Source organism: Pseudophryne corroboree, chromosome 6 (genome assembly GCF_028390025.1).
Source record: "Pseudophryne corroboree isolate aPseCor3 chromosome 6, aPseCor3.hap2, whole genome shotgun sequence".
Lineage (NCBI taxonomy): Eukaryota > Metazoa > Chordata > Amphibia > Anura > Myobatrachidae > Pseudophryne > Pseudophryne corroboree.
This window is the reverse complement of record NC_086449.1, coordinates 78626823-78771001: the sequence shown is the minus strand read 5'-3', so window position 1 is coordinate 78771001 and position 144179 is coordinate 78626823. Positions and strand designations below refer to the sequence as shown.

General features: G+C 48.1%; 3 protein-coding genes across 6 annotated transcripts; 2 read left to right on the top strand and 1 right to left on the bottom strand.

The window, feature by feature from the left end:
* The first annotated feature begins 35056 nt into the window (after nucleotides 1-35056).
* Nucleotides 35057-107467, top strand: LOC134936256 (tetratricopeptide repeat protein 39A-like). 2 transcript variants are annotated; one of them, XM_063931263.1, is made up of 18 exons: nucleotides 35057-35077; nucleotides 41716-41817; nucleotides 42423-42554; nucleotides 61709-61764; nucleotides 63609-63676; nucleotides 63893-63957; nucleotides 64802-64901; nucleotides 69868-69933; nucleotides 70203-70311; nucleotides 70535-70602; nucleotides 72090-72149; nucleotides 78332-78493; nucleotides 83765-83856; nucleotides 83947-84067; nucleotides 91822-91933; nucleotides 92424-92538; nucleotides 92631-92747; nucleotides 106881-107467. In XM_063931263.1, exons 2-18 carry the CDS (start codon nucleotides 41753-41755, stop codon nucleotides 106996-106998), a joined length of 1626 nt encoding a protein of 541 aa, XP_063787333.1. In that variant the 5' UTR covers nucleotides 35057-35077; nucleotides 41716-41752; the 3' UTR covers nucleotides 106999-107467. The 2 variants fall into 2 exon arrangements, with proteins under 2 accessions (XP_063787333.1, XP_063787332.1); XM_063931262.1 differs by lacking the exon at nucleotides 35057-35077 and adding an exon at nucleotides 35095-35188.
* Nucleotides 107468-115420: 7953 nt separating this feature from the next.
* On the bottom strand, nucleotides 115421-120732 carry GADD45GIP1 (GADD45G interacting protein 1). The gene is made up of 2 exons (XM_063931258.1): nucleotides 120257-120732; nucleotides 115421-116234 (listed from the first exon to the last, which is right to left on the bottom strand). Exons 1-2 carry the CDS (start codon nucleotides 120601-120603, stop codon nucleotides 115901-115903), a joined length of 681 nt encoding a protein of 226 aa, XP_063787328.1. The 5' UTR covers nucleotides 120604-120732; the 3' UTR covers nucleotides 115421-115900.
* Nucleotides 120733-120743: 11 nt separating this feature from the next.
* Nucleotides 120744-133163, top strand: DAND5 (DAN domain BMP antagonist family member 5). Of its 3 annotated transcripts, none has more exons than XM_063931260.1 (4): nucleotides 120744-120877; nucleotides 122279-122366; nucleotides 130396-130996; nucleotides 131827-133163. In XM_063931260.1, the coding sequence occupies exons 3-4, from the start codon at nucleotides 130616-130618 to the stop codon at nucleotides 132103-132105; spliced, it is 660 nt and encodes a 219-aa protein (XP_063787330.1). In that variant the 5' UTR covers nucleotides 120744-120877; nucleotides 122279-122366; nucleotides 130396-130615; the 3' UTR covers nucleotides 132106-133163. The 3 variants fall into 3 exon arrangements, with proteins under 3 accessions (XP_063787330.1, XP_063787329.1, XP_063787331.1); XM_063931259.1 differs by having other exon boundaries at nucleotides 120744-120938; XM_063931261.1 differs by lacking the exon at nucleotides 122279-122366 and having other exon boundaries at nucleotides 120744-120938.
* Nucleotides 133164-144179: the final 11016 nt, after the last annotated feature.

Genomic DNA, 144179 nt, shown 5'->3' with positions numbered 1-144179 from the left:
CTGAATGCCGAATCTGTGGCCCTCGAGAAGGTGAGCACTCTGCAGCCACCACTATAGTGACACCCTGGCCCTGGGGGACAGGGTGATCAACCGATGCATCTGAAGATGTGACCCGGACCACTTGTTCAGTAGGTCCCATTGGAAAGTCCTCGCATGGAACCTGCCGAAGGGAATGGCCTCGTATGACGCCACCATCTTTCCCAGGACTCGAGTGCAATGATGCACTGACACCTGTTTTGGTTTCAATAGGTTCTTGACCAGAGTCATGAGTTCCTGGGCCTTCTCTATCGGGAGATAAACCCTCTTCTGGTCCGTGTCCAGAATCATGCCCAAGAAAGGGCAGACAAGTCGTAGGAACCAACTGCGACTTTGGAATATTGAGAATCCAGCCGTGTTGCTGTAACACTTTAAGTGAAAGAGATACGCTGTCCAGCAACTGCTCTCTTGATCTCGCTTTTATGAGGAGATCGTCTAAGTATGGGATAATTGTGACACCTTGCTTCCGCAGGAGCACCATCATTTCCGCCATTACCTTGGTGAAAATCCTCGGGCCGTTGAGAGACCAAACGGCAACGTCTGAAATTGGTAATGACAATCCTGTACCGCAAATCTTAGGTACGCCTGATGAGGTGGATAAATGGGGACATGAAGGTACGCATCCTTTATGTCCAGTGACACCATAAAATCCCCCCCTTCCAGGCTTGCGATGACCGCTCTTAGCGATTCCATCTTGAACTTGAACCTTTTCAAGTATAGGTTCAGAGATTTTAAATTCAATATGGGTCTGACCGAACCGTCCGGTTTCGGGACTACAAACATGGTCGAATAATAACCCCTTCAATGTTGAAGGAGGGGAACCTTGACCACCACCTGCTGAAGATACAATTTTAGTATTGCGTTTATTTCCCTCTCTTGGGGGGGAAGATGGTAGGGCCGATTTGAAATACCGGCGAGGAGGCACCTCTTCGAATTCCAGCTTGTAACCCTGAGACACAATTTCTATTGCCCAAGGATCCACCTGGGAGTGAACCCACATGTGGCTGAAATTCCGAAGACGTGCCCCCTCGATGGCGGGCTTCTGTCCCGCTTATACAGTAATTTTGGCGGGGGCTCATACATATATACAGTGCCCAGCTGTATATATGTGTACTTTTGCCAACATGAGGTCCCAAATGCTGCCCAGGGCGCCCCCCCCTGCACTCTGCATCCTTACAGTGACCGGAGTATGTGAGGTGTGTGGAGCAATGGCGCACAGCTGCAGTGCTGTGCGTTACCTCTAGTGAAGAACATGAAGTCTTCTGCCGCCTGTGAAGTCTTCTTTTCTTCTCATACTCACCCGGCTTCTATCTTCCGGCTCTGCGAGGGGGACGGCGGCGCGGCTCTGGGACGGACGGCGAGGGTGAGATCTTGCGTACCAATCCCTCTGGAGCTAATGGTGTCCAGTAGCCTAAGAAGCAGGACCTAGCTTCAGAGAGTATGGCTGCTTCTCTCCCCTCAGTCCCTCGATGCAGGCAGTCTGTTGCCAGCAGAGCTCCCTGAAAATAAAAAACCTAACAAAATACTTTCTATCAGTAAACTCAGGAGAGCTCACTGAAAAGCACTCAGCTCCTCTGGGCACAGTATCAAACTGATGTCTGGAGGAGGGGAATAGAGGGAGGAGCCAGTGCACACCAGGAACTAAATTCTTTCTTAAAGTGCCCATGTCTCCTGCGGAGCCCGTCTATCCCCATGGTCCTTACGGAGTCCCCAGCATCCTCTAGAACGTTAGAGAAAACGAGATTTATGGTAAGAATTTACCGTTGTTAAATCTCTTTCTGCGAGGTACACAAGGATGAACATCGGGGTGTAGAGTAGGATCTTGATCCGAGGCACCAACAGGCTCAAAGCTTTAGACTGTTCCCAAGATGCACAGCGCCGCCTCCTCTATAACCCCGCCTCTATGCCAGTGAGCTCAGTTTAGTTAACCAGCCCAATGCAGTAGCAGGTACCAGAGACGACAATCGCTCGTAGCCAATTACATCACACACTCACCTCAGGAGAGGGTGTCAGCGGCTATGCCAATACCAACCCAAAGAAGCTAAGTGCGTCAGGGTGGGCACCTTGTTGAGCCCAGTGTACCTCACAGAAAGAGATTTAACAACGGTAAGTTCTTACCATAAATCTCGTTTTCTGCTGCGGGGTACACTGGGCTCCACAAGGATAAACATCGGGGATGTCCTAAAGCAGTTCCTTATGGGAGGGGACGCACTGTAGCGGGCACAAGAACCCGGCGTCCAAAGGAAGCATCCTGGGAAGCAGCAGTATCAAAGACATAGAACCTAATGAACGTGATCCTCGAAGATCACATAGCCGCCTTGCACAATTGTTCAAGGGTCGCACCACGGTGGGCCGCCCAAGAAGGTCCAACCGACCGAGTAGAATGGGCTTTGATGGTAGCAGGAACCGGACGACCAGCCTGTACATAAGCATGTGCAATCACCATTCTAATCCATCTGGCCAATGTCTGCTTAGAAGCAGACCAGCCACGTTTGTGAAAACCAAACAACACAAAAAGAGAATCGGATTTCCTAATGGGAGGAAGTTCTCTTCACATAGATACGGAGAGCCCGTACCACATCCAAAGACCGCTCTTTGGAAGACAACTCAGGAGAATTAAAGGCCGGAACCACAATCTCCTGGTTAAGGTGGAAGGAAGACACCACCTTGGGTAAATAGCCTGGGCGTGTCCGAAGAACCGCCCAGTCACGGTGAAAAATCAAATAGGGGGACTTATAGGATAAGGCACCCAAGTCCGAAACCCTTCTAGCTGAAGCAATAGCCAGCAAAAACTACACCTTAAGGGAAAGCCACTTAAGGTCAGCAGAGGAAAGCGGCTCAAACGGAGACTCCTGTAAGGCCTCCAAAACCACCGACAAATCCAAAGGGGCCACAGGTGGCACATAAGGAGGCTGAATCTGCAACACACCCTGAGTGAAGCTATGGACATCAAGCAGGGTAGCAATCTTTCTCTGAAACCAAACCGACAAGGCCGAGATGTGCACCTTGAGGGAGGCCAGACGCAGGCCTAAGTCCAGGCCTTGTTGTAGAAAGGCCAATAGTTTGGCCGTACTAAACTTTAAAAAGTCATGATCTTGAGACACACACCAAGTAAAGTAAGCAGTCCAGACCCTATGGTATATCCGAGCAGAAGCTGGCTTACGGGCCTTCAACACAGTTTGAACGACCGCCTCAGAAAAACCCTTGGCCCTCAGGATGGAAGCCTCAAGAGCCATGCCGTCAAAGCCAGATGGGCCAAATCCTGGTAAACACACGGGCCCTGAAAGAGGAGGTCTGGTTGTTGTGTGTTATGCACACCAGTGCCTGCAGGAATGTACTGGTGTTTGAACTGTTATGCAAAACAAATGGACTCACAGACAAACTGGGGAATATGACATAACGTACACAGAAGGTGATAGAGTAACAAAATACACACACAGTGAACAGAGAAGCCCAGAGGCTAAGGAACTGGGTATCTCCCTTGTATTAGAACTGCTCAGATGTAAAAAGCAAGATGTTGTGTTTTAATACGTAGAGAACCCGAAATGCTGTTGCTAAGGGCAACAGCAAAACCCTAAAGGGTTACCAACGGGTGTGGCAGTAAACTCCTTGGTCAGAGATGGAATGATAGACACAAGGAGAGCCTCCACAATCCTGATTCTCACTTGCAGTGCACAGGTTTAAGCTTACTGCCACTAAACTGACCCCTGACACCTAGCACAGTGAGACAGGATTAGACAGGCAAGTGTTAGAATACAGCCGCAAACTTGCTAAGTTCACAGAGTAATAACAGAACCCCAGCAAGCTAAACGACTGACTCCAGTCTTACTGCTAGGTCTGGATTGGCAGAGTGTAATACCAAATCCCCAGGCCTATTTGCAGTAAGCAACAAACAAATACAAAGCTACACAGTACTGGCTAACTTTCATGAACTGACTAACCAACAGAGATTCAGCAGCATCTGCTTACCCTGAAAAGAGGCCTTATAAAGCAGGTGCTGTCCACGCCCCACTCAGACCTCACAGACTGTGAGCACAAAAACCAGCACCGGATCCCCTGCCGTGCACAGAGCCTATAACCACTGCACAGCAAAAGACCCGAACCGGAGTATCAGCTGCGCTCAGGTTACTCCACTAGCACTTGTCTCCCGGTTGCCATGACGACGTGGCAGCACAGGGCAGGAGACCCTAACAGTACCCTTCCTCTGACGAGGGGTCAAAGAACCCCTACCACCGGGTTTATCGGGGAACTGCGAGAAGAAAGAGCGTATCAGTCTGGGGGCATGAAGATCACAACTGCGCACCCACGACCGCTCCTTCGGGCCATACCCCTTCCAGTGCACCAAAAATGACAGCCGACCCCGAACCACCTTGGAGTCAAGAATCCTTTCAACAACAAACTCCCTCTGGCCACGTATCAGAAGAGGGGAAGGTCTTCCACTGGAAGAAGGATTACTAATCGCCCGTTTTAAAAGGGAACAATGAAATGTTTTATTGATACCCAAAGAACGGGGCAGATCTAACTGAAATGCCACCGGATTGATAACCCTGGTGATCTTATAAGGGCCGATGAACCGGGGCCCTAACTTATGAGATGGCTGTCTCAACTTCAAATTCTTGGTAGACAACCAGACGAAGTCTCCTAATTTGAAGCTGCAGGGTCTTTTCCGCTTATCAAAAACCCTTTTGGTCACTAATGACACAGACACAAGGGCTTTCTTCACTTTCCGCCAAATACCTCTAAGGACCGAAACCACAGAGGAACCACCAGGCGTGGAGTCCAGGGGGTCAAAAGAATTGGCCTTAGGATGATGCCCATACACACAAAGGAAGGGAGAGATCCCTGTAGCAGAGTGAGCCGCGTTGTTATAGGCAAACTCCGCCATGGACAGATGAGCAACCCAGTCAGTCTGACACTTGGAGACATAACACCTGAGGAACTGCTCCAAGGACTGGTTCACCCTTTCAGTCTGCCCATTAGACTGCGGATGGTAGCCTGACGACAAGCTGACAGAAATCTGGAGATCGGAACAAAATGCCCTCCAGAATTTGGCCACAAACTGGGATCCGCGGTCAGAGACCACATCAAGTGGCAACCCGTGGAGACGCACAACATGCAGCATAAATAATTCAGACAGGCGTCTGGCTGATGGCAGCCCAACCAGTGGAACGAAGTGCGCCATCTTCGAAAACCTGTCAACGACAACCCAGATGGCTGTCATCCCCGAGGATTTGGGCAAGTCCACCACAAAATCCATTGAAATGTGGGTCCATGGCTTAGATGGGATAGAGAGTGGATGTAATGGGCCAACAGGAACCCCTCTAGGAGTCTTATTTCGGGCACAGATGTCACATGCCCGAACCCACTGATCCACATCCTTAGCCACTGAGGGCCACCACACCGCCCTAGATAGCAACTCCCGAGTTCTGGCAATACCCGGGTGACCTGCCGACTTCTTGGCATGGAATTCCAGGAACACTCGCTGTCTTAACCTAGGAGGCACAAACAAAAGACCTACCGGAAGGTCTGGAGGAGCCTGCTCCTGTGCTCTAAGGACTAATGATAAGAGGTCCTGGGTAATGCCCACTTTAATACATGATGGGGAAACAATGGGCAACGGCTCCTCGGTGGTCTCCTGGATTGGAGCAAAACTCCGCGAGAGCGCATCAGCCTTGATGTTTTTTGACCCAGGGCGATATGTTATCAAAAAATTAAAGCGAGCAAAAAACAAAGCCCATCGTGCCTGCCTGGCATTGAGACGCTTCGCTGACTCTAAATATGCCAGATTCTTATGGTCAGTGAGAATTGAGACCACAAACTTAGCCCCCTCAAGCCAGTGTCTCCACTCCTCGAGTGCATCCTTAATAGCCAACAATTCCCGGTTACCCACGTCATAATTCATCTCGGCAGGCGAAAATTTACGGGAAAAGTAAGCACAGGGATGAAGGCAATTATCAGACACTCCCATCTGAGAAAGCACTGCCCCAATACCCATCTCAGAGGCAACCACCTCCACCACAAAAGGACGCTCTGGATCTGGGTGTCGCAGCACCTTGGCCGAAACAAATGCCCTTTTGAGACGGGCAAAAGCCGCTTTAGCCTCACAAGACCAGTGAGCAACATCCGCCCCTTTCTTAGTGAGTGCCACCAAGGGCGCCACTATAGACGAAAATCCAGCGATAAATCGTCTATAAAAATTCGCAAAGCCCAGGAAACGCTGAAGCGCCTTCAAACTAGTGGGCTGCACCCAATCCAGGACTGCCTGTACCTTGGAACCCTCCATTTGGAAACCTTCTGGGGAGATAATATATCCTAGAAATGCGATTTGCTGAACTTCAAATTCGCACTTCTCCAGCTTCGCCCCAAGCCGGTGGTCTCTGAGTTTCTGGAGGACTAAGCGTACATGCTTCCGATGTTCCTCCAGGGAATGGGAGAAGATTAGGATGTCATCTAAGTATACAACTAAGAATCTATCCAAATATTCCCTGAGCACATCATTCATGAAATCCTGGAAGACTGCCGGGGCATTACAGAGCCCAAAAGGCATCACCAAATATTCATAATGCCCTGAGTGGGTATTAAAGGCAGTCTTCCATTCATCCCCCTCTCTTATTCGGATTAGATTGTACGCACCGCGTAGGTCAATCTTAGAAAAAATGGTGGCAGTACGAAGCTGGTCAAACAAGACCGAAATGAGAGGCAGTGGGTATGAGTTTTTAATCGTGATACGGTTCAATTCCCTGAAGTCGATGCAGGGTCGCAACGAACCGTCCTTTTTACCCACGAAGAAGAACCCCGACCCAACTGGAGACTGTGAAGGTCTGATAAATCCCTTAGCCAAGTTCTCCTGAATGTACTCTGCCATAGCCTGAGTCTCAGGACGTGACAGGGAGTACAACCTGCTCTTGGGAAGCTTAGCATTTGGCAACAAATCAATGGCACAGTCATAGGGGCGATGGGGAGGTAGTACCTCTGCAACTTTTTTGGAGAACACGTCCGCAAAATCTGCATAACACCCTGGCAATCCTGGCAAACTTAGCTGCGAGAGCCTGACTGGAAGGCTCAAGCAACTCCTGAAACAATCAGTACCCCAACTAAGAATCTCCCCAGAGACCCAGTCAAATTGAGGATTGTGGGCCCTTAACCAGGGTAACCCCAACACCAATGGGGCAAAAGTACAGACAGTCACATAAAAGGACAACTCCTCAGAGTGTGTGGCTCCAATAAACAAAGAAATCTGGCTAGTGCAAGAGGTAATTTTACCTTGGGATAATGGTTCCCCGTTTAACCCACAAATCTCAATTTCCGATGCCAAGGGTACTAAGGGAACAGAGTGTTTTAGGGCGAATTGGCGGTCCATAAAAACCCCGTCGGCCCCACTGTCCACAAAGGCCTCAGTCTTGACAGTTTGACCGAGGATCTTCAAGGTCACCGGAATGATAAAAGTCTTCTTGGGAAATTCTGACTTCTGGCCTGACAGGATATTTCCCATCACCCTCAGGCCCTGAAGTTTTCCGGCTTTTCTGGGCATGATACTACCACATGACCTTTATTCCCACAGTACAAACACAACCCCTGCTGTCTCCTCCGCGTCTTCTCACGCGAGGAGAGGCGGGTAGCCCCAATCTGCATAGGCTCCTCAGAAAATTCCTCAGAGTCTGAGGTTCCCTTGGGAAGGAAGGAAATCTCAGTCTCCCTTTCAAGCCTACGCTCTCTCAGCCGTCTATCCACCCGGATGGATAACTGCATGAGCTGATCCAAGCTATCAGGCAAGGGATATTGTACCAGTTGGTCCTTTATCTGGTTAGAAAGACCTCTTCGGTACTGGTGTCTCAGGGCTGGGTCATTCCACTGGGTATCATGGGCCAACCTCCGAAACTCCGTACAGTAAACCTCAACTGGCCTTCGCCCTTGCTTAAGGATCGAAATCTGAGCCTCGGCTGAGGCCGTCTTGTCAGGGTCATCATACAACATGCCCAGTGCCGTAAAAAAAGCATCAACACTTTTAAGCGACGGACAGTCAGGCTGCAACCTATATGCCCAGACCTGTGGGTCTCCTTGTAGCAAGGAAATCACTATGCCCACCCGCTGAATCTCCGACCCAGAAGACTGAGGCCTAAGCCGGAAGTATAGCTTGCAGCTCTCCTTGAAACAAAAGAACTGCGAGCGATCTCCAGAAAAACGATCCGGGAGATTTACTTTCGGCTCCTTAACCCCTGCAGGTGCTGCTGCTGCGGGAGCTCCGCCAGCAGCCTGGGAGGTGTGCATTTTAATGGACAAATCATTAAATTGCCGAGTCAGGACCTGCACCTGATCGACCACCTGTTGCAACGTATTTTGAGGGGTATGCTCCATATTCCCACAAAATTTCAACAGGAGTATTAGGCTGCTGAATATGTTATGCACACCAGTGCCTGCAGGAATGTACTGGTGTTTGAACTGTTATGCAAAACAAATGGACTCACAGACAAACTGGGGAATATGACATAACGTACACAGAAGGTGATAGAGTAACAAAATACACACACAGTGAACAGAGAAGCCCAGAGGCTAAGGAACTGGGTATCTCCCTTGTATTAGAACTGCTCAGATGTAAAAAGCAAGATGTTGTGTTTTAATACGTAGAGAACCCGAAATGCTGTTGCTAAGGGCAACAGCAAAACCCTAAAGGGTTACCAACGGGTGTGGCAGTAAACTCCTTGGTCAGAGATGGAATGATAGACACAAGGAGAGCCTCCACAATCCTGATTCTCACTTGCAGTGCACAGGTTTAAGCTTACTGCCACTAAACTGACCCCTGACACCTAGCACAGTGAGACAGGATTAGACAGGCAAGTGTTAGAATACAGCCGCAAACTTGCTAAGTTCACAGAGTAATAACAGAACCCCAGCAAGCTAAACGACTGACTCCAGTCTTACTGCTAGGTCTGGATTGGCAGAGTGTAATACCAAATCCCCAGGCCTATTTGCAGTAAGCAACAAACAAATACAAAGCTACACAGTACTGGCTAACTTTCATGAACTGACTAACCAACAGAGATTCAGCAGCATCTGCTTACCCTGAAAAGAGGCCTTATAAAGCAGGTGCTGTCCACGCCCCACTCAGACCTCACAGACTGTGAGCACAAAAACCAGCACCGGATCCCCTGCCGTGCACAGAGCCTATAACCACTGCACAGCAAAAGACCCGAACCGGAGTATCAGCTGCGCTCAGGTTACTCCACTAGCACTTGTCTCCCGGTTGCCATGACGACGTGGCAGCACAGGGCAGGAGACCCTAACATTGTGGAAGTAGAAGGGAACGATCCAACGAGAGGCCCCATTGATCAGAGAACCAGTGCCGCCTGGGCCACGCTGGAGCGACTAGAAGTAGGGTTCCTCCTTCTTGCTTGAACTTCCGTATTAATCTGGGCAGGAGTGACACCAGAGGGAACACATACGGCAGCCGAAAGTTCCACGGGATTGACAGAGCATCCACAGACGCTGCTTGAGGATCCCTTGTCCTTGCTCCGAAGACCGGAACCTTGTGATTGTGTGTCGAGACGCCATCAGGTCCACATCTGGGAGGCCCTACTTGTCCACGAGAAGTTGAAACACCTCCGAATGTAGGCTCCATTCTCCGGCGTACACGTCCTGACGACTGAGATAGTCCGCCTCCCAGTTCAGAACGTCCGGAATGAACACTGCTGATATGGCCGGCAGATGGCGTTCTGCCCACTGAAGAATCCTTGATACTTCCCTCATTGCCATGCGGCTTCGAGTGCCGCCCTGATGATTAATGTACGCCACCGTGGTGGCGTTGTCCGATTGTACTTGAACAGGCCTGTTCTGTATCAGATGCTGGGCTATTGTCAACGCATTGAACACTGCCCGCAGTTCCAGAATGTTTATTGGGAGTAGAGACTCCTCCTCGGTCCACCGACCCTGGAGAGAGTGTTGTTCCAACACCGCGCCCCAACCTCTCAGACTGGCATCCGTCATCAGCAGGACCCAGTTGGATATCCAGAAGGGACGGCCCCTGCTCAATCGTTGGTCCTGAAGCCACCAGCTCAGTGACAGGCGGACCTCCGGAGATAGTGAGATCTGATCCGGTGAGGCAGGCCGTCCCACTTGGACAGAATCAACTTCTGCAGAGGACGAGAATGGAATTGAGCATACTTTACCATGTCGAAAGCCGACACCATGAGACCTAGTACTTGTATCGCCGAATGAATCAACACTTGCGGACGGGATAGGAAGCATTGGATCTTGTCCTGAAGCTTCAGGACTTTCTCCTGAGACAGGAACAACCGCTGGTTGTGGGTGTCCAATAATGCTCTCAGGTGTACCATGCTCTGAGCCAGAACCAGGGAGGATTTCTTCCAGTTGATCAGCCATCCGTGGGCTTTCATGCACTGGATTGTCACATCGAGATGACACAGGAGAAGTTCTGGGGAACTCGCCAGGATCAACAAATCGTCTAGGTATGGTAGTATCCTGACCCCTTGACGGCGTAGCGTAGCCGTCATGACCGCCATAACTTTAGTGAAAACTCGCGGAGCCGTTGTCAAACCAAAGGGTAACGCCCGAAATTGGTAATGAAGGTTGCCCACTGCAAACCGCAGGTACTGCTGATGAGATACATAGGAATATGTAGGTAGGCATCCTGTATGTCCAGGGAGACCATATAGTCCCCAGGCTCCATGGCCAGAACAATAGAGCGCAGCATTTCCATACTGAACTTGGAGACCCGCACATGCTTGTTCAAGGACTGTTAGGGTCTCCTGCCCTGTGCTGCCACGTCGTCATGGCAACCGGGAGACAAGTGCTAGCGGAGTAACCTGAGCGCAGCTGATACTCCGGTTCGGGTCTTTTGCTGTGCAGTGGTTACAGGCTCTGTGCACGGCAGGGGATCCGGTGCTGGTTTTTGTGCTCACAGTCTGTGAGGTCTGAGTGGGGCGTGGACAGCACCTGCTTTATAAGGCCTCTCTCAGGTTAAGCAGATGCTGCTGAATCTTTGTTGGTTAGTCAGTTCCTGAAAGTTAGCCAGTACTGTGTAGCTTTGTATTTGTTTTTGCTTACTGCAAATAGGCCTGGGGATTTGGTACTACACTCTGCCAATCCAGACCTAGCAGTAAGACTGGAGTCAGTCGTTTAACCTGCTGGGGTTCTTTTGCTACTCTGTGAACTTAGCAGGTTTGCGGCTGTATTCTCAGACTGCCTGCCTAAATCCTGTCTCACTGTGCAAGGTGTTCAGGTATTCAGTTTAGTGGCAGTAAGCTGAACCTGTGCACTGCAAGTGAGGATTAGGATTGTGGAGACTCTCCTTGTGTCTATCATTCCATCTCTGACCAAGGAGTTTACTGCCACACCCGTTGGTAACCCTTTAGGGTTTTGCTGTTGCCCTTAGCAACAGCATTTCGGGTTCTCTACGTATTAAAACACAACATCTTGCTTTTTTCATCTGAGCATTCCTAATAATAGGGAGACACCCAGTTTCTTAGCCTCTGGGCTTCTCTGTTCACTTTGTGTTTATTTTGTTACCCTATCACCTTCTGTGTACGTAATGTCATATTCCCCAGTCTGTCTATGAGTTCATTTGTTTTGCATCCCTATCCGTTCAGACACCAGTACATTCCTGCAGGCACTGGTGTGCATAACAGTTCAGACACCAGTACATTCCTGCAGGCACTGGTGTGCATAACAGTTCAGACACCAGTACATTCCTGCAGGCACTGGTGTGCATAACATATTCAGCAGCCTAATACTCCTGTTGAAATTTTGTGGGAATATGGAGCATACCCCTCAAAATACGTTGCAACAGGTGGTCGAACAGGTGCAGGTCCTGACTCGACAATTTAATGATTTGTCCATTAAAATGCACACCTCCCAGGCCGCTGGCGGAATTCCCGCAGCAGCAGCACCTTCAGGGGTTAAGGAGCCGAAAGTAAATCTCCCGGATCGTTTTTCTGGAGATCGCTCGCAGTTCTTTTGTTTCAAGGAGAGCTGCAAGCTGTACTTCCGGCTTAGGCCTCAGTCTTCAGGGTCGGAGATTCAGCGGGTGGGCATAGTGATTTCCTTGCTACAAGGAGACCCACAGGTCTGGGCATATGGGTTGCAGCCTGACTGTCCGTCGCTTAAAAGTGTTGATGCTTTTTTTACGGCACTGGGCATGTTGTATGATGACCCTGACAAGACGGCCTCAGCCGAGGCTCAGATTTCGATCCTTAAGCAAGGGCGAAGGCCAGTTGAGGTTTACTGTACGGAGTTTCGGAGGTTGGCCCATGATACCCAGTGGAATGACCCAGCCCTGAGACACCAGTACCGAAGAGGTCTTTCTAACCAGATAAAAGACCAACTGGTACAATATCCCTTGCCTGATAGCTTGGATCAGCTCATGCAGTTATCCATCCGGGTGGATAGACGGCTGAGAGAGCGTAGGCTTGAAAGGGAGACCGAGGTTTCCTTCTTTCCCAAGGGAACCTCAGACTCTGAGGAATTTTCCGAGGAGCCTATGCAGATTGGGGCTACCCTCCTCTCCTCGCGTGAGAAGACGCGGAGGAGACAGCAGGGGTTGTGTTTGTACTGTGGGAATAAAGGTCATGTGGTAGTATCATGCCCAGAAAAGCCAGAAAACTTCAGGGCCTGAGGGTGATGGGAAAAATCCTGTCAGGCCAGAAGTGTCACAACTGAGGGCCTGAGCTGACGGGAGGCAGCCTCAGTTGTAGGGGCTGAGATGTACCGGAACCTGGGAGGTTGTATCAGACCCCTGGACATGTAAGTAACATGAATAATAACTGCCCGAAGGCGTGACCACGACAACTTGGATAAAAGTCAATGATGTTTATTATGACAACTCCGCAACACAGCAGCAGTAAAAGAAAACGTAAAAGTCAGCAAAGAATAAATACAGTTCCTGGGTACTACAGGATGGCAGGAGCCACAGGGCACTGGTAGTGTGAGATAGTTCTTATGATCTTCTAGATGGAAAGTCCTTACCAGGCCCGACTGTAGCAATGGAGATAACCCAGGATTGTGCCAGCTGGTGTTCCAGGAAAAGCTGGGTTGCTGAAGATAAAACAGCTGCTGTGGATACTGGCTGGAACCAGACTGTTGTTAGCACGGAGTGGATACTGGCTGGAACCAGTTAAATAATAAATGAACTTGGGAGCGATGAAATATGAACTGAAATGTAGAACTTGAGAGCGAAGAAATAATAATACCGGTGGAGAGTGGTAAAGTGTAGAAAGGACACCGGTCCTTTAAGGGAAGCTGTACTCTGCTGGAAGCTGAGCTGGAAGCAGGTAATGTTGTAGCTGGAAACAGATGAATCCACAATGGATTGGAGAGTCAGGCTACACCGCAGGTGGAATGCTGGTGCGGGTCTCTATGGTGGAAGTCTTGAGACAGGAGCTGGAACCTGGAAGACAATCACAGGAGAGAGACAAACAGGAACTAGGTTTGACAACCAAAGCACTGACGCCTTCCTTGCTCAGGCACAGTGTATTTATACCTGCAGCAAGGAAGGGATTGGCTAGGCAATTATGCAGATTATCAATACTGAGAACAGATTGGTGGAAATGATCAGCTGACAGAATCCAAGATGGCTGCGCCCATGCAGACACTTGGAGGGAAGTTTGGTTTGTAATCCATGTGGTAATGAAAACAGTAATGGCGGCGCCGGCCACCGGAGACAGGAGGCGCCAGGCTGACAGATGCACATCCAACCACGCGGACACAGCGGAGGCCGCGGCTGACTTAATCGCCACTCAGACACTCTGCATGCAGAAGTTCAGGGACGGCGGCGGAGGCCGCGGGAGACGCCATGCCAGGTGTAATATGGCGTTTACTGTGACAGCGTCCCAGAGTGACAGGAGAGGATACAGGAATGTACACATCAGGATAACAGATGGAATCCGGTCCTGGAGCGCTGAGCCAGCCTTAGGAGGCATCTGATGGGTAAGAAATGGCGTCCAGATACCCGGATCGTGACAAGAAGTCAGAATTTCCCAAGAAGACTTTTATCATTCCGGTGACCTTGAAGATCCTCGGTCAAACTGTCAAGACTGAGGCCTTTGTGGACAGTGGGGCCGACGGGGTTTTTATGGACCGCCAATTCGCCCTGAAACACTCTGTTCCCTTAGTACCCTTGGCATCGGAAATTGAGATTTGTGGGTTAAACGGGGAACCATTATCCCAAGGTAAAATTACCTCTTGCACTAGCCAGATTTCTTTGTTTATTGGAGCCACACACTCTGAAAAATTGTCCTTTTATGTGACTGTACTTTTGCCCCATTGGTGTTGGGGTTACCTTGGTTAAGGGCCCACAATCCTCAATTTGACTGGGTCTCTGGGGAGATTCTTAGTTGGGGTACTGATTGTTTCAGGAGTTGCTTGAGCCTTCCAGTCAGGCTCTCGCAGTTAAGTTTGCCAGGATTGCCAGGGTGTTATGCAGATTTTGCGGACGTGTTCTCCAAAAAAGTTGCAGAGGTACAACCTCCCCATCGCCCCTATGACTGTGCCATTGATTTGTTGCCAAATGCTAAGCTTCCCAAGAGCAGGTTGTACTCCCTGTCACGTCCTGAGACTCAGGCTATGGCAGAGTACATTCAGGAGAACTTGGCTAAGGGATTTATCAGACCTTCACAGTCTCCAGTTGGGTCGGGGTTCTTCTTCGTGGGTAAAAAGGACGGTTCGTTGCGACTCTGCATCGACTTCAGGGAATTGAACCGTATCACGATTAAAAACTCATACCCACTGCCTCTCATTTCGGTCTTGTTTGACCAGCTTCGTACTGCCACCATTTTTTCTAAGATTGACCTACGCGGGGCGTACAATCTAATCCGAATAAGAGAGGGGGATGAATGGAAGACTGCCTTTAATACCCACTCAGGGCATTATGAATATTTGGTGATGCCTTTTGGGCTCTGTAATGCCCCGGCAGTCTTCCAGGATTTCATGAACGATGTACTCAGGGAATATTTGGATAGATTCTTAGTTGTATACTTAGATGACATCCTAATCTTCTCCCATTCCCTGGAGGAACATCGTAAGCATGTACGCTTAGTCCTCCAGAAACTCAGAGACCACCGGCTTGGGGCGAAGCTGGAGAAGTGCGAATTTGAAGTTCAGAAAATCGCATTTCTAGGATATATTATCTCCCCAGAAGGTTTCCAAATGGAGGGTTCCAAGGTACAGGCAGTCCTGGATTGGGTGCAGCCCACTAGTTTGAAGGCGCTTCAGCGTTTCCTGGGCTTTGCGAATTTTTATAGACGCTTTATCGCTGGATTTTCGTCTATAGTGGCGCCCTTGGTGGCACTCACTAAGAAAGGGGCGGATGTTGCTCACTGGTCTTGTGAGGCTAAAGCGGCTTTTGCCCGTCTCAAAAGGGCATTTGTCTCGGCCAAGGTGCTGCGACACCCAGATCCAGAGCGTCCTTTTGTGGTGGAGGTGGATGCCTCTGAGATGGGTATTGGGGCAGTGCTCTCTCAGATGGGAGTGTCTGATAATCGCCTTCATCCCTGTGCTTACTTTTCCCGTAAATTTTCGCCTGCCGAGATGAATTATGACGTGGGTAACCGGGAATTGTTGGCTATTAAGGATGCACTCGAGGAGTGGAGACACTGGCTTGAGGGGGCTAAGTTTGTGGTCTCAATTCTCACCGACCATAAGAATCTGGCATATTTAGAGTCAGCCCCCTGGACTCCACGCCTGGTGGTTCCTCTGTGGTTTCTGTCCTTAGAGGTATTTGGAGGAAAGTGAAGAAAGCCCTTGTGTCTGTGTCATTAGTGACCAAAAGGGTTTTTTATAAGCGGAAAAGACCCTGCAGCTTCAAATTAGGAGACTTCGTCTGGTTGTCTACCAAGAATTTGAAGTTGAGACAGCTATCTCATAAGTTAGGCCCCCGGTTCATCGGCCCTTATAAGATCACCAGGGTAATCAATCCGGTGGCATTTCAGTTAGACCTGCCCCGTTCTTTGGGTATCAATAAAACATTTCATTGTTCCCTTTTAAAACGGGCGATTAGTAATCCTTCTTCCAGTGGAAGACCTTCTCCTCTTCTGATACGTGGCCAGAAGGAGTTTGTTGTTGAAAGGATTCTTGACTCCAAGATGGTTCGGGGTCGGCTGTCATTTTTGGTGCACTGGAAGGGGTATGGCCCGGAGGAGCGGTCGTGGGTGCGCAGTTGTGATCTTCATGCCCCCAGACTGATACGCTCTTTCTTCTCGCAGTTCCCCGATAAACCCGGTGGTAGGGGTTCTTTGACCCCTCGTCAGAGGGGGGGTACTGTTAGGGTCTCCTGCCCTGTGCTGCCACGTCGTCATGGCAACCGGGAGACAAGTGCTAGCGGAGTAACCTGAGCGCAGCTGATACTCCGGTTCGGGTCTTTTGCTGTGCAGTGGTTACAGGCTCTGTGCACGGCAGGGGATCCGGTGCTGGTTTTTGTGCTCACAGTCTGTGAGGTCTGAGTGGGGCGTGGACAGCACCTACTTTATAAGGCCTCTTCTCAGGTTAAGCAGATGCTGCTGAATCTTTGTTGGTTAGTCAGTTCCTGAAAGTTAGCCAGTACTGTGTAGCTTTGTATTTGTTGTTGCTTACTGCAAATAGGCCTGGGGATTTGGTACTACACTCTGCCAATCCAGACCTAGCAGTAAGACTGGAGTCAGTCGTTTAACCTGCTGGGGTTCTTTTGCTACTCTGTGAACTTAGCAGGTTTGCGGCTGTATTCTCAGACTGCCTGCCTAAATCCTGTCTCACTGTGCAAGGTGTTCAGGTATTCAGTTTAGTGGCAGTAAGCTGAACCTGTGCACTGCAAGTGAGGATTAGGATTGTGGAGACTCTCCTTGTGTCTATCATTCCATCTCTGACCAAGGAGTTTACTGCCACACCCGTTGGTAACCCTTTAGGGTTTTGCTGTTGCCCTTAGCAACAGCATTTCGGGTTCTCTACGTATTAAAACACAACATCTTGCTTTTTTCATCTGAGCATTCCTAATAATAGGGAGACACCCAGTTTCTTAGCCTCTGGGCTTCTCTGTTCACTTTGTGTTTATTTTGTTACCCTATCACCTTCTGTGTACGTAATGTCATATTCCCCAGTCTGTCTGTGAGTTCATTTGTTTTGCATCCCTATCCGTTCAGACACCAGTACATTCCTGCAGGCACTGGTGTGCATAACAGTTCAGACACCAGTACATTCCTGCAGGCACTGGTGTGCATAACAGTTCAGACACCATTACATTCCTGCAGGCACTGGTGTGCATAACAAGGACTTCAGATTGAGAATGGGCCGCGAGGACCCGTTCGGTTTCGGGACTAGAAACAGCGGTGAATAGAACCCCTTGCCCCTCTGAGTCAGAGGCACCTGTACCACCACTCCTGTGGACAGGAGGGAATGTACCACCGAGTGCAACGTGTTTGCTTTTGCCGGATCCAGAGGCACATCTGTTAGGCAAAATCGATGAAGGGGACGATTCTTGAAGGGTATGGCGTAACCTCGAGCAACGACTTCCCTCACCCAGGTATCCGAAGTGGTCTGCAACCATTCCTGGGTAAAACCTAGAAGTCAGCCCCCCACCCTTGGATCCCCCAGAGGGAGGCCCGCCCCGTCATGCGGCCGGCTTATCAGTTTTTGAAGCTGGCTGACGGGCGGTCCAAGCACGCTTCGGTCTGGGCTTGGCAGACCTGGAAGCACGGGCTTGCCTTGGGTACGCGTGACCCAAAGCAAGCTCGTGCTTTGGGTCAGGCATACCCAAAGCAAGCCCGTGCTTCCAGGTCTGCCAAGCCCGGATCTGGGCTTGGCAGACCTGGAAGCACGGGCTTGCTTTGGGTACGCCTGACCTTTTGCTTTACCTGGAGTACGAAAGGGCCGAGGGAAAGTACTTTATGCTTCTGTGCGGAAGGAGCCGTACTAGGTAGGCAGGCTGTTTTAGCAGTAGCCAGGTCAGCCACAATCTTATTGAGGTCTACTCCAAAGAGAATGTCTCCCTTGAAAGGAAGCACCTCCAGGGTTTTTTTTTAATCCAAATCCACCGACCAGGATCTCAACCAAAGGATACGTCTGGCCAAAAAGGACGCAATAGCAGCCTTGGCCGCCAGCACCCCGGCATCGGAGGCCGCCTCCTTAAGGTACAGAGAAGCCGTGGCAATATATGAGAGACATTGTCGAGCATGCTCAGATGCATCAGAAGGCAGTTCGGCCTCGAGTTCCTGAGCCCTTTGCACAGCCCCAGAAAGGGTATAAATTGCTTTTAAACAGCCCTCCACACGACGATCCGTCAGTTCCTTCAGAGAGGTGACAGTACTGGCAGGGCAGAGGAAACAACCATACGCGCAACATGAGAATCTACAGGCAGAGGGGTTTCCCAATTTTTACATACCTCCGCAGATAGAGGATAGCGAGCCAACAGTCTCTTATTCGGTGTAAACTTTGTCCACGGATTTTCCCAGGATTCCTGACGTATGTCAACCAGGTGTTTAGAGTAGGGTAAAACCTGCTTAACCACCTTCTTACGCTTAAACCTATCAGGTTTCTTGGAGACAGTCTCAGGCTCAGAATCATCAGCCACCTGAAGAATGAGCCGTATCGCCTCAATCAAATCCGAGACATCCACGGATGATTTCCCCTCCCCATCTGAAACATCAGCGTCAGTGTCTGAGGGATCAGTATAAGCACCGTCCTCCTCGGAAGACGTGTCAGTTAAGGCCGCGGATTGGGAGGCGGTAATGGCCCTTTTAGAAGACAACTTAGTCTTATGCGGGCGAGAGTGACCCTTAGATTTGGACATGGATCGGTTCAAATGCTGTAACTGAGTGGAAAGCTGACCCACCCATGGCGGGTTCACAGCACGGACCATAAACTGTGGTAGTAGCACAGGTGGTCCCACAGGGGGCGTCAATTTAGTTACAAGCGTGTTTAACAATGTGGAAAATGTAGCCCAAGGTGGTTCTTGTGAGTGCTACCGACCCACTGGGGGGCAAGGAACCACCTGAACCTGAACTCTCAGCTGCTAAATTATCCTCCCTTCCGTCAGTGGCCTCACTACCATGCAGTGTGGGAGAGGCCCCGAAGTTGTTGCCACGTGTAGCAGACATAACTATGCGCACAGTAATGGGCAACCTAGTACAAATTGTAGCAGCACTATACCTAGTAAGAACTCTTAGAGAAACAGCCGAAGCTGGGACAGACCGAGAGTTCAATAGGAATAGAACATATGGTGACTATAATTCACAAGAAAAAAATACTCCAGTAGCATATCTTGTGAAACAATCCTATATTATTATCAGAGAAAACCTGAAACACTTGGCCCCTACAGTATAGCAAATATAGGAGTGAAATACCCTGTAATAAGGCAACCACGCAGCAGCTACATGCACACACACATATATATAGTCACAAGTGTACCATGCAGAAATTATGTACCATAACCTGCACTGGACTAGCAATACAAAGTAATACTCAGTATGGCTATATGTGATAACAATAGATATAACAAACGCAGTAAGCACTGGATGTATATCACAGGGTGTTTGTACCACAAAATGTATGCACTCTTTCTTAATACTCAAGTGTCCTGTAGGAAGCACAGCACTGACAGTCAGGCGGTCCCACAGAGGAGGATTTGCCCCAGCGATCCCAGGAACAGCAAGGCTCAATCTGTAATGGCTGCTGACCGGGAGTGAGGGAGAAGAAAGCAGCTCCAGGGCGGGAACATTGCATAAATGGCACCCTGGGGCTGGGGGGAGGGACCTCAGGTCCGGTCTGCTCCCCCTGCTGGCATCCCCTCCCGGCGTGCGGGCAGTAAAGAAACGGGGGGGATGGTACAACGTCCCCCCTGACCTGTGCCCATACAGTATCACCCTGGTGGCTAGTGGAACATCAGCCCGGTAATCCGTGTCCACGCTAGTGTGCACGCGGCCCGCCCCCTACGGCCGCGTTGGATCGCGGTGCAAAGTGCGGCACAGAAGCACTTACCTCCCCCTTGTCAGCGGCCCCACGATCCGGGAGACGGCGGCGTGTGTGTGACTCACGTGAAGAGAGAAGAAGCCGGCGCCTCCGCTGTAGTGACCCGGCAACCACGGCGCGGGAGCATACAGTGCCGCTGGGGGTGACGGAGCTGCAGCAGAGACGTCTATCAGACAGAGCCTGCTGCAGCCCTTGTAGTATCTTCTTCTTTTAATCAAATTTAAAGCTAAGAATAGGCTGCCTGAGGCAGCCCCCTGTTAAGTGACCTGCTGCTGCAGGCACCAACTACAAACTGAGCTCACTGGCATGGAGGCGGGGTTATAGAGGAGGCGGCGCTGTGCATCTTGGGAACAGTCTAAAGCTTTGAGCCTGTTGGTGCCTCGGTTCAAGATCCTACTCTACACCCCGATGTTCATCCTTGTGGAGCCCAGTGTACCCTGCAGCAGAAAGGTTGTTCTACCTGTCCCTGGTGCAGCCTTCCTAAAGGATACGGCTGACCGCAAAATTGAGACTACGCTCAAATCACTGTACACAGCTGCAGGCGTGGCCCAGAGACCCACTATTGCTTGTGTGTGGATCTCCAGGGCCCTTGTAAAGTGGTCAGGCACCTTAATTGATGACTTAGATTCCATGAATAGGAGTGAAATTTACTTTCTTTTGCATCACATACAGGATTCTGCAAGCTTCATAGTGGAGGCCATGAAGGAAATTGGCCTTCTTAACGCACGGGTTACAGCTATGGCAGTTTTGGCACGCAGAGGACTGTGGCTATGCCAATGGACTGCTGATGCAGACTCCAGGAGAAGCATGGAGAGCCTGCCCTTCACAGGTGAGGCCCTGTTTGGGGACGCACTAGATACGTGGATATCCAAGGCAACTGTGGGTAAGTCGACATATCTTCCTTCCGCAGCTACACCAGCTAGGAAATCATATCCTGCACCTACACTACAGTCCTTTCGGACAGCGAAGTTTAAAAACAAATCCAAAGTTCCCTACACGTCCTTTAGAGGTGGTCGAGGGAAATCCAGAAAACCTGCAGCGGCAGGTTCCTGGGAACAGACCTCGGTTCAGCTTCCTCAAAACCTTTGGCATGGCGGTGGACCACACTGCCTGAGAGTCAGGCAGGTGTGAGCAAGATTAAAAGATTTCAGTCACATCTGTGCGCTATCATGCCTGGACCCCTGCGTCAAAGATATTATTGCCCAGGGGTACAGACTGGAATTTGAAGAACTCCCACCTCACAGATTCTTCAAATCAGGCTTACCAGCTTCTTGTGAAGACAGTGCAATCCTGCAGGAGGCTATTCAAAAATTGGTTCTGACACAGGTTATTGTTCCAGTTCTACCTCAACTACAGAACAAGGGTTATTATTCCAAGCTGTTCATGGTACCGAAACCGGATGGTTCGGTAAGACCGATATTAAACCTAAAATCCTTGAGCCCCTACTTGCGGTATTCAAGTTCAAGATGGAGTCTCTGAGAGCGGTAATCTCAGGTCTGGAAGACGGGAATTCCTGGTATCTGGATATCAAAGATGCGTATCTTCACATTCCGATCTGGCCGCCTCACCAGGCCTATCTAAGGTTTGCACTACAGGACTGTCACTATCAGTTCCAGGCACTGCCATTTCGCCTCTCCACAGCACCGAGGGTGTTCACCAAGGTCAATGCAGAGATGATGCACCTCCTCCGCAAGCAGGGAGTGAACATAATTCCATACCTCAGGCATTCCCAACCACAGTCCTCACGGCACACCACCAGTGCAGGTTTTAGTGATATCCAGGCTGCAGCACAGATTGGTAAATCAAAATAACTGTGCTACCAATTAAGTCACCTGTGCTGAAGCCTGGATATCACTAAAACCTGCACTGTTAGTGCGCCTTGAGGACTGTGGTTGGGAATGCCTACCATACCTGGACGATGTACTGATAAAGGCATCTTCCAGGGAGTGGTTGTTGCAGAGTATTGCTCTCTCAACTCAACTACTTCAGGATCATGGATGGGTTCTGAATCTTCCAAAATCCGATAAGGAGACTTCCCTTCTTGGGGATGATACTCGACACAGAAGTACAGAGGGTGTTTCTTCCATTGGAAAAAGCGTTGGTGATCCAGTCAATGGTCCGGGATGTCCTGAAGCCGGCCCGGGTATCTGTTCATCAGTGCATTCGCCTTCTATGAGGCACTGCAGTATGGAAGATTCCATGCAAGATTGTTCCAGCTGGATCTCCTGGACAAGTGGTCAGGATCACATCTTCACATGCATCAGCGGATACGCCTGTCGCTGAAAGCCAGAATTTCACTTCTCTGGTGGCTGCAGACTTCTCACCTGATCGAAGGCCGCAGGTTCAGGATTCAAAATTGCATTCTTCTAACCACAGATGCAAGTCTCAATGGTTGGGGAGCAGTCACCCGGAGGGAAAACTTCCAAGTAAAGTGGTCAAGTCAGGAAGCCATCCTTCCAATAAACATTCTGGAACTAATGGCCACATACAATGCCCTTCTACAAGTGGCACATCTTCTGCAAGATCAAGCCATTCAGGTTCAGTAGGGCAATGTAACGGCGGTGTCCTACATAAACCGACAGGGCGGAACGAAGAGCAGAGCTGCAATGTCAGAGGTAACAAGAATTCTTCTCTGGGCAGAAAGACACGCAGTCGCGCTGTTTGCAATCTTCATTCCGGGTGTGGACAACTGGGAAGCAGACTTCCTCAGCAGACATGATCTCCATCCAGGAGAGTGGGGCCTCCACCCGGAGGTGTTCGCGGAGGTGACTAGCCGGTAGGGAGTACCTCAGATAGACGTGATGGCCTCTCGTCTCAACAAGAAGCTCCGGCGGTACTGTTCCAGGTCGAGAGACCCGCAAGCAGTGGCGGTGGATGCGCTGGTAACTCTGTGGGTGTTCCAGTCAGTGTACGTGTTTCCTCCACATCTACTCATCCCAAGGATTCTCAAAAGAATCAAAAGAACAAGGGTTCAGGCGATCCTCATTGCTCCGAACTGGCCAAGAAGGGCTTGGTACGCGGATCTTCTGGAATTATTGATAGAGGATCCGAGGCCTCTTCCTTTTCGCGAGGACCTTCTGCAGCAGGGGCCGTTTGTCTATCAAGACTTACCATGGTTACGTTTGACGGCATGGAAGTTGAGCGTCAGATTTTAGCTCAGAAGGGGATTCCGAACAGGGTGATTCCTACACTGATCCAAGCTAGGAGGGGAGTAATGTCTAAGCATTACCATCATATTTGGAAAAAAATATGTATCTTGGTGTGAGGCCAAGAAGTTTCCTGCGGTGGAATTTCAACTGGGACGTTTCCTCCTCTTTCTGCAAGCAGGTGTGGATGTGGGCCTACGCCTGGGCTCCATAAAGGTCCAGATTTCGGCCTTGTCCATTTTCTTCCAGAAACAATTGGCTGCCCTCCCTGAGGTTTAGACTTTCTTGAAGGGGGTTCTGCACATCCAACCACCCTTTGTGCCTCCTACGGCTCCTTGCGATCTTAACGTGGTGTTGCAGTTCCTGCAATCGGATTGGTTTGAGCTTACAGCGGTAGATGTAAAGTTTCTTACGTGGAAGGCTGTCACACTGTTGGCCTTGCAAGACGTGTGTCAGAGTTGGGGGCGTTGTCTCACAAGAGCCCCTACTTAATTTTCCATGAGGATAGAGCTGAGCTCAGAATGCGTCAGCAGTTTCTTCCTAAGGTTGTGTCGGCTTTTCATATCAACCAACCTATTGTGGTGCCAGTTGCTACTGAGACCTCGGCTACCTCGAAGTCCTTGAATGTTGTGAGGGCCTTGAAGGTATATGTGAAGTGGGCAGCTCGCCACAGGAAATCGGACGCGCTGTTTGTGCTTTATGATCCCAACACGATTGGGTGTCCTGCTTCAAAGCAGACAATTGCTCGCTGGATCAGGCTAGCTATCCAGCATACTTATTCTACGGCATGATTGCCGATTCCAAGATCGGTACAGGCCCACTCTACTCGTTCAGTGGGTTCTTCCTAGGCGGACAGGAACCTCAGCACTCTCCCTCCCGTATTGGGAGCTTTGGTACATCTCCATAGTACTAATCACTTCAGCGATTTAGGAGCACCAAAATGATATCTTGGCCCCCCAACCAAAAAATATTCTGATGCCCCTGAGACCAGGTAACGTTTTTCCAATCCTGAACTGCCCAGGGTCAGTGAGCCTGTGTTACCTGCAATTAGCTGACGGGTAGAACCCGGTATGGTCTTCTGCTGCTGTAGCCAATCCAATTCTCCATACTATTGCTGTAATGCATGTTATTTCTGTTCCTATCCCATGCTCTAAACCAGAGTTTTCACCCACAGAACTGCCACTCGCTGTAGGCTTTGTGCACTATTGAGATACTGTAACCAACCACCTGGCACCAACAGTTATTCCATGGTCAAAGCTGCATATATCCCATTTCTTACTCGGTCTGGTATTTGGTCTGAGCAACAACTGCACCTCCTGATCATGTTAGCCTGCCTCTTATGCATTGAGTTGCTGCCACACGATTGGTTGTTACTGTACATATTTGCATTAATGAAGGTGTAATGGTAATGTACTAAATAAAGGTGTAACTGTATTATACCCGCACTTATTGTGTGGGTATAACGTTTCCTGCTTCGTCCCTTTACCTGGAAGCAGGAGCGCCGAGATGTATTAACTTCTTGGATGCCGATGCAGTGGAGTGAAAATTGCCCCCTCCGGAGATCCCGGCCAGACCGCCCACAGCGCATCAGCCCAGTGCTGATACGCTGTCTCTCCCATGGCTGGCTCCGGGGTGCATGTGAGAGATCTCGCTATTGTCGCAAGATCTCACGTGGAGCCCGGAACTGCCGCAGTCAGGGACAGGATGTCCCTGCTGTGGGGAATGGGCATCGACACATGCAGCTGTCACCTTGCACACACCGCTGCATTACTACATGGGGGAAGCAGTATCAGCGCACACAATGTGTGCCGACACCTCTCCCCCCCCCCCCCCCACTCCGTACCGACCTTTAACACACATTTATCCCAAAGTTACCATTGTGTGTGTGTGTGTGTGTATATATATATATATATATATATATATACATACATGCACACGGCCGGCTCCAGGCCTACTAGCACCCTACTCCCAGTAGTGCTGCTCACCGCCACTGCTGCCGGGCTCTGCTGTTGTTGCTCTCTTCTGCTGCCGCTATGTCCAAGGAGAGGAAAGTGCAGCATTCGCCTGTCCTGCCCCTCAGTCCGGTCTCCCGTCTTTGCCCAATCAAGAGCCGCTGCTGCCGGTCCACAAGCTCTGATTAGCTGAAGACCAACACCACATTAGAAATGGCCAGCTGCCCTTAAACAATCAGTACCCCACGCCATGGCACACATCGAATGTGCCTGAAGCCGGCACTGCGCGCACACACACACACAAAAAAAATGGGCATTTCTCAATATTTAGGGGCATTTATTCACAGATCACGGAAGGGGTTATTCTGTCTCGATTTCATGTGTATGAATGTTGGAATTTATGATGACCCAAGTATATTAGGTATTTCCAAATGCTTTGCACTTTATTTTTAATAAAGGAATTATCCTATGTAAAAGTTATGATGAAATTATATACTTAAACTAGCAGAAACTGCATTGCAGTAACTGCCCACAAACATTAGGTGGCAGTATAACGACATTTGCTATATAAAGGTTTGAAGACACACAATTGAGTAACCAGCAGCAATATACAGCTTCCATTATCAACAATATCAGCTTACATTTTTATGTATTTATTAACAGTTTCTTATATAGCGCAGCATATTCTGTTGCGCTGTACAATTGGAACAACAGTAATAGAACTGGGTAATAACAGACAGACATAGCGGTAGGAAGGCCCTGCTGGCAAGCTTACAATCCATTTTAATGACTATCAATATTACGACGAACATTAATTTGATACAGTGTCATCTTAAGCCACAGTGCTATACAAATGGGAACAAACAAGGTGATTAAATATGGTACAACATCACTGCAAGTGATTATGTATCTGTCAATGTGTTTTCATTTGCTCTTTAAAAATAAATATATATATAGGTGTATCTGCAGAGAGGGTTATAAAACTGAAGTGTAGCCGGCGACGAGGCAGGGAACAGTTAAGGGTTAACCCAGGAAGCGCTCTGTCATACCTCTGTATCCTGGAGAATCCGGTTTGGGCAGTCTCCAGAAAAGAAAGAGGACGAGGAGGGGGGAGACAGTAAGAGTAAAGTGCACCTGTAACTGGGAGAACGGGACTTACGGTCAGCTGTAGAGACAATTTACCCAATCCAGCATTTCTCACATTTAGTCTTTTACGTCATTATTTATTTTTTTAAATTCACTCATATAGCACCATCTTATCCTGTTGCACGGGATTAAGTGCTGTCCTGGAAAGACACCTTAAGTTAATGGGTGCAATCAGTTGTCTTCACTGAAATCCATCTGTGTACAGTTCCTTCTTTACCATCTCTGTGGGCCAGGTCACCTTAGTTCACCCATGATTCGCCCCCTGCCTCCAAGAGCGGTTTAAGAAAGGAGAAGGCCCATGTGCAGGCACTGTGTGGCGCCCTCCGCAATATCACCACCATACGAAGGGGGCAGGGCTAACTAATGCATATCGCGTCACTACAGCCCCACCCTCGTACCGCATATGCACAATTTGCAGCATTTTTCTGGTGGTGGGGATGGAACCTAATGACGCAACAGGCTGCCCCTGATGTGTCAAGCAGTTGTCTCCTCACTGAGGCTTCTCCTGGAGAGGAGACTAGAAAAATGGGCAATTATGCTCTGCAACCATTTTAGATACAACAATGACTTACTCCGTATTACCGGCACACTGGTCCTCCCTTCTCTTGGTGTTCTGTCCCATCTCCGTCGTTACGGTGAGAGACGTTGGGTGAAGGATGCATGTCCGCTCTCCCTGCACACAATGGAGACATGCCAATATACACTATATGGACAAAAAGTATTGGACGCCTGACCATTACACCAACAGGGACTGTAATGACACTGTAGTCAAATGCATATACTTTAAAATGGAGTTGGTCCCCTTTTTGCATCTATAACAGCTTCCACTCTTATTGGAAGGCTTTCCTCAAGATTTTGGAGTGTTTCTGTGGGAATTTGTTCCCATTCATTCTGTAGAGTGGTGTTTTTCAACCACTGTGCCGTGGCACACTAGTAGCAGTCTCCAGGTGTGCCGCCATAAAAGCAGAGCCAGGCCTGTCAGTGATTTGGCACTATTGAGGCCCAGGAACGATCAATACTGGTGGGTTTAGTGGTTGCAGAGCCAATTCTAATTTTGGGCCCTGGCAGTGTTGGGCTCTTCTGGCTTTCTCAGATGTGGCTCAGGCATTACCTATGGAAAAGCTGCAACATGACATCCTAGGACACACAACTGCACCATGCATCACCATTATATTTGAGTGTACCTTGGCAATATTTAGATCTTGTGCAGTGTGCCGCGAGTTGTAAAAGGTTGAAAATCTCTGCATTTACAGGTGAAACTCATAAAATTAGAATATCATGCAAAAGTTCATTTATTTCAGTAATTCAACTTAAAAGGTGAAACTAATATATTATATAGACTCATTACATGCAAAGTGAGATATTTCAATCCTTTATTTGTTATAATTTTGATGATTATGATTTACATCTTAAGAAAACCCCAAAATCTCAGAAGATTAGAATATTACATAAAATCAATAAAAAAAAGGATTTTAAATACAGAAATGTCGGCCCTCTGAAAAGTATAATCATGCATATATACTCAGTACTTGGTTTGGGCCCCTTTTGCATGAATTACTGCCTCAATGCGGCGTGGCATGGATTCTATCAGCCTGTGTCACGGCTGAGGTGTTATGGAGGACCAGGATGCTTCAATAGCGGCCTTCAGCTCTTCTGCATTGTTCGGTCTCATGTCTCTCATCTTTCTCTCTGCAATGCTCCATAGATTCTCTATAGGGTTCCGGTCAGGCAAGTTTGCTGGCCAATCCAGCACAGTAATCCCACGGTCATTGGACCAGTTTTTGGTACTTTTGGCAGTGTGGGCAGGTGCCAAGTCCTGCTGGAAAATGAAGTCAGCATCTCCATAAAGCTTGTCTGCTGAAGGACGCATGAAGTGCTCTAAAAATGTCCTGGTAGACGACGGCATTGACTTAATAAAGCACAGTGGACCAACACCAGCAGATGCCATGGCTCCCCAAATCAACACAGACTGTGGAACCTTCACACTGGACTTCCAGCATCTTGGGTTGTATGCCTCTCCATTCTTCCTCCATACTCTGGGACCTTGGTTTCCAAATGAGATGCAAAATTTGCTCTCATCAGAAAAGAGGACTTTGGACCACTGAGCAAGAGACCAGTTCTTTTTATCTTTAGCCCAGGTAAGACACTTCTGACTTTGTTTGTTGTTCAGGAACGGCTTGACTACAGGAATATTACATTTGAAACCCATGTCCAGGATCCATCTGTGTGTGGTGGCTCTTGATGCACTAACTCCAGCCTCAGTCCACTCCTTGTGAAGCTCCACACACTTTTGAATGGCCTTTTCCTGACAATCCTCTCCATGCTGCTGTCATCCCTGCTGCATGTACACCTTTTTCTTCCACACTTTTGCCTTCCACTTAACTTTCTATTAACGTGCTTTGATACAGCACTTTGAGAACATCCAACTTCTTTTGCAATTTCCTTTTGAGGCTTTCCCTCCTTGTGAAGGGTGTCAATGATGGTTTTCTGCACAACTGTCAGGTCAGCAGTCTTCCCCATGATTGTGAATTGTATTAGGGAATTAGGGTGTGACACTTTGAGCCTACAATATTGTACCTTTCACAATATTCTAATTTTCTGAGATTTTGGATTTGGTGTTTTCTTAAGCTGTAAGCCGCAATCATCAAAATTATAACAAATAAAGGCTTTAATTATCTCACTTTGCATGTAATGAATATATTTGTTTTATTTTTTAAGTTGAATTACTGAAATAAATGAACTTTTGCACAAAATTCTAATTTTCTGAGTCTCACCTGTATGAGGTCAGGCACTGATGTTGGACAAATAGGCCTGACTCGCAATCTCCGTTCCAGTTCATCCTAAAAAATGCTTAATGGGGTTGAAATGCCCTTCACTGGAGATAAGGGTCCTAGCCCGAACCCTGACAAACAGCCCCATACCATTATCCCTCCTCCACCAAACTTCACAGTTGGCATAATGCAGTCAGGTAGGTAACGTTCTCCTGGCATCCGCCAAACCCAGACTCTCCCATCTGACAGAGAACATGATTTGTCACTCCACAGAACACGTTTCCACTGCTTCACAGTCCAGTGTCGGTGTGCTTTACACCACTCCATCCGACGCTTGGCATTTGACTTGTGATGTGAGGCTTACATGCAGCTGCTCGGCCATGGAAACCCATTCCACTGCGTTCCAGCCGCACAGTTTTATGCTTACAGTAATGCCAGTGGAGGCTCAGTACTCTTTAGCTATGGAATCAGCAGAGCATTGGCGACTCTTACGTACCATGCACCTTAGCAGTCGTTGACCCTGCTCTGTGATTTTACGTGGTCTTCTGCTTCGTGGCGTGGAGTTGCTGTTGTTCCTAAACGTTTCCACTTTATAATAATATCACTTACAGTTGAACGTGGAATATCCAGCAATAATGAAATTTCACAAACTGTCTTATTGCAAAGGTGGCATCCTATGAAGGTACCACGCTTGAAGTCACTGAGCTCTTCAGAACGACCCATTTTGTATCACAAATATTTGCAAATGGAGACTACATGGCTAGCTGCCAGATTTTTTACACCTGGGGCAACGGGTCTGATTGAAACACCTGGATTCAGTAGTTAACAGGTGTGGCCAAATACTTTTGATCATATAGGAGGTTATTCAGACCTGGACGCAGGTGGTCTGTGCATGCACACCGGCCATTGTGCGCATGCGCGACATTGCACATTGCGGTGGACACTGTGTGATTGACAGCGGCAGCCACCGGGGGGCGTCTTCACGGCATTGGGGGAGTAAGCGTTCCGAACAGGGACGGGCAGGGATCTTTTTCGGGGTGTCTGCGTGACATCACACACAGCCGCTCCCAAAAAAATGGCTGCAGACCGCATTACAGCAGTTAGCCAGGGGTCAACCTTAATTTCGATGCGTCCGCAATCTAATTACGGAAGCATCGGGAGGCGGCCTCACACATGCTGGGCGGCCTTGCCCTGTGCTCGGCGGCCCCCAGCATGTGAGGAGATGAACGCAGATCTGGCTGCGTATTTCCCTGAATAACCCCCATATGCATATACTGTATATACTCACAAACACACAGAGCACAGGGTATTTAAGTGCGGCAGCACATATATATGGGATATACTGCAGCATTTTTATACTATAACTTTTGGGAAAATAAGGGCATGTGGCCCGAAATGTGTGGAGTTTGTATGTTCTCCTCGAATATTAAGGCTTTTTATCCAGATGCTCTTGGTTTATCCCACCGACCAAAAACTTACTGGTAGATTAATATTAGTGTGTTTTTGTGAGAGAGAATTTAGATTGTAAAGTAAACTTCACGGGGGGTAGGGACTGATGCAATGATTGATTATTCTCTGTAGAATGCTGTGCAAATATTTTAATGTTATGTACATAAAGGAACCCTCTCCCAGCTCTGTTTACGATGTGTAACCCATAGGCTACAGTGTGCTAACGCCATCTTCAGATGGCATTAGCTGCGGAGGGGGGGGGGGGGGGCTTCGCATTCCGCAGCTTGGTAGGTCTGGCAGCATCTCATCCCCCACAGAAACCTAAGGGGTTGCGGCTGCTGGCGGGAATGGAGGGATCGCAACAGGTTTAGGAGATATCTGCTGTGTTCCCTCTGTGATACATCAAGGTGATACTAAATATTTGGAGTTGCCCCACCAAAACACACGTTTTTGAGGTATAAGCCACAAATATGCAATGATAAATAGGCCCCTTGGACCACGTACACTTCATATCTTACTGTTGCCCATATTAAAGGAGTCCTCCAACCAAGTATTTGTATTTTGCTGATTTAATGTGGGGACAATTGATTGACACTAATTGTAAAGATCATGGGTCTTCAACCTGTGGCCCTCCAGCTGCTGTGAAACTACACATACCAGCATGCCCTGCCACGGTTTTGCTATTAAGGTACGCTAAAACTGAGGCAGGGCATGCTGGGATGTGTAGTTCCACAGCAGCTGGAGGGCTGTAGGTCATAGTTGCCTACCTGACCCTCTCCATGAGGGAGAAAATGCTCTGTTCCTAGACTTTCCTGGTAAGGTATGATTGCCATCACCTGTGGTGAGCTAGTTAATTGATAAGAAAGGTGTTTCACCACAGGTGATGGCAATCATACATTACCAGGAAAGTCCAGGAACAGAGCATTTTCTCCCTCATGGAGAGGGCAGGTAGGCAAGTATGCTGTAGGTTGAAGACCCATGGTATAGATCAGTGGTTCTCAAACTCGGTCCTCAAGACCCCACACAGTGCATGTTTTGCAGATAACCCAGCAGGTGCACAGGTGTATTAATTACTCACTGACACATTTTAAAAGGTCCACAGGTGGAGCTAATTATGTCACTTGTGATTCTGGGATGAGACCTGCAAAACATGCACCGTGTGGGGTCCTGAGGACCGAGTTTGAGAACCTGTGGTATAGATGATTGCCTTCAGATGCTTTTATCATGGTTTGGTGGCTCCATGGTAGCATTGCTCATAGCATACCTCCCAACTTATCTCTCTCCAGGAGGGACACAATGCTCTGCTTCTGGACTTGTCTCTTAATTTAAGATTGCTGGCACCTATGTTGAACAGGTTAATGCAGGGCTGGCCAAACCGGTCCTCGAGATCTACCAACGGTTCACATTTTCCAGACCACCTAGCTGGTGCACAGGTGTAGTCATTACTAATTAAGATGTGCTGCATTCAGGGCCGGTGCTAGAGTGTTTGGCGCCGCCTGCAAATAATAAATTTGCGCCCTCCCATCCGTAAAAAAGGGATAGCGCGGACTGCAAAAAGGGGTGTGGCTACACAAGGAAGCGGCGTGACCACAAAGGTACCCACAATTCAAATTACGCCACACAGTATTACAATCTTATGCACATTAACCCAAACGTAGTGCCCCTGATTCATATTATGCCACATAATAGTGCCACTTATTCACATTTAAAATCGATGACAGGGCCAGTTCTAGATCTTGAAGACCTCAGGGCAACAGTTTCCTCTGGCCATGCTCAGAACAGGGACAGTGCGCGCCGAAGGCGCGCGCAAAAAGTTTAGGACCACAGAATAGTGCCAGTTCACATAACCCCGCACAGTTGTGTCCATTAGTCACATTACACCACACAGCAGTGTCCGTTAGTCACATTACACCGCACAATAGTGTCCATTAGTCACGTTACACCGCACAGTAGTGTCCGTTAGTCACATTACACCGGACAGCAGTGTCCGTTAGTCACATTACACCACACAGTAGTAGCCTTATACACCTTATGCCATACAGGAGAGCCGCTATTACATGTTACGCCAGAGTAGAGCTCATTATACACATTTTGCCAGGTACAGCCCATTATACACATTATGAAGGTCATTGAGACCCCACTGCAATGGCGGCCCTCAGCGCAGTTTGCCAGTGCAGCAAACTGTGCGTGCACAGTGGGCGTGAGGCCACACACATTGCGGTCACTTCCCCAATGGATGCGACCACAAAGTGATTGATAGGCGACAGCGTAGTGGAGTTAAGTTGTTGCTGGGGTGACGCTGGAAAAATGGGGGCAGGCCGGGACGTCACACGCAGCCGCTCCCCCCAAAAAATGGCTGCTGACCAGGCTACACTGCCAGGGGTCAACCTTAGATCAGATGCATCCTCAATCAAATTTCGGATGCATCGGGAGGCGGCGCCACACATGCTGGGCGGCCTTGCCTTGTGCTGGGCGGCCCTCAGCATGTGCAGAGATGAACGCAGATCCGGCTGCCTATGCATCCATCTGCGGTCATCTCTGAATAACCCCCTATGCCAGGTACAGCCCTCATTCCCTCCACAGTGCAGCCCCGTTACCTGCAGGAGGTCCCGGCTCAGGCGCTGCTCCTCCTCTTCCTTCTCTGCCTCCGGTTTCTTGCAGGCTCTGTTACTTCAGCAGCAACGGCTGTAGGATGTCGGTAGTGATGCCGAGAGGGGGGGGGGATTTGGAGGGAGCGGGTGCTAATTACCCGGGCCTGGGACTTAGCCTGGTCTGCAGCACTCCCACCACCATCCCTCTTTACTAAGCAGCAGCAGCATAAGGCTCTCATCCTGGGAGCACAGCACATGCTGCTAATGCTGAGCCTCTGCCTGTTCCTGTACAGGTGGGGGGGGCGGAGTGATCACACTAATCACCCTCCCACACCGAAATGACCCTGGCTGAGGGCACAGGGATCATCAGGCACTATAAAGATTTTTATGTTTTTACGGTTTCGAATTGTATTGGGGGCGTGGCCTAATCACGGGAGGCGTGGCCACACCCCCAATACAATTCGGAGCGCGAGAGGTCGGTGGCGGCAGCGGAGCTGTGAGAGGGGGTGAGTATGCACAGTGCGCGCTGCCTGCTGCAGTCTCACTCTGGAGGAGGAGGGGGAGGGAGCCGCGCTACCCGCTGCCAGCGCTGCTAACTGTCATCCAGTCTGACAGGCACAGCGGCTGCCGGCAGCAGCAGGGTAGCAGAGCAGGGAGAGCGCCTCTTCACCTCAGCGCCTCCCTGCATTGCATACCCTTGCTGAGCGGGTAGCGCCGGCTCTGGCTGCATTCATTCCTAACTGACAATTCTACAGATCTCCAGGAGGCCTGGAAAACATGAACTGTTGGTAGATCTCGAGGACCGGTTTGGCCAGCCCTGGGTTAATGGATAAGAAAGGTGTTTCAGCACAGGTGATGGCAATCATAAATTAAGAGAAAAGTCCAGGAACAGAGCATAATTAAGCTCCTAGGTGCTGCTAGGAAGAGCAAAAGATATCCAGATTTGCAGTGTGAGAGAAGTTACAGCATGAGCAATCAGTGGAAGAAATAAAGGGGATCTTCACCTTCAGGGGTACCCCAGAAGCAGGATGGGAGGTGTGAGTCTGCGGGAGAGGACGAGCTGGGTGAGTGGTAGGAAACCACGTGTGGCGGAAGGCCCCCAGTAACGTGTCCATGAGAGATCCCGTTTAGATAGAGCCCCTAGCGAATGGGGGAGAGCACACCGAAATGAATCTTCAGTTTGCGGACGCCGCATTACTGATTCCCAGAGACTGCACTGGTATGTACTGTACTGTAATGCTGTCACATCATTGTTAATGCTGTTATTGCGAGTGAAGCAAATAAAAGGAGATGTAACCGGATGTAACCCATATGAATATTACGCTGGAGAGAAGAACAAGGTGTTAAATGATATTGTTGTGATAACTCTGACTGAACTGTGAATAAACTGCTTGCTTATGTGATGAAACGGCCTCGCATGCAATGCTTGTAAAATCACTGATGGATCTGCCGCTGCCCGGCTATCACATTAAGGGGGACATTTACTAAGCAGTGATACGAGCGGAGAAGTGAGCCAGTGGAGAAGTTGCCCATGGCAACCAATCAGCACTGAAGTAACATCTATAATTTGCATACTATAAAATGATACAGAGCAGCTGATTGGTTGATGGGGCAACTTCTCCACTGGCTCACTTCTCCACTCTTATCACTGCTTAGTAAATGTCCCCCATAGAGAGCTGTATACACATTACATACAGTACATCCCTCTGAAAGCTGTATACGCATTACATACATCCCTGTGTGTATTATATAGAGAGCTGTATACAAATTACATACAGTACATCCCTGTGAGAGCTGTATACACATTACATACATCCCTGCCATGGTGTATTATATAGAGAGCTGGATACACATTATTACACACACTGCTACAGAGAGAGCTGAGGATGATACGTGGAGCTGTCTCCTAGCAGCCAACAATGCTGCACACTCACCACACATATGATAATAAATAACCCGCAGGAGTGAAGGAGGCGGAGCTTCCTGGTAATGCGCGTTCGCGTCTAGTGGGCGAGGCCTCCGGGAGAAACGCTATCGGACAGGTGTGTATGGGCGTGGCTTTTAATCGCTCCTCCTCAGGACAGGTGTCAGTGGGCGGGGAGTTGCAGTCGGTCCAGGAGCAGCATGAGCCGGGTGACGGATCCTCGGGACAGGTAATGTGTGTGTAGGGGTATTATATGTTCGATGTGTCCGGCGGGACTCCGACTATCAGCGTTACACAGCAGCCGAACACTGCTCCCATATGGCCGCTGTACTATTACCTTACTCCCTTACTTCTACAGTTACACCTTGTGTATACTGAAACACCAATCTGTGGCAGATAGAAGCCACACACCTACCTGGGACACACAGAAGCAGCAGACCCACCTGGGTCAGACAGAAGCCGCAGACCCCCACCTGCGTCAGACAGTAGCCGCAGACCCCCACCTGCGTCAGGCAGAAGCCGCAGACCCCCACCTGCGTCAGGCAGAAGCCGCAGACCCCCACCTGCGTCAGGCAGAAGCCGCAGACCCCCACCTGCGTCAGGCAGAAGCCGCAGACCCCCACCTGCGTCAGGCAGAAGCCGCAGACCCCCACCTGCGTCAGGCAGAAGCCGCAGACCCCCACCTGCATTAGGCAGAAGCTGCAGAACCGCAGACCCCCACCTGCGTCAGGCAGAAGCCATAGACCTTCACTTGCCTCAGGCAGGTGCCACACATCCCTGCCTAGGACGCCCAGGATTCGCATCCTGCCACCTGCGACAGGCAGAAGCCGCACCTGCATTAGGCAGAAGCCGCACACCCACCTGGGTCAGACAGGAGTCGCTGACCCCCACCTGCATCAGGCAGAAACCACACATCCATCTGAGTCAGGTAGAAGCCATATATTCACCAAAAACACCCAGTATTCACGCACACTCGCCTGCGTCAGGCAGAAGCCGGACTCCCCCCGCCCCCCCCACCCGCGTCAGGCACAAACTGTAAACCCACCAAAAACACCCAGAAATCGAACACACCAACATGCATTAACCAGAAACCGCACACCTCGGCCTGCGCGAGGCAGGAGCCGCAGCGCCAGGCAGAAGCCGCACACCTCGGCCTGCGCCAGGCAGAAGCTGCACACCTCGGCCTGCGCCAGGCAGAAGCCGCACACCTCGGCCTGCGCCAGGCAGAAGCCGCACACCTCGGCCTGCGCCAGGCAGAAGCCGCACACCTCGGCCTGCGCCAGGCAAAAACCGCACACCTCGGCCTGCGCCAGGCAGAAGCCGCACACCCCCACCTGCCACCTGCGTCAGGCAGAAGCCGCACACCCCCACCTGCTTCAGGCAGAAGCCGCACACCCCCACCTGCCTCCTGCGTCAGGCAAAAGCCGCACACCCCCTCCTGCGCCAGGCAGAAGCCGCACACACCCCACCTGCGTCAGGTAGAAGTCGCACAAGCCTGCGTGTGTCAGGTAGAAGTCGCAAACGTCCACGTGCGTCAGACAGTAACCACAAACCCCACCAGATGAAAGCCGGTGATCCCCACATGCACAAGGCAGAAACAGCACACCCAGCTGCGTTGGGCACAAACTGTTAATCCACCTGGAACACCCAGAAGCCGCACCTTCCCACCTGTTTCAGACAGAAGCCGCACACCTGCGTCAGGCAGAAGATGCACCGAAACTGCGCCAGGCAGAAGCCGCACACCCCCACCTGCGCCAGGCAGAAGCTGCCCCCCCCCCACCTGCGCCAGGCAGAAGCCGCACACCCCCACCTGCGCCAGGCAGAAGCCGCACACCCCCACCTGCGCCAGGCAGAAGCCATACAATCACCAGAAACACCCAAACGTAGTGCACACCCACCTGCATCAGCAACAAACCGCACACCCACCTGCGTCAGGCAGAAGCCCCCCCCCACCACCTGCATCAGGCAGAAGCATCACACCTACCTGCGTCATGCACAAACTAAACCCACCTGGAATACCCAGAAGCCGCATACACCCACCTGAGTGAGGCAGAAGCCGCACACCCACCAGTGTCAGGCAGAATGCATACACTTAGAATATGTTCTATTACAGTGGTGGCCATAGAATGGGATAGTATGGTATGCCGACGGCTAGCATACCGGCGCCGGAATCCCGACCGCCAGCATACCGACAGCTGGGCAAGCTCAAATGAGCCCCTTGCGGGCTCGCTGAGCTCGCCACCCTATCTATTCTCCCTCCAGGGGGGTCATGGACCCCCAAGAGGGAGAAAAGGTGTCGGTATGCCGGTTGTCGGGATTGCGGCGCCGATATACTGTGCGCCGGGATCCCAACAGCCGGCATACTAAATACCACCCCATAGAACACATCACTGTGTAACTTCATCTTCTATCACTCCTGATGCTTCCTAACCTGTTTATTTTCATGCTTTCTCATAACTGCTGCCATTCACACCGTACAGATAGCAATTTACTCCACACCCAGATTTTTTGTGTGTACATATGAGTGACACAGTACTCACATGTGACACAAGAGTGCATTGTATATTTAAGAGCAACTCTTACAAATGTGGAATTACTCTAAAGGTGCATACACAGTGAGCGATTTTCCCCCCTGCCCAGCGATGTCAGCGGGGGTGAACGGCTTTCCATAGTAGGACGCTATGGAAAGCCGTTCACTTCGCCATTCATCTGCTGGTAATACCAGTAGATGAACGGCGGCCGCTGGCGATGAAGCGGGAGCAGCACAAAACACCAAAAGTGACCTGCTTTCAGCTCAAAATCGCCCAGTGTGTATGGGCCTTAAGAAGCCTAATCAAAATTGTGATAAATGCCCTGAAAACTATTATTTTTTATAATGCCATTTGCTAATGGAAAAAGCTAAACATATGTTTATTTTGTTTACATTTTATGGTGACAGCAGCGCGTTCCAATATTGCCAGTAATGCAGGAGAAGGGCTTTCACTGTTTCTGCATGCTTAAGGTCCATACACACTTAACGATATAATGAGCGACGTCGCTCATTTTCCCCCTCCTTGAGCGACGTCGCTCATTATATCGTTAAGTGTGTATGCCGCCAGCGACGACCGATGCGCGGGCCGCGCTGGTCGGCAACGATCGTCGCTGTCGGTAGGGCATGCATGAAGGATGTGGACTGTCGTCCACGACCTTCATGCAGGGCTGGCGGGGGCGTGACGTCACTGAGCGATATGAGCGGTCATATCGCTCAGTGCGTACAGGCGGCCGCCGACCGGCCGGCCCGGGAGGGGGAGACGTTAGACGATGTCGCTCACAGAGCGACATCGTCTAATGTGTATGGGCCTTTAGACTACTTTGTTGCACGTTACATGTAAGATGAGATCATATTTCATGAGCCAAGGTCCTGAGTGCCTTATTACCCCTGTACCATCTTATTATATCAACCTAGCTCCTGAGTCTTATTACCCCTGTAACATCTTATTATATCAACCTAGCTCCTGAGTCTTATTACCCCTGTAACATCTTATTACAGTAACCCAGCTCCTGAGTGTCTTATTACCCCTGTAACATCTTATTACAGTGACCCAGCTCCTGAGTGTCTTATTGCCCCTGTAACATCTTATTACAGTAACCCAGCTCCTTAGTGTCTTATTACCCCTGTAACATCTTATAATATCAACCTACCTCCTGAGTCTTATTACCCCTGTAACATCTTATTACAGTAACCCAGCTCCTGAGTGTCTTATTACCCCTGTAACATATTATTACAGTAACCCAGCTCCTGAGTGTCTTATTACCCCTGTAACATCTTATTACAGTAACCCAGCTTCTGAGTGTCTTATTACCCCTGAAACATCTTATTACATCAAACTTGGTCCTGAGTGTCTTATTGCCCATGTAACATCTTATTACAGCAACCCAGCTCCTGAGTGTCTTATTACCCCTGTAACATCATATTACAGTAACCCAGCTCCTGAGTGTCTTATTACCCCTGTAACATCTAATTACAGTAACCCAGCTCCTGAGTGTCTTATTACCCCTGTAACATCTTATTACAGTAACCCAGCTCCTGAGTGTCTTATTACCCCTGTGACATCTTATTACAGTAACCCAGCTCCTGAGTGTCTTATTACCCTATAACATATTATTACAGTAACCCAGCTCCTGAGTGTCTTATTACCCCTGTAACAGCCTTATTACCCTATAACATATTATTACAGTATCCCAGCTCCTGAGTGTCTTATTACCCCTGTAACATCTAATTACAGTAACCCAGCTCCTGAGTGTCTTATTACCCCTGTAACATCTTATTACAGTAACCCAGCTCCTGAGTGTCTTATTACCCCAGTAACATCTTATTACAGTAACCCAGCTCCTGAGTGTCTTATTACCCCTGTGACATCTTATTACAGTAACCCAGCTCCTGAGTGTCTTATTACCCCTGTGACATCTTATTACAGTAACCCAGCTCCTGAGTGCCTTATTACCCCTGTAACATCTTATTACAGTAACCCAGCTCCTGAGTGTCTTATTACCCCTGTAACATCTTATTACAGTAACCCAGCTTCTGAGTGTCTTATTACCCCAGTAACATCTTATTACAGTAACCCAGCTCCTGAGTGTCTTATTACCCCTGTGACATCTTATTACAGTAACCCAGCTCCTGAGTGTCTTATTACCCCTGTAACATCTTATTACAGTAACCCAGCTCCTGAGTGTCTTATTACCCCTGTAACATCTTATTACAGTAACCCAGCTCCTGAGTGTCTTATTACCCCTGTAACATCTTATTACAGTAACCCAGCACCTGAGTGTCTTATTACCCTAGTAACATCTTATTACAGTAACCCAGCTCCTGAGTGTCTTATTACCCCTGTAACATCATATTACAGTAACCCAGCTCCTGAGTGTCTTATTACTCCTGTAACATCTTATTACAGTAACCCAGCTCCTGAGTGTCTTATTACCCCTGTAACATCTTATTACAGTAACCCAGCTCCTGAGTGTCTTATTACCCCTGTAACCTCTTATTACAGTAACCCAGCTCCTGAGTGTCTTATTACCCCTGTAACATCTTATTACAGTATCCCAGCTCCTGAGTGTCTTATTACCACTATAACATCTTATTACAGTAACCCAGCTCCTGAGTGTCTTATTACCACTATAACATCTTATTACAGTAACCCAGCTCCTGAGTGTCTCATTACCCCTGTAACATCTTATTACAGTAACCCAGCTCCTGAGTGTCTTATTACACCTGTAACATCTTATTACAGTATCCCAGCTCCTGAGTGTCTTATTACCCCTGTAACATCTTATTACAGTAACCCAGCTCCTGAGTGTCTTATTACCCCTGTAACACATTATTACAGTAACCCAGCTCCTGAGTGTCTTATTCCCCCTGTAACATCATATTACAGTAACCCAGCTCCTGAGTGTCTTATTACCCTTGTAACACCTTATTACAGTAACCCAGCTTCTGAATGTCTTATTACCCCTGTAACATCTTATTACAGTAACCCAGCTCCTGAGCGTCTTATTACACCTGTAACATCTTATTACAGTACCCCAGCTCCTGAGTGCCTTATTACCCTAGTAACATCTTATTACAGTAACCCAGCTCCTGAGTGTCTTATTACTCATGTAACATCTTATTACAGTAACCCAGCTCCTGAGTGTCTTATTACTCATGTAACATCTTACAGTAATTTAAACCCTGAAGGTATGAAGCAGCAGAAATAGATGGTACGGGATGCGTGATGGTGCGATTGAGCATTCATGGCCTCAGTGGCGTCACACGAGTTTTGTGGACCATTCTAGGGGGTGTCACAGAATTCTGTCTGGTCCTCAGCAATGACAGCGTTATCCCAGTCACTGGGGAGGAGTTAGCAGTGCGGGGATAGTCTCTGGGTAAGCCCCGCATCCTTAGGACTGCTGGTCACGCCCATTGAGTGCTGAAACCGTGGGCATGCCACGAGTTCAATCCCCCTTCCCCTTGAGGTCCCCCCCCCCCCCATCCTTTTCAGGCCTGTTAGTCGGGCTGAGTGACACTGACCCTCCACTGCATGGCCCCACCCTCCGCTATACAGTTCTGCGATTACCGGCACTGTAATGTGGGCGTTGCTTGTACCGCTCACTTCACTCTGGACTTTTGGGGAGAGTGCGCAAGCATGCCTGAGGGTCTTATTACCACTGTAACAACATATTACAGTAACCGAACATCTACGTGTATTCTTACCACAGTAACATTTATACAGAATCCCAGCTCCTGACTATATATTATTGCTGTTGTATTGCAATATGCTGTTTGTGGTTACTCAGGTCTTGAGTATCTCGGAGCAGAAGTTTAATGGTGACCTTCATTAATAATTTCTGTTTCTCTAGCAAACATTTATAGTAGCGTACTCCACCAATAGCAAATATTGCTGCTCCAAAGTACAGAGTGACACCCACCTAAGTGTTTTTAGTGAATCACAGGGATACAGAGGGGTGGAAATTGTGCCCTCATGGTTTAAATCTGGTATTCTTATGCAGTTAAAAACTGTAACCACTAAGATACAATAAAATCTATCAGTGTGCAACAATAAGCAATAAGGTAAAATGATAATAATGCGCTCATTTGTAGGAATGGATGTGCCAGAAGAATGGGGTAAAAAGAGTTTGGTAGGAGGAGATTTTGGCCTTGTTGATATGTAGGGGATCCCCACATGATTAATCACACGACTGACAATTGATGTGGGAATGTGGTTTGTTTTATAGGTCTGATGCGGACCTGTCCCGGGATCTCAGTGACTGCATGGATGCAATTAATCTGTTTTTGGACAACCGGTTTAATGAAAGCCTGGGTCTCTTGCAGCCGAGGTAAGAGACAACCCAGGAGCTTAAAGTGCGATCTCACCTCCAGCTTGTGTGTCACCCTCCTGCTACTATTAAATGAGACCAATGCTTTTACTTGCTGGCTTCCTTTAAGTTATCCAGCCATGTATTTTGTATTATACAAAAAAAAACTATTTATTTTGTTGCTTTGGGATGCGACACAAATCTCTTGTTGCTTTGGGAAATGCACACAAGCATTTCTGCCTGTTGCTATACATGCAGGAATGAAGAGCACAGAACAGAGCCAGAAAAGTGAAGTTGCACTGTATACTCTTTATAACGGAGTCACAATCTGGCGCAAATATTGCACTTGGTGGCCATTTTGTGTCTAGCTTCTCCTTTAATTAGGCCGTGTTCAGATGTCTGATGTTCAGAGCAGGAGATAGCAGTAGTTTGGTCCATCCCGCCCCCTATTCATCCAGTACAGATAGCGGAGTAGTGACGATCCTGGAAATCTGGATGGAATTATTAGAATGCATTATTCAGAAATAGGGGAAAAACACAAGTTCTGTAAGGTCTGTAAAAAGCCTTTATGGGGCCAATATTCTTATATGTATGTCATGTAAGATTACGTCTTTCCTTACCTACAGGGCTAAAGACAGTATGTACCATGGGCTTGTATATGGCACTATCCTGGAAATGCAGGCCATGATGACGTTTGAGCATGATGACATCATCAATGCCGGACAGATGATGAGGCAAGCACAAGAAACATGTCAGAGGTAAGTAGCCAGAGTCCAGCGAGTATGGGGTTTAGAGACGTTATCACACTTATACACAGGCTCTCTGGTCTGTGTAGGGGGTATGCTGGGCCATTCCCAAGACTGCACGGTTCACTGTATTCTCAAAGCAGCACAGCCTGGGGAATTTCTACTAAAACCTAACGCCCACATACAGTGCAGTGCCCAGCGTAATAACCTAATCCACACCACATACAGTGCAGTGCCCAGCGTAACAACCTAATGCCCACCAATTACAGTGCAGTGCCCAACGTAACAACCTAATCCACACCACATACAGTGCAGTGCCCAGCGTAACACCCTAATGCACACCACATACAGTGTAGTGCCCAGCGTAACACCCTAATGCCCACCAATTACAGTGCAGTGCCCAGCGTAACAACCTAATGCCCACCAATTACAGTGCAGTGCTTAGCGTAACACCCTAATGCCCACCAATTACAGTGCAGTGCCCAGCGTAACAACCTAATGCACACCACATACAGTGTAGTGCCCAGCGTAACACCCTAATGCCCACCAATTACAGTGCAGTGCCCAGCGTAACAACCTAATGCCCACCAATTACAGTGCAGTGCCTAGCGTAACACCCTAATGCCCACCAATTACAGTGCAGTGCCCAGCGTAACACCCTAATGCCCACCAATTACAGTGCAGTGCTCAGCGTAACACCCTAATGCCCACCAATTACAGTGCAGTGCTCAGCGTAACACCCTAATGCCCACCAATTACAGTGCAGTGCCTAGCGTAACACCCTAATGACCACCACTTACAGTGCAGTGCTCAGCGTAACAACCTAATGCCCACCAATTACAGTGCAGTGCCCAGCGTAACAACCTAATGCACACCACATACAGTACAGTGCCCAGCGTAACACCCTAATGCACACCACATACAGTGCAGTGCCCAGCGTAACAACCTAATGCACACCACATACAGTGCAGTGCCCAGCGTAACAACCTAATGCACACCACATACAGTGCAGTGCCCAGCGTAACACCCTAATGCCCACCAATTACAGTGCAGTGCTCAGCGTAACACCCTAATGCCCACCAATTACAGTGCAGTGCCTAGCGTAACACCCTAATGACCACCAATTACAGTGCAGTGCCCAGCGTAACACCCGAATGCGCACCGATTACAGCGCAGTACCCAGCGTAACAACCTAATGCCCACCACATACAGTGCAGTGCCCAGTGTAACAACCTAATGCCCAACACATACAGTGCAGTGCCCAGGGTAACAACCTAATGCCCACCAATTACAGTGCAGTGCCCAGGGTAACAACCTAATGCCCACCAATTACAGTGCAGTGCCCAGTGTAACAACCTAATGCCCACCACATACAGTGCAGTGCCCAGTGTAAAAACCTAATGCCCACCACATACACTACAGTAGCCAGCGTAACAACCTAATACACACCACATACAGTGTAGTACCCAGCGTAACAACCTATTGCCCACCAATTACAGTGCAGTGCCCAGCGTAACAACCTAATGCCCACCACATACAGTGCAGTGCCCAGCGTAACAACCTAATGCCCACCACATACAGTGCAGTGCCCAGCGTAACAACCTAATGCCCACCACATACAGTGCAGTGCCCAGTGTAAAAACCTAATGCCCACCACATACACTACAGTAGCCAGCGTAACAACCTAATACACACCACATACAGTGTAGTACCCAGCGTAACAACCTATTGCCCACCAATTACAGTGCAGTGCCCAGCGTAACAACCTAATGCCCACCACATACAGTGCAGTGCCCAGCGTAACAACCTAATGCCCACCACATACAGTGCAGTGCCCAGCGTAACAACCTAATGCACACCACATACAGTGTAGTACCCAGCGTAACAACCTAATGCCCACCAATTACAGCGCAGTGCCCAGTGTAACAACCTAATGCCCACCAATTACAGTGCAGTACCCAGCGTAACAACCTAATGCCCACCACATACAGTGCAGTGCCCAGTGTAACAACCTAATGCCCACCACATACAGTGCAGTAGCCAGCGTAACAACCTAATGCCCACCAATTACAGTGCAGTGCCCAGTGTAACAACCTAATGCCCACCACATACAGTGCAGTGCCCAGTGTAACAACCTAATGCCCACCACATACAGTGCAGTGCCCAGTGTAACAACCTAATGCCCACCACATACACTACAGTAGCCAGCGTAACAACCTAATACACACCACATACAATGCAGTAGCCAGCGTAACAACCTAATGCCCACCAATCACAGTGCAGTAGCCAGCGTAACAACCTAATGCCCACCAATTACAGTGCAGTGCCCAGCGTAACAACCTAATGCACACCACATACAGTGCTGTGCCCAGCGTAACAACCTAATGCACACCACATACAGTGCAGTGCCCAGTGTAACAACCTAATGCCCACCACATGCAGTGCAGTGCCCAGTGTAACAACCTAATGCCCACCACATACAATGCAGTAGCCAGCGTAACAACCTAATGCCCACCAATTACAGTGCAGTGCCCAGCGTAACAACCTAATGCCCACCAATCACAGTGCAGTGCCCAGCGTAACAACCTAATGCCCACCAATCACAGTGCAGTGCCCAGCGTAACAACCTAATGCCCACCAATCACAGTGCAGTGCCCAGCGTAACAACCTAATGCCCACCAATTACAGTGCAGTGCCCAGCGTAACAACCTAATGCACACCACATACAGTGCAGTGCCCAGCGTAACAACCTAATGCCCACCAATTACAGTGCAGTGCCCAGCGTAACAACCTAATGCCCACCACATACAGTGCAGTGCCCAGCGTAACAACCTAATGCACACCACATACAGTGCAGTGCCCAGCGTAACAACCTAATGCCCACCAATTACAGTGCAGTGCCCAGTGTAACAACCTAATGCCCACCAATTACAGTGCACTGCCCAGCGTAACAACCTAATGCCCACCACATACAGTGCAGTAGCCAGCGTAACAACCTAATGCCCACCACATACAGTGCAGTGCCCAGTGTAACAACCTAATGCCCACCACATACAGTGCAGTAGCCAGCGTAACAACCTAATGCCCACCAATTACAGTGCAGTGCCCAGTGTAACAACCTAATGCCCACCACATACAGTGCAGTGCCCAGCGTAACAACCTAATGCACACCACATACAGTGCAGTGCCCAGCGTAACAACCTAATGCACACCACATACAGTGTAGTACCCAGCGTAACAACCTAATGCCCACCAATTACAGCGCAGTGCCCAGTGTAACAACCTAATGCCCACCAATTACAGTGCAGTGCCCAGCGTAACAACCTAATGCCCACCACATACAGTGCAGTACCCAGCGTAACAACCTAATGCCCACCACATACAGTGCAGTGCCCAGTGTAACAACCTAATGCCCACCACATACAGTGCAGTGCCCAGTGTAACAACCTAATGCCCACCACATACACTACAGTAGCCAGCGTAACAACCTAATGCACACCACATACAGTGCAGTACCCAGCGTAACAACCTAATGCCCACCAATTACAGTGCAGTGCCCAGCGTAACAACCTAATGCACACCACATACAGTGTAGTACCCAGCGTAACAACCTAATGCACACCACATACAGTGCAGTGCCCAGCATAACACCCTAATGCCCACCACATACAGTGCAGTGCCCAGTGTAACAACCTAATGCCCACCACATACACTACAGTAGCCAGCGTAACAACCTAATGCACACCACATACAGTGCAGTACCCAGCGTAACAACCTAATGCCCACAACATACAGTGCAGTAGCCAGCGTAACAACCTAATGCACACCACATACAGTGCAGTGCCCAGCGTAACAACCTAATGCCCACATACAGTGCAGTTCCCAGTGTACCAACCTAATGCCCACCACATGCAGTGCAGTGCCCAGTGTAACAACCTAATGCCCACCATATGCAGTGCAGTGCCCAGTGTAACAACTTAATTTCCACATGCAGTGCCCAGCATAAAAACCTAATGCCCAACACTTATAGTACAGTGCCCAATATAACAACCTAATATCCACCACATACAGTGCAGTGCCAGCGTAATAACTTGCTGCTCCCTACAAACAGTGCCTAGAGTATTCATTTACTTGCTCCTACTGTATATAGTGTGGCCAGAGTAACAACCTAATGCCCACATACAGTGCAGTGCCTAGAGTAACAACCTTTCTCATACGTCCTAGAGGATGCTGTGGTCACATTCAGAACCATGGGGTATAGACGGGATCCGCAGGAGACATGGGCACTTTAAGACTTTCAAAGGGTGTGAACTGGCTCCTCCCTCTATGCCCCTCCTCCAGACTCCAGTTTTAGAATTGTGCCCAGTGAGACTGGACGCATTACAGGGAGCTCTACTGAGTTTCTCTGAAAAAGACTTATGTTAGGTTTTTTATTTTCAGGGAGGCTGCTGGCAACAGTCTCCCTGCTTCGTGGGACTTAGGGGAGAGAAGTTATGACCCACTTCTGGTGAGTTCCAGGGCTCTGCTTCTGGCTACAGGACACCATTAGCTCCTGAGGGTTTGATCGCTGGGTACGCTCAGATGCTCACTCCCGCAGCCGGCCGTCACCCCCCTTACAGAGCCAGAAGTCGGAAGACAGGTGAGTAGCAGAAGAAAAGAAGACTTCAATGACGGCATTATGAGGTATCACGCAGCGAGCGAGAACGCTGCGCGCCATGCTACAGTTTCACAGGCACTGCACGGTGCAGGGGGGGGGGGGATGCGCCCTGGGCAGCATGTATAATTCCTCTTTTTTGGCTGGCAGAAGGGGACATTAGGCACTGTCCTACCCCCGCCAGAGACATTAATTATTTATTTAAGAGCGGGAAGAAGCACGCCATTATGGGGGCGAGACTTCTTCCTCAATCGGCCAGCACACTCAGCGCCATTTTCTCCTAAATGCTGCGGAGACGCTGGTCCTCCCTCACTGCTGACACAAGTCTCAGGGTGCTAAAAGGGGGGGGCACAGTGTAATTTGGGCAGTGTATGTCAGATAAAAGCGCTGCAAGTCTGTTATCATATATTCACAGGCTTTGTATGATTGCGCTGGGTTGTGAGCTGCCAAAAATCCTCTGTGTCCATCTGACACTCTTACTGTGGGTCTGTCTCATATAAGCCGGTGTGTCTGTTGGTGTTTGATACACATGTGTCGACATGTCTGAGGCTGAGTGCTCTTCCCAGGAGGATGCTATGTTAGGGACACAGACGTATGAGGGGGTGACCGTGTCGGCACCGCCGACTCCTGACTGGGTGAATGTCTTGAATGCAAATATGGAGCTTATCAGTAAGAGATTAGAAATGTTGCATACTGATTCCGACACGGACACGTATTCCAGTGTCGACCTATAGTGATTCCAGTTTAGATCCAAAATTGGAAAAGAGCATTCAGTACATGATTAACATATTCAGTACATGAATAACATAAAATTTTATTTTGCCCAGTTGCTACTCCCTGATACCGACACAGATACTGAGTCCTGTGTCGACCAGATTGTTTCCTGATTAGATCCAATATTGTGCAGTACAATTAAGGACGTATTAACGTCACGGAGAACCCTGCTGTTCCTGACGGAGGGTCTATATATGTATGTGGATTAATATATGTTTATATGTATATAGTATGTATGTGTATATATATATATATATATACGGATAGCTAATCTCATGTACTGAGTGCTCTGTTTGAGATAGAATCCTGGTGGCTTCCGATGGTTATTCGTTCCCGCCGCGGACAGAATAAAGTGTGAGTCACTCTCTGCTCTGCATGGGACCATGTCACAAATCCAGTGGATCGTATACAGGAAGCTACGTTATATCCTAGCTATGTAACCACGGGTACCTTACTTAGACCTGCCATGGCAGGCGCATGGGTGAGTAGTAGTATTAAAAAATGATAGGATACCTTGTTGTCCGATATAGATACCCTGGAGGGAGATGAGATACTCCTTGCGTTGGGTCATATCAAGGACGCTGCACCATGCTTAAGTGAGACTGCAGGGGAAATTGGACTCTTGGATTCACAGGCCATCTCTATAGCAGTCGTTGTGCATTCACCAGTGGAATGCTGATGTTGACTCCAAGAAGAAATGGAGCCTCTTCCCTATGAAGGGGAAGCCTTGTTTGGTGATGGCCTAGTTGATTTGATCTCCGCAACGGCCGCAGGTAAGTCAACCTTCTGGCCCTATGGTCAATCACAACGAATGAAGACGCATCATTATCGGATGCCGTCATTTCGACCCAGTAGATGCACAAGAAGTTAGATTCCCTTTTCTTTGCAGGTTTAGGAGATGGAAGAGGTCCGCAGCCTCTTCCAGATCACAGGTACAGAAATCAGCCTCTGCGTCCGCCGAATCCACCGCATGCCGCTGGGGCTCTCTTGCGGGAGGCCGCACCGGTGGGGGCACGTCTAAAAAAAAAAATCTTCAGTCAGTTCTGGATTCATTCGGAAAACTGGCAGTTTTCGAGACGTTTTCCCCTCAACGATTTTTCAAATCGGCCTTACCAGTTCTCCGACGAACAGGGAGGTAGTATGCTACGCAATACAAAAATTGTGTCTGAATCATGTCATTGTCCGGGTTCCCTCCGTCACACCAGGGTGAAGCCGTTAAGCCTTTTTCTCTGACGTCCTAGTGGATGCTGGGAACTCCGTAAGGACCATGGGGAATAGCGGCTCCGCAGGAGACTGGGCACAAAAGTAAAGCTTTAGGACTACCTGGTGTGCACTGGCTCCTCCCCCTATGACCCTCCTCCAAGCCTCAGTTAGATTTTTGTGCCCGACCGAGAAGGGTGCACACTAGGGGCTCTCCTGAGCTCTTAGTGAAAGTTTAGTTTTAGGTTTTTTATTTTCAGTGAGACCTGCTGGCAACAGGCTCACTGCATCGAGGGACTAAGGGGAGAAGAAGCGAACTCACCTGCGTGCAGAGTGGATTGGGCTTCTTAGGCTACTGGACACCATTAGCTCCAGAGGGACCGAACACAGGCCCAGCCTCGGAGTCCGGTCCCAGAGCCGCGCCGCCGGCCCCCTTACAGAGCCAGAAGCAAGAAGAGTCCGGAAAATCGGCGGCAGAAGACATCCTGTCTTCACCAAGGTAGCGCACAGCACTGCAGCTGTGCGCCATTGCTCCTCAGCACACTTCACACTCCGGTCACTGAGGGTGCAGGGCGCTAGGGGGGGGCGCCCTGAGCAGCAATAGAAACACCTTGGCTGGCGAAAATACATCACATATAGCCCCCAGGGCTATATGGATGAATTTTAACCCCTGCCAGATTCCACATAAAAGCGGGAGAAAAGGCCGCCGAGAAGGGGGCGGAGCCTATCTCCTCAGCACACAGGCGCCATTTTCCTTCACCGCTCCGCTGAAAGGACGTCTCCCTGACTTTCCCCTGCAGTCCTGCACTACAGAAACAGGGTAAAAAAGAGAGGGGGGCACTAATTGGCGTAATAATTACAAATAGCAGCTATAAGGGGGAAAAACACGTATTTAAGGTTATCCCTGTATATATATAGCGCTCTGGTGTGTGCTGGCATACTCTCCCTCTGTCTCCCCAAAGGGCTAGTGGGGTCCTGTCCTCTGTCAGAGCATTCCCTGTGTGTGTGCTGTGTGTCGGTACGTTGTGTCGACATGTATGAGGAGGAAAATGATGTGGAGGCGGGGCAATTGCCTATAATAGAGATGTCACCCCCTAGGGAGTCGACACCCGAGTGGATGATCTTATGGAAGGAATTACGTGACAGTGTCAGCTCTTTGCAAAAAACAGTTGACGACATAAGACAGCCGGCTACTCAGCTTGTGCCTGTCCAGGCGTCTCAAAAGCCATCAGGGGCTCTAAAACGCCCGTTACCTCAGATGGTAGATACAGACGTCGACACGGATACTGACTCCAGTGTCGACGGGGAAGAGACAAACGTGACTTCCAGTAGGGCCACACGTTACATGATTGAGGCAATGAAAAATGTTTTACATATTTCTGATAATACTAATACCACTAAAAAGGGTATTATGTTCGGTGAGAAAAAACTACCTGTAGTTTTTCCTGAATCTGAGGAATTAAATGAGGTGTGTGATGAAGCGTGGGTTTCCCCCGATAAAAAACTGATAATTCCTAAAAAATGATTGGCATTATATCCTTTCCCGCCAGAGATTAGGGCGCGTTGGGAAACACCCCCTAGGGTGGATAAAGCACTCACACGCTTATCAAAACAGGTGGCTCTACCCTCTCCTGAGATGGCCGCCCTTAAGGATCCTGCTGATAGAAAGCAGGAGGGTATCCTAAAATGTATTTACACACATACTGGTGTTATACTGCGACCGGCAATCGCCTCAGCCTGGATGTGCAGTGCTGGTTTGGCTTGGTCGGATTCCCTGACTGAAAATATTGATACCCAGACAGGGACAGTATATTACTGACTATAGAGCATTTAAAAGATGCATTTCTATATATGCGTGATGCACAGCGGGATATTTGCCGACTGGCATCAAGAGTAAGTGCGCTGTCCATTTCTGCCAGAAGAGGGTTATGGACGCGACAGTGGTCAGGTGATGCGGATTCCAAACGGCATATGGAAGTATTGCCTTATAAAGGGGAGGAGTTATTTGGGGTAGGTCTGTCAGATCTGGTGGCCACGGCAACAGCTGGGAAATCCACATTTTTACCCCAGGTCGCCTCTCAACATAAGAAGACGCCGTATTATCAGGCGCAGTCCTTTCGTCCCCATAAGGGCAAGCAAGCGAAAGGCTCCTCATTTCTGCCCCGGGGCAGAGGAAGGGGAAAAAGGCTGCAACAGACAGCAAATCCCCAAGAACAGAAGCCCTCTCCCGCTTCTGCCAAGTCCTCAGCATGACGCTGGGGCTTTACAAGCGGACTTAGGCACGGTGGGGGCACGTCTCAAGAATTTCAGCGCGCAGTGGGCTCACTCACAGGTAGACCCCTGGGTCCTTAGGGTGGTATCTCAGGGGTACAAATTGGAATTCGAGACACCTCCCCCTCGCCGGTTCCTAAAGTCTGCTTTACCGACGTCTCCCTCCGACAGGGATGCGGTATTGGAGGCCATTCACAAGCTGTATTCTCAGCAGGTGATAATCAAGGTACCCCTCCTGCAACAGGGCAAGGGGTATTATTCAACGCTGTTTGTGGTACCGAAGCCGGACGGCTCGTGAGACCTATTTTAAATCTGAAATCTTTGAACACTTACATACAAAGGTTCAAGTTCAAGATGGAGTCACTCAGAGCAGTGATCGCGAACCTGGAAGAAGGGGACTATATGGTGTCTCTGGACATCAAGGATGCTTACCTCCATGTCCCAATTTACCCTTCTCACCAAGGGTACCTCAGGTTTGTGGTACAGAACTGTTACTATCAGTTTCAGATGCTGCCGTTTGGATTGTCCACGGCACCCCGGGTCTTTACCAAGGTAATGGCCGAAATGATGATACTTCTTCGAAGAGAAGGCGTCTTAATTATCCCTTACTTGGACGATCTCCTGATAAGGGCAAGATCCAAGGAACGGTTAGTAGTCGGAGTAGCACTATCCTCAAGTAGTGTTACGACAGCACGGGTGGATTCTAAATATCCCAAAATCACAGCTGATTCCGACGACACGTCTGCTGTTCCTAGGGATGATTCTGGACACAGTCCAGAAAAAGGTATTTCTTCCGGAAGAAAAAGCCAGGGAGTTATGCGAGTTAGTCAGAAACCTCCTGAAACCAGACCGGGTCTCAGTGCATCAATGCACAAGGGTCCTGGGAAAAATGGTGGCTTCCTACGAAGCGATTCCATTCGGCAGATTCCACGCAAGAACATTTCAGTGGGATCTGCTGGACAAATGGTCCGGATCGCATCTTCACATGCATCAGCGGATAACCCTGTCCCCAAGGACAAGAGTGTCTCTCCTGTGGTGGTTGCAGAGTGCTCATCTTCTAGAGGGCCGCAGATTCGGCATTCAGGACTGGATCCTGGTGACCACGGATGCCAGCCTGAGAGGCTGGGGAGCAGTCACACAGGGAAGAAATTTCCAGGGCTTGTGGTCAAGCCTGGAAACGTCACTTCACATAAATATCCTGGAACTAAGGGCCATTTACAATGCTCTAAGCCAAGCAAGACCTCTGCTTCAGGGTCAGCCTGTGTTGATCTAGTCGGACAACATCACGGCAGTCGCCCACGTAAACAGACAGGGCGGCACGAGAAGCAGGAGGGCAATGGCAGAAGCTGCAAGGATTCTTCGCTGGGCGGAAAATCATGTGATAGCACTGTCAGCAGTGTTCATTCCGGGAGTGGACAACTGGGAAGCAGACTTCCTCAGCAGACACGACCTCCACCCGGGAGAGTGGGGACTTCATCCAGAAGTCTTCCACATGATTGTAAACCGTTGGGAAAAACCAAAGGTGGACATGATGGCGTCCCGCCTCAACAAAAAACTAGACAGGTATTGCGCCAGGTCAAGGGACCCTCAGGCAATAGCTGTGGACGCTCTGGTAACACCGTGGGTGTACCAGTCAGTGTATGTGTTCCCTCCTCTGCCTCTCATACCCAAGGTACTGAGAATCATAAGAAGGAGAGGAGTAAGGACTATACTAGTGGCTCCGGATTGGCCAAGAAGGACTTGGTACCCGGAACTTCAAGAGATGCTCACAGAGGAACCGTGGCCTCTACCTCTAAGAAGGGATCTGCTCCAGCAGGGACCCTGTCTGTTCCAAGACTTACCGCGGCTGCGTTTGACGGCATGGCGGTTGAACGCCGGATCCTGAAGGAAAAAGGCATTCCGGATGAAGTCATCCCTACCCTGATCAAAGCCAGGAAGGATGTAACCGCACAACATTATCACCGTATTTGGCGTAAATATGTTGCGTGGTGCGAGGCCAGGAAGGCCCCTACAGAGGAATTTCAACTGGGTCGTTTCCTGCATTTCCTGCAAACAGGACTGTCTATGGGCCTAAAATTAGGGTCCATTAAGGTTCAAATTTCGGCCCTGTCGATTTTCTTCCAGAAAGAACTGGCTTCAGTTCCTGAAGTTCAGACGTTTGTCAAGGGGGTACTGCATATACAACCTCCTTTTGTACCTCCAGTGGCACCTTGGGATCTCAATGTAGTTTTGGGGTTCCTAAAATCACATTGGTTTGAACCACTCACCACTGTGGACTTAAAATATCTCACATGGAAAGTGGTAATGCTGTTGGCCCTGGCTTCAGCCAGGCGTGTCTCAGAATTGGCGGCTTTATCCTATAAAAGCCCTTACCTAATTTTTCATTCGGACAGGGCAGAATTGAGGACTCGTCCTCAATTTCTCCCTAAGGTGGTTTCAGCGTTTCACCTGAACCAGCCTATTGTGGTACCTGCGGCTACTAGGGACTTGGAGGACTCCAAGTTGCTGGACGTAGTCAGGGCCCTGAAAATATATGTTTCCAGGACGGCTGGAGTCAGGAAATCTGACTCGCTGTTTATCCTGTATGCACCCAACAAGCTGGGTGCTCCTGCTTCTAAGCAGACTATTGCTCGCTGGATTTGTAGTACAATTCAGCTTGCACATTCTGTGGCAGGCCTGCCACAGCCAAAATCTGTGAAAGCCCATTCCACAAGGAAGGTGGGCTCATCTTGGGCGGCTGCCCGAGGGGTCTCGGCGTTACAACTTTGCCGAGCAGCTACTTGGTCAGGGGCAAACACGTTTGCAAAATTCTACAAATTTGATACCCTGGCTGAGGAGGACCTGGAGTTCTCTCATTCGGTGCTGCAGAGTCATCCGCACTCTCCTGCCCGTTTGGGAGCTTTGGTATAATCCCCATGGTCCTTACGGAGTTCCCAGCATCCACTAGGACGTCAGAGAAAATAAGAATTTACTTACCGATAATTCTATTTCTCGTAGTCCGTAGTGGATGCTGGGCGCCCATCCCAAGTGCGGATTGTCTGCAATACTTGTACATAGTTATTGTTACAAAAATCGGGTTATTATTGTTGTGAGCCATCTTTCCAGAGGCTCCTCTGTTATCATGCTGTTAACTGGGTTCAGATCACAGGTTATACGGTGTGATTGGTGTGGCTGGTATGAGTCTTACCCGGGATTCAAAATCCTTCCTTATTGTGTACGCTCGTCCGGGCACAGTATCCAAACTGAGGCTTGGAGGAGGGTCATAGGGGGAGGAGCCAGTGCACACCAGGTAGCCCTTAAGCTTTACTTTTGTGCCCAGTCTCCTGCGGAGCCGCTATTCCCCATGGTCCTTACGGAGTTCCCAGCATCCACTACGGACTACGAGAAATAGAATTATCGGTAAGTAAATTCTTATTTTCGTGGTTCCGAGACCGGACAGAGGTCAATCCTAAACGGAAATCCCTCAGTGTTTACCATAAGAGATTTGAATTCAAGATGGAATCTCTCAGGACAGTGATTTTCAGTCTGGTGGAAAGCGGTTTCCTGGTTTCGGTAGACATAAAGAATGCCTACTTGCAGATTTCTATTTTCTTCGGCGTCACTGCGGTGTGCAATCCAGGATGGTCATTACCAGTTTCAGACGTTGCCGTTTGGTCTATCCACGGCTCCGAGGTTTTTTCACCGACATAATGGCGGAAATGCTGGTTCCCCTTCAAAAGCATGGAGTCACGATTATCCCGTACTTGGGCGATCTCCTGATAAAGGCGAGATCCAAGGACAGTTGGTGCAAAACATTGCACTCTCCCTGACAGTTTTTCAACAACATGGTTAGCTCCTAAACTTGCCAAAAGCAGAGTTGTTTCCAACAACGCGGCTGTCGTTTTTTTTGGGAAGCATACTGTACACAGAACTACAGAGTTTTTTCTTCCAGTGAAAACGATTCTGGAACTTCAGAGCCTGGTTAGACATGTTCTGAAACCGGCAAAAGTGTGAATTTATCAATGCATTCGGTTGCTGGAAAAGATGGTTGCGGCCTACGAGACCATTCAGTTTGGCAGATTTCATGCCAGAAGTGTTCCAGGGGGATTTGTTGGACAAGTGGTCCGGATCCCACCTACACATGCACCGAAGGATTATCCTGTCTTCTGAGACCAGAATCTCAATCTTGTGGTGGCTACACAGCTCTCACTTCCTAGAGGGGTGCAGGTTCGAGATCCAGGACTGGATCCTGGTAACCACGGATGCAAGCCTCCGAGGCTGGGGTGCAGTCACACAGAGGAAAATCTTCCAAGGAAGATGGTCAAGTCAAGAAACTTGTCTCCACATAAACGTTCTGGAGTTAAGGGCCATTTACAACGGCCTTCTGCAAGCAGAACATCTTCTTCGCGATCTGCCCGTATTGATCCAGTCGGACGATGTAACAGCAGTAGCGTACATAAACCGCCAAGGTGGAACAAAAAGCAGAGAGGCGATGGCAGAAGCCACAAAGGTCCTCCGCGGGGCGGAAAGACATACAAACGCTCTGTCAGCAATCTTCATTCCAGGGACTTCTTCAGCAGATACGATCTCCATCCAGGAGAATGGGGCCTCCACCAAGAGGTCTTCGCTGAGGTGACAAGTCGTTGGGGAGTGTCCTCAAGTGGACATGATGGCATCTAGTCTCAACAAGAAGCTTCAGAGATATTGTTCCAGGTCGAAAGACCCTCAAACAATAGCAGTGGATGCACTGCTGACACCGTGGGTGTTTCAGTCGGTGTATGGATTCTCTCAATTTCCTCTCATTCCAAAAGTTCAAAAAATCATAAGAAGAACAAAGATTTGAGCAATCCTCATGGTCCCAGAATGGCCAAGGAGGGCTTGATATCCAGATCTTCTGGAATTACTCATAGGAGATCCCTGCCCTCTTCCTCTGCGCGAGGACCTACTACGGCAGGGGCCGTGCGTGTATCAAGGATTACCGTGGCTACGTTTGACGGCTTGGCTGTTGAGCACAAAATCCTAGCTGTGAGGGTATTCTCAGTGAAGTCCAGTGGCGTAACTACTGCCCCCGCAGTCCTCGCGGTGGCTTGGGGGCGAGGGGCTGCGGGGGCGCCACTGACTTAGCACAGATTGACATGCGGACAAGCGTCTGCATGTCAATCTGCGGTCTCCTTCCCTCCGCTGCTGTGTTGGAGGGACACGGAGGGCACAGCGCGCGCCTCTACCGTGTCCCTCCTGGCTCTCCGGCCAGTCTAATAAAGGAAGTGCCGTTCGTGAGCTCTGATTGGCTCACGAACCGGCAAAGGAGCGGGGGGGAGCAGGCACTGAGGAGGGCATATGTGGCACTGTGGGGGAATATCTGGCACTGGGGGCATATACCTGGCACTGTGGTGGAATATCTGGCACTGGGGGCATATACTTGGCACTGTCGGGGAATATCTGGCACTGGGGGGAGCAGGCACTGAGGGGGCATATGTGGCACTGTGGGGGAATATCTGGCACTGTGGGGGAATATCTGGCACTGGGGGGAGCAGGCACTGAGGGGGCATATGTGGCACTGTGGGGGAATATCTGGCACTGGGGGCATATATCTGGCACTGTGGGGGAATATCTGGCACTGAGGGGGCATATGTGGCACTGTGGGGGAATATCTGGCACTGGGGGCATATACCTAGCACTGTGGGGGAATATCTGGCACTGGGGGCATATACCTGGCACTGTGGGGGAATATCTGGTACTGGGGGGAGCAGGCACTGAGGGGGCATATGTGGCACTGTGGGGGAATATCTGGCACTGGGGGCATATACTTGGCACTGTGGGGGCATATGTGGCACTGGGGGCATATGTGGCACTGGGGGCATATGTGGCACTGGGAGCACGGCCCTAGCAACAAGCACTACCCCCTAGCAATGAGCATGACACCCAGTGCATGAAACCCCTGGCAACGAGCATGACACCCTGAGCATGAAAATCCCTGGCACCGTGCATGGAACCAAGAGCATGAAACCTCTGGCAACGAGCAGGTAATTTAAAAGTAATTAGAAGCCTTACTGTAGAACTTAATGTGTAATGGGCATTACGGTGTGTGGCATAATGTATCACGGACATTGCGGTGTGTGTCATAATGTGTCGGGCATTACGGTGTGTTGTATACTATATCACGGGCATTGTGGTATGTGGTATAATGTCTCAGGATCATTGCGGTGTGTGTCATACTGTGTCACAGACATTGTATGTGCTATAATGTATCAGGGGCATTGCAGTGTGTAGCATAATGTATAACGGGCATTGCGATTCCTGTCATAATGTGTCACAGGCATTACGGTGTGTGGCATAATGTATCGGGGGCATTACAGTGTGTGCATATTGTGTCGTGCATTATTGTGTGTGGCATAATGTCTGAGGGCCTTTGCAGTATGTGGCATAATGTATACTGGGCATTACTATAAGGAGGAAAAATGACAAATAATGTAAGGGGCATGAATCAGGATTATTTTTCTTTCCTGTGGTGGCTAACGTCTGGGCGTGCAGGTTGCAAAACTGGGGTATAAGGTAGTCTTTTCCTGCAATGCCACGCCCCTTTATGTGAAGCTACGCCCATTTCAATGAAGCCACGCCCCCTTTTTGGCGGCGTGCGCCTTCAACGCGCGCATGTTTGTCCCTTTACTAGTGCCAATTATGGGGGGGGGGGGGGGGGGCACCAAAGAATTTTTTGGCTTACGGGAGAAAAATTCCTAGTTACGCCACTGGTGAAGTCATTACCACACTTATTCAAGCCAGAAAAAAGGTTAACGTCTAAACATTACCACCGTAGTTGGAGAAAATATGTTCTTGGTGTGAATCCAAGAAGGCTCCTACGGAAGAGTTTCACCTAGGATGTTTTCTGCATTTTTCTACAAGCAGGTGTGGATGCGGGCCTAGAATTGGGCTCAATTAAGGTACAGATATTAGCCTTATCGGTTTCTTTCAGAAACAATTGGCCTCCCTTCCAGAAGTTCAGACTTTTGGGAAAGGCATGTTGCACATTCAACCTCCATTTGTGCCTCCTGTGGCACTGTGGGATCTTAATGTGGTGTTGCAGTTCCTTCCATCACATTGGTTTGCACCTTTACAGAAGGTGGAGTTGAAGTTCCCCACTTGAAAAGTGGTCATCCTGTTGGCCTTGGCTTCTGCAAGGCGAGTGTCTGAGTTAGCATCCTTGTCTCACAAGAGCCCTTATTTGATCTTCCATGAAGATAGAGCAGAATTGAGGACACGTCAACAATTTCTGCCGAAGGTGGTTTCATCTTTCCACATGAACCAACCTATTGTGGTGCCTGTGGCCACTGACGCCTTCGTTGAGTCAAAGTTTCGAGATGGTCAGAGCTTTGAAGACTTATGTTGCCAGACCGGCTCAGATTAGGAAAACAGAGGCTCTGTTTGTCCGGTTTGCTCCCAACAAGATGGGGTGCCCTGCTTCCAAGCAGACTATTGCACGCTGGATCTGTGGTACGATTCAGCATGCTCATTCCACGGCTGGATTGCCGTTACCGAAATTGGTGAGGGCCCATTCTCCTAGAAAGGTTGGCTCGTCCTCGGCGGCTGCTGGACGGGTCTCGGCATTGCAACTTTGCCGAGCAGCTACTTGGCAAACACTTTTGCTAAGTTTTACAAGTTTGGTACCTTGGCCGATGATTACCTCAAGTTTGGTCATTCAGTACTGTAGAGTCATTCGCACTCTTCCGCCCGTTCTAGAGCTTTGGTATAACCCCATGGTTCTGAATGTGACCCCAGCATCCTCTAGGACGTATGAGAAAATAGGATTTTAATACCTACCGGTAAATCCTTTTCTCTTAGTCCGTAGAGGATGCTGGGCGCCCGTCCCAGTGCGTACTGTATCTGCAGTTATTACTTGTGGTTACACACATATGGTGTTACGGTTCTTGTCAGCCTGTTGCTGAAATCGTTCATGCCGTTGGCTTGTATTCTGTTGAATGCCACGTTCTGCGGCATACTTGAGGTGTGAGCTGGTGACATGCTCACCGTGGTTAAACAATAAATCATTTCCTGGACATGTCCGTCTCCCTGGGCACAGTTCCTATAACTGGAGTCTGGAGGAGGGGCATAGAGGGAGGAGCCAGTTCACACCCTTTGAAAGTCTTAAAGTGCCCATGTCTCCTGCGGATCCCGTCTATACCCCATGGTTCTGAATGTGACCCCAGCATCCTCTACGGACTAAGAGAAAAGGATTTACCGTTAGGTATTAAAATCCTATTAATGCCCACATACAGTGCAGTGCCCAGCGTAACAACCTAATGTCCACCACATACAGTGCAGTATCCAGTGTAACAACCTAATGCCCACATACAGTGCAGTGTCCAGTGTAACAACCTAATGCCCACATACAGTGCAGTGCCCAGCGTAATAACCTAATGCCCACATACGGTGCAGTATCCAGTGTAACAACCTAATGCCCATATACAGTGCAGTGCCCAGTGTAACAACCTAATGCCCACATACAGTGCAGTGTCCAGTGTAACAACCTAATGCCCACCACATACAGTGCAGTGCCAGCGTAATAACTTGCTGCTCCCTACATACAGTGCCCAGCGTAACAACCTAATGCCCACATACAGTGCAGTGCCCAGCGTAACAACCTAATGCCCACATACAGTGCAGTGCCCAGCGTAACAACCTAATGCCCACATACAGTGCAGTGTCCAGTGTAACAACCTAATGCCCACATACAGTGCAGTGCCCAGCGTAACAACCTAATGCCCACATACGGTGCAGTATCCAGTGTAACAACCTAATGCCCACATACAGTGCAGTGCCCAGTGTAACAACCTAATGCCCACATACAGTGCAGTGTCCAGTGTAACAACCTAATGCCCACCACATACAGTGCGGTGCCAGCGTAATAACTTGCTGCTCCCTACATACAGTGCCCAGCGTAACAACCTAATGCCCACATACAGTGCAGTGCCCAGCGTAACAACCTAATGCCCACATACAGTGCAGTGTCCAGTGTAACAACCTAATGCCCACATACAGTGCAGTATCCAGTGTAACAACCTAATGCCCACATACAGTGCAGTGTCCAGTGTAACAACCTAATGCCCACATACAGTGCAGTATCCAGTGTAACAACCTAATGCCCACATACAGTGCAGTGCCCAGCGTAACAACCTAATGCCCAACACTTATAGTGCAGTTCCCAGTATAACAACCTAATGCCCACATACAGTGCAGTGCCAGCGTAATAACTTGCTGCTCCCTACATACAGTGCCCAGAGTATTCATTTACTTGCTCCTACTGTACAGAGTGTGTGCACCCGCATGTTTGTATGAAGTGTTGCTACTATGCTGCTCTCTTGTGTCCTACACGCATGTACATATAGAGCCCTGCTACTCTGCTGTTGTCACACACGCATGTCCATATGGAGAGCTGCTATCTCTCATGTCCAACACGCATGTCTATATGGAGCGCTGCTACTTTGTTGCTGGCTCTCATGTGTCCCACACACACATGTCGATATGGAGCCCTGCTGCTCCCCTGTGTCCCACACGCATGTCCATATGGAGCGCTGCCACTCTGCTGCTGTCTCTCCCACACGCAGTTATTTGACTTTATTCCCCGTTTCTCTCAGCTCCTCTTTTTCCCCATCACATGATCTATTGTTTCCTAATCTTCTCTCTTCCTCCTCTCCCTCCGGCAGCTCAGTGTACACAGACTGCTGATCGGGTGATGGTGCCAGGAATCAGTCTTTAATCTGTCCTGGAGAATCCCGATTCACAGAATAAATATATATAAATATATATGCACATGCTTTGGGTTATTACTTAGGTATTGTACTCTGCCAATGCAATGCTAGTTGTATTATACTGGGATCCTTTTGTACAGTGTTTGCATAGGTAACCTCTTTTGGCCTAAATACATACCAGTGATAACATGGCTTCTGACTAAACTGTGTGTTTTCTGGATTGTGAAATTAGATTGCTAGCTCCTCAGGAATACGAACTGATTTGTTTTGGCACACAGGACCAGATAATGACCCCCTAGGCAAGATCCTAGTGTTTGCCCTGTTCCTCGGTCCATCGGTCAACAAAGATAAAAATGAAACCTGTAACTTGTGTTATACAATGGAACCTAAATAAACGCAGGCTCAGTCTGGGCATGGCGTCATCGGAGGGTCCACCAGTGGTTCCTGAGCAGAAGAATAGATATCACTGTTTTTATCAACTGTGTTTTATAAATGATCTACTTCCAGGCAGAATATTAACCTGATGTAATGATATTCTCCCTCAGGTTTAGGAAAAAAACGTCCCTCATAAATAGGCCTGGAGCCGATTCCTTTACAGAAGGTGAGAATCCTGCTCCAGTCATTAAGTTAATTCTCTGTAATGAGCACATGCATACTCAGTAATGACTGTTCATACATTGATAATGCACACGTGATGTCAATATGTAAAAGGGTATAAACGGAAGTAAAGGGGGGTACTCACGGAGAGATCCATGCTTAAAATCTAAGCAATCTGACTGGATTGCTTAGATTTTAAGCACCGATCACTCGTGTGTACTCCCCTCAGCGATAGAGATGCGCGGCCCCGCACGTCGCTATTGCCGGTGCTAGATTGGCCTGCATGCAGGCTCAATCTAGCACGTCGCTCATTTCACCCGCTGGGTGAAATGAGCGGCCCCCTGTCCTCCCCCGCATCGCTCAGCACACATCTCTCCCATGTATATGGGCCTTAAGTAATATGTGTATATCATCCTAATTTGTGATGGCATCACTTTGCTTGTAGGGTGTGATTGTGAGTCGGACGCAAAGCGCCTGCAAGTTCGGACATCCACGGCAGCCATATTTAGTACCGTATGCTAATGCAATTATCCGTCCATCTATACGAGCATCCGTCTGTCGTCTTGCATTTGGTTGCCCCGCCCACTGTATTCCCACTGGCCTAATTAGTGTCATCACTGATAGCAATCCCATGCTGGGTGCAGATCCTCTGTCGGAGGCATTCGTTCCATCTCCATCCTCACCCCTAGAACACACTGGCTACATGCCACAACGCTCCATGAGAAGAATCTTCTACGTGTGTCCATATGGAAGCCGCCTAGAAATGCCCATGTCACAGGCAGAGCGATTTGGCCACACCCACAGTGAACCATCCACTCTCATATCTCATATCTTGCGTCATGAAGGTGTGTATGAGGTGCAGCACACGCGTGACCTGTAATTGCTGCTTCTGGCACATACGCAGTCTGCTGATAATAGTGAGAAACGTCCACTTGTGGACTTGCGTCCAGCTCAGGCCCATACTGCAGGAGATCTGGTGTCATGGCTTATAGTGTGGGAGCTCTCGTGTCATCGCTGTCTGTCCTGTGACTGCTGCGTTACTATGCGGCGCTATCACTGCTGCTTCCAAGGAAGTGATGGCAACTCCAAGTTGGCCGGAGGTGCGGGTTCCCAGCTGAATTCTAACATTTTTTTTAAGCGGCAGTCATTTACGATGCATGGTTTTACATCCGGACCCTCATCTGAATGACCCCTATAATGTGGGGTTCTGATGTCATCACTTATAATGTGGGAGATATGGTGTCATCGCTTATAAAATAGTATTATATATGTGTGTGTGATGGAAGTTCTATAATGGAACAACTTTGCAATATTCTTAGAATGCCGAGTAAAGGGTACATTGTCCCACATATAATGTACATACAGTATGTTATGAGTAGTGATGGGATACACTGTAGGGCATCGGTATGAGATCCCGCCGCCCGGGGTGCAACATCAGCTTCCTGAGCGGTAGAATGCCGCCAGGGGGGGGTGAGCGCAACGAAGCCCCTTGCAGGCTCGGTGGCGAGATACGCTAGCCACAGGTTCTATTCTCCCTCTATGAGTGTCGTGGACACCCATAGAAGGGGAATCGCCTACCTTGCCGGTATACCGGCGGCAGTATGGTGCCCCTGTCGGGATTCCTGCATCGGTATTGTGACAGCCGGGATCCCGACGAGCGGTATGTTAACTGCATACCCACTATAGGAAGGTAACTTGTGGTTCCCTTGCTCTTGTGCAACCACAAGTTCCAGGGGAAGCAGAGCATGCTGGAACATGTAGTTCCATTATATCTGGAAGAAACGTGTTCCGCCCTCTGATATATGCACTGCGTAGCAATGTTCTTATCTGTGATCTTTGCTGTTGCAGTGGAGTTACACGCGGAGGTTTGCTATGCGGAGTGTTTACTACAGAGAGCGGCTCTCATCTTCCTGCAGGTATTAACATTTATTTATTTTTGGAAAACGTTTTTTATAAAACTGAATTAAAATAGTTTTATTGTATATTCGCCAGCAAACAAATCTCATACTTACATGGAGAACCTGTGTTTGATAATGATTGCTGGAATGACCTGTGTGACAGTTTCTGTACTTTGCGTGACTGATGAATCAGCCGTGTACCCAAAATATCCATCTCTTTCCTTCTATCCTCAGGACGAGAACATGATCAACTTCATCAAAGGCGGAATGAAGGTCCGGAGCAGCTATCTCATCTATCGGTGAGGCCTGGCTCTGTGCCGTGCCATATAGCTAGCGAATCACAATATAACTGTAAGAGGGCAGCACTTCCACCTTCTCTCCTAGGGAATTCACCCATCTAGAACACTGGCCAGTAAGACAAGTTACCTCCTGAAATACTCTGCGCCACTATTATCATTCAAATGCTCTGATTGGCTGCAGTTTGTCCAGGCCTACTTTCAAAGTGGTTACACGAGGGCATGCGGAGGGTGAAGCATTAGCACAATAGGGGGGTCATTCTGACCTGTTCGCACGCAGCGGTTCTTCGCTGCGGTGCAAACGGATCGGAACTGCGCATGTGCAGCATGCGCATTTCGCACGCGCGTCGTTGCTCAGCGAGCAACGGCGCGCACAGCGAAAAAAGAAGACGCAGCGCTGGTCGCAAGAAGATTGACAGCGGAGAGACGGTCCGGAGCGGATACTCACCGTTGGATGTCATTTTCGAGGGGTGGTCGTCCGAACGCAGGCGTGTCCAGGCAAACGGAGGGCGGATGTCTGACGTCAAAGCTGGGAGGAACGTCGCTGGATCCGTCGCACAGGGTGAGTAGACCCAGCCTTACTCTTCACAGCACAAAACTTTTTTAGCTAAGCAGGGCTGCACAAGCTATCGCAGCCCTGCTAAGCTAAAATACACTCCCCCATAGGCGTAGATTAGTTGATCGCACCAGCAGCAAAAAGTTGCTGGCTGCGATCAACTCGGAATGACCACCCAAGTGCCTTGATTAAACACATATCAAAAAAAGGACTTTTCCTTCCGCAGTCTCTGTTTGTATTTCCGTACGGTCAAAGTAATAAAATCTAAAACTTCTTTTGCTCTAATCCCAGAGAGCTGAGTAACTTGATGCAGTCTAATGGCTTCCAGAAGGGGGAGTGCCACGTCCACCTCCAAGGGGGCATCTCGTTGGGTGTTGGAGCTTTCAACCTGGTAAGTTACCTCTGTATAATACGGGGGAGGTCGGTGTCACTGCTTAGCTCTGTCCTGAACATTAGGGGTCATCTTTCTGGTTATTCATTTTCTAGATCCCCGTCTGTTTATTAGGTTACTGCTTCCGTCACACTGTAATTACTCCATTATGGAGATTTGTATGGGGCTGATTCAGAGCTGGGTGCAAGTCCATTGTATGGCTGAGGGGGTGTAACGGGGCGGATACTGTGCGCTCGAAGATAGGATATGTCTTCTCCAGGCGTGTTGGCGGAATTGCACCTACGCAGAGATCCAGCTGACTCTGACAGATGTCCTGCACCAGTTACAGGGCTGGCGACTTGTGTTCTGGTAGTGATGACTACTGCTGTCACTAGCGGACGGGTGGGGGCGGGGCAGGGCAGATGCTGAGGTGCGTCCAACTCTGAGGATCCGCCTTTATTCCTGAGCGCGCAGTGCGGCCACATGTACAACTCTGAATCGGCTCTCAAGTAGGCCCTCTGTGTCTTTACCCAATGTATTATTTAAAGCATCCTCGTTGTGTTACATCCCTGCTCTGTTATGACACTGTGATGTTATTAGTTCTCTTAGCTGCCCATGGAGTGACTGCTCAAGGTAAATGGTTTTTGTATCTAATTTATGACATTTCAGTGTTATTAGAGAGTATTGCTTTTTTATTATATTTATATAAAGTAGAGCAGTACATGATGGGTTGAATACAGCAGACAAACTGTCACAAACTGCCGGAAATCAAGTTTAAACATTATAATATGATACAAAGATATGAATGACAAACTTATTTTAAAGAAAATATATAATAAACTAAGCATAGAAAAGCATAGAAAACTGTTTAGTCACTTATAACCTTTATGTAGATTATCTCTACATAAAAGAAAACAAAAATAAAATTGAAAATAAGACAAAACAAATGTAAAAATAAAAAAAAAGTTTAATAGTACTGTGCAAAAGTTTTAGGCAGGTGTGGAAAAAATGCTGGAAAGCAAGAATGCTTTCAAAAATAGAAGTGTTAATAGTTTTATTTTTTATTAATTAACAAAATGCAAAATGAATGAACAGAAGAGAAATCTAAATCAAATCAATATTTGGTGTGACCACCCTCTGCCTTCAAAACTGCATCAATTCTTCTAGGCACACTTGTACAAAGTAAGGGATTTTGTAGGATTGCAGTCAGGTGTATGATTAACCTATCATACGGAACCAATGATAATGATCATCATTTTCATATGTAGGTCATTAACTGAAACAGAAACAGCTGTGTTGGAGGCTTAAAACTGGGTGAGGAACAGCAATTTTTCCACACCTGCCTAAAACTAGTGATGTGCACCGGAAATTTTTCGGGTTTTGGATTCGGTTCTGCGGCCATGTTTTGGATTCGGACGCGTTTTGGCAAAACCTCCCTGAAATTTTTTTGTCGGATTGAGTGTTTTGGATTCGGGTGGGTTTTTTTTACAAAAACCCCTCAAAAACAGCTTAAATCATAGAATTTGGGGGTCATTTTGATCCCATAGTATTATTAACCTCAATAACCATAATTTCCACTCATTTTCATTCTATTCTGAACACCTCACACCTCACAATATTATTTTTAGTCCTAAAATTTGCACCGAGGTTGCTGGATGACTAAGCTGAGCGACCCAAGTGGCCGACACAAACACCTGGCCCATCTAGGAGTGGCACTGCAGTTTTCTAGCTAGAGGATGAGTGCTTCCATCCTCATGTGAAGCTGAACCACTAGCCATGAACATAGGCCAGGGCCTCAGCCATTCCTTGCCACTCTGTGTCGTAAATGGCATATTGGCAAGTTTACGCTTCTCCTCAGACGCTTTTAATTTTGATTTTTGGGTTATTTTACTGAACTATTGTGTTTTGGATTTTACATGCTCTCTACTATGACATTGGGCATCGGCCTTGGCAGACGACGTTGATGGCATTTCATCGTCTCGGCCGTGACTAGTGGTAGCAGCTTCAGCACGAGGTGGAAGTGGATCTTGATCTTTCCTTATTTTACCCTCCACATTTTTGTTTTCCATTTTTTAATGTGTGGAATTATATGCCAGTATCAATAGCAATGGCCTACTACTATATATACTGCGCACAACTGAAATGCACCACAGGTATGGATGGATAGTATACTTGACGACACAGAGGTAGGTAGAGCAGTGGCCTACTGTACCGTACTGCTATATATTATATACTGGTGGTCAGCAAACTGTGCAAAACTGAAATGCACCACAGGTATGGATGGATAGTATACTTGACGACACAGAGGTAGGTAGAGCAGTGGCCTTCTGTACCATACTCCTATATATTATATATTGGTGGTCAGCAAAATTATGCACTGTACTCCTACTATATACTACAATGCAGCACAGATATGAAGCGTTTTTCAGGCAGAGAACGTATAATACTGGTGGTCACTGGTCAGCAAAACTCTGCACTGTACTCCTCCTATATAATATACTGGTGGTCCCCAGTACCCACAATAAAGCAGTGTGAGCACAGATATATGCAGCACACTGAGCACAGATATGGAGCGTTTTTTCAGGCAGACAACGTATAATACTGGTGGTCACTGGTCAGCAAAACTCTGCACTGTACTCCTCCTATATAATATACTGGTGGTCCCCAGTACCCACAATAAAGCAGTGTGAGCACAGATATATGCAGCACACTGAGCACAGATATGGAGCGTTTTTCAGGCAGACAACGTATAATACTGGTGGTCACTGGTCAGCAAAACTCTGCACTGTACTCCTCCTATATAATATACTGGTGGTCCCCAGTACCCACAATAAAGCAGTGTGAGCACAGATATATGCAGCACACTGAGCACAGATATGGAGCGTTTTTCAGGCAGACAACGTATACTGGTGGTCACTGGTCAGCAAAACTCTGCACTGTACTCCTCCTATATAATACTGCTGGTCCCCAGTCCCCACAATAAAGCAGTGTGAGCACAGATATATGCAGCACACTGAGCACAGATATGGAGCGTTTTTCAGGCAGACAACGTATAATACTGGTGGTCACTGGTAAGCAAAACTCTGCACTGTACTCCTCCTATAATACTGCTGGTCCCCAGAATAAAGATATGCAGCCCCCTGAAACAAAGTGAGAGGACGCCAGCCACGTCCTCTCACTAACATTTCCAATGCACGAGTGAAAAATGGCGGCGACGCGCGGCTCCTTATATAGAATCCGAATCTCGCGAGAATCCGACAGCGGGATGATGACGTTCGGGCGCGCTAGGGTTAACCGAGCCATACGGGAGAATCCGAGTATGCCTCGGACCCGTGTAAAATGGGTGAAGTTCGGGGGGGTTCGGTTTCCGAGGAACCGAACCCGCTCATCTCTACCTAAAACGTTTGCACAGTACTTTGTGAGTGTGTATAAATGTGTGTGTGTATGTATGTATGTATGTATGTGTGTGTGTGTGTGTGTATGTATATATATATATATATATATATATATATATATATACACACACACACACACACACACACACACACACACACACACACACACACACACACACACACACACTATATAAATAAATAAGAGTCTCCTAGGGTGTCCCTGGCTCCCTCCTCCTTTTGTTATATGACCATAGTTGGATGATGCAGTAAAGTCACCTCTTGTAAAAGTTATCTATAAGGGTTCCATCTTGTTGGTTCAAATCATTTCATATATGATTTTTGATTGCGTTGTTCGTTGTATCTATGTATAGTCCCCATTTTTTATAAAAGCGAACCAAACCTTCAAAATGTCAGTCCATATAACTCTTTGATCAAAATATAAATATAGAGTAACATCGCCTTAAGTGTGCCCTAGAAAGGGCGGAGAAGCGACCATCTATGATTTCAAAATGACTTTCTTGGCAATTGTTAAGCAAGAATGAGAGGGTAAACATTCCTTGTATCCTGGACCTAGTTCCCAATTTTCAAAATGACAGCACTGCAAGAGGGTCACGTCTCCAAGGTAAATAAGTGACAGAAGAAATAAATACTGATATGTAATCCCAACATTTTCTGACTTTACGGCATTCACAAAAGTGGTGGAACAAGCTTGCCGTAGGTTGTTTGCATTTGAGACATGCTCCAGATCAGTGTCTGTCATATGTCTCCTCTGCCCCTGAGATATAGACACACACAGTCAGCAGAACCTCGAGTATTGCTTTACTTATTGATGCTGTTTTTTCACGTGACTTGAACACCTCCCGAGCCCATCACCAACGTAATCTGTGTGTCATTAGCTGGTTAGGTAGGGAACACGTAATTGCTAAATGATTGACAGAACCAGTTGCTATGATACCTGTTCTGCCTGAATGGGTATGTGCGCATGTCACAAGGCACGTTCATGGCTGTAACACAGCTCCCCATACTGGTGACAACTATATGCAAATTAGCAATTACTTCTAAACGAAAAGACTTTAACCACTATTTTCCCTTCAAAACCGTTCGTATAGTTTATTTTTAAATTTTTTATTTACTATACCTTAAGTATTTTTTTTTTAAATATTTAAATATTATATTATGCACATCTGCAGAACGGATCCCCTCGTCAAAAACTGGGGGACACAGTGGGCACCTCGGCTGCATGTGATCTGACCATGCCAGTTAAATGTTAAGAAAGCAGAGGGCCTCCTAGTTTTTCTACACATCAGGATCTGCACAACACACTCACACACTACACGCATGTTCCTAATTATTGCTGGATGGAGCATGTACACAAACCAGTAGCACTAGCAACATCTATAGTCCAACCTTTTGTGTGAATGCCCCTATGTACTGTCCACGCGTTCCACGTAGGGATCAATTAGCCCTAGCGCATTTTACGTTGACTAGCGAATACAGGTCGGGCAGAATGGACACGGAGGACTCCCATGTGTATGAACAGTTCACAAAGTGTGATGTTGGGTAGATGACGCACTATCCTTTCTCATCCGCAGACTTTGTCTCTCTTCCCCCCGCGGATACTGAAGTTACTGGAGTTTGCTGGCTTCTCCGGAGATAAGGTCTTCTCACCTCTTTCTGTTCTGTTTCCTCCGCTCACCCATTGTATATCTGTAATATAAACATTTACACAAGGAGGTTGGATATATGTAAAATATACCACAGTGATGATGACACATGGGAGAGCGTTATATGATGAGATGTAATTTGCGGTGATGGGAAAACCTCATCACGTTTCATGAGCTAAGTAGCTCAGTAGATGTACATGTTGCACCTTATCCCAAATCACAGCTGGCCCTGGCATCCTATAACCCTTTCCTTCCCTCCCTAGGACTATGGGCTGACCCGGCTCCAAGAAGGGGCCTCCTCTTACAACCTGCGCTCTCTGATGTGTACAATGCTACTGCTAAGTTATTACACCTTCCTGAGCTTCATCCTCGGTGAGAACCCCTGGCATTGTAGGACCCATGTCTTCTTTATGCTGGGCTGCTCTGAACTGTCAGATCATTATAGGCTATTAGTCCTAGAGGCAAACTGCAGTACAGCTATTTGTGTGTAAAAGCGAATCCCCTATGACAGATGTAGAGCACAATCCCTAGTATATGTGATCCCACGCTTCTGACACATACACTAAACTATGTCATCTCAATGTCATGGCTGCAGGGATTGGTGATGAAGATGTCACTGAAGCTGATGACCTCCTGCAGCCCTACCTCAGCCGCTATCCTAAGGTGAGACAAGGGGGGTAATTCAGACTGGATCGTAGCAGCAATTTTGTTAGCAAATGGGCAAAACCATGTGTACTGCAGGGAGGAAAGGGGGGGCGGGGGGGTCAGATGTAACATGTGCAGAGACAGTTAGATTTGGGTGGGGTGTGTTCAAACTGAAGTCTAAATTGCAGTGTAAAAATAAAGCAGCCAGATTTACCCTGCACAGAAACAAAATAACCCCGCCAGATCTAACTCTCTCTGCACATGTTATATCTGCCACACCTGCACTGCACATGGTTTTTCCCATCTGCTAACAACTTTGCTGCTACGATCAGATCTGAATTAGGCCCAAGGTTTCCTAAAGATGTCTGTACGTACTGTACATGGTCATTGCTACCTCAGCTATGGACTGTGCAGGGGGTGAGCTAAAGAGCTGCCAGTGCTTGCAAATGTGTTTGTGTGGTGTGTTTGAGAGGAGGAAAGGGATCTAGGTGTCACTATTTCATGGGACTTGAATGCAGGTAAGCTATGTAACAAAGCAATGAGGAAGGCTAGTCAGATGCTTGGCTGCGCAGGGAGAGGAATCAGCAGCAGAAAGAAGTAATAATGCCACCGTATAAGTCATTGGTACGGCCTCATCTAGAATACTGTGTCCAGTTCTGGAGACCATATCTTCAGATGGATATTAAAATATTAGAGCGTGTACAAAGAAGGGCAACTAAAATGGTGCATGGCCTACATCACAAAACTTACCCAGAAAGACTGAAAGATCTTTATGTATAGTTTGGATCAGAGAAGGGAAAGTGGGGCATGATAGAAACTCGCATATATAAAGGGTTTTAACAAAGTCCAGGAGCAAAACTTTCTTCAAATGAAGAGAAGCAAAAGGACATGCATGGAGACTGAAGGGAGGTAGGATCAAGGGAAATTTGAGGAAAAATTACTTCACAGAAAGGGTAGTGGACAAGTGGAATAGCCTCCCATCAGAGGCGGTAGAGGCTAAGACGGTAGGGCAATTTAAACATGCACGGGATAGGCATATGAATATCCTTACAATGACCTAAGGCTTAAATAGGGTTTGAAGTTATTATAAGGTTAAAAAGGGGCAGACTAGATGGGCCAAGTGGTTCTTATGTGCCTGTCACATTCCACGTTTTATGGTGTCAATAGGCAAATAGACCTAGACTGTTCCCTGCAGCCGTGGTCTGCGCAGAGTCAGAGCTAGAGGGCTGCAATGCATAGGAGTGTGTGTGGTGGTATTGGCCATGGCAAACCTGGTCATGTGGCCCAGTCAGCGAGCCAGCAGGTAGGCGACACATTGTGCTACAGCACACGTAGCTACCTGTCTAACTTCCCACACTGGGCCAAGTGCCCAGCTATCACTGTATTATTACTTTTATATGCAGCTGACCAATGATGGTGCATGTGGCTGGTGAGATGACGTTGGCATTAGCGTGGTGTGACTGGCATGCTCCGTATCTCACTGGATGACTCTTCTTTCTCCCCAGAGCGCCATATTTCTGTTCTTTGCTGGAAGGATCGAGGAGATTAAAGGCAACATAGATGAGGTGAGAACCTGGCGGTCCCAACCGTTCACTCAGTCTCCTCTTGCAGTACCTGACATTCGGCTACTGTAGGACCATGTTACACCAGCTTGACGCCATCTCTGCTCACTCTCCCAGATGATGGTCCGGAGGCCTTGCCACGCGTGGGAGGTTTCTGTGACTGTAACATACCCATCCAGTATCCTGTGGGCAGTGTCAGCAGGATGGTCGGTGGAAGATGCACTCTGTGCTGTGGTCGTAGCAGGACCTGTATATTGTTACATGAGGCTAGAAAATAAGATTTTACTTACCGGTATATCTATTTCTCGTAGTCCGTAGTGGATGCTGGGGACTCTGTAAGGACCATGGGGAATAGACGGGCTCCGCAGGAGACAGGGCACTTTAAGAAAGAATTTGGATACTGGTGTGCTCTGGCTCCTCCCTCTATGTCCCTCCTCCAGACCTCAGTTAGAGAAACTGTGCCCGGAAGAGCTGACAGTACAAGGAAAGGATTTTGGAATCCAGGGCAAGACTCATACCAGTCACACCAATCACACCGTATAACTTGTGATAAACTTACCCAGTTAACAGTATGAACAACAACGGAGCATCAGATCAACCCTGATGCAACCAAACATAACCCTTATTTAAGCAATAACTATATACAAGTATTGCAGAAGAAGTCCGCACTTGGGACGGGCGCCCAGCATCCACTACGGACTACGAGAAATAGATTTACCGGTAAGTAAAATCTTATTTTCTCTGACGTCCTAGTGGATGCTGTGGACTCCGTAAGGACCATGGGGATTATACCAAAGCTCCCAAACGGGCGGGAGAGTGCGGATGACTCTGCAGCACCGAATGAGCAAACACAAGGTCCTCCTCAGCCAGGGTATCAAACTTGTAAAACTTTGCAAAAGTGTTCGAACCTGACCAAGTAGCCACTCGGCAAAGCTGTAATGCCGAGACCCCTCGGGCAGCCGCCCAAGAAGAGCCCACCTTCCTTGTGGAGTGGGCTTTTACTGATTTTGGAAGCGGCAATCCAGCCGCAGAATGAGCCTGCTGAATCGTGTTACAGATCCAGCGAGCAATAGTTTGCTTTGAAGCAGGAGCACCCAGCTTGTTGGGTGCATACAGGATAAACAGCGACTTAGTTTTCCTGACTCTAGCCGTTCTGGCTACATAAACCTTCAAAGCCCTGACCACATCTAGTAACTCGGAATCCTTCAAGTCACGAGTAGCCACAGGCACCACAATAGGTTGGTTCATATGAAAGGATGACACCACTTTTGGCAGAAATTGTGGACGGGTCCGCAATTCTGCCCTGTCCATATGAAAAACCAGATAGGGGCTTTTATGTGACAAAGCTGCTAATTCTGACACACGCCTAGCTGAAGCCAAGGCTAATAGCATGACCACCTTCCACGTGAGAAATTTTAACTCCACGGTTTTGAGTGGCTCAAACCAGTGTGACTTCAGGAAACTCAACACCACGTTAAGATCCCAAGGTGCCACTGGAGGCACAAAAGGAGGCTTAATATGCAGCACTCCTTTTACAAACGTCTGGACTTCAGGAAGAGAAGCCAGTTCTTTTTGAAAGAAAATGGATAGGGCCGAAATCTGGACCTTAATGGAACCCAATTTTAGGCCCAAAGTCACTCCCGACTGTAGGAAGTGAAGGAACCGGCCCAGCTGGAATTCCTCCGTAGGGGCATTCCTGGCCTCACACCAAGCAACATATTTTCGCCATATACGGTGATAATGTTTAGCCGTCACGTCCTTTCTAGCCTTTATCAGTTTAGGAATAACCTCATCCGGAATGCCTTTTTCTGCTAGGATCCGGCGTTCAACCGCCATGCCGTCAAACGCAGCCGCGGTAAGTCTTGGAACAGACAGGGCCCCTGTTGCAACAGGTCCTGTCTTAGAGGCAGAGGCCATGGGTCCTCTGTGAGCATTTCTTGCAGCTCTGGATACCAAGTCCTTCTTGGCCAATCCGGAACAATGAGTATTGTTCTCACTCCTCTTTTTCTTATGATTCTCAGCACCTTGGGTATGAGAGGAAGAGGAGGGAATACATAAACCGACTGGAACACCCACGGTGTCACTAGTGCATCTACAGCTATCGCCTGAGGGTCTCTTGACCTGGCGCAATACCTCTGTAGCTTTTTGTTGAGGCGGGATGCCATCATGTCCACCTGTGGCAGTTCCCACCGACTCACAATCTGCGCGAAGACTTCTTGATGAAGTCCACACTCTCCCGGGTGGAGGTCGTGCCTGCTGAGGAAGTCTGCTTCCCAGTTGCCCACTCCCGGAATGAATACTGCTGACAGTGCTCTTACGTGATTCTCCGCCCAGCGAAGAATTCTGGTGGCTTCCGCCATCGCCACCCTGCTCCTTGTGCCGCCTTGGCGGTTTACATGAGCCACTGCGGTGATGTTGTCTGACTGAATCAGCACCGATTGGTCGCGAAGCGGGGTCTCCGCTTGACTTAGGGTGTTGTATATGGCCCGTAGTTCCAGGATATTGATGTGAAGGCAAGTCTCCTGACTTGACCACAGATCTTGGAAATTTCTTCCCTGTGTGACTGCCCCCCACCCTCGGAGGCTTGCATCCGTGGTCACCAGGACCCAGTCCTGAATGCCGAATCTGCGGCCCTCGAGAAGGTGAGCACTCTGCAGCCACCACAGAAGAGACACCCTGGCCCTGGGGGATAGGGTGATCAGCCGATGCATCTGTAGATGTGATACGGACCACTTGTCCAACAGATCCCATTGAAAGGTCCTTGCATGGAACCTGCCAAAGGGAATGGCCTCGTATGATGCCACTATCTTTCCCAGGACTCGCGTGCAGTGATGCACCGACACCTGTTTTGGTTTTAAGAGGTCTCTGACCAGTGTCATGAGTTCCTGAGCCTTCTCCGTCGGGAGAAAAACCTTCTTCTGGCCTGTGTGCAGAATCATGCCCAGGAAGGGCAGACGCGTCGTAGGAATCAGCTGCGACTTTGGAATATTTAGAATCCAGCCGTGCTGTTGTAACACTTCCCGAGAGCGTGCTACGCTGGTCAGCAACTGCTCTCTGGACCTCGCCTTTATGAGGAGATCGTCCAAGTATGGGATAATTGTGACCCCTTGCTTTCGCAGGAGCACCATCATTTCCGCCATTACCTTGGTAAAAATTCTCGGTGCCGTGGAGAGACCAAACGGCAACGTCTGGAATTGGTAATGACAATCCTGTACCACAAATCTGAGGTACGCCTGATGAGGTGGATAAATGGGGACATGAAGGTATGCATCCTTTATGTCCAGAGACACCATAAAATCCCCCCCTTCCAGGCTTGCGATGACCGCTCTGAGCGATTCCATCTTGAACTTGAACCTTTTCAGGTATATGTTCAGGGATTTTAAATTCAATATGGGTCTGACCGAACCGTCCGGTTTCGAAACCACAAACATGGTCGAATAATAACCCTTTCCTTGTTGAAGGAGGGGAACCTTGACCACCACCTGCTGAAGATACAATTTGTGAATTGCAGCGAACACAATTTCCCTCTCTAAGGGGGAAGCTGGCAGGGCCGATTTGAGGTATCGGTGAGGGGGCATCTCTTCGAATTCCAGCTTGTATCCCTGAGACACAATCTCTATTACCCAGGGATCCACCTGGGAGTAAACCCACTTGTGGCTGAAATTTCGGAGACGCGCCCCCACCGGGCCTAGCTCCGCCTGTGGAGCCCCAGCGTCATGCGGTGGATTTAGTAGAAGCCGGGGAGGACTTCTGTTCCTGGGAACTAGCTGTGTTGTGCAGCTTCTTTCCTCTACCCTTGCCTCTGGCAAGAAAGGACGCACCTCGGACTTTCTTGCCTTTTTGTGAACGAAAGGACTGCATTTGGTAATACGGTGCTTTCTTAGGTTGTGAGGGAACATATGGCAAAAAATTTGACTTTCCAGCAGTAGCTGTGGAGACCAGGTCCGAGAGACCTTCCCCAAACAATTCCTCACCCTTGTAAGGTAAATCCTCCATGTGCCTTTTTGAGTCGGCATCGCCTGTCCATTGCCGAGTCCACAGGACCCTTCTGGCAGAAATCGACATTGCATTTATTCTAGAGCCCAGTAGGCTAATGTCTCTTTGAGCATCCATCATATACAGGACAGCGTCTTTTATATGCCCCAGGGTCATTAATATGGTATCCTTGTCTAAGGTATCCAGATCCTCAGATAAGGTATCCGTCCATGCTGCTACAGCACTACACACCCAGGCCGACGCAATTGCCGGCCTTAGTAAGGTACCTGAATGTGTGTAAATGGACTTCAGGGTGCCCTCTTGCTTTCTATCCGCAGCATCTTTTAGGGTGGCCGTATCCTGTGACGGCAGGGCTACCCTCTTGGATAAGCGTGTTAGAGCTTTGTCCACCCTAGGGGAGGATTCCCAGTGTAACCTGTCCGTTGGCGGGAAAGGATACGCCATAAGCATTCGTTTGGAAATCTGCAGTTTTCTATCTGGAGATTCCCAAGCCTTTTCACATAACTCATTTAGCTCATGTGAAGGGGGAAAGGTCACCTCCTGCCTTTTTTCCCCATACATATGAACCCTCTTGTCAGGGACTGGGGTTTCCTCTGTGATGTGCAACACCTCCTTCATTGCTATAATCATATAACGTATAGCTTTAGCCAATTTAGGCTGTAACTTTGCATCATCATAGCCGACACTGGAGTCAGACTCCGTGTCGGTGTCTGTGTCAACAATTTGGGATAGTGGGCGCTTCTGAGACCCTGACGGCCTCTGCGACATAGGATCAGGCATGGGCTGCGACCCCGACTGTCCTAAGGTTTCAACTTTATCCAACCTTTTATGCAAGGAATTAACATTATCATTTAAAACCTTCCACATATCCATCCAATCAGGTGTCGGCGCAGTCGGCGGCGACCCCACATTCATTTGCTCCTGCTCTGCTTCTACATAGCCTTCCTCGTCAAACATGTCGACACAAGCGTACCGACACACCACACACATACAGGGGATGCTCTTTTTGAAGACAGTTCCCCCACAAGGCCCTTTGGAGAGACAGAGAGAGAGTATGCCAGCACACACCCCAGCGCTATATGTCCCAGGAATCACACCGTAACTTAGTGTTAACCCAGTAGCTGCTGTATATAAAGCTTTTGCGCCTAATTTATGTGCCCCCCCTCTCTTTTACCCTCTTCTACCGTGTTTCTGCAGGGGAGAGCCTGGGGAGCTTCCTCTCAGCGGAGCTGTGGAGAGAAAATGGCGCTGGTGAGTGCTGAGGAAGAAGCCCCGTCCCCTCAGCGGCGGGCTTCTGTCCCGCGTTTCTGTGTAAAATAATGGCGGGGGCTCATGCATATATACAGTGCCCAACTGTATATATGCTCACTTTTGCCAAGAGGTTCCTAATTGCTGTCCAGGGTGCCCCCCCCCCCCTGCGCCCTGCACCCTACAGTGACCGGAGTATGTGAGTTTAATGTGGGAGCAATGGCGCACAGCTGCAGTGCTGTGCGCTACCTCAGTTTGAAGACTGGAGTCTTCTGCCGCCGATCTTGAAGTCTTCTTGCTTCTATCACCGGCTTCTGTCTTCCGGCTCTGCGAGGAGGACGGCGGCGCGGCTCCGGGATCGGACGACAAAGGGTGAGATCCTATGTACGATCCCTCTGGAGCTAATGGTGTCCAGTAGCCTAAGAAGCATGACCTATCTTCAGTGAGTAGGGCTGCTTCTCTCCCCTCAGTCCCACGCTGCAGAGTCTGTTGCCAGCAGATCTCTCTGAAAATAAAAAAACCTAACAAAATACTTTCTTATAGCAAGCTCAGGAGAGCTCACTAAGTAGCACCCAGTCGTCCGGGCACAGATTCAAACTGAGGTCTGGAGGAGGGACATAGAGGGAGGAGCCAGAGCACACCAGTATCCAAATTCTTTCTTAAAGTGCCCTGTCTCCTGCGGAGCCCGTCTATTCCCCATGGTCCTTACGGAGTCCCCAGCATCCACTAGGACGTTAGAGAAAGTGGAATTAAAAACCAGACCTTAATGAATATTGGTCAGACTTCATGAATGTTCGCCCAGGGGCTAATGGCTACTGTCGCCACTGTGTGTGGGTGATGGGTCCACAATAAATACATTTACAATGATATACTTCATTCTAACACTGTAACTCCCCCGTACACCTCCACCCTGCCTTAATGCTTGTGCTGTTTTATACCAGGCCATCCGCTGGTTCGAGGATGGTTGCTCGGCTCAGCAGTCATGGAAGCAGTTCCACCATATGTGTTACTGGGAGCTGATGTGGTGCTTTGCCTATAAGGGGACGTGGAAGGTGGCATATTTCTATGCAGATCTCCTGAGTAAAGAAAGCCGCTGGTCAAAGGTGAGCCCAGTGTTTCGGCTTCCTCTCATCCAGGTGATGTCCCAGTCTCATGTCTCCTCCTCAATATCGCCCAGAAATGCAATCACAACATAACCCTTTATCTATGGTCTGTCCTTCTCTTACTGGTGTTTTCTAGTGAATGCACTAATCTCTGTTTTATGTGCACTGCTATAAACTTTGCTGAATAATTTGTCCTATTATTCTGGGTTCATATTCTGCTTGTTGACTGTGTCTTCCAGTCAGGGGTGTATGTACGTGCCATGGTGTCCGGAGCAAGGGTATGTTTCGGCGCCCCTTCCCCTGTACTGAATTGGGTGCATGTTACAGAAAAATCCTACATTGGTGACAGGGCTAGTTCTAGACCTTGTGGAGCTCAAGGCAAAAGTTTACTTTGGGCGGCTCCTATGTTTAAAACAGGGATAGTGGGGGTCATTCCGAGTTGTTCGCTCGGTAAAAATCTACGCATCGCAGCGATTTTCCGCTTAATGCGCATGCGCAATGTCCGCACTGCGACTGCGCCAAGTAAATTTGCTATGCACTTAGGAATTTTACTCACGGCATTTTCATCGTTCTGGCGATCGTAATGTGATTGACAGGAAATGGGTGTTACTGGGCGGAAACAGGCCGTTTTATGGGCGTGTGGGAAAAAACGCTACCGTTTCCGGAAAAAACGCAGGAGTGGCTGGAGAAACGGGGGAGTGTCTGGGCGAACGCTGGGTGTGTTTGTGACGTCAAACCAGGAACGACAAGCAGTGAAATGATCGCAGATGCCGAGTAAGTCTGAAGCTACAATAAATAGTGGAAAACTGCTCTAGAGCAGTTTTCCACTATTTATTGCAGTTCAGAGAGGCATAGATGGAGCCAGCATTAGGAGGGCATGCTGGGTCCTGTGGTGCCATTTGGAGGATACAGGGGTGCCTCCAGGTAAACTAGCTCTCAATCTGGATATGTTCTGTATGTGCCATTATCATGTGGCTATACATTAAGCAATTGTATGACCCATAGTGGATGTAATTATTATTATGCTGTGTATGGGTTTGGGGAGTGGTACCCCCCGGGTCTGGTGGGGCTGGGCCACCTTGGGGTAGCATGCCATATTATTTATTTAGCACTTATGTAACACTCCTATTTTTTCACTAATATTACTCTTTTGAGTATTTTATTAACACCCTTATTTTTGTAGCACTTTCTAACCCATAGCCTCTGCTTCTTTCTTAACACATATTAACACTTTAGTATTTCAATGGTGTGCTGCCCTGGGGTGGTTGGGCCTGAGCCGAATTTGTGGGGTCCAAGCCCTGGACCTATGCTTAGGTAGGGACCTCCAGTAATAGAGCAGCCGTGAAGTGGCCTGGAGGCTTATCATATCTTTTGCAAAACATATGTAACGAAGAGCTCTAATTTCCTATTATTACATAGTATATAGTTCTTCTTACTAACAGTCAGCAGAGTGCGTGGGAAAAATCCCTTTTGTATTTCTTGTCTAGAGTAACCCCCTCCCGCAGCACCTGGGGATTGTTACCAGCTTGATTAGAGCAGTTTTCCACTATTTATTGCAGTTCAGAGAGGCATAGATGGAGCCAGCATTAGGAGGGCATGCTGGGTCCTGTGGTGCCATTTGGAGGATACAGGGGTGCCTCCAGGTAAACTAGCTCTCAATCTGGATATGTTCTGTATGTGCCATTATCATGTGGCTATACATTAAGCAATTGTATGACCCATAGTGGATGTAATTATTATTATGCTGTGTATGGGTTTGGGGAGTGGTACCCCCCGGGTCTGGTGGGGCTGGGCCACCTTGGGGTAGCATGCCATATTATTTATTTAGCACTTATGTAACACTCCTATTTTTTCACTAATATTACTCTTTTGAGTATTTTATTAACACCCTTATTTTTGTAGCACTTTCTAACCCATAGCCTCTGCTTCTTTCTTAACACATATTAACACTTTAGTATTTCAATGGTGTGCTGCCCTGGGGTGGTTGGGCCTGAGCCGAATTTGTGGGGTCCAAGCCCTGGACCTATGCTTAGGTAGGGACCTCCAGTAATAGAGCAGCCGTGAAGTGGCCTGGAGGCTTATCATATCTTTTGCAAAACATATGTAACGAAGAGCTCTAATTTCCTATTATTACATAGTATATAGTTCTTCTTACTAACAGTCAGCAGAGTGCGTGGGAAAAATCCCTTTTGTATTTCTTGTCTAGAGTAACCCCCTCCCGCAGCACCTGGGGATTGTTACCAGCTTGATTAGAGCAGTTTTCCACTATTTATTGCAGTTCAGAGAGGCATAGATGGAGCCAGCATTAGGAGGGCATGCTGGGTCCTGTGGTGCCATTTGGAGGATACAGGGGTGCCTCCAGGTAAACTAGCTCTCAATCTGGATATGTTCTGTATGTGCCATTATCATGTGGCTATACATTAAGCAATTGTATGACCCATAGTGGATGTAATTATTATTATGCTGTGTATGGGTTTGGGGAGTGGTACCCCCCGGGTCTGGTGGGGCTGGGCCACCTTGGGGTAGCATGCCATATTATTTATTTAGCACTTATGTAACACTCCTATTTTTTCACTAATATTACTCTTTTGAGTATTTTATTAACACCCTTATTTTTGTAGCACTTTCTAACCCATAGCCTCTGCTTCTTTCTTAACACATATTAACACTTTAGTATTTCAATGGTGTGCTGCCCTGGGGTGGTTGGGCCTGAGCCGAATTTGTGGGGTCCAAGCCCTGGACCTATGCTTAGGTAGGGACCTCCAGTAATAGAGCAGCCGTGAAGTGGCCTGGAGGCTTATCATATCTTTTGCAAAACATATGTAACGAAGAGCTCTAATTTCCTATTATTACATAGTATATAGTTCTTCTTACTAACAGTCAGCAGAGTGCGTGGGAAAAATCCCTTTTGTATTTCTTGTCTAGAGTAACCCCCTCCCGCAGCACCTGGGGATTGTTACCAGCTTGATTAGAGCAGTTTTCCACTATTTATTGCAGTTCAGAGAGGCATAGATGGAGCCAGCATTAGGAGGGCATGCTGGGTCCTGTGGTGCCATTTGGAGGATACAGGGGTGCCTCCAGGTAAACTAGCTCTCAATCTGGATATGTTCTGTATGTGCCATTATCATGTGGCTATACATTAAGCAATTGTATGACCCATAGTGGATGTAATTATTATTATGCTGTGTATGGGTTTGGGGAGTGGTACCCCCCGGGTCTGGTGGGGCTGGGCCACCTTGGGGTAGCATGCCATATTATTTATTTAGCACTTATGTAACACTCCTATTTTCTCACTAATATTACTCTTTTGAGTATTTTATTAACACCCTTATTTTTGTAGCACTTTCTAACCCATAGCCTCTGCTTCTTTCTTAACACATATTAACACTTTAGTATTTCAATGGTGTGCTGCCCTGGGGTGGTTGGGCCTGAGCCGAATTTGTGGGGTCCAAGCCCTGGACCTATGCTTAGGTAGGGACCTCCAGTAATAGAGCAGCCGTGAAGTGGCCTGGAGGCTTATCATATCTTTTGCAAAACATATGTAACGAAGAGCTCTAATTTCCTATTATTACATAGTATATAGTTCTTCTTACTAACAGTCAGCAGAGTGCGTGGGAAAAATCCCTTTTGTATTTCTAAGTCTGAAGCTACTCAGAAACTGCTACGAGGTGTGTAATCGCAATATTGCGAATACATCGTTCGCAATTTTAAGATGCTAAGATTCACTCCCAGTAGGCGGCGGCTTAGCATGAGCAAATCTGCTAAAATTCACTTGCGAGCGAACAACTCGGAATGACCCCCAGTGTGCGTCGAAAGGCGCGCAACAAAAATATAGGGGAGTGGCTTCATGGAGAAGGGGCATGACCACAGAATATTACAGATTGCACCGCACAGTATTGAGTTACTCACATTACACCACACAGTAGTACCCCTTATACACTTTACGCCACACAATAGAGCCCCTAATACACATTACACAACACAGTAGAGCTATTTTTACATGTTATGCCACAGTAGATCCGCTAATACACACTACACACCACAGTAGAGCCACATATTCACTTAACATTACAGTAGAGCCACTTACACATGCTTCACATCACAGTAGAGCTGCTTATACACTTTACACCACTGTGGAGCAATTTATATGTGTTATGCCACAGTACAGCCGCTTATACATGTTACTCTGCAGCTTCTAATGCAGAAAGAGGTGCTGCAGCATCAATGTAGAGAGAGGTGCTGTTGCAGGTGGGGCAGAGAGGAGCGCTGCAACAGCTGGGGCAGAGAGAGGTGCTGCAGCAGCCGAGGCAGAAAGAGGTGCTGGGACAGAGAGAGGTGCTGGCAGCAGCTGGGGCAGAGAGAGGTGCTGGCAGCAACTGGGGCAGAGAGAGGTGCTACAGCAGCTGGGGCAGAGAGAGGTGCTGGCAGCAGCTGGGGCAGAGAGAGGTGCTGGCAGCAGCTGGGGCAGAAAGAGGTGCTACAGCAGCTGGGGCGAAAAGTGGTTTAGCAGGATAGAAGTAACTCTGCTGCACAGCTACAACGAAAGACACATAAAGAGGGCGGCAGAGCTCTGGTATGTGCCGGCTGTCAGTGTCTCCTGCTGTCTCCTCTGGCCTGCCCTGTTCCCTACCTAATCTCTGAGTCAGTGTGCGCCCCTCTGCTTCTCCTCCTCTTACTCTGCAGCTGCCTGTACAGCGACCCGCGGTATAGCGGGTAGAAGCAGGGGTTGGGCAGATGGTGGCGCGCCCGCTAACTTTTCCTGCACCCGGAGCTTGCGCTCCACCGGAACCCCCCTTGCTACACCCCTGCTTCCAGTGTGGAGAGCACAACACAGCCTTGTAGATAACCAAAAATTAACAACTTGCCTGAGTGTATAAATACATGGCTGGAGAGCACAGTAAAAGTTGTAGGAGCGTGTGTATGAAGCAATAAGTGAACGTTATTTGGTGGCGGAAACCTTTTACCTCTTTTTAACCCTTTCTCCTGACCAATGCCCCTTCTTACAATCCCATCAATGCTTCTCCCACTTATTAGCCATACTTCTCTAAGGCCTCTTGCAACAATAACCTTAGGCCCTTTCTAGTCCCTCTGGGGAAGGTGTACTAAGCCATGGGGAGAGATAAAGTATCAGCCAATCTGTCATTTTTCAAATACAGCCTGTAACATGGCAGATGCGGATTGGCTGGTACTTTATCACTCTCCAAGGCTTCGTAAATCTCCCCCTATGTCTGTCTGTGTAATGCTTACACCCCTCCTCCTTTGTTCCTCCAGGCAATGTATGTGTACATGAAAGCGGCCTTCCTCAGCATGCTGCCCAGTGAGGAACCTCGTCCATTCGGTGAAAGTGAGGTGGAACTGTTCAGGTACTGACTCGGCAGCAGCAGGTTCCACCGGTGAGATGTGGTGTGAGGTATAAGCTGTGAGAGGTACCATTAACAATCTCTTCTCTGCAGACTCGTGCCCACCTTAAAACAGAAAATAGCAGGAAAATCTCCACCCACTGAGAAATATGCCATCCGGAAGGCGAGGAGATATCAGGCCAAGGACCCCATCAGCTTACCCGTTCCTGCACTGGTGCGTGAGTACAAGTTCTGGGAAAGTTACTGGTGATCATCACACCAAACCTACATCTCACTACTGCTACTGGGGGATACGTTTCGCATCCCGGCGGTCATTATTATTGTTATCCTTTATTTATATGGCTCCACAAGGGATCCGCAGCGCCCATTACACAGTACATAATCACATGAGTAAACAAGAAAACAGCACTTACAGTTCAAGACAATATAGGGCAGGTATAGAAAACCCAGGGTCAGGGGTCATCAAAAGGAGTATAGAGTATAAGATAGTGTAAGTAAGACAAGGAAAGGCACATGAGGAAAGAAGGCCCTGCTCTTGCGAGCTTACAATCTAAAAGGTGAAGGGCTAACATGGTTCATGGACACAATTACCTCTTCAGTCACTGCAGGATATGTTTGCTGGGATTTAATTATTTGGGTCACCTGTCTAAGGTGGACCCATAAGCTACACACAGAAGCAGCAGCTGTGGTGCATCCCATTTTTCCCAAACCAATACACCCAAATCAGTAAACTCCATCTTTAGGCTGCTAACATTTGGGATTGTCCTGTGAAAATCAGGACTGTTGGCAAAGCTATTTTTAAAATTTATCTGGAATATTTTTTTTCATTTTTTTTTTTTACATTATATTTACTTTTTACACAACATTAATATGTTACAATCACCTATCACTGAGAACCAGGATTTTGAACTGTTGTCACTGATTTATAGTGACCCTCCTAATCTGGTTATTAACCACTTAACTGGCGCTGTCACGTATGATGCAACCAAAGCCAAAAGTTCTTCAGCTAGTCAGGTCGCATCCCATGCGACTGCGCCACCCCGCTGTGCGCCCCGGTTTTAGATGAGATCTGCTCTGCACAAGTGCACAGCGGATCTCCTCTGGCTCCCCGGACCCTCTGCAGTGATGTGGTGGTCTGTGACCGCTGGAGTCATAACCTAGAATGCTGTATGAACGGCATTCTGGAGCAGAAGTGCAGAAATCAACTACAGCAGGGGGGGCTGATCATCAGTTTCACCTGACCCAGGTTCCGCTGCGTTCTACATGTGGGGGAGAGCGTGTAAATGCCCATGGGGTTGGGGGGATCTATCTATCTATCTATCTATCTATCTATCTATCTATCTATCTATCTATCTATCTATCACCAGTGGGAGTGAATAAATCTATATGATGCTGGAGGGAGGAGGAGGGGGAGGGGCTAAAATAAAAAATACATTGGTCTCAGGGTAGGAGAAGAGGAGGGTGCAAAATATTATTTCTCTGACGTCCTAGTGGATGCTGGGAACTCCGTAAGGACCATGGGGAATAGCGGGCTCCGAAGGAGGCTGGGCACTCTAGAAAGATTTATGACTACCTGGTGTGCACTGGCTCCTCCCACTATGACCCTCCTCCAAGCCTCAGTTAGATTTTGTGCCCGGCCGAGGTTGGATGCACACTAGGGGCTCTCCTGAGCCCTTAGAAAGAAAGTATAGATTTAGGTTTTTTATTTTCAGTGAGACCTGCTGGCAACAGGCTCACTGCAGCGAGGGACTAAGGGGAGAAGAAGCGAACTCGCCTGCTTGCAGCCGGATTGGGCTTCTTAGGCTACTGGACACCATTAGCTCCAGAGGGATCGACCGCAGGCCCAGTCCTTGGTGTTCGGTCCCGGAGCCGCGCCGCCGCCCCCCTTACAGAGCCAGAAGCAAGAAGAGGTCCGGAAAATCGGCGGCAGAAGACATCAGTCTTCACCAAGGTGTAGCGCACAGCACTGCAGCTGTGCGCCATTGCTCCTCACACACACTTCACACTCTGGTCACTGAGGGTGCAGGGCGCTGGGGGGGGGCGCCCTGAGAAGCAATTATAACACCTTGGCTGGCAAAAATACCACAATATATAGCCCCAGAGGCTATATATGTGGAAAATACCCCTGCCAGAATCCAGAAAAAAACGGGAGAATAGTCCGCGGAAAAGGGGTGGAGCTATCTCCTGCAGCACGCTGGCGCCATTTCTCCTTCACAGATCCGCTGGAAGGAAGCTCCCTGGCTCTCCCCTGCAGTCTACACTACAGAAAAGGGTAAAAAAAAAAAAGAGAGGGGGGGCACTAAATTTAGGCGCTGTATAAATTATATAGAAAAAGCAGCTATAGGGGACATAACTCAGTTAGTCCCTGCATTATATAGCGCTCTGGTGTGTGCTGGCATACTCTCACTCTGTCCCCCCAAAGGGCTTTTGTGGGTCCTGTCCTCTGTTGGAGCATTCCTTGTGTGTGTGCGGTGTGTCGGTACGGCTGGGTCGACATGTTTGATGAGGATAATGATGTGGAGACGGAGCAGATGCCTTTAGAAGGGATGTCACCCCCTGCGGGGCAGACACCTGAGTGGTTGAGCTTATGGAAAGAAATGAGTGCACGTATAGACTCCTTACATAAGAAATTTGACGACATGCCAAATGTGGGACAGCCGACTTCTCAGCTCGTGCCTGTCCAGGCGTCGCACAGGTCATCAGGGGCTCTAAAACGCCCGCTACCTCAGACCGCAGACCCAGATGTCGACACTGATACTGACACCAGTGTCGACGACGATGAGTCTAACCTGATGCCCACTAAGGCCATTCACTGCATGATTGAGGCAATGAAAGAGGTGTTACACATTTCTGATATAAATACAGGTACCACAAAAAAGGGTATTATGTTTGGGGAGAAAAAACTACCCGTAGTTTTTCCCCCATCAGATGAATTAAATGAAGTGTGTGAAGAAGCGTGGGCTTTCCCTGATAAAAAATTGGTAATTCCTAAGAAGGTACTAATGGCGTTCCCTTTCCCGCCAGAGGATAGGTCACGTTGGGAAACACCTCCTAGGGTGGATAAAGCGCTCACACGTTTGTCTAAAAAGGTGGCACTACCGTCTCCGGATACGGCCGCCCTCAAGGAACCTGCTGATAGAAAGCAGGAGGCGATCCTGAAGTCTGTATATACACACTCAGGCATTATACTTAGGCCAGCTATTGCGTCAGCTTGGATGTGCAGTGCTGCCGCTGCGTGGTCAGATAAACTGTCAGAAAATATTGACACATTAGACAGAGACACGATCCTGTTAACCATAGACCATATAAAAGACTCAGTCTTATATATGAGAGATGCACAGAGGGAAATCTGCCGACTGGCATCTAAAGTTAGTGCATTGTCCATTTCTGCTAGGAGAGGCTTATGGACTCGCCAGTGGACAGGAGATGCAGATTCTAAAAGGCACATGGAAGTGTTGCCATATAAGGGTGAGGAATTATTTGGGGATGGTCTCTCGGACCTAGTTTCCACAGCAACGTCTGGGAAGTCAGCATTTTTACCCCATGTCCCCTCACAGCCTAAGAAGGCGCCGTTTTATCAGGTTCAGTCCTTTCGGACCCAGAAAAACAGGCGTGGAAAAGGCGGGTCTTTTCTATCCAGAGGCAGAGGTAGGGGAAAAAGGCTGCAACAAACAGCAGGTTCCCAGGAGCAAAAGTCCTCCCCCGCTTCTTCTGCCAAGTCCGCCGCATGACGGTGGGGCTCCACAGGCGGAGCCAGGTACGGTGGGGGGCCGCCTCAAGAATTTCAGCGATCAGTGGGCTCGCTCACAGGTGGATCCCTGGATCCTTCAAATAGTATCTCAGGGGTACAAACTGGAATTCGAGGCGTCTCCACCCCACCGGTTCCTAAAATCTGCCTTGCCGATTGCTCCCTCAGACAGGGAGGCGGTGCTAGCGGCAATTCACAAGCTGTATTCCCAGCAGGTGATCATCAAGGTACCCCTACTTCAACAAGGCCGGGGTTACTATTCCACACTATTTGTGGTACCGAAACCGGACGGTTCGGTGAGACCCATTTTAAATTTGAAATCCTTGAACACATACATAAAAAAATTCAAGTTCAAGATGGAATCGCTCAGGGCGGTTATTGCGAGCCTGGAAGAGGGGGATTACATGGTATTCCTGGACATCAAGGATGCTTACTTGCATGTCCCCATTTACCATCCTCACCAGGAGTACCTCAGATTTGTGGTACAAGATTGCCATTACCAATTCCAGACGCTGCCGTTTGGACTGTCCACGGCACCGAGGGTATTTACCAAGGTTATGGCGGAAATGATGATATTCCTTCGAAAAAAGGGAGTTTTAATTATCCCGTACTTGGACGATCTCCTAATAAAAGCGAGGTCCAAGGAACAGTTGTTGGTGGGAGTAGCACTATCTCAGGAGGTGCTGCACCAGCACGGCTGGATTCTGAATATCCCGAAGTCACAGCTGGTTCCGACGACACGGCTACTGTTCCTGGGTATGATTCTGGATACAGTCCAAAAAAAAAAAAAAGTGTTTCTCCCGGAGGAGAAAGCCAGGGAGTTGTCATCTCTAGTCAGAGACCTCCTGAAACCAAAACAGGTATCAGTGCATCGCTGCACGCGGGTCCTGGGAAAGATGGTGGCTTCTTACGAAGCAATTCCCTTCGGCAGGTTCCATGCCAGAATCTTTCAGTGGGACCTGTTGGACCAGTGGTCCGGATCGCATCTTCAGATGCATCGCTTAATAACCCTGTCTCCAAGAACCAGGGTGTCTCTACTGTGGTGGCTGCAGAGTGCCCATCTTCTAGAGGGCCGCAGGTTCGGCATACAGGACTGGGTCCTGGTGACCACGGATGCCAGCCTTCGAGGCTGGGGGGCAGTCACACAGGGAAGAAACTTCCAAGGACTATGGTCGAGTCAGGAGACTTCCCTTCACATAAATATTCTGGAACTAAGGGCCATCTACAATGCCCTAAGTCAAGCAAAATCCCTGCTCCTACACCAGCCGGTGCTGATCCAGTCAGACAACATCACGGCAGTCGCCCATGTAAATCGACAGGGCGGCACAAGAAGCAGGATGGCGATGGCAGAAGCCACAAGAATCCTCCGATGGGCGGAGAATCATGTACTAGCACTGTCAGCAGTGTTCATTCCGGGAGTGGACAACTGGGAAGCAGACTTCCTCAGCAGACACGACCTCCACCCGGGAGAGTGGGGACTTCATCCAGAAGTCTTCCAGATGCTGGTAAACCGTTGGGAAAAACCACAGGTGGACATGATGGCGTCCCGCCTCAACAAAAAGTTAAAAAGATATTGCGCCAGGTCAAGGGACCCTCAGGCGGTAGCTGTGGACGCTCTAGTGACACCGTGGGTGTACCAGTCGGTTTATGTGTTCCCTCCTCTGCCTCTCATACCAAAGGTATTGAGAATAATAAGAAAGCGAGGAGTAAACACAATTCTCGTGGTTCCGGATTGGCCAAGACGAGCGTGGTACCCGGAACTTCAAGAGATGCTCTCAGAGGACCCGTGGCCTCTACCGCTCAGACAGGACCTGCTACAGCAGGGGCCCTGTCTGTTCCAAGACTTACCGCGGCTGCGTTTGACGGCATGGCGGTTGAACACCGGATCCTAAAGGAAAAGGGTATTCCGGAAGAAGTCATTCCTACGCTTATTAAGGCCAGGAAAGATGTTACGGCAAAGCATTATCACCGCATATGGCGGAAATATGTTGCATGGTGCGAGGCCAAAAAGGCCCCAACAGAGGAATTTCAACTAGGTCGATTTCTGCATTTCCTGCAAGCAGGAGTGAATATGGGCCTAAAACTAGGCTCCATTAAAGTACAGATCTCGGCTCTGTCGATTTTCTTTCAAAAAGAACTAGCTTCAGTACCTGAAGTTCAGACATTTGTGAAAGGAGTGCTGCATATTCAGCCCCCGTTTGTGCCTCCCGTGGCACCTTGGGATCTCAACGTGTTGTTGAGTTTCTTAAAATCACATTGGTTTGAGCCACTAAAAACCGTGGATCTGAAATATCTCACGTGGAAAGTGGTCATGTTATTGGCCTTGGCTTCAGCCAGGCGAGTGTCAGAATTGGCGGCTTTATCATGTAAAAGCCCTTATCTGATTTTCCATATGGATAGGGCAGAATTGAGGACTCGTCCCCAATTTCTCCCTAAGGTGGTGTCAGCGTTTCACCTGAACCAGCCTATTGTGGGTTTGGAGGACTCCAAGTTGCTAGACGTTGTCAGGGCCCTGAAAATATATGTTTCCAGGACGGCTGGAGTCAGAAAATCTGACTCGCTGTTTATCCTGTATGCACCCAACAAGCTGGGTGCTCCTGCTTCTAAGCAGTCTATTGCTCGCTGGATTTGTAGTACAATTCAGCTTGCACATTCTGTGGCAGGCCTGCCACAGCCAAAATCTGTAAATGCCCATTCCACAAGGAAGGTGGGCTCATCTTGGGCGGCTGCCCGAGGGGTCTCGGCTTTACAACTTTGCCGAGCAGCTACTTGGTCAGGGGCAAACACGTTTGCAAAATTCTACAAATTTGATACCCTGGCTGAGGAGGACCTGGAGTTCTCTCATTCGGTGCTGCAGAGTCATCCCCACTCTCCCGCCCGTTTGGGAGCTTTGGTATAATCCCCATGGTCCTTACGGAGTTCCCAGCATCCACTAGGACGTCAGAGAAAATAAGAATTTACTCACCGGTAATTCTATTTCTCGTAGTCCGTAGTGGATGCTGGGCGCCCATCCCAAGTGCGGATTGTCTGCAATACTTGTAAATAGTTATTGTTAACTAAAGGGTTATTGTTGAGCCATCTGTTGAGAGGCTCAGTTGTTTTCATACTGTCAAACTGGATATAGTATCACGAGTTGTACGGTGTGATTGGTGTGGCTGGTAAGAGTCTTACCCGGGATTCTAAATCCTTCCTTATTATGTCAGCTCGTCCGGGCACAGTGTCCTAACTGTGAGGCTTGGAGGAGGGTCATAGTGGGAGGAGCCAGTGCACACCAGGTAGTCATAAATCTTTCTAGAGTGCCCAGCCTCCTTCGGAGCCCGCTATTCCCCATGGTCCTTACGGAGTTCCCAGCATCCACTACGGACTACGAGAAATAGAATTACCGGTGAGTAAATTCTTATTTTTTATTTTTTTAAATAAAATATTTAGATATATTATTCAAAATACTTTTGAAACTTTCGTTGAGTAATAAAAAAAGATAACGACTATTTCTGTGTGGCTTTGTGGGGGGAAAATTGTCAGTTAATTGATGATCATCATTTGTTTGAGAGTAAGCAACTCTTCCAGATTTTAGACATGCAGGCTGGGTGTTTGTTTTTATAGTGGTTTGCTTTTATACAGTCTTTTGTGGACTACAATACACTATAAGAGTCGCACTCTGTACCTGAGGGTGACTGAGATAAGGAGCATCCCCTGTGTAGCAGTACACAACTGGGGAAGTTAATCCACTTCTCTATGTTCACGTACTAGTAAATGACCAGTAACAGCAGCCTGCAGGCATTGCAAGAAACCAATGCATAGTTATTAAGTGGGAATTCTATCGGACCTTCTGCAGAGGACAAGAGGAGGTGTTCCCCACAGCAACCAATCACATTCTCGCTATCATTATCTGTTTTGATAGATAGAAATTGATTGGTTCTTAGGTCTTCTTTCTGCAACAGAGGAACCAATAGAAAGGCAAGGATAGCCTATTTTGGACTTAATCTCACTCTTGGTGCATGAGGTATTTATACAAATTCATGGACTTGGAATGTGGGACAGACTTTCATGGAAATATAGCAGTGTTAAATAAACAACTTTTGAATTACTTTCTGAATCCACTGATCCGTTCAGAACAAGTTCCTACTATAGAAGCAGATACATGCTAACAACTGTATTTACTATATTTGTTGTCCTGGTTTCTAATGCTCCCATCCTCTATGTCTCCTCTCTCCCCGCAGGAGATGATGTATCTCTGGAATGGGTTCTCTATACTGGGTAAAGATGCACAGTTGACCGAAAACACCCTGAACATACTTTGTGTGACTGAGAACCGCCTGTTTCAAGAGCCAGGTAATTATTTCTCCAGCTCAAGCCATCCACCAATTCCACACCAACAGAAACAGCAGTCCGCATGGTCCTATCCGTGGATGCTGTTAATATTTTATCATGCAAAGGGTTTTCTATTAAGTCATTGGGTCTCTGTTATAAAGTGCACTTGATGGATTTTCCACCTGTAGAGGTAAAGTGCTGCACAGTTAGTTCCACCCTCCCAACTTTTTTGTTTTTCTCCTAAAATTATGCTCCATTCAGGCTCTTGTTAAGCATACTTTGAATGAAGGGACATCATGAGTCAATTTATGTGATGGGGAACCGGATGAAATGCCGTTGCAGTGGTGTGGAGACGCCGGCAACCGCATATAATCCCTCCACATCTCTCCCCAGCCTCGCAGATTTGTGTACATGGGTAGCTTTAGAATCCACTGAAGGTGACTACGGTAACTACAGTGAGATGCATCTAGTTATAGCTAGATACTACATATACCTGTCTCTCTCCTTGCAGCCAGTGAGTACCGGGAAGATGACCACTGCTCCATCCTCCTCCTGAAAGGTTTGTGTCTAAAACACCAGGGGCGCTTAACACAAGCTGAGCAATGCTTCAGCCACATCTACCAGAGGTAAGAAGTCCATGACCTAAAACGTTGCCTCTTACTATGTCACTCATGCTACACTGTGAGCTTGCTTTGACGTCCAGGCATTGTCTCTGCAGCGAGAAGAAGATAAAGCTCGATCACCATTTGGTACCCAACTCACTGTTGGAGCTAAGTCTCCTGTACATGCAGCAAGGCAGGACCGACGACGCTGTCCTTCTGCTTCGACGTGCCAAGTATGTAGCTCTACTGCAGGGATAATTGTGCTGTCTGCTTTTTTTAAATGCCTGCCTGCTATGAGTGACATAGTGAAGCCACTCCTCCTCCGCAGCCTTCAACAGCACTTATGTAGTAATAGAGAATGAGAGTGTGTGTGTGGGGGTGGGTGGTATGAGCCAATAACTAGGATGGCTGCCCGTTATGTTGTCATGCACACTCCTGAATCACATCCACTGTGACCAGGTGAGTTGTAGAGGACGGCCAAGGAGCCGCCACCATCGGGTGAGGAATAACCTTATAATTACTAGAATTGTGAAGTCTCCTGACTGTGTCTGTAGTATTTCTCATACGTCCTAGAGGATGCTGGGGATGCTTCAAGAACCAGGGGGTATAGACATGGGCACTTTAAGACTTTAAATGGGTGTGAACTGGCTCCTCCCTCTATGCCCCTTCTCCAGACTCAAGTTAGATTCTGTGCCCAGGGAGACTGGTCACAAACAGGGGAGCTCTACTGAGTTTCTCTGACGAAAGACTTATGTTAGGTTTTTTATGTTCAGGGAGCACTGCTGGCAACAGGCTCCCTGCTTCGAGGGACTGAGGGGAGAGAAGCAGACCTACTTCTGTGAGTTCAAAGGCTCTGCTTCTTAGGCTACTGGACACCATTAGCTCCAGAGGGTTCGATCACTTGTTGCGCTTAGCTGCTCGTTCCCGGAGCTGCGCCGTCACCCCCCCTTGCAGAGCCAGAAGAAAGAAGACTTTAGTGACGGCAGAAGACTTCAGGTCCTGAGGTACCACGCTGCGCGCCATTCTCCCAATAACACAGCGGCACTGACAGGGTGCAAGGCGCAGGGGGGGGGCGCCCTGGCCAGCATGGGGACCTGAAAGGACTGGCAAAAGTATATGTAAAGTGCCTAGGCACTCAATATAGACCCCTGCCAGTATAAAAATGTTAAATTGAGCGGGACTGAAGCGCGCCGGTGAGGGGGCGTAGCTTAGTCCCCACAGCTCTGACCAGCGCCATTTTCTCTTCACAGAAGCTGCAGAGATGCTGGCCCTGACCTCCACACTGCTGTACAAGTAACAGGGTGCAAAACGTGGGGGAGGGCACAGTAGATTTGGTGCTATTATCTATATATAAAAGCGCTTGCAGGTCTGAGGCATTTTATGTAAAGTTTCAGTACCGGGTTGGGCGCTGGGTTGTGAGCTGGCAAACTCCCTCTGTGTCTTTCTAACAGGCTTTGCTGTGGGTCTGTCCCCTATAGCCCAGTGTGATTGTAGGTGTCGGTACATGTGTGTCGACATGTATGAGGCTGAGTGCTCTTCCCAAGAGGAAGCCGGAGTGGGGACAGAAAAGGAGGTGGGAGTGACCATGTCGGCATCGCCGACTGCTGAATGGGTAAATATGTTGAGTGTTTTGGATGCAAATGTTGGCTCGGTTGGCTAAGAGATTAGATAAATCAGAGTCTAAGAACCAGACATGGAGGAAATCCATGGAAGATGCATTGTCACAAGCTCAGACCCCTTCGGGGTCACAGAAACGTGCATTTACCCAGATAGCATATACAGATACCGACACGGACTCTGATTCCAGTGTCGACTATAGTGATGCCAGATTAAATCCTAAACTGGCTAAAACAATTCAGTACATGATTGTTGCGATTAACGACTTATTACATATCACGGAGGACCCTGCTGTTCCTGATACTTGGGTCTGTATGTTTAAAGGAAAGAAACCTGAGGTAACGTTTCCTCCCTCTCATGAACTGAACGCTCCTTTTGACAAGGCTTGGGAAAATCCTGACAAGAAGGTGCAGGTTCCCAAAAGAATTCCAGTGGCATGTCCGTTCCCCTCGGGGGACAGGAAAAAGTGGGAGTCAACCCCCACAGTGGACAAAGCTCTAACGCCTGTCCAAGAAGGTGGCGATTCCGTCTCCTGACACGGCAGCCCTAAAGGGTCCTGCGGATCGTAAGCAGGAAAGTACACTAAAATCCATTTATGTCACTACAGGTTCGCTACTCAGGCCTGCCGTTGCTTCGGCATGGGTGAGTAGTGCTATTGAAAAATGGGCAGATAACTTGTCATCTGAGATAGATACCCTGGACAGGGATAACGTGCTTTTGACTCTGGGTCATATCAGGGACGCTGCAGCATATTTAAAAGAAGCTGCAAGGGATATTGGCCTTTTGGGATCAAGGGCCAATGCCATGGCTGTCTCGGCTAGAAGGGCATTGTGGATTCATCAATGGAATGCTGATGCTGACTTGAAGGCTATGGAGTCTCTACCGTTTAACGGTAGTGTCTTGTTTGGTGACGTCCTCACTGACCTGGTATCTACGGCTACCGCGGGTAAGTCGTCATTTTTACCTTATGATCCTGCGCAACAAAAGAAAATGCCCCACTATCAGATGCAGTCCTTTCGGCCAAATAAATACAAAAAAGGACGAGGATCCTCCTTCCTTGCTGCGAGAGGAAGAGGAAAGGGAAAAAGGTCACAGGCTGTGGCAAGTTCCCAAGAACAGAAGTCCTCCCCGGCTTCTACCAAATCCACCGCATGACGCTGGGGCTCCTCTGCGGGATTCCGCACCAGTGGGGGCACATCTCAAACTCTTCACTCAGGTCTGGGCTTGCTCGGCCCTGGATCCTTGGATATTAGAAATAGTGACCCAAGGGTACAAATTACAGTTTCAAGACGTGCCCCCTCACCGATTTTTCAAATGGTAGTGGTATGCGCTGCGATACTAAAGCTGTGTCAAAATCAAGTCATTGTCACGGTACCCCCGTCGCAACGGGGGGAGGGTTTTTATTCGAGTCTGTTCGTAGTACCAAAGCCAGATGGCTCAGTCAGACGGATTCTGATCCTAAAATCCCTCAATTTCTTTCTAAAAAACTTAAACTTCAAGATGGAATCTCTCCGAGCAGTGATCTCCAGTCTGGAGGAAGGGGATTTTATGGTGTCGCTCGACATAAAGGATGCCTACTTTCACGTTCCTATATATCCTCCACATCAGGCTTACCTGAGGTTTGCGGTTCAGGATTGTCTGACAATTCTGCAACAACACGGTTGGCTCCTAAACTTGCCAAAATCACAATTGGTTCCGACGACACGGCTGTCATTCCTGGGTATGATTCTGGATACAGAATTACAGAGTCTTTCTTCCAGTGGAAAAGGCTCTGGAAATACAGAACATGGTAAAACAGATTCTGAAACTGGTTGCTGGGGAAGATTGTGGTGGCCTACGAGGCCATTCAGTATGGCAGGTTCCATGCCAGGGTGTTTCAGTGGGACCTGTTGGACAAGTGGTCCGGGTCTCACCTGGACATGCTCCGGAAAATAATCCTATCTTCCAGGACCAGGACCAGGATCTCCCTTCTGTGGTGGCTGCACAGTTCTCACCTGCTGGAGGGACGCAGGTTAGGAATTCAGGACTGGATCCTGGTGACCACGGATGCAAGTCTCCGAGGCTGGGGAGCTGTCACACAAGGGAGACATTTCCAGGGAAAATGGTCAAGCCAGGAAGCTTGTCTGTACATAAACATTCTGGAATTAAGGGCCATTTACAACGGCCTTCTGCAAGCGGAACATCTTCTTCGCGGTCTGCCCATCTTAATTCAGTCAGACGACATAACAGCAGTGGCGTACATAAACCGCCAAGGTGGAACAAAAAGCAGAGCGGCGATGGCGGAGGTCACAAAAGTTCTTCGCTGGGCGGAGAGACATGCAAGCGCTCTGTCAGCAGTCTCCATCCAGTAGAGTGGGGTGTTCATCAAGAGGTCTTTGCAGAAGTGACAAGTCGCTGCGTCTCGCCTCAACAAGAAACTTCGGAGATATTGTTCCAGGTCGAGGGACCCTCAAGCAATAGCGGTGGACGCCCTAGTGACACCGTGGGTGTTTCCGTCGGTCTATGTGTTCCCTCCAGTTCCACTCATTCCAAAGGTGATAAGGATCATAAGAAGAACAAGGGTTCAGGCGATACTCATTGTTCCAGACTGGCCAAGGAGGGCCTGGTATCCAGATCTTCAGGAGTTGCTCATAGAAGATCCCTGGCCTCTTCCTCTATGAGAGGACCTGTTACAACAAGGACCGTGCGTGTATCAAGACTTACCGCGGCTGCGCTTGACGGCATGGCGGTTGAACGCCAAATCCTAGCCCGAAAGGGTATTCCCAGTGAAGTCATTCCCACACTTCTTCAGGCTAGAAAAGTAGTAACGGCAAAGCATTACCACCGTATTTGGAGAAAATTATATATCTTGGTGTGAATCCAAGAAGGCTCCTACGGAGGATTTTCAGCTGGGGAGTTTGCTCCATTTTTTGCAAGCAGGTGTGGATGCGGGCCTAAAGTTAGGCTCCATTAAAGTACAAATTTCGGCCTTATCAATTTTCTTTCAGAAAGAATTGGCCTCCCTACCAGAAGTTCAGACCTTCGTGAAAGGCGTACTGCACATCCAACCTCCCTTTGTGCCCCCAGTGGCACCATGGAACTTAATGTGGTGTTGCAGTTCCTGCAATCTCATTGGTTTGAACCTTTACGCAAGGTTGAGTTAAAATTCCTTACTTGGAAAGTAGTCATGTTGTTGGCCTTGGCATCCGCAAGGCGGGTATCTGAATTGGCGGCTTTGTCTCACAAAAGCCCCTATTTAATCTTCCATGCTGATAGAGCGGAGTTGAGGACTCGTCAGCAATTTCTGCCAAAAGTGGTTTCATCGTTTCACGTAAACCAGTCTATTGTGGTGCCAGTGGATACTGACGCCTTGGCGGAATCGAAGTCTCTCGATGTGGTCAGAGCATTGAAAATCTATGTCGCCAGAACGGCTGAAATTAGGAAAACAGAGGCTCTGTTTGTCCTATGGGCTCCCAACAAGATTGGGGCTCCTGCTTCCAAGCAGACTATTGCACGCTGGATCTGTAATACGATTCAGCAGGCTCATTCTACGGCAGGATTGCCATTACCGAAATCGGTGAGGGCCCATTCTACCAGAAAGGTGGGCTCATCCTGGGCGGTTGCCCGAGGGGTCTCGGCATTACAGCTTTGCCGAGCTGCTACTTTGTCGGAATCAAACACTTTTGCGAAGTTTTAAAAGTTTGATACCCTGGCTGAGGAGGACCTCTTGTTTGGTCAATCGGTGCTGCAGAGTCTTCCGCACTCTCCCGCCCGTTCTAGAGCTTTGGTATAAACCCCATGGTTCTTGAAGCATCCCCAGCATCCTCTAGGACGTATGAGAAAATAGGATTTTAATACCTACCGGTAAATCCTTTTCTCTTAGTCCGTAGAGGATGCTGGGCGCCCGTTCCTGTGCGGACACTATCTGCAGTACTTGTTTCATAGTTATTGCTTGTGTTACTCAAAGGTTGTGTTTCAGTAATGGTCAGCCTGTTGCTGATTTTGTTCATGCCGTTGACTGGAATTCTGTGTAATGCCATGTTGTACGACGTGTATTGTGGTGTGAGCTGGTATGTATCTCACCCTTAGTTTAACAATAAATCCTTTTCCTCAAAATGTCCGTCTCCCTGGGCACAGTTCCTATAACTGGAGTCTGGAGGAGGGGCATAGAGGGAGGAGCCAGTTCACACCCATTTAAAGTCTTAAAGTGCCCATGTCTCCTGCGGATCCCGTCTATACCCCCTGGTTCTTGAAGCATCCCCAGCTTCCTCTACGGACTAAGAGAAAAGGATTTACCGTTAGGTATTAAAATCCTATTTTCTGTATCTGGCTCCGGGATGTGTCTGTAGTATTTCTGCATCAGGCTCTGCGGGTCTCCAGGATGTGTCTGTAGTATTTCTGTATCAGGCTCTGGGGTATCCGGGATGTGTCTGTAGTATTTCTGTATCAGGCTCTGGGGTCTCCGGGATGTGTCTGTAGTATTTCTGTATCTGGCTCTGGGGGTCTCCGGTATGTGTCTGTAGTATTTCTGTATCAGGCTCTGGGGTATCCGGAATGTGTCTGTAGTATTTCTGTATCTGGCTCTGGGGGTCTCCGGTATGTGTCTGTAGTATTTCTGTATTAGGCTCTGGGGTATCCGGGATGTGTCTGTAGTATTTCTGTATCAGGCTCTGGGGTATCCGGGATGTGTCTGTAGTATTTCTGTATCTGGCTCTGGGGGTCTCCGGGATGTGTCTGTAGTATTTCTGTATCTGGCTCTGGGGGTCTCCGGGATGTGTCTGTAGTATTTCTGTATCTAGCTTTGGGGGTCTCCGGGATGTGTCTGTAGTATTTCTGTATCTGGCTTTGGGGGTCTCCGGGATGTGTCTGTAGTATTTCTGTATGTGGCTCTGGGGTCTCCGGGATGTGTCTGTAGTATTTCTGTATCTGGCTCTGGGGGTCTCTGGGATGTGTCTAAAGAAAGAATTAGGACTATCTGGTGTGCACTGGCTCCTCCCCCTATGACCCTCCTCCAAGCCTCAGTTAGGACACTGTGCCCGGAAGAGCTGACACAATAAGGAAGGATTTTGAATCCCGGGTAAGACTCATACCAGCCACACCAATCACACCGTATAACTCGTGATAGGAACCCCGGTTAACAGTATGATAACAAAAGGAGCCTCTGAACAGATGGCTCGCAATAATAACCCGATTTGTGTAACAATAACTATTTACAAGTATTGCAGACAATCCGCACTTGGGATGGGCGCCCAGCATCCACTACGGACTACGAGAAATAGAATTACCGGTGAGTAAATTCTTATTTTCTCTGACGTCCTAGTGGATGCTGGGCACTCCGTAAGGACCATGGGGATTATACCAAAGCTCCCAAATGGGCGGGAGAGTGCGGACGACTCTGCAACACCGAATGAGAGAACTCCAGGTCCTCCTCAGCCAGGGTATCAAATTTGTAGAATTTTGCAAACGTGTTTGCCCCTGACCAAGTAGCAGCTCGGCAAAGTTGTAAAGCCGAGACCCCTCGGGCAGCCGCCCAAGATGAGCCCACCTTCCTTGTGGAATGGGCTTTTACAGATTTAGGCTGCGGTAGTCCTACCGCAGAATGCGCCAGCTGAATAGTGCTACAAATCCAGCGCACAATAGTCTGCTTAGAAGCAGGAGCACCCAGTTTGTTGGGTGCATACAGGATAAACAGCGAGTCAGTTTTCCTGACTCCAGCCGTCCTGGAAACATACATTTTCAGGGCCCTGACTACGTCCAGTAACTTGGAATCCTCCAAGTTCCCAGTAGCCGCAGGCACCACAATAGGCTGGTTCAAGTGAAACGCTGATACCACCTTCGGGAGAAACTGAGGACGAGTCCTCAATTCTGCCCTATTCATATGGAAAATCAGATGAGGGCTTTTATAGGACAAAGCCGCCAATTCTGACACACGCCTGGCCGAAGCCAGGGCCAACAGCATGACCACTTTCCACGTGAGATATTTCAAATCCACAGTCTTAAGTGGTTCAAACCAATGTGATTACAGGAACTCCAAAACCACATTGAGATCCCAAGGTGCCACTGGGGGCACAAAAGGAGGCTGAATATGCAGAACTCCCTTGACAAAAGTCTGAACTTCAGGCAGGGAAGCCAGTTCTTTCTGGAAGAAAATCGACAGGGCCGAAATCTGGACCTTAATGGACCCCAATTTGAGGCCCAACGTCACCCCTGTTTGCAGGAAATGCAGGAATCGACCCAGTTGAAATTCCTCTGTTGGGGCCTTCCTGGCCTCACACCAAGCAACATATTTTTGCCAAATGCGGTGATAATGGTTTGCGGTGACATCCTTCCTGGCTTTGATCAGGGTAGGAATGACTTCCTCCGGAATACCCTTTTCCTTCAGGATCCGGTGTTCAACCGCCATGCCGTCAAACGCAGCCGCGGTAAGTCTTGGAACAGACAGGGCCCCTGCTGCAGCAGGTCCTGTCTGAGCGGCAGAGGCCAAGGGTCCTCTGAAAGCATCTCTTGAAGTTCCGGGTACCAAGCTCTTCTTGGCCAATCCGGAACCACGAGTATAGTTTTCACTCCTTGCCTTCGTATTATTCTCAGTACCTTGGGAATGAGAGGCAGAGGAGGAAACACATAAACCGACTGGTACACCCACGGTGTTACTAGAGCGTCCACAGCGATCGCCTGAGGGTCCCTTGACCTGGCGCAATATCTTTTTAGCTTTTTGTTGAGGCGGGACGCCATCATGTCCACCTGTGGTCTTTCCCACCGGTATACCAGCATTTGGAAGACTTCTGGATGAAGTCCCCATTCTCCCGGGTGGAGGTCGTGCCTGCTGAGGAAGTCTGCTTCCCAGTTGTCCACTCCCGGAATGAACACTGCTGACAGTGCTAACACGTGATTTTCCGCCCATCGGAGAATCCTTGTGGCTTCTGCCATTGCCCTCCTGCTTCTTGTGCCGCCCTGTCTGTTTACATGGGCGACCGCCGTGATGTTGTCTGATTGGATCAGTACCGACTGGTTCTGAAGCAGGGGCCTTGCTTGGCTTAGGGCATTGTAGATGGCCCTTAGCTCCAGAATATTTATGTGAAGCGAAATCTCCTGATCTGACCACAGTCCTTGGAAATTTCTTCCCTGTGTGACTGCCCCCCAGCCCCGAAGGCTGGCATCCGTGGTCACCAGGACCCAGTCCTGTATTCCGAATCTGCGGCCCTCTAGTAGATGAGCCCTCTGCAGCCACCACAGCAGCGACACCCTGGTCCTTGCCGACAGGGTTATCCGCTGTTGCATCTGGAGATGGGACCCGGACCATTTGTCCAACAGGTCCCACTGGAAAGTCCTTGCGTGGAACCTTCCGAATGGAATTGCTTCGTACGAAGCTACCATTTTTCCCAGGACTCGTGTGCATTGATGTACCGACACCTGTCCCGGTTTTAGGAGGTCTCTGACTAGAGATGACAACTCCTCTGCTTTTTCCACTGGAAGAAACACTTTTTTCTGGTCTGTGTCCAGAATCATTCCCAGGAACAGAAGACGTGTCGTCGGGACCAGCTGTGACTTTGGAATATTGAGAATCCAGCCGTGCTGTTGTAGCACTTCCCGAGAAAGTGCTACCCCCACTACCAACTGTTCTTTGGACCTCGCCTTTATCAGGAGATCGTCCAAGTACGGGATAATTAAAACTCCCTTCTTGCGAAGGAGTATCATCATTTCGGCCATTACCTTGGTAAAGACCCTCGGTGCCGTGGATAACCCAAACGGCAGCGTCTGGAACTGATAGTGACAGTCCTGTACCACAAATCTGAGGTACTCCTGGTGAGGGGGGTAAATGGGGACATGTAGGTACGCATCCTTGATGTCCAGGGAGACCATGTAATCCCCCTCGTCCAGGCTCGCAATAACCGCCCTGAGCGATTCCATCTTGAACTTGAACCTTTTTATATAAGTGTTCAAGGCTTTTAAATTTAAGATAGGTCTCACCGAACCGTCCAGTTTCGGTACCACAAACATTGTGGAATAGTAACCCTGTCCTTGCTGAAGGAGGGGTACCTTGACAATCACTTGCTCTTGGGAACTGGCTGTATGCTGCAGCTTTTTCCCTCTACCTTTGCCTCTCGGCAGAAAGGACGCGCCTCGAGCCCTCTTGTGTTTTTGGTGCCGAAAGGACTGTACTTGATAATACGGTGCTTTCTTTTGCTGTGGGGTAGCTTGTGGCAAAAATGTCGATTTCCCAGCCGTAGCTGTGGAAACGAGGTCTGAAAGACCATCCCCAAACAGTTCCACCCCCTTATAAGGCAAAACTTCCATGTGCCTTTTTGAATCGGCATCACCTGACCACTGCCGAGTCCATAAACCCCTTCTGGCGGCAATGGACATTGCACTTATTTTTGATGCCAGCCGGCAAATATCCCTCTGTGCATCACGCATGTATAAGACAGCGTCTTTTATATGCTCTACTGTCAGCAAAATATTGTCCCTATCCAGGGTATCAATATTATCCAACAGGGAATCTGACCACGCAGCAGCAGCACTGCACATCCATGCTGATGCAATCGCTGGTCGCAATATAATGCCCGTGTGTGTATATATAGCTTTTAGGGTAGCTTCCTGCTTTCTATCGATCCTTTAGGGCGGCCGTATCCGGAGACGGTAGTGCCACCTGTTTAGATACACGTGTAAGCGCTTTATCTACCCTAGGGGATGTTTCCCAACGTGACCTATCCTCTGGCGGGAAAGGGTACGCTGCCAATAACCGTTTAGAAATTATCAATTTCTTATCGGGGGAAGTCCAGGCTTCCGCACACACCTCATTTAATTCCTCAGATGCAGGAAAAACTACTGGGAGTTTTTTCTCACCGAACATAATACCCTTTTTTGTGGTACCTGGGGTACTATCAGAAATGTGTAATACATTTTTCATTGCCTCAATCATGTAACGGGTGGACCTATTGGAGGGTACATTAGTCTCATCGTCGTCGACACTGGAGTCGGTATCCGTGTCGACATCTGTGTCTGCCATCTGAGGTAGCGGGCGTTTTAAAGCCCCTGATGACATTTGAGACGCTGGAACAGTCACAAGCTGAGTAGCCGGCTGTCCTATGTCGTCAAACCTTTTATGTAAGGAGCTGACACTGTCACGTAATTCCTTCCATAAGTCCATCCACACAGGTGTCGACCCTTCAGGGGGTGACAACACACTTACAGGCATTTGCTCTGCCTCCACATCATTTTCCTCATCATACATGTCGACACAGCGGTACCGACACACAGCACACACACAGGGAATGCTCTGACAGAGGACAGGACCCCACAAAGCCCTTTGGGGAGACAGAGGGAGAGTATGCCAGCACACACCAGAGCGCTATATACCACAGGGATATCACCTATAAAGTGTGTTTTCCCCTTATAGCTGCATATATATTATACTGCGCATAAATTTGTGCCCCCCCCCTCTCTTTTTTACCCTTTCTGTAGTGCAGGACTGCAGGGGAGAGCCAGGGAGCGATCCTTCCAGCGGAGCTGTGAGGGAAAATGGCGCCAGTGTGCTGAGGGAGTGGCTCCACCCCTTTTTCGGCTGGCTTTCTCCCGCAATTTTAAGATTTCTGGCAGGGGTTAATATACACCTATATAGCCTCTGGGGCTATATATGGTGTCAGTTTGCCAGGGCTCTGGGGGTCTCCGGGATGTGTCTGTAGTATTTCAGTATGTGGCTCTGGGGGTCTCCGTGATGTGTCTGTAGTATTTATGTATCTGGCTCTGGGGGTCTCCGGGATGTGTCTGTAGTATTTCTGTGTCTGGCTCTGGGGGTCTCCGGGATGTGTCTGTAGTATTTCAGTATGTGGCTCTGCTGTCTCCGGGATGTGTCTGTAGTATTTCTGTATCTGGCTCTGGGGGTCTTCGGGATGTGTCTGTAGTATTTATGTATCAGGCTCTGGGGGTCTCTGGGATGTGTCTGTAGCATTTCTGTGTCTGGCTCTGGGGGGTCTCCGGGATGTATCTGTAGCATTTCTGTATCTGGCTCAGGGGGTCTCCGGGATGTGTCTGTAGTATTTCTGTATCAGGCTCTGGGGGTCTCCGGGATGTGTCTGTTGTATTTCTGTGTCTGGCTCTGGGGGTCTCCGGGATGTCTGTAGTATTTCTGTATCTGGCTCTGCTGTCTCCGGGATGTGTCTGTAGTATTTCTGTATGTCGCTCTGGGGTCTCCGGGATGTGTCTGTAGTATTTATGTATCTGGCTTTGGGGGTCTCCGGGATATGTCTGTAGTATTTTTGTATCAGGCTCTGGGGTCTCCGGGATGTGTCTGTAGTATTTCTGTATCAGGCTTTGGGGGTCTCCGGGATGTGTCTGTAGTATTTCTGTATCAGGCTTTGGGGGTCTCCGGGATGTGTCTGTAGTATTTATGTATCTGGCTCTGGGGTCTCCGGGATGTGTCTGTAGTATTTATGTATCAGGCTCTGGGGGTCTCTGGGATGTGTCTGTAGCATTTCTGTGTCTGGCTCTGGGGGTCTCCGGGATGTATCTGTAGCATTTCTGTGTCTGGCTCTGGGGGTCTCTGGGATGTGTCTGGCTCTGGGGGTCTTCGGGATGTGTCTGTTGTATTTCTGTGTCTGGCTCTGGGGGTCTCCGGGATGTGTCTGTAGTATTTCAGTATGTGGCTCTGGGGGTCTCCGGGATGTGTCTGTAGTATTTATGTATCTGGCTCTGGGGGTCTCCGGGATGTGTCTGTAGTATTTCTGTGTCTGGCTCTGGGGGTCTCCGGGATGTGTCTGTAGTATTTCTGTATCTGGCTCTGGGGGTCTCCGGGATGTGTCTGTAGTATTTCTGTATCTGGCTCTGGGTGTCTCTGGGATGTGTCTGTAGTATTTCTGTATCAGGCTCTGGGGGTCTCCGGGATGTGTCTGTAGCATTTCTGTATCTGGCTCTGGGGTCTCCGGGATGTGTCTGTAGTATTTCTGTATCTGGCTCTGGGGGTCTTCGGTATGTGTCTGTAGTATTTCTGTATCTGGCTCTGGGGGTCTCCGGGATGTGTCTGTAGTATTTTTGTATCTGGGGTTCTCCGGGATGTGTCTGTAGTATTTCTGTATGTGGCTCTGGGGGTCTCCGGGATGTGTCTGTAGCATTTCTGTATCTGGCTCAGGGGGTCTCCGGGATGTGTCTGTAGCATTTCTGTATCAGGCTCTGGGGGTCTCCGGGATGTGTCTGTAGTATTTCTGTATCTGGCTCTGGGGTTCTCCGGGATGTGTCTGTAGTATTTCTGTATCTGGGGGTCTCCGGGATGTGTCTGTAGTATTTCTGTATCTGGCTCTGGGATGTGTCTGTAGCATTTCTGTATCTGGCTCAGGGGGTCTCCGGGATGTGTCTGTAGTATTTCTGTATCAGGCTCTGGGGGTCTCCGGGATGTGTTTGTAGTATTTATGTATCAGGCTCTGGGGGTCTCCGGAATGTGTCTGTAGTATTTATGTATCAGGCTCTGGGGGTCTCCGGAATGTGTCTGTAGTATTTATGTATCAGGCTCTGGGGGTCTCCGGAATGTGTCTGTAGTATTTCTGTATCTGGGTGTCTCCGGGATGTGTCTGTAGTATTTCTGTATGTGGCTCTGGGGGTCTCCGGGATGTGTCTGTAGTATTTCTGTATCTGGCTCTGCTGTCTCCGGGATGTGTCTGTAGTATTTATGTATCTGGCTCAGGGGGTCTCCGGGATGTGTCTGTAGCATTTCTGTATCTGGCTCAGGGGGTCTCCGGGATGTGTCTGTAGTATTTCTGTATCAGGCTCTGGGGGTCTCCGGAATGTGTCTGTAGTATTTCTGTATCTGGGGGTCTCCGGGATGTGTCTGTAGTATTTCTGTATCTGGCTCTGGGGGTCTCTGGGATGTGTCTGTAGCATTTCTGTATCTGGCTCAGGGGGTCTCCGGGATGTGTCTGTAGTATTTCTGTATCAGGCTCTGGGGGTCTCCGGGATGTGTCTGTAGTATTTATGTATCAGGCTCTGGGGGTCTCCGGAATGTGTCTGTAGTATTTCTGTATGTGGCTCTGGGGGTCTCCGGGATGTGTCTGCAGTATTTCTGTATCTGGCTCTGGGGGTCTCTGGGATGTGTCTGTAGTATTTCTGTATGTGGCTCAGGGGGTCTCCGGGATGTGTCTGTAGTATTTCTGTATGTGGCTCTGGGGGTCTCTGGGATATGTCTGTAGTATTTCTGTATGTGGCTCTTCTGTCTCCGAGATGTGTCTGTAGTATTTCTGTATCTGGCTCTGGGGGTCTCCGGGATGTGTCTGTAGTATTTCTGTATCTGGCTCTGGGGGTCTCCGGGATGTGTCTGTAGTATTTCTGTATCTGGCTCTTGGGGTCTCCGGGATGTGTCTGTAGTATTTATGTATCAGGCTCTGGGGGTCTCCGGAATGTGTCTGTAGTATTTCTGTATCTGGCTCTGGGGGTCTCCGGGATGTGTCTGTAGTATTTCTGTATCAGGCTCTGGGGTTCTCCGGGATGTGTCTGTAGTATTTCTGTATGTGGCTCTGGGGGTCTCCGGGATGTGTCTGTAGTATTTCTGTATCTGGCTCTGGGGGTCTCCGGGATGTGTCTTGTAGTATTTCTGTATCTGGCTGTTGGGGTCTCCGGGATGTGTCTTGTAGTATTTCTGTATCTGGCTCTGGGGGTCTCCGGGATGTGTCTGTAGTATTTCTGTATCTGGCTGTTGGGGTCTCCGGGATGTGTCTGTAGTATTTCTTCCACTATCGCTACACCTGTAATAAAATGTTGTCACCTGACTCCCTCTCCACCTTAAGGAACAATTACAAGAATTATTCCATGGAATCACGCACCCTCTTCAGGATTCACGCTGCTCTGTCGAAGCTCAAAGCCCCAGACTCAGAGGAAAACAGCACGGATGGCACCAACCTCTAATTATGTTATTTATGTGTAACTTATGAGAGCATAGTGTGATACAGTTATAGAAACAACTACATGGGAAAAAGAAGAGATGGAGTTGCAGCAGCCAGTCAGATTATATGTAATTTTTCAAGCGGATTAGAAAATGAAGAGTCCTCTGGTTGCTGTGGTTTACCATACAATTTGTTTTCCATAGCTATCTGTGTCAGAAATGTTCTCTAATGATTCCAATGCACTTTATTAACAAAGTGACGTGTATAATCACTTTTAATAACCATTCATTGGTAAGGAAGATAATTGCATACTTGTATAATGAATATTAAACTACAGTAATTTTCACATTTATAAGTGTACAGTGTCTGAGCCATATTTCTGTTGTAGTTTCTAATTACTCAGAATATCCCAGTGCAGTCTGATTGACTGCCGTTAATATTAATTAATAGCATTATTGGTTGTAAACTCAATAAATTGTATAGTTTTTGAATAGACTTTGTACTGTCTTCATTTTGTCAGCCTACTCTAAGTTTGGAAAATGTGTTGAACCCCTACTAATAATAGGATTTGAATTACCTACCGGTAAATCCTTGTCTCGTAGTCCGTAGGGGATACTGGGAATCCATTTAGTACCATGGGGAAGTACCAAAGCTCCCAAACCGGATGGGAGAGTGCTGAGGTTCCTACAGAACTGATTGACCAAACTGAAGGTCCTCAGAGGCCAAAGTATCGAACTTGTAAAACTTGGCAAACGTGTTCGAACCTGACCAAGAAACTGCTCGGCAGAGCTGTAAAGCTGAGAAACCCCGGGCAGCCGCCCAAGAAGAACCCACCAACCTAGTAGAGTGGGCCTGAACAGATTTTGAAACCGGCAAGCCTGCCGTGGAATAAGCATTCTGGATAGTGTGCAATTGACCTCTTTGAAGCAGGACACCCAATTTTATTGGAATCATAGCAAACAAACAGCGAGTCCAATTTCGTGTGACGAGCTGTTCACTTTACATACACCTTCAAAGTCCTCACAACATCCAAAGACTTTGAAGTAGCAGAGGTGTCCGTAACAACCAGAACCACAATAGGTTGGTTGATGTGAAGCGCAGACACCACCTTAGGAAGAAATTGCTGACGAGTTCTGAGTTCAGCTCTGTCCTCATGGAAAATGAGGTAGGGGCTCTTGTGAGACAACGCCCCTAGCTCAGACACACGTCTTGCTGAAGCCAAGGCTGATGGTCTTCCACGTAAGGTAGTTTACGTCAACCTCCTGTAACGGTTCAAACCAGTCCGATTGGAGGAACTGCAGCACCAAATTGAGATCCCAAGGTGCCGTGGGAGGCACACAGAGAGGTTGGATGTGCAGAACACCTTTCAAGAATGTATGGACCTCAGGGAGAGAAGCCAATTGTTTGTGAAAGAAATAGACAAGGCTGAAATCTGGACTTTTATGGAACTTAGATGCAGGCCCACATCCACTCCCTACTGCAGAAAAAGCAGGAAACGTCCCAGATGAAATTCCACTGCAGAATATTGTCTGCTCTTACACCAAGAGACATATTTCTTCCAAATACGGTAGTAATGTTTAGACGTTACCCCCTTCCTGGCTTGGGATGACCTTGTCAGGAGTCCCTCTCCTGGCTAGAATCAGCCTTTCAACTTCCATGCCGTTAAACGTAGCCGTGTTAAGTCTTGATAGATGAACGGGCCCTGTTGCAGAAGATCCTCGTGAAGAGGTAGAGGCCACGGATCTTCGAGCAGCATCTCGAGAAGATCCGCATACCAGGCCCTTCGTGGCCAGTCCGGGGCAATGAGGATTGCTTGAACCTTTTTCACTTTTTATTCTTTTTAGATTTCTTGGGATCAGCGGAAGTGGAGGAAACACGTACACCAGAAGGTAGACCCACGGAGTTGTCAGAGCGTCTACCGCTACTGCCTGTGTGTCACTCGACCTGGAACAATACCGCTTGAGCTTCTTGTTGAGTTGAGAGGCCATCATGTCGATTTGTGGATATCCCCACCGACGTGTCAACCACCGGAATACCTCCGAGCGAAGGCTCCACACTCCCCCGGGTGCAGGTCGTATCTGCTGAGGAAGTCTGCTTCCCAGTTGTCTTATCACGGAATGAAGACCGCTGACAACGCCCAGAGGAGAATTCTTGACACCTCTGACATTGCGGCTCTGCTTTTCTTTCCACCCTGTATGTACGTCACTGCCGTCACATTGTCCGACTGGACCTGAATGGCCTGATTCTGAAGAAGAGATGAGGCCTGCAGAAGGGCATTGTATATAGCCCTGAGTTCCAGGATGTGTATTGAAAGGACGACTTCCCGACTTGACCAACTTCCTTGAAACTGCACCTCCTGGGTGACTGCGCCCCAACCTTTGAGGCTTGCGCCTGTGGTCAGCAGAATCCAATTCTGAATTCCGACCCTCGACTAGGTGAGAAGTCTGTAGCTACCACAGAAGGGAGATCCTGGCTTTTGGCGACAGACGGATCCTCTGGTGCATGTGAAGATGCGATCCGGACCATTTGTCCAGCTGGAAGGGCCTCGCATGAAACCTTCCGAACTGAATCGCCTCGTAAGAGGCCACCATTTTCCCCAGAAGGCAAATGCACAGATGCACCGAGATCCGGGTTGGCTTCAGGACAGCCCGAACCATCGACTGGATTACCATTGCCTTTTCCAAGTGAAGGAACACTTTCTGAGACTCTGTGTCCAGTATCATTCCCAGGAAAGGAAGCCTCTGTGTTGGTTTTACGTGAGATTTTGGGAGGTTCAGAATCCACCCGTGGTCCAGGAGTAGTCTGGTTGAGAGACCAATGCTGTCCAACAACCACTCCGTGGACGGTGCCTTTATCAGAAGATCGTCCAGGTACGGAATTATGTTCACGCTCAGTTTGCGGAGTAGAAATATCATCTCTGCAATCATTTTGGCGAATACCCTCGGTGCCGTGGAGAGACCAAATGGCAGGGTCTGGAACTGGTAGTGAGAGTCCTGCAGTGCAAACCGTAGATGGAAACATAGATGAGCCTGATGAGGCGGCCAGATCGGGATGTGAAGGTACGCATCCTTGATTTCCAGAGACACAAGGAATTCCCCCTCCTCCAGATCTGAGATCACCGCTCTCAGAGACTCCATCTTGAATTTCAACACTCGTAAGTACAGGTTCAATGACTTGAGGTTTAGAATCTGTCTTACTGAACCGTCCGGTTTTGGTACTACAAACAAGTTGGAATAGTACCCCTTGTTTTGCAGATGAGGTGGAACTGGAACAATGTCCTGAGTCTGCACCAGTTTTTGAATGGCGTCCTGTAAAGTTATACTTGCCTCTTGTGAAACTGGTAAGGCTGATTTGAAGAATCTGTGAGGTGGGAGCTCCTGGAACTCCAGTCTGTAGCCCTGGGAAATAAGATCTATGACCCAGGGATCCTGGCACAAACTTGTCCAAATGTGACTGAAGAATTTTAGCCGGGCTCCCACATGCCAGTCTTCCAGGCATCGCGGTCCATTGTCATGCTGAAGGTTTTGAGGAAGCAGAGCTTGAGCCCTGTTCCTGTGAACGGCAGTTGCTGTATGCGTGGTTTACCTCTTGCCTCTGGTGGCTGTAGAAGAACCTCTGAGTTTGCCCCTAAACTTGGCAGTCCGAAAGGACTGTAAATTGGGACCTGTGTAGGCATTCCTAGCTGGGGGAGCTGCAGAAGGAAGGTATGTGGACTTGCCCGCAGTAGCTTTGGAGATCCATTTGTCTAGTTCATCTCCAAATAAGGCCTCGCCTTTGAAAAGTAGGCCTTTCACGCCTTTCCTGGAGTACGCATCCACAGTCCACTGGCGTAGCCATAGACCCCTGCGTGCAGACACTGCCATAGTCGTAGTGCGTGCATTAAGCAAGCCTATTTATTTTATGGCTTCCACCATAAAATTTGCAGAGTCCTGTATATGCTGTAGGAATAAGATAAGCTCCTCCTGAGGCAAGGTGTCTAACCCTTCAATCAGGTTACCCAACCATTTGAAAATGGCTCTAGTAATCCACCCACATGCTATAGTGGGTCTCTGGGCCACCCCAGCAGCTGTATACAAGGATTTGAGCATAGTCTCAATTTTACGATCAGCCGCATCTTTTAAAGAGGCTGCACCCGGGACAGGCAATACAATTTTTCTTGAAAGCCTGGATACTGATGCATCCACTGGGCGGATTTTCCCATATTTCCTATCCTTAGGAGGAAAAGGAAAGGATGATAACAATTGTTTAGGGATTTGAAATTTCCTACCAGGACTAATCCACGGTTCTTCAAACAGGGTACTAAGTTCCTTTGACACAGGAAAAGTCGCTGAGGATTTCTTTTTTTTTTTAGATTAAAATAAGATTCCTCACTCTCCTCTGTCACCTTATCAGGGATATTTACAACTTCATTGATCGCTTCTATGAGAGCCTCTATTGCCTGCGACAGAGTACCCTTCCCCACCTCTGAGTCCACCTCACCCTCCATTTCTGACCCCATATCATCCGACTCAGACTGCAGGATATGGGCTAAAAGTGCGTTTTGCGGACAAGTGGCAGGGGACTGAGACGCTGGTTTGGGTACTGAGTCTCTTTTCATAAACTCAGTCATAGATTGTCTTAAGTATTGCGTCTCTTTCTCATTCCGAGATAACTTAGTAGAGATTGTGGAAATCATTCCCCTAATAGAGTCCAGCCATGCTGGTTCTGCCCCACTAGCCTGGGAAGGGACACTACATTGAGTACACACTAGTGAACCCCCTGGGGAAGAGGAACACTGTGCCTCACATGAAACACACTCTTTGCCTGATATACTGTATAGTGACAGCCAGACACACAGGAAAAGGTTAAATGCACAATTAACCCACAAAGAGCCCTTCCAGGGAGACACAGAGGGAGTATGGAACCAGCACATGGCGCCCTTAACGCTAATGCCAAGCTTAGCCGGGTTGCAATACTAAGTACCTAGATTAGGGACTTAGTACACTAATAAGCGCTTCCCCCTGCTATGATCCCCTGGTACCGCTGAGGTAATCTGGAATCTCTCCAGAGGAGCTGCGCGTCCCTGTCAGTCAGTGTCTGTGTCAGCTGCAGAGGGAAAATGGCACTGGTGAGCTGCAGGATCCGCTCATAGTGAAGCCCCGCCCCTTCAATAGCACATGGTCTTCCCGCTCTTTTTATACTGGCTGTATGTGTCTAAGTGCATAAAATGGAGACAGACTTCTTTTATGGCTTTGTTGCTAGTCTGGGTACGGTGTCCGCCATTCAGCGTCTGTGTCCTTACACAGCGGGAGACGCAGTCCGCCCCGTTTAGAAGCTGTGCGTCTCCGTACCCTCATGCCGCCATAATGGCTGGCGACCCGCTAACCGGGATGCCGGCTTAGTACTCGCCACTCTTCTTTCTTCTGGCTCTGTTATGGGTGGTGGTGTGCTGCGTGAATGTACGCTCGTCGTGGTGGGGCTTGCGAATAGTTCCGTCAGGAGCTAGTTTCCGGTCAGCGGGGAACGGGACCATTAACCCCCCCCCCTCCTCCTCCCGCAACAAAACGCGTCAAGTGGCATTTTGGGTCACTTTTTATCAGATTGATTGCTGCCTTTGTGTGCTCGGACCAAGACTGGACTTTGAATTTCGGCAGAAAAATTTAGGTGTCTAACTGCATCTGGAGTATCACGAATCCTCTCTACAAAAGGAGGACACCGCGACCTAGTGAGGACCCCGAACCCTGAATGGTTTCTGATTACATCAAAGGGACACTTACAAGGGACTACACCTCCAGCGGTACCATTGTGGTAAAGTTATACCATTAGGACTGTGCTGTTAGCCCTTTATTACTCCTTTCACCCATCTGGAATCCAGCCTATCAGAAATGGGAACGGATCACACTCTATAGGCAGCTGTTATTATAGTGACCCCCTTTTTTTCTTATTGTTTTTAGAGATTTTAATGTTTTTATGTATGTGATAAATTAATTAAATGAATACAATTTTTTCATTCAATCCTTCTCACTCACAGTATTACAGATTCCTGTTAGCGCTGCTATTTTTGTGTTGCTTTGTGGCTGGGCGGGTGTGTGACGTCAAAAGCCGTCCCTCCAACGTTAGAATCATCGCACACGAAGAGTAAGTTCAGGGCTCGTCTTTTGCACAAAATGTTTTTGCAGGCGCTCTGCTGCACAGGTGTTCGCACTTCTGCAAAGCGAAAATCCACTCTCCAGTGGGCGGCGACAATGCGTTTGCACGGCTGCTAAAAACTGCTAGAGAGCAATCAACTCTGACTGCCCACCTAAATGGATTCCCAGTATCCCCTAGCACGTAAGAGAAAATAGAATGTCTGTCCCTCTCACCACAGGAGGAAGTTATATGAAATGGGGTCTGTCCTTCCCACCACGGGGTGACACAGACAGGAGGGAGCTACGTGACAGGGAGCCCGTCCCTCTCATCACAGGGTGACACAGACAGGAGGGAGCTAAGTGACATGGAGTCTGTCCCTCCCACCGCAGGGTGACACATACACGAAGAAGCCGTATGTAGGAATCCAATGCGTTTTAGTCCTGATGAACCTGAAGTCATGGGATTACAGACCACATTGACAGAATTGTTACATGGTCTCTGAACTGAGTGAATTTATTGTCCCCGTCCTCAGTGTGCAGTGAATGGGGGACATGTGACACGCGGTCTGTGTTTTACATAAGTAGATAACAATGACTGGAGGTACTTTACTGTAACATGTGACTCCAACATGAAGCTACCCACAGGGACTATGTGTGAGAGGTCACCTAAAGGAGACTGGGCTTCCTCAGAAAAGCACTATGGGACCTATCTATATTTATGGGGGATTTTGCAGGTGATGGGGCTTCTCCCTAATAAAGCTTCCCTCAGCTGGGTGTCTGGCGGAGGCTTCCCGATACTGTCAGTCATCCTATCACCATCTCAGTATAGTGACAGATGGAAATCTCTAGAGGACACAATACTAAACTATTCCATGAAACCATTTTTTCATAGGCTAAATATAATCTTTTTTCTTTTAGTGAAAGTAGAGCTGAGAGCCTAGGTCCGGGCGTCCATCGCATTGTGAGTGTGTGAGCAGGAAAACTGGCGACTCCTCTTACCGCTGGCAGTATGGCCAGGGAGCTCAGGGTCACCCAGCTGCACCTGCATAAATGTGGCATCAGGAAATCTCTGTTAGCGACACTTCACACTACATAGTCCCCAGTAATAGTATATGTACAACTCTACTATAAGCGGAGGTATCGGGAGACAATATAAATGTACATTGACAATAGGAATTCTGGAAGGCAGGGCCTCAGCGCAATTATCTGCCTAATGCGTCTGATCTGTGCTCTATTTATGAATAAACAGAAGAGGAGAGAATGATATAAGTGAGGTTATAGGGGATTCCCTCCTTCAGGTAACATGTACTGCCCGGCCTCCTGCAAATTTTACTAAACCCATATTTATACATCTACTGCCACAGAATACTTATTTTTATATAGTTGAGATACAGAGAACACTGATGTCACTTACCCTTATCTAGGGACTCAAAGCTACAGAGTTAGCAGGACAAAGAGAAAAGTATAAAGGGAAAAATACAGTGTGGGAAGGGGACGGGAGGATGGTGCGTGCACAAGGCAGTGATTAATCTGGGGGTTCTATAATCTACATTAAACACTAGAGCAGGCATGTCCAAACTGCGGCCCTCCAGCTGTTGAGAAACTACACATCCCAGCATGTCCTGACACAGTTTTAGCATTCTCTGACAGCAAAACTGTGTCGGGGCATGCTGGGATATGCAGTTTCACAACAGCTGGAGGGCCGCAGTTTGGACATGCCTGCACTAGAGGCAGACATCTAATAGTGTACTGATGTGAGTCAGCAAAGTCTAAGGGGAGAATTCAGTCTCCCCCACCCACCCTCCTAAGGGTCACTTCTCCATAATCCTCCTCAGAGAGGTTTCTGCAATAGCCTGTGACTCTCAGGTATCGACCCATCCCACAGGGCTGCATACAAAAAATCCACATGTCCAGTGCCAGATAGAGCCACAAAAAAAAGGGCAAGTTATGGGGCTGTCACAGCGTTTCCAAACCATTACAGAGGAAACTTACAATGCCCTTGTGTCTAATTGAATTGACCGCTAAAGCTCAAAGCGTGTGCCACGGCTAGTAAATGACAAGAATTAGACACAGACACAGGAGGGGGAGGAATCAGGCAGGTCGCGGCAAAACTAGGCGGCACTGAAATGCTAGGTAATTGCCAGGACTTTCAGACTTTGTCTGAAAGTGGTGTGAGTGTAGGGATCCCAGGTGATGTTCCTGTGTATTTGAGCATATGACCACTAAAAGGAAATGTATACTATATGAATACTATTGTATTGCCACAGCAAGAAGAGAAAAAAACCTGAGTAAAAAATCCAATTCTGTCATTTTGTTGTACAGGTTAGGAAAATGAAATTTAAATGTATAAAGATTATTTTATTACAAATCTGTAATGGAAACATTTGCACACACAACAGATATTCACACTAATGTTTAATATTACAAGGTGCTCTCTCCAGTCCTAGATAGTGTTATTTAAAGTGGTGTATCCACCTTCACATGACCTGTATCTCTGTGTTCCACCAGTGCTTCTCAGCCATGTATTTATCTAAAATCAGAGCCTCATGGTGCTTCTCAGCCATGTATTTATATAAATCACAGTTTTAAATAATCGTTATCCTTGCTTTGGGATCTCTCCCACCTGCTTTTTTTTCCTGCCCACTGGATAAAGTTGTATAGAAGCACAACAGAAATGACACATGATTATATAAAGACAAGCCTGAGATGCACAGAAAATAAATTAATTTAATAAGAGTTGCAGGAGAGAGAGATGTACAGAACACGTGAAGGTGGAAAATCCATTGAATTGAAAACAATGCATAACACAATACAACATCAGAGAGACTCATCACTGACTGGGGCAGCTGGTTGTGCACTGGCAGGCGGAGTATTCAGGACTGCCGCCATCGCTGCTCTCTCCTCTTCTTTTTGTTTTCTCTTGCTGGCTTTCATTTTCTTTTTCTCTTCCTTCTCCAGCTCTTTCACCAGTTCTTGGAACTTGGGGCTGTGGAAGTCGACATTGGTACCGAACTTCTCACGGGCTTGAGCCAGGAGCCGCTCCTTGCGGGCTTTTTCTTCTCGCGCTTTCTGCTTCACCTCCCGCTTTGCTCTGCGCCAGTCCTCCACCATCTGGGGCATCTTCGCCATATTGGCCGCGATCAGCTTCTCCCTTAAAGAGAGAATTAAATGTTAAAAGGAAACATAAATGTACATCTTAGCTGGACGATCAAAGCAATTGTAAAAAAGTATGAACATCAATCAAATGTGCATATGTGTTCATCAATATGGGTCTGACCAGAAGTGGATGACCGTGCCATGAGGTTGTCAGCTTAATATGTATTGCAATATGTGGAACTAACATTCCCTGGTTGTTGTTTTTTTGAAATTGTGTATTCTTTATTGTAAGTTTTTTTTAAAACATCCCCCCCCCCAAAAAATAACAAATAAAATACAACAAACAATCATGGCAGATACAGTAGAGCATGCAATATGCAGACAGGAGTACTGTCAGACAATGTATACCAAATAAAATTACAATACATGCCCAACAAAAAACAGGATATATAAAGCACTCATCAGTATAACAGGCGCCATGTGAGCTCACATATTGAGGATAAAGTGAGAGTAACCTATATCTGAGGAATATAGAGATACAGAGATAACCATATTACAGACCATGAACAGAATAGGCATAGAGTGAAGGCATATTGGGAAAAAAAATATATATATAATTCCGTAGACATCTGCCATAAATCTAAACAGAATAAAACAAAAAATGAAAACAAAACCCTACAGTCTCTAACTAAATCAAAACACCCCCCAAAACAAAACCTCAGAACCCCCCACCCTGTATAACCTAACCCCAACCTAGGTATACCTGGATCCCCATAACCCCCCCACCTAAGCTACTTAACTTGTCTAAGCCCTAAAAAAAAAAAAAAACACCCCATCACGAGGATAAATAAAATAGATATGACTGTGGCAACTGAAAAGATAATATCAAAGGGTCAAAATCTAAATATAGTAGAACTTCCACGTATAAATTTACATATGTGAACATAAAATATGAAGGATAGTGTTTGCTATACCCAATAGATATTCCAATGCGTATCTAGATATATAAGCTCTTAGATGAAAAATGTTCAAATTAAACATAGTGCGGAACTATGTAATAACAAAGTTATGCCAATAATAAGACCTACAAAAAACATGAGAATGGACAATATTTTAGAGAGAATCAGTGAGAAAATAAAACATAGCTAGGGTCCTGGCAACAGTGAATCAGTATACAGACTTGAAAAGAAACGGAATCAGTCTGGGGGACGGGCCCATTCCGGAACCACATAGCCCAACAATTCACAAACAGTAACCAGCAAACAAATGGAGTCATCAGCCATCTTGCACAGCATTATCCAAGTAGAGAAGAGTAAAGGCCTCAGGTCCACAAAAATTACAGAATGGAAATCCATCCCCCACCCTAGCACCTCAACGGACTGCAATGTGATACAGTACTGTTCTCCAGTGTCCAAAAAGTCACATTTTGAGGCCCTGAATGAGATTACAGTGTGGGTCCACACAGTCACTAATGACGAGATGGAGGCTGCCGCTGACATCCCATGCACCATCGCCAACCAGGAATAACGGCGAATACGCATGGGATTAATCCGCAACTCCCCCAATTTATTTATAATTTGTTGTGTAGCGGAACCCACAGTCTCACCCAAGGGCTCCGAGGGCATCAACACAGGTAGGCAGGCAGACTGTTCAGGAGAAACAGGCACCGCAATAGTCTCTTCTTCAAACATAGCAAGAATCCTTTTCTCAGATTCCATAACAGCCTTCAGGATAGAGGAGGTTAGATGTTCAGAGGTACCAGCAGGGTTAAACATGGCTGCAGGGGGTGCCTCACCGAAGCCAGTAATATGTAAAGAAGGACTGAATAGCAGATAGAAATAATAAAAAGGTCCAGTCTCAAACAGGCAATATCAGAGGTATAAAACGCAGAAGAAATGGCAGTTCCGTGTGTTCATGATAAAGGAGACCTCAGTGTTCAGCAGAGAGCTATAGTGAAAAAAAAAAAAAAAAAGGTGTGCACTCACTAGGGAAGCATAGGAGAGAAGTTATGAAGTGCCCAGATCTGCGGTTTCCTAGGGGCCCTGTCAAAAGATGGCGTCTCCGCGGCGGGAAAGCACTCTCTCAATAAGCTGCTCCCAGGTTCGGCCAAAGTGCAAGGATTCCGCTCCCAATATAAGGCGACAGCAGCGGCACAGACACAGAGTTAAAAGCACCACTCAGAAGAAGCCGCACCGCATTCAGCTTGGGTAGACAGTTGGGTAGGAGACGTGGCGGATCCGCAGCAGGTAAGTTTGGCCACAGTAAACATGCGGTCAATCCCGGCGATGTAGAAGTCTCCCACCGCCGCCAGTCAGCGCCAGCAGTCCCCGAATCAGCAGCCCGCCAGCCGGAGCGGTCAGAGGAGAGGAGAGCCGTAGCCGGAAGTGAACCTGCGCACAGCACAATGTCAGGCAGCGAGGCCGGCCGCGACACCTAGGATGTAGGCCGCACTACGCAGCTCCGCAATGCCAAGGTTTTTCTGCAGCTAGAGACACAGCACAAACACCAAAAGATGCAGCACACTGGAACACCCCTGTGGAGCAATTTCCAACGAGAACGCAGCAGGGAGCAGGATATATCAGCAGGATGTTGGTGAGAAGCTACAACCTGCAGCTGCTACTCCATGCTGAGCCAAGCCACGCCCCCCCAACATTCCCTGGTTTTAATATAGAGTACAGTGTGAAGTAGCTATGACTACATCAATAATGACACAAACAGGATCTATCTATCCACACACAAAAGTGTATAAGGAAGGCACCAAGGCAGTTGCATTCTATAATGGGAGTGCCGATCAATCCAGGGGTCTCATTACATTATATATATTGTACAATCCCTTAGATTGTAAGCTCTCACGAGTAGGGCCCTCTTCCCTCATGTGCTTATCCTTTTCTTACTTTAATAATCCTCAACTGCCCAAATCAAGCAGTTTTTTGGCCACCTGGAACTTCTCTGTCATGTACTGGTGTAGTTATGCTTAGTTACCCTGTACTTGTCCTAAATGGTCATCGACTGTAAGTCACTGTTTTCCTGTTTTGATTATGTGCATATGTACTCTGTAATTGGGCGCTGCGGAACCCTTGTGGCGCCATATAAATAAAGGATAATAATATATATATATATATATATATATATATATATATATATAAAAATGTATTTATTTATTTTATTCATTACACATACTTAAATACAACAACAGTTTAGTTGCCTTTATAATAAGAACTACTCTTTCTGGCTGTCATTAAGCGTTAATAAAGTCACCGCAGAGAAGAGCAGGTGACATGTGGCAAGTCTTTCTTATGAAGGTAATCTATGAACTGGGGATAAGTAACCTGTTGTGGAACTATAAGCAAGGAGGATGGGCGGTCTGATGACAGCTGCTCTTATTTGAGTTTCAAGATCATTCAAATTCCCAAAAAGTTAATACAGAGAGTGAACAGGTGGCAGCACTGGCAGGGCATCTCACCTGCAGCACTGTGTTTCATCCACACTTTTTGCTGTTCTGTTATTTTTTTTGTAACACTGGTCTTAGCGGTGTAAGAGAGCATCCGCTTACTGACAGAAAATCTAATGGGCACAGGGAGAAACAATACTCACACTCGACCTCATTTAAACAGGATTTAGTTAGTTTTATTAAGCAACTGATACTTCAGGATATATTTGTGGACGCTATTGATGGTAGTATTGGGGCCCAGGTAACCCAAAATAGGTCCACATTTACCCACTTTCACACGGCCGTACTAACCCGGGTGGTGGCGGCTCGGTGTGAACGGGTCCCAGAAAAATAACCTGACTCCAGTGACCCGGAAATCCAGACATGGTACCGATCAGGGTTGGACACGGAAAGGACCCGGGTAACAGAACAGTGCGAGTGGGTGACCTGAGTCCCAATAAGCACTGGTAGAACAGTTAACATTGCACCCAATCCAAATCCCAGGTCGGACCTGGGATTTTGGTGTGAAAGGGGTATTACCGTCAGTGACCTTACAGAGGGATCAGGAAAAGATTGTGCACCCTCCTGCTGCTGTAAGTGATAGCACATGCTGAGACTTGTAGTTCTACACCAGCTTGAGCACCAACCTTTCCTGCTTCTGCCGCAGCTCCTCTCTCTCTTTGGCCTCCAGTTGTTCCAGCATCTCCCTCAGGCTGGGGTACCATTCCTTCTCCTCCTCCTCTATGGCCCGGAGCTGTTCCCGGCTCGGCCACAGAGTCTCAGGCATCACCCCACTGGCGCTCCCATGCCGGCCATACAGCTTGGCCTCATACGCCGGCCCCTTGTGCCACTTCTTCGTCTCTGGGTCTGTTGGATCAGGCTTATATATTCTGTCCAGACCCCATATCCTTGTCCTGGCGTGGTAACCTGCAGCCGGCCATGGTAAGGTCAAAACCCGCAACCTAGCCCAGCATCGCTGCATGGGCAGCGCCATCTTGGAGGCCCGCACACCAAATCAGGACGAGGTCCTGAGAGTGTGGCGGAAGCGGTATATCTCTAGCCTGACTTTACATGGGTCCTTCACAGACGATAAGGGTGTTTCCAGAGCTGCCTGTGTCATTTCCCTCCCCTATAATGCTATGTCTTTAGTAATGCGTGTCTTGTTAATCCCTGATTGGTTCTTCTTAATTGTTCTTCTTGATTTGATTGCCTATATTAGAAAGGACTTGATTTGGGTGGGGTAGTAATTTCTTCCATGTGCTAAAAAGGTGGGTTATTGGGCAGCATGTAATAGTTTATGGCAGCTTGAGTTTGGAAACTTCCAAAAAGGTGATTTTACTATAACCATTATTTGTTATAAATTCATTTTTGTAAGATATGGGTTGTAATAAGCAGATGAAATATAACTGTAGCTGTGTGTATATTATCTATATATCCCCTATATGAAAAAAAAAGTCAATATTTGATTTCAGATGATTGTCAGTGTCCCATGGCTAACTAATACCCGTTTATAAGAAGACTATGGCTATTTTCCAATATAACAGATTGTGGGAGAATGCTGTTAAATAGCATGAGATAGTGTGTGTGTGTGGCTGACAAAGGTCTGTAGACTGCTGTATGGTGTTGCATAATTCCACTGTACACGCATTATCCAGGTGTAAACCAGCCTTCCACTGGGGGTCTCTATGGAAGACCCTAGCAGCAGGTGGTGACACTGGGTGTAGTCTCTAGGCTGTGTTGGGGCCGCCTTGTATGGTGACCAGGTAATGGTATATAAATATTTCTCTTGCATATAGCTGCAGGAAGCTAGAAGTGTTGCAGGGTTAGTGTTTCTTTCTATAGCTCTTATGTCATGTCTTCACATGTATAAAGCCTGCCAATACACAGGGCTGCGCTCATGTGTAGTGTGTATACGCCACAAAGTATTATACATACATGCACGTGCTGGCAATAACCTTATAGCTGGGGCTGCCTGCTGTGACAGTGTTGGTGTACTTGATCTGAGGGCTGACTAATGAATGTGGGTGAGGTTGGAGAGCAGGGTATATGGGGGCTGTAGATGTGGCTTTGGAAGGGGGGAGTCAGTGACAGAGCATTGTGGGATCAGGAGAATGTATGGTTAATCTTACAGGTTTTCACTTACACGTAGTGTTCTACTATATCAGTGGTGTACATATTGTATGTTAGGCCTCACATTCAGTGGGGCGGATGTACTAAGCCTTGAATAGTGATACATTTCATGGTGATAAAGCACCAGCCAGTCAGCTCCTAGCTGCCATGTTACAGGCTGGGTTTTAAAATGACAGGAGCTGATTGGATGGCACTTTATCACCATGAAATGTATCACTTTTCAAGGCTTAGTACATCTGGTCCAATGATTGCTGGTTACTGGTGCAAGCACTGGGTTTTAAGTTTCCCTCCCATTCACTCATCCCAGCGCCGGGATCCTGACCCGATCTAGTCCTAACTGCCCCTCTGGCTCTTTAAATTGCACCTTCTGCATTGTAGGGACCTGTATGTGTAATTCATTAGTTAGGAGTATGGTAACACGGCCCCTGCTTTTCCCACTTACCAACTGCAATAATGAACCCTCAAGTATTTAATTCCTGATATAAAAAAAAAAACCACTTTTTTTTTTTTTTTTTTTGCCTCCAATTAATTTGTTCCAGATTTCTGCGACAAGAAAAGTAGGAAGAGCAGCACTAGCCTCTGAAGTGGGTCATGGTGGAAGACACGGCCAATTGATTGGATTCTGCTGTGAGTCCACAAGAAGTCTGGCACATTTTAGCTGTATATGGGGTCTTCTGATTAGTTTGTGCACAAGGTCCAGGTCATACTTGCCTACCTGACCCTCTCCATGAGGGAGAAAATGCTCTGTTCCTGGACTTTCCTGGTAATGTATGATTGCCATCACCTGTCGTGAGCTAGTTAATTGATAAGAAAGGTGTTTCACCACAGGTGATGGCAATCATACATTACCAGGAAAGTCCAGGAACAGAGCATTTTCTCCCTCATGGAGAGGGGCAGGTAGGCAAGTATGGTCCAGGTGTCCACTATTAAGGCAGTGTGTGTATTTATGACCTTTGCTCTAATTCAGAGGTTCTCAAACTCTGTCCTTAGGGGCCCACACAGTGCATGTTTTGCAGGTCTCCTCACAGAATCGCAAGTGAAATAATTAGCTCCACCTGTGGACCTTTTAAAATGTGTCAGTGAGTAATTAATACACCTGTGCACCTGCTGGGTTACCTGCAAAACATGCACTGTGTGGGCTCCCGAGGACCGAGTTTGAGAACCTCTGCTCTAATTGGTGGACCTGTAATACAGATCCTATTGCCTAGAGAAGTGGCAGGCTGCTGATGCCCTACATATTGTCTGCTTTCGGGCCAGCTGTCACAAGGGCCTCAATCTCCTCCAGTTTAGGATGAAACTGCCACCTACTTGTGTGAGGGCTGTGTATACAGTGCGGCGTGCACACTGGCCAGGTGCTGGTTTTGTGCTTGTCCAGCCCTGAGATGCGCTAAACAAGTGCAGTAACTGAACCCATGTTTTACATGTTGCTTCTAAAGTGATCTGTACTGTAATGTTTTGCTAACGTTTGATGAAAAGCGCTTAAAATATATATATATATATATACACACACACACACACACACACACACACACACACACACACACACACACACACACACACACACACACACACACACACACACACACACACACACCTCATCAGGCTTGTTCTTGGTGTCCCTATACATGTGTTATTAATGGTAATACTGATTTGATAACCTTTTCAGCTCACGCAGTATACACACATGTAACTGTATGGAAGGACTGTTTACTTCAATGTACGGTACTAGAGGTTAGTTGTCAGTTACAGTACTTGTGAAGATAGTGTGTGTGTGTATAGAGATATATCCAAAATGCTAAGACCAGAAGTATTTTTGATATTGGAACTATCCGTATTTTGGAATAATTGCATACCATAATGAGATATCATGGTGATGGGAACCATGTCTAAGCACAGAATGCATTTATGTTTCATATACACCTTATACTCACAGCCTGGAAGGTCATTTGATACAATATTTTTTTATTTTCTGCATTAAACAAAGTTTGTGTACATTGAGCCATCCGAAAACAAAGGTTTCACTATCTCACTCAAAAAAATTTCTGCATTTCGGAATATTTGGATATGGGATACTCAACCTGTGTGTGTGTATATATTCTGTCTATTGTGTATAATACTGTAATTTTCAGCATTAAGATTAACAGTAATGGATTAAAGATTGGCAGAGATACTGGTCTCACAAAAAACAACCTTGCCTCCTCTGTATTGTCTGTGCTAGGAAAAAAAAAGCTGAGTTTGAGACACTCGGTAACAAATATATGTACAATATTATGTTTGTATCCTGCACTGGACACACAATGATGTTGTTGTAAATTTAATATAAGAAACCAGCTAAATTCTTTTTACCCTTCAATTGGGTCTGTGTATTATACAGCTCCTCTCTATTACACTATACACAGCGCAGACACCTCTGGGGGGAGATCCCGGTAATATCTGTGTATTATACATCTCCTCTCTATTACACTATACACAGCGCAGACACCTCTGGGGGAGATACCAGTAATATCTGTGTATTATACAGCTCCTCTCTATTACACTATACACAGCGCAGACACCTCTGGGGGGAGATCCCAGTAATATCTGTGTATTATACATCTCCTCTCTATTACATTATACACAGCACAGACACCTCTGGGGGAGATCCCAGTAATATGTGTATTATACATCTCCTCTCTATTACGCTATACACAGCGCAGACACCTCTGGGGGGAGATCCCAGTAATATCTGTATTATACATCTCCTCTCTATTACATTATACACAGCGCAGACACCTCTGGGGGGAGATCCCAGTAATATCTGTGTATTATACATCTCTTCTCTATTACACACTATACACAGAGCAGACACCTCTGGGGGGAGATCCCAGTGATATCTGTGTATTATACATCTCCTCTCTATTACACTATACACAGAGCAGACACCTCTGGGGGGAGATCCCAGTAATATCTGTGTATTATACATCTCCTCTCTATTACACTATACACAGCGCAGACACCTCTGGGGGGAGATCCCAGTGATATCTGTGTATTATACATCTCCTCTCTATTACACTATACACAGAGCAGACACCTCTGGGGGGAGATCCCAGTAATATCTGTATTATACATCTCCTCTCTATTACACTATACACAGCGCAGACACCTCTGGGGGGAGATCCCGGTAATATCTGTGTATTATACATCTCCTCTCTATTACACTATACACAGCGCAGACACCTCTGGGGGGAGATCCCAGTAATATCTGTGTATTATACATCTCTTCTCTATTACACACTATACACAGAGCAGACACCTCTGGGGGGAGATCCCAGTGATATCTGTGTATTATACATCTCCTCTCTATTACACTATACACAGAGCAGACACCTCTGGGGGGAGATCCCAGTGATATCTGTGTATTATACATCTCCTCTCTATTACACTATACACAGCGCAGACACCTCTGGGGGGAGATCCCAGTAATATCTGTATTATACATCTCCTCTCTATTACACTATACACAGCGCAGACACCTCTGGGGGGAGATCCCGGTAATATCTGTGTATTATACATCTCCTCTCTATTACACTATACACAGCGCAGACACCTCTGGGGGAGATCCCAGTAATATCTGTGTATTATACATCTCCTCTCTATTACATTATACACAGCGCAGACACCTCTGGGGGGAGATCCCAGTAATATCTGTGTATTATACAACTCCTCTCTATTACATTATACACAGCGCAGACACATCTGGGGGGAGATCCTGGTGATATCTGTGTATTATACATCTCCTCTCTATTACATTATACACAGCGCAGACACCTCTGGGGGAGATCCCAGTAATATCTGTGTATTATACACCTCCTCTCTATTACATTATACACATCTGGGGGAGATCCCAGTAATATCTGTGTACAGGTTGAGTATCCCATATCCATGTATTCCGAAATACGGACTTTTTTTGAGTGAGAGTGAAATAGTGAAACCTTTGTTTTTTGATGTCTCAATGTACACAAACTTAGTTTAATACACAAAGTTATTAAAAATATTGTATTAAATGACCTTCAGGCTGTGTATAAGGTGTATATGAAACATAAATGAATTGTGTGAATGTAGACACACTTTGTTTAATGCACAAAGTTATAAAAAATATTGGCTAAAATGACCTTCAGGCTGTGTGTATAAGATGTATATGTAACATAAATGCATTCTGTGCTTAGATTTAGGTCCCATCACCATGATATCTCATTATGGTATGCAATTATTCCAAAATACGGAAAAATCCCATATCCAAAGTACCTCTGGTCCCAAGCATTTTGGATAAGGGAGACTCAACCTGTATTATACATCTCCTCTCTATTACATTATACACAGCGCAGACACATCTGGGGGGAGATCCTGGTGATATCTGTGTATTATACATATCCGGGGCTGGTTCTAGACCTTGTGGCGCCCAGGGCGAAAGTTGCCTTTGGCATGCCCCCGCAGAACCCCCCCCCCCCCCAGACGGCGAAATAGGGTTAGTGCGCGCTGAAGGCGTGCATAAAAAATGGGGGCGTGGCTCCATAGGAAAGGGGAGTGGTCAGTTTTGCCCCCTGCAGCTGTACCTCCATTAGTAGTGCCCAAAAGTAGCTGTGCACCTAGTAAAAACAATGAAAAAATACTTACCAGCCCCGTTCCTGTTTCCGACCAGTGCACTCGGTCTCCGGCGCCGCTCCTCTGAGCTAAGGGAGAGACCGCTGCACAGAAAGGTCCTCTCCGCGAAGGGAAACTAGACGCTACCCCTCACTGTGCGTCTAGACTCCCTTCGCGGAGAGGACCTCTTTAAACCCGCCGCCATCCTAGTTAGTAGCGGCTCTTGCCACGGCGGCGGCGCCCCAGGCAAAAGTACTGCTTGCCCGTGGAAAAAGCCGCTACTGTACATATCCTCTCCATTACATTATATACAGCGCCGACACCTCTGGGGGAGATCCCAGTAATATCTGTGTATTATACATCTCCTCTCTATTACACTATACACAGCGCAGACACCTCTGGGGAGAGATCCTGGTGATATCTGTGTATTGTACATCTCCTCTCTATTACATTATACACATCTGGGGGAGATCCCAGTAATATCTGTGTATTATACATCTCCTCTCTATTACATTATACGCAGCGCAGACACCTCTGGGGGGAGATCCCAGTAATATCTGTGTATTATACATCTCCTCTCTATTACATTATACGCAGCGCAGACACCTCTGGGGGGAGATCCCAGTAATATCTGTGTATTATACAGCTCCTCTCTATTACATTATACACAGCGCAGACACCTCTGGGGGGAGATCCCGGTAATATCTGTGTATTATACATCTCCTCTCTATTACATTACACACCGCAGACACCTCTGGGGGGAGATCCCAGTAATATCTGTGTATTATACATCTCCTCCTCTCTATTACATTATACACAGCGCAGACACCTCTGGGGGGAGATCCCGGTAATATCTGTGTATTATACATCTCCTCTCTATTACATTATACACAGCGCAGACACCTCTGGGGGGAGATCCCAGTAATATCTGTGTATTATACATCTCCTCTCTATTACACTATACACAGCGCAGACACCTCTGGGGGGAGATCCCAGTAATATCTGTGTATTATACAGCTCCTCTCTATTACATTATACACAGCGCAGACACCTCTGGGGTGAGATCCCGGTAATATCTGTGTATTATACATCTCCTCTCTATTACACTATACACAGCGCAGACACATCTGGGGGGAGATCCCAGTAATATCTGTGTATTATAAATCTCCTCTCTATTACACTATACACAGCGCAGACACCTCTGGGGGAGATCCCAGTAATATCTGTGTATTATACATCTCCTCTCTATTACACTATACACAGCGCAGACACCTCTGGGGGGAGATCCCAGTAATATCTGTGTATTATACATCTCCTCTCTATTACACTATACACAGCGCAGACACCTCTGGGGGAGATCCCAGTAATATCTGTGTATTGTACATCTCCTCCTCTCTATTACATTATACACAGCGCAGACACCTCTGGGGGGAGATCCCGGTAATATCTGTGTATTATACATCTCCTCTCTATTACATTATACACAGCGCAGACACCTCTGGGGGGAGATCCCAGTAATATCTGTGTATTATACATCTCCTCTCTATTACACTATACACAGCGCAGACACCTCTGGGGGAGATACCGGTAATATCTGTGTATTATACAGCTCCTCTCTATTACATTATACACAGCGCAGACACCTCTGGGGGGAGATCCCGGTAATATCTGTGTATTATACATCTCCTCTCTATTACATTATACACAGCACAGACACCTCTGGGGGGAGATCCCGGTAATATCTGTGTATTATACATCTCCTCTCTATTACGTTACACATAGTGCAGGCAGAATACATACTTTGTCGGCGATCTCATGACTAACCACTGCATCCCGACAATGAAGATCCCGACATCTGAGGTGGTAAGTATATTCACCCCCCCTCGTCCCCTATACTAACCTTTGGGGTAGGTGGTGGCTGGGGCTAACCCACCCAGTGCCTAGCTTTAGGGATTGGCGGTCAGCAATTAGCCCTGATAAACATTTAGTGCAGAGCTTCCCAAACGCCACCATTGCAGTCCAGGCTTCAAGCTGTTTGTTTTTCACAGGACTTCTTGGTGACTTTCTAGTCTTATTAATATAGTTTACAGCAGTGTGTACTACATGTCCTAAATCAGTCCTTTTTATACATGTATTAAGGGGAGTGACGTTTATACGTATGAACTCCTTTTTATGTTGCCTGTGTTGAGATGTGCATGGCAATGTAACTCCTTAGTGGCCTTACTCCCAATACAGGGTGCACTATTCTATGTGGAGGGGATGTAGTTAATATGTAGTAATGTCACAATACAGATGCCGGAATCCCGACTCCCGAGAATGCCGTCAGCTGCGCCAGGGCTACTACCACTCGTAGGTGTCCACGACACTCAGAGTGGGGATAGAACCTGTGGCGAGCCACCAAGCCCGCAATGTGGAGAGCACGCAAGGGGCTTTCTAGCCCTCAACCCGCTACCGGCTGGGATCCCGGCATCGCTTTTGTGACTGCAGGGATACTATACTCCAACGCATGCGGAGCATATGCATTAGTTCGACGTCTTGTAACTGTATTGGGGGCCCTACCTCCATTACGCTGTTTTAGGGAAGCATAGGGCATTTACCAAGATGGCTGCTAGTTTGGCCTTCTGCGTGTGTGGCACTATCTTCTCACTGTTAGATTGCCATGGTGGAAAATGGGTGGAGCGCCCCTGTGATATCCTAGAGCAGGCATTACCAACCTCTGTCTTCAATGCACACTAGCAGTTCAGGTTTTAGTCGTATCCAGGATTCAACACAGGTGACTTTAATTAGTACCTCAGTTATTTTGAGTTAACATCTGCATTCCTCCAACTTTTCCCCAGGGATTGGGACCCTCACCCCCCCATCTGAAAAGGGGGCCTCTGGTGTGAAGAAGGTAGCCTTAGGTGGTCATGGCCCATGACCCTGTATTCAGCATTTTGGGGGCGTGCCCATCACTCCGTGGGCAGCCCCTAGCACACCTCCCTGCATTGGCATTTCTATAATGGGTGTGGTGCAGGGGGGGTAGCGCACTGTACCCATATCTTAATACTTATCTTTCTGGAGTCCCACGTTGGGCGCTGCAGCTGATGCAAAAATCACACCCAAAATGGCCACCGTGTATGCACAGTAGTGAAATTGGTCTCCGGAACAGATTTCCGGAGACCTGTGCAGTGGACCCTGGAACAATGCACTTTGCAGATTAGGGGCCCTACCTGAAGTCTGCACAGGGGCGGCCCCCTCCTCTGTTAGTATGCCCCTGCCTCCTTGCATTGAATAGATACCTTGCGCATGGCATCTATTCAGGTATCACTAGCTGCTGAGCAGAGCAGCGGGTGATGAAAGGCTGAGTGTATGTTACGGAGTACGGCTGTACAAATGTACTGGTACACAATCCATTCCAAATTCCTGGCTAAATCTAGAGTGGGAGGAACTCGTGATCCTGGCGCTCAGCATATCGGCGCCGGGATACAGACAACTGTTTTTTTCCTCCTGGGGTGTCCATGACACCCCTGTAGGGAGAATAAATAGCGTAGCATGCCACCGTGCCCACAGCATAGTGAGCCCACAAGGGGCTCTTTTGCGCTCACCCTGGCGCCGGTATGCTGGGCGCTGGGATCCCGACAGCTGGGATATCATAGGACACCCTCTAGAACTGTCTAGTACATCTGGTGACTCCAAGGATGTGTGCTATTTAGGCTGCTTGCCAGAGTCATGTAGTCCACACATATCAATTGGACATCCACAGTGTAAATGAAAGCTGGACGTTCTGTGCAAGGTGTAAACCAGCCACTTCTAAAGGGTCTGGAATTAATTCTCAATGCATTCTGCTCAGTGTATACTGCTCCTGGCGTGTCTTTTTCTATACCACATACTTTGCAGAGCTGGTGTTCAGGTGCAATAACTTATTCTCGGTTTATGTACGGACACTGTATCACCTGTCCTCATATGAAACTCAAACACGTCTCTCTGACTGAAACTGGCCGGCAGATCTGTGCTCCTAGTAATAACAGAACTGATCTTTTTCTTTGTTCTCTGACAGGTGCGAGTGTGGCAGATTTTTCTCTGCTGAAGTTCCCCCCTCTAGAACCTGTGACTCCTTATCCCTCCTCTGGGTATTTAAGGCAGTACTTCTACACGGTCTGAGAAAGTAACTCTGCGTACGACACTGGGTCTCGTGAGACCCTCCACTCAGCTAGACGAAAGGGGATAGATCCCTGAACTATACAACCGTAGACCTACGTATACCTGACAACTGAAAAATGCCGCTGACCCAGTTCCTGCTTCTCCTGTTTCCCCTGGTGGCGAGTTCGGCTCCTTTCGGCGAGGAAGATGGTTCTGCCTTCAGAAACCTGGACACTCCTAATGGGAGAGCCCCAGCTCATTTGGGTGGTCCTCATAGAGTACCCCCTCTATCTTTCCTGAACTCCCCTTTCTTCAGAAGGAGACAAGTCGAGGCGCCCAGGCCAGTAATGCCCAGCGTCGCCCACAGGGACAGAATGGACTATGAAGCCTTGCGTAGGAAGATGGTGTGGGAGAAGGCCATGCAGCAAGATAAGGCCAGGTCCCGTCCTGACCAAGTGCTGCCGATTGGACAAGATGCCTTAAAGAGATCGCGATGCAACGCTCTGCCTTTTGTGCAGGTAAGTTATACCTGAATTTATGATGTAGCAGAAAGAGAAGTAATCGCCCCCCTGATAGCAGGCTACATCGGGGCAGATGTATTAAGCCTGGAGAAGAGATAAAGCAGTGAGAAGTGCAAGGTGATAACGCACCAGCCAATTGGCTCCAATATGTAAATTGACAGTTGGGAGCTGATTGGCTGGTGCGTTATCACCTTGCACTTATCACTGCTTTCTCTTCTCCAGGCTTAATACATCTGCCTCATTGACCCTTACATCTCTTCCAACATTACACATGTACCCTAATCGGTCTTCATTCAGCCATGCCGTACACTACACCCATGATCTGGTCCTATGTTGTGGCCGGTCTGTGTGTGTGCAGGGTTTGCTGCAGTCTCTCGTCCCCTCTGGAATGATCTACCCTGCGCTCTTACAATTCCTCTTCATAGTAGCGTAACCCAACTCCTTAGCTTCCCACTTCCACTAATGTAGTTTCCAGTGCTGTCCTGCTCCCGCCTAGCAGTCCATTAATACTGCATTTAGGCGTGCAATGTAATGGTCCAACAAATCAACAGGCATCTTATAATTTAATGAGGTGCTGGCAAGTAACCTGTATTCTTGGTCTTGCCTGTGTACCCTCCCTTTGAGTAACTTGGTTGTGTGCAGGCCTCTATTTGCCCCCCTGCTCCCCTTGGATTCAGCTTGTGCTTATATGTAATGTGCCCTCCTGCATGAAATATGGGCACTCTATAGGAATGTATGTATTGGGACAATAGGTGTAGTGCTGTAATGGCCTGCGTATGGGGGAGGGAGTCGCATGCCTTGTCCTCATTGGTCGCTTTCTCTTCCAGATTGTCTTCAGGAAAAACTGTGCGCCGCTGCGTGTTCCCAACAAGTTCTGTTTTGGCCAGTGCAACTCTTTCTATGTTCCAGGCTGGCCTTCTGGCCTATCGCAGCCCTGCACATCTTGTGCCCCCACCCGCTCCAAGCGCATCTCTATCCCTCTGTTCTGTCACGGCGGCTCACTTTCTTGGGAGGAGGTGGTCCTGGTGGAAGAATGCGGATGTGAGACCCGGTATGATCGTGAGCTGGCAGAAGTCAGCGGGGATGGTTTCCTGCCAGTGTCCTAACTACAGAGGAGACCAAAAACCAGACTGTTCGACCATGGGGCTTATTATAATGGCCCCTGCACTATTAGAATCCTTTGCCACAGGAAAAGTGGAACCACTTAACGAGCCACGTAAAACGGTGACCTGTCTACAGTGTGTCTGACACAGTTCAACTCTATTTTTTTTTTTTTTTTTTTTAAATTCTTAATCTAGGTTTTAACATTGCATTTGACGACCGTCCTTCATTAGAATGGGGGGCGAAATGAGTTTCAACTGTGGATTTTTATTTGGTCCTTCATGTAGTCTTTATTTAATTATCTACTTTTGAAAGTTTTTGCACATTCCTTGTAGCCTTCTGTGACTGCTTCACAAGTGGGACAGCGCCCTCTTGTGCCAAGTATGGGTCATGCACTTTCAGAGGCTATTACTTGTTTTGTAATGAACTGTAGAGTAACCTACAATGCAGACTATGCTTTATTTTACAAGGTTTTTTCATATGTCTCATGGTATCCTGACTGGGCTGGTGCAGAATTTTAAACCAGGGACCCAATTTTTGCTTTTATATCAATGTATGTGTATCCATACTAGATTGATAGATTTTATTTTTGGCCAATTCTTTGCTCTTACAAGAGAACTGGATAATTGAGGTAGTTGGGGGAAATTTCCTCTGCATGCATTCTGCACATCACCTAAGGAGGTGGCTGTGTGGAATGGAAGCAGTACAAAGGAACTGATGACCAGTACATTATCAATTTATTTTCTCTTCAGCCACCCTTGCCATACTGAGTAGGGAGGCAGTACTAGCGAACCTGAGACTTGTAATCTACAACTATGTTGACAAATGCTGGTTCTTTTGACTTACAAACAACTGTAAATACCTTTTTTTTTATTTTATTTTTTTATCTGGAATAAAGATTTTATTTACATTCAGTCTTGCATTGTTTAATGTTTGTTTCCTTCCCATGTAATGCATAGGTACACAACCGGAGACTGCTGTATCACTAGCTAGGCCTTTGTGGTTAGCAAAATGAGGTAATAAAAAAATAAAAAAATAAAAATAGAACCTTCTTTGAAAACAACTGCTTTTTTTTTTTTTTTTTTTTTTTTATAAAATAATTAATTATTGACCACATGGGGGCGCTATAGTGCTGCCAGTGAACAGGAACCTAGACTTTGAATGTTGTGTGAAGTGATGTTACCCAATTCTTGACTCAAATTTTCTGGTCTCCTTCTAAATGGGTTTCCTGGGTCTAATGTCCTTTGGTAGTTTTGTAACAGTATTTTATGTCTGCTCCAGTCCTAAGGGACCTGACAGCACTTGTATTTCCTGATCTCCTAATGTGTATTCATGACTGGCTGATGCTCCCACATGTGGTGCTGTCAATTGTGCTGCTGCGGAGATCTGTGAAACGAGTCCCTGAGGAATGGTGCTGGGGGAACACTGGGCTGAGGGGTGTGAATGCTATCTACTCACACAACCCTAAGGCTGTGTACACATCAGAATGACGTTCTCTCGATGCGACAGTCTGCAGTGGGGCCCCGACATCGCCAAGTGCATGCACACTTGCCAATGTCTGCTGCGACGGGGGAAAGAAGCGGGGTCATGCGGCATTCGGTAGCATAGCCATCGTAAGCAATACCGCATGCAGGTCTGAATTGTGATGCAGGATGCGACCCACGGGCGCGCGTATCATATCCTGTATTGAGTGTACACACTATACAATATCGCAACGAACCAGCAGATATCCGCCAGATTGTATGCAATATTGCATAGTGTGTACGCACCCAAAGTGTAAAGTGACCTAGCAGAGATCGCAGCACTACTGACTGTTGGCCATTTCTACATGAGACTTCCTTCACGATGGAGCTGCATTGTGGGATATTGCTGTAGGTTTGGGCATAAACCGTAACGTTTATCATTAACTATTTGCAGCTTATTCACAGAAAATACCTGTTTTTGAGGTGTAACAGCAAATATTTTGTATCGCACAAATGTACGTCTGACGTGCCGCAGGCATCCTGCTTCCACTCCAAGTACATTGAAGCAGGGCACTCCTTGTGGCGCCTAGGGAGGCCAATCGCGGGATCCCGGGACTTAGGCCCAAAAACAGCCAGGATTCAATCCCGGGATTGGAAGCTCCAATCCCGGGGATTGAGGGATCAGCGTTGAGCGTCCTCAGGACGCTCAGGCGCTGCCCGGCTCCCTCCTCCGGTCTCCCCCTGCGCAGCGTTGCCTGTGAGGTCACGCTGCGCTGTCAGCAGCCGGAAAGTACGGCGGACTTCACCCGCTGCCTCGTCCCGGCCAGGGGCAAATGCAGGATTTCTAGAGGGGGGTTTCCAAATGCAATCCACAATCTCCCACCCTGTGGAACATTGGAACAACTGCAGGAGACTGGGGGAGCGGTAGAAGAACCTAGTACCGACCCTGGACATACATATGTACCTCTTGGTATTTTTATACACTGGATAGTGTATGGAGTACTGTTTTTAATAATTACAATATTTATAGTGCATGTTGGGGTTAATTCTGAGTTGATCGCAGAAGCAAGTTTGTTTACAATTGGGCAAAACCATGTACACAGGGGGGGGGGGGCAGACATAACATTTGCAGAGAGAGTTAGATTTGGATGGATTATTTTGTTTCTGTGCAGGGTAAATACTGGCTGCTTTATTTTTACACTGCAATTTAGATTTCAGTTTGAGTACACCCCACCCAAATCTAACTCTCTGCACATGTTACATCTGACCCACTGCAGTGCACATGGTTTTGCCAAACTACTAACAAATTTGCTGCTGAATTAGGCCCAATATACGCTGTACCAAATGTATTAAACTAATATAAATAACATAAGTGGTCAGCAAAATGTTAAACATCCCATAATAAATAACTACACAAACCTAATAGAACCAGTAGGAGACAGAACTGTCCCTTACACTGTATGTTGTGGTGGCAGCTCTAGCTATTGTTTTCTATACTATTGCTATAGTGGTCATAACTTAAGCTTCTGGCCAGGTGGAGGGGCGGTTTCTGGGCAACCAGAAACCCCCCCCCTGCATGTGCCTAGGCCGGCTCCCCCTGCACTCACCCACCGGCTCCTCCTCACCCGCTACCTCGCTGTGCAGGTTTGAAGGGTTTTTTTTTTGTCTGTGGGGAGGGGCGGGGCGACGGCCAGACAGTCTAAAGCCAATCCCGGGATTGACCATTTTTCAATGCCGATACCCGGGATTGAAAAAATGGCCTGGGATTGGCTTCCCTAGTGGCGTGCCTGTCCCTGCAGGAGCTCTGTAATACACTTGCCCAATGTAATATCATATTGCACTAATATAGCTCTATTACACAGATCCTCTCGTGCAAGTGCATTGCCCATGCAGTTTGGACTGGGATACGGTTATGTGACTGCCGGTCACAATACTGACGCCAGGTTCCCGAACCCTGAATATCCTGCTGAGGTATAACGGACAATTCCCACTTCTGGGTGATCACGACACCCATAGAGTGGGAATAGAACCTGTGGTGAGCACACCAAGGGGCTTTGTTACGCTTGCGCACCCACCCAGCTGGCTATCTAACCAATAAAAAATTTTCAGGGCTGCGATCAGGCACACATGTGGGGGGACACCCAGCACAGGGCTAGTCCGTCCCTCATGTCAGGCCCACCCCCCTGCAGAAGTGCAAAAGCATCGCACAGCGGCGATGCTTTAGCACTTCAGGAGTAGCTCCCGGCCAGCGCAGCTTTTGCATGCTGGCCGGGAGCTACTCATTGCAGCGGCTGTATGTGATGTCACACAGCCGCTGCTGCACCCCCCCCCCCCCCCCCCCCCGCGCGCACGGTCCGGCCATGCCTGCGTTGATCAGACCGTGCCTACAAAATGATGGCCAAACACCACCGTGCTGCCCAGCGACCGCCTCTGCCTGTCAATCGGGCAGAGGTGATCGCTAGGAAATGACAGCTGGCACATGTGCACTTCTGACCTGATCGCTGCGCTGAACGGTAGCGAGCGATCAGGTCAGAATGACCCCCTAAGTCTCTACCTACCATTGGGGTATGAGTAGTTGGATAAGTGCCTGATGCATATGAGTGTTACTGCTGTTTTCGTTCTCTGTGTAACTGAATACGTTAAAAGTCCTATATAAGGTAATGCAGTAATTTTGTTTTTCCTACATACCTGAAATGTATCTGTAGTTGAGTATATGCTTATTATACTAATGTATAACTTGTGGCTGCTGACCCTTGACTATACTATATTTCTGTCAGTTTTGCTGTCTCTGTATAGACCGATACTCTGTGCTAGTGCAAGGCAGGGATGGGCCGGATTGTATATCACTTTAGAAAGTTTAAAGTGAATATGGTCATAAATTGTGTTAACACCACACAGGTGTGTGATTTGGTTACCATGTCTAAGAGAGGCAAGGGTGAGGAGGATACACTCTACACAGCAGCACCAACACTGATTTCATGTTTGTCATGCAAAGCAGGGTTAACCGCTCAAGATCTGGTACAAAATAGATTATGTGCAAATTGTTATAGCTTTCACTAAGGCCTCCTAAATAATCCAAGACGGGCACAGGTTCAATCAGAACCTCCATGGGCTTTGTTTGCACAAACATTATCCAGTATAGCTGATTTGATAATGCCTGCTCCCATACCAGTGATAGGTATAACAGTTAACCCTAACATGCAACATTCCCCCTGGGTCTTATCACATCCAGTTCAGGAATCTGCAGTCTTTCAACGAAATACAGGCTGAAAGGCCTGTGGAAGGTAAATTACATAGACATGAGACAACATCTTCAGTCTACACATGTTTCAGAAGGAGACACTTTGGAGGATGAGGATGGTTTCTCTCATTTTGGGTCTGCATACAGAGATGAGACTGAAGGTCCCAGCTCAGTAGCTATACCTGAGCTAATTAATGCGATGAAAGCCATTCTATCCTTAGAGGAGGCAGCAAAGCCTTTGTTAAAATCCAAGGCACCTTTGTTTAAATGTCCCAAGATGGTCAGAACTGCATTTCCAGAGTCGGAACAGCTGAAGCATGCACGAGGTTTGGGTCACACCCAGTAAGAAGTTCAGAATTCCTAAAAAATGAATTCTCGTTATCCTCTACCAGCTAGGGATTGTTTGAAAGGGGAGGTTGCTTCCAAAGTAGATACACATGTCATTCGGCTGGTGCGTAAATCCACATTACCTCTGCCTTCAACATCATAAAATGATGTAACGGATAGAAAACTAGATGGTTTTCTAAACTGGTTTTTCCTTGTCGGGGGCAGTTGTTAGACTGGCCATGGCTTCAGCCTGGATGGTGAAATCATGGCTGATCCATTGGAAGATGATTTTTCTCATACGTCCTAGAGCAGGGGTGGCCAACCAGTCAGAGGCAAAGAGACAGAAAAGATCCACAGTAAAGGTGAAGAGCCACTATCATGCGTGCGCAAAAATGGGGGTGTGGCCTAGTTGTTGCAAATCCGCACCCCATTTTTGTGCGGGCACCTTTCGGTATCACATTTGTAGGAGTATGACCTTGTGTCATAACCCCGTTTTTAGTCATGTTGTACAGTGCCACATACATATAAAATGCCAAAAAATGGGTGCCCCCACAGTGCCAGATACACTTATGTCCCCACAGTGCCAGATACACGTATGTCCCCACAGTGCCAGCTATGCCCCCAGTGCCGGATACACATGTCCCCACAGTGCCAGATGCACATGCCCCCCACAGTGCCAGACGCACATGCCCCCCACAGTGCCAGACGCACATGTCCCCACAGTGCCAGACATGCCCCCAGTCAGAGCCGGCCCTAACCAATATGATGCCCTAGGCAAGATTTTGGCTGGTGCCCCCTGCCACCACCGCTAGTTTTGCCTCTGACCCTGCACCCCTTTCCCAGCACCATCACCACCCCCCCATAGTAGTCCTTTTTTTGTTTTGTTTTCCTACCCCCTGTAATTTAAATAAGAACAGTGTGCACATTCGGCACACAGCCCAAAAAGGTATGTGTTTTTGCTGGCAAGGGGCATGGCCACACAATAGTACCCCCAATGTAACTTATGCCTCACAGTAGTGCAACTTTATTCACAATTTATAATGCGATAGTGTCCCTTATTCACATTACATCACACAGTAGTACCACTTTACCTTATATACGTTACTCCACACAGTAGTGCCCCTCATTCACATAACATCCTACTGAATTGCTCCTTAGTCTCATTACACCACACCATATTGCTCCTTAGTCTCATTACACCACACCATATTGCTCCTTATTCACATTATACCACACCATATTGCTCTTTATTCACATTAGACCACACAGTAGTGTCCTTTCTATACGTTACACCACACAGTAGAGCACCTTATACACATAATGCCACACATTGGTAATGCATTTATACACATAATACCACACAGTAATGCCCCTTACACATATGACACACATTATTAATGTCCTTATAAACATAATGCGTCTTACACATTATGCCAACCTTTATTAATGCCTTTATACACATAATTTCCCTTACACATATGCCACACATTGTTAATGCCCTTATACACATAATGACACACATAATGTCCCTTACACATGTGCCGCACATTATTAGTGCCCTTATACACATAATGACACACATAGTGCCCCTTACACATATGTTACACATTATTAATGCCCTTATACATATAATGACACACATAGTTCCTGGCGTGAGTCAACTGGCAGCTCTGAAAATGCATCTTATTTGCATTGCTATGTGGCTAGGATGCACAAGCAGCTTCTGCTGATTAAAATGATATGCGGCATGCCTATATAATGACTGTGGCTGTATCAGCATACGAAATGCTACACACAGAATATAGGCATGCCCATAGGCGTGCGCAGCTAATTTTATTAGGGGGTGCACCCCCAGAGGGGCATGTCTAGCACCGCCTTTTGGGCGTATCTAGCACCACCTTTTGGGCGTGTTTACTGTCTAGCATCTCCCAGGGACATGTCTAAAACTATTTTACATCTCTCAGTAAAATCACATGGTTTAATCTAATTTCTCCCTAATAATAAAGTAGATATAATACACCCCAGCGGAAAAAAATGAAATATAATGGTGCAACCACCAGGCAGTACTGACGGTCCACTATGGCATAACCCTGATTGCTAGCTGCCGCTGTACCCTATCACTGCTTACACTTCCCCAATATATCCCTGACCCAGTGGCGGAACTAGAGAGTGATGGGCCTAGGTGCATATGCATTGAGTGGGCCACTCTGAAAAGTACAGGAGTTTTATTGAGCCAAATGGGAGGCGATCACAAGACGCCTGTCGGAATACCAGCGCCACAGGCTTTTCTCCCTCTGTGGGTGTCCACGACACTCACAGAGGGAGAACAGATCCTGCAGCGAGCCTCCGTACCCGCAGCGTGGCCAGTGCAGTGAGCCCGCAAGGGGCCTTCTAGCGTGGTGATCGCAGCAAGCCCGCAAGGGGCTTTCTAGCGCTCGCTCCACTGCTGGCATACTGGTGGCCGGTATTCGGCTGTCGGGATCATGACAGCCGGGATCTCGGCCGCCTGTAAGAGGTATGTATTCCAGGACGAACATTTCCATTTTAATATAAAACAAGTTTATAATTTACACTTGTGCCATCAGAGGCACATTTGCCTCTTTCTATGCCATCACACCCCTCCTCTGCAGGACACCAGCATTTGTCACAAATGTCCCCATGCTCACCAGCTACTGACAGTAGTGCCCCTTATTCACATTACGCCACACAGTATGAGACGAAACTCACATTATGCTACACGGTATAAGACAAAATTCACATTACACCACACCGTATGAGTCAGTGGCGTGCGGTGAGGTCAGTGGCTGGTGAGGCACTACAGCCATAAAGTCCGCCGAGTCCCGCCGATAATCAATACCGCCGCCGAGCCAATGCTCACTACTGCCCCTGAGCCGATGTCTACTACTGTCACCTTCTCTGATGCCCGCTACCCCCGCCACTAATGTCACCGTATGAGCCAAAATTCACATTACACCACACCGTATGAGCCAAAATTCACATTACACCACACCGTATGAGTCGAAATTCACATTACACCACACCGTATGAGCCAAAATTCACATTACACCACACCGTATGAGTCAAAATTCACATTAGGCCACACAGTATGAGCCAAAATTCACATTACACCACACAGTATGAGCCAAAATTCACATTACACCACACCATATGAGCCAAAATTCACATTACACCACACCGTATGAGTTGAAATTCACATTACGCCACACCGTATGAGTTGAAATTCACATTAGGCCACACAGTATGAGCCAAAATTTTACTTTATGACATACAGTATGAGCTGAAATTAACATTACACCACACAGTATGATCCAAAACTCATGTTATGTCACACAGTATGAGCCGGAATTCACATTATGGCACACAGTATGCCCCCAGCAGTGCCGGATACACATAATACCCCTGTAGTGCTCACCGTTATTATACAAGTATAACACATTATTAATAATAAATATTCTGAGGGATATAAATAATCCATAGCAATAAAAAAATCCAAATTTAACATATATTAAACAGAGGTGTCTCAGTGACACAGACAGATAGCGTGTCTTACCCTCTCTGCTGAGTGCTGAACTGTCTCAGGCTCGCTCAGCTGAGTTCTCCGTTCCGGTTGCGGCTGCGATTCCTCCTGAGAGGAACGCTGCCTGGGCTGGGCCTGTAATGTTGGCGTGGCTGGTGGCGGCAGTTGCAGGACAGTGAGGACACGGCGCAGGGGCAGTTGCAGGATTTTTATGGGAAGGGGGGTTCCGTACACACACACACACACACACACACACACACACGTAATATATATATATATATATGCGCACACGCATATATACTGTGTATATATATCTATATATCTATCTATATATATATATCTATATATATATATATCTATATATATCTATATCTATATCTATATATATATCTATATATATATATATATCTATATATATATATATAGTATGTCCAACATAGGCCCGGCACTCCTAAAACCCCTTAGGTTAATGGCTGCGGTGACATCCAAGTGATGATTAGTCACAAATGCAGTGCAAGAAAAGGACGGAGGCACTCGTCAGATTTGGTTCAAGTTGAAGAAAAATCCATTTATTGGTGCCGTGGCATATACAGTAGACACACAGAGTAGCATACAGACACACAGAGTAGCATACAGATACACAGCAGACACTATAGTATACATACTGTACACACACATCTCTTTCACACAAAAAATAAAACACAGCCACCATAATTGCTGCAAGCCCCTGCCGGGTCAGTGAGAGTCCGTCTGGCCAGCATCTTTCATCAAAGCAGCCCACGCACCGATCCCGCCACCGGACCCGCCACTAACGCCGGCACCCCTGACATGCGTCTCATACTTGCAGACAGGAGACGCTGCAACCGACTCATCCAGTTCAGCCCCATGAGATGGGAAATACCTGAGGACTCCCTTGTGTTCGTGTAGTCGCGGGAGGAGACGGGAGCGCGGGCTGGAGGCGGAACTTGACCTCAATCACCCCCTCTGCGGCCGCTGGGCAGCCACTAGTGACAGCAGCATGTGCGCGGCGGCCAGCAGGCGCGGTAGCACAGTTGGTCAGTGCAGCAGGGCAGGCTGAGATCGGCAGAGTGCGGGTGGTGCCGGACATTAGGGGGTGCCTGTGCGCACCAGGCACCCCCCGTGCGCACGCCTATGGGCATGCCGCATATCATTTTAATCAGCAGAAGCTGCTTGTGCCCCTAGGCATACCAGATGCCCTAGGCAATTGCTTAGTTTGCCTATGCCCGGCTCTGCCCCCAGTGCCAGACATGCCCCCAGTGCTAGACATGCCACCAGTGTCAGATATGCCCCAGTGCCAGACATGCCCCACATATGCCCCTAGTGTCAGATATGCCCCAGTGCCAGACATGCCCCAGATATGCCCCAGTGCCAGACACACATGTCCCCAAAGTGCCCCAGCCCCCCTTCCCCCCCCCCCCAAGTGCTGCTCACCGTTCTGCTGGAGGGGAGGAGAGCGCAGCATGTGCCTCTCCTGCCCCGCTGACTCCGGCGGCGGTGTTTATCTTCAATTCAGCGCCGGCCTGTGGGCCACTCAGTGCTCGCGGTCCGGCAGCCAATCAGGAGCCTTAGCTGCCGGACCGCGAGCTCTGATTGGCTCATGGGCCGGCGCCGAATTGAAAATACCGTTGCCGGAGTCAGAGGGGCAGGATTAGAAACCTCTTTTCAGGCTGGCAGAGTGAAATTGAAGTGCCTTGGCACTAAATTCGTACCCACGCCAGCATTATTTGTTTTAAAAAGAGCGGGCTGAAGCGCACCATGAAGGGGGCGGGGCTTAGCCCTCTCAGCTCTCATCAGCGTCATTTTCTCTCCAGATCTGCAGAGACGCTGGTCCTTCCTCACCACTGCTATATACAAGTAACAGGGGGCAAAATGGGTGTGTGGGGGCACAGCAAATTTGGTGCTAAATTAAGTGATTACAGAGCGCTGCAGGGTCTGAGGCATTATATATTAAGGTTTCAGAATCGGGACAGGCACTGGGCTGTGAGCTGGCAAACTCCCTCTGTGTTTCTCTGACAGGCTTTGCTGTGGGTCTGTCACCCTTTTGGCCCAGTGTGTCTGTGGGTGTCGGTACAGGTGTGTCGGCATGTCTGAGGCGGAGTGCTCTTCCCAGGAGGAGACTGTGTTGGGGGCAGAAACGGCTGTGGGAGTGACCCTGTCGGCACCGCCGACTCCTGACTGGGTAAATGTGTTGAATGCTTTGAATGCTAATGTGTCTCTTATTAATAAGAGATTAGATAAATCTGAGTCTCAGAACCAGGTATGGAAAAAATCTGTGGAGGATGTGTTATCACAAGTCCAGACTCCCTCGGGGTCACATAAACGTTCGTTTGCTCAGTTAGCAGACACATATACCGACACGGACACTGACTCCAGTGATACTAGATTAGACCCAAAATTGGCAAAGAGCATTCAGTACATGACTGTGGCAATAAAAGACGTATTGCATATCACAGAGGACCCTGCTGTTCCTGATACTAGGGTCTGTATGTTTAAGGGAAAGAAACCTGAGGTAACGTTTACTCCCTCTCATGAACTGAATACCCTTTTTGAAAAAATGTGGGAAAACCCTGACAGAAAGTTTCTGATTCCCAAAAGGATTCAAATGGCGTATCCGTTCCCTTCTGGGGATAGAGAGAAGTGGGAGTCACCTCCCATTGTAGACAAGGCGCTGTCACGGTTGTCTAAAAAGGTGGCTTTACCGTCTCCTGACATGGCAGCCCTTAAGGATCTTGCGGATCGTAGACAGGAAAATACGCTAAAATCCATTTACGTCACCACAGGTACACTACTCAGACTAGCTATTGCATCTGTGTGGGTGAGTAGTGCTATCGAAAAGTGGGCAAATAACTTGTCATCTGATATTGATACCCTGGATAGGGATACCATCCTTTTAACGCTAGGTTATATCAGGGACACTGCAGCCTACCTAAAGGAAGCGGCGAGAGATATTGGCCTCTTGGGATCAAGGGCAAATGCCATGGCAGTATCTGCTAGGAGAGCATTGTGGATTCATCAATGGAATGCTGATGCTGACTCTAAGAAAGCTATGGAGTCTCTACCGTATAAAGGTGGTGTGTTGTTTGGTGAAGGTCTCGCGGAGTTGGTATCTACGGCTACCGCGGATAAGTCGTCATTTTATGTCCCTCCACAACAAAAGAAAGCTCACCACTTGCAGATGCAGTCCTTTCGGCCAAATAAATACAAAAAAGGCCGAGGTTATTCCTTCCTTGCTAATAGAGGAAGAGGAAAAGGTAAAAGATCTCCAGCCGTGGCAGGTTCTCAGGAGCAGAAGTCCTCCCCGGCTTCTGCCAATTCCACCGCATGATGCTGGGGCTCCTCTGTGGGAGTCCGCACCGGTGGGGGCACGTCTCAAGCTTTTCAGTCATTTCTGGGCTCGTTTGGCCCTAGACCCATGGATTCTAGAAATAGTGTCCCAGGGGTACAAACTGGAGTTTCAAGACGTACCCCCTCGACGTTTTTTCAAATCAG

What these genes read in the sequence shown, in the direction of transcription:
- LOC134936256 (XM_063931262.1), top strand. Translation starts at nt 35,160, where the DNA reads ATGAGCCGGGTGACGGATCCTCGGGACAG. An exon ending in CGGCTCTCATCTTCCTGCAG is followed by an intron (nt 63,677 to 63,892) that starts GTATTAACATTT and finishes TTCTATCCTCAG; the next exon opens with GACGAGAACATGATCAACTT. An exon ending in GTGTTGGAGCTTTCAACCTG is followed by an intron (nt 64,902 to 69,867) that starts GTAAGTTACCTC and finishes TCTCATCCGCAG; the next exon opens with ACTTTGTCTCTCTTCCCCCC.
- GADD45GIP1 (XM_063931258.1), bottom strand. Translation starts at nt 120,603, where the DNA reads ATGGCGCTGCCCATGCAGCGATGCTGGGCTAGGTTGCGGGTTTTGACC. An exon ending in CTGCGGCAGAAGCAGGAAAG is followed by an intron (nt 116,235 to 120,256) that starts GTTGGTGCTCAA and finishes TCTCTCTTTAAG; the next exon opens with GGAGAAGCTGATCGCGGCCA.
- DAND5 (XM_063931260.1), top strand. Translation starts at nt 130,616, where the DNA reads ATGCCGCTGACCCAGTTCCTGCTTCTCCTGTTTCCCCTGGTGGCGAGT. An exon ending in ACGCTCTGCCTTTTGTGCAG is followed by an intron (nt 130,997 to 131,826) that starts GTAAGTTATACC and finishes TTTCTCTTCCAG; the next exon opens with ATTGTCTTCAGGAAAAACTG.